General features: G+C 38.8%; 10 protein-coding genes across 11 annotated transcripts; 4 read left to right on the top strand and 6 right to left on the bottom strand.

Annotated features, from left to right (window-relative positions):
- Positions 1-3,308: 3,308 nt before the first annotated feature.
- LOC140237042 (receptor-type tyrosine-protein phosphatase epsilon-like) lies at positions 3,309-19,038 on the bottom strand. The gene is made up of 19 exons (XM_072316982.1): positions 18,987-19,038; positions 18,053-18,236; positions 17,138-17,247; positions 16,641-16,804; positions 15,283-15,370; positions 14,554-14,630; positions 12,924-12,960; positions 12,278-12,375; positions 11,499-11,621; positions 10,799-10,950; positions 10,029-10,164; positions 9,128-9,277; positions 8,580-8,679; positions 7,531-7,610; positions 6,612-6,743; positions 5,737-5,865; positions 4,908-5,065; positions 4,246-4,381; positions 3,309-3,556 (listed from the first exon to the last, which is right to left on the bottom strand). Exons 1-19 carry the CDS (start codon positions 19,036-19,038, stop codon positions 3,335-3,337), a joined length of 2,328 nt encoding a protein of 775 aa, XP_072173083.1. The 3' UTR covers positions 3,309-3,334.
- Positions 19,039-41,599: 22,561 nt separating this feature from the next.
- On the bottom strand, positions 41,600-46,770 carry LOC140236788 (deoxyhypusine hydroxylase-like). Its single transcript, XM_072316724.1, has 4 exons — positions 46,400-46,770; positions 45,374-45,450; positions 44,554-44,806; positions 41,600-43,458 (listed from the first exon to the last, which is right to left on the bottom strand). The coding sequence occupies exons 1-4, from the start codon at positions 46,674-46,676 to the stop codon at positions 43,112-43,114; spliced, it is 954 nt and encodes a 317-aa protein (XP_072172825.1). The 5' UTR covers positions 46,677-46,770; the 3' UTR covers positions 41,600-43,111.
- LOC140236789 (mitochondrial ribosome-associated GTPase 1-like) lies at positions 43,307-60,176 on the top strand. 2 transcript variants are annotated; one of them, XM_072316725.1, is made up of 11 exons: positions 43,307-43,411; positions 51,821-51,937; positions 52,616-52,680; positions 53,179-53,283; positions 54,193-54,282; positions 54,574-54,721; positions 55,668-55,729; positions 56,891-56,987; positions 58,202-58,283; positions 59,169-59,275; positions 59,978-60,176. In XM_072316725.1, exons 2-11 carry the CDS (start codon positions 51,853-51,855, stop codon positions 60,070-60,072), a joined length of 936 nt encoding a protein of 311 aa, XP_072172826.1. In that variant the 5' UTR covers positions 43,307-43,411; positions 51,821-51,852; the 3' UTR covers positions 60,073-60,176. The 2 variants fall into 2 exon arrangements, with proteins under 2 accessions (XP_072172826.1, XP_072172827.1); XM_072316726.1 differs by lacking the exon at positions 43,307-43,411 and adding an exon at positions 51,122-51,165.
- Positions 60,177-60,872: 696 nt separating this feature from the next.
- On the bottom strand, positions 60,873-62,372 carry LOC140237041 (uncharacterized). The gene is made up of 2 exons (XM_072316981.1): positions 61,991-62,372; positions 60,873-61,621 (listed from the first exon to the last, which is right to left on the bottom strand). The coding sequence occupies exons 1-2, from the start codon at positions 62,370-62,372 to the stop codon at positions 60,873-60,875; spliced, it is 1,131 nt and encodes a 376-aa protein (XP_072173082.1).
- Positions 62,373-66,719: 4,347 nt separating this feature from the next.
- LOC140237348 (ATPase GET3-like) lies at positions 66,720-79,986 on the bottom strand. The gene is made up of 7 exons (XM_072317285.1): positions 79,859-79,986; positions 76,596-76,801; positions 75,744-75,834; positions 74,062-74,212; positions 73,413-73,520; positions 72,315-72,521; positions 66,720-70,919 (listed from the first exon to the last, which is right to left on the bottom strand). Exons 1-7 carry the CDS (start codon positions 79,984-79,986, stop codon positions 70,770-70,772), a joined length of 1,041 nt encoding a protein of 346 aa, XP_072173386.1. The 3' UTR covers positions 66,720-70,769.
- A 4,613-nt stretch (positions 79,987-84,599) lies between these two features.
- LOC140236953 (uncharacterized) lies at positions 84,600-91,950 on the bottom strand. Its single transcript, XM_072316897.1, has 8 exons — positions 91,613-91,950; positions 90,985-91,086; positions 89,696-89,824; positions 88,550-88,762; positions 87,296-87,369; positions 86,754-86,806; positions 85,999-86,166; positions 84,600-85,285 (listed from the first exon to the last, which is right to left on the bottom strand). The coding sequence occupies exons 1-8, from the start codon at positions 91,926-91,928 to the stop codon at positions 85,051-85,053; spliced, it is 1,290 nt and encodes a 429-aa protein (XP_072172998.1). The 5' UTR covers positions 91,929-91,950; the 3' UTR covers positions 84,600-85,050.
- A 1,836-nt stretch (positions 91,951-93,786) lies between these two features.
- On the top strand, positions 93,787-100,735 carry LOC140237328 (uncharacterized). Its single transcript, XM_072317266.1, has 8 exons — positions 93,787-94,165; positions 96,373-96,480; positions 96,900-97,037; positions 98,010-98,222; positions 98,509-98,585; positions 98,936-98,988; positions 99,449-99,619; positions 100,485-100,735. The coding sequence occupies exons 1-8, from the start codon at positions 93,871-93,873 to the stop codon at positions 100,717-100,719; spliced, it is 1,290 nt and encodes a 429-aa protein (XP_072173367.1). The 5' UTR covers positions 93,787-93,870; the 3' UTR covers positions 100,720-100,735.
- A 1,200-nt stretch (positions 100,736-101,935) lies between these two features.
- On the top strand, positions 101,936-104,579 carry LOC140237039 (uncharacterized). Its single transcript, XM_072316980.1, has 2 exons — positions 101,936-103,405; positions 104,093-104,579. Exons 1-2 carry the CDS (start codon positions 102,146-102,148, stop codon positions 104,357-104,359), a joined length of 1,527 nt encoding a protein of 508 aa, XP_072173081.1. The 5' UTR covers positions 101,936-102,145; the 3' UTR covers positions 104,360-104,579.
- Positions 104,580-106,740: 2,161 nt separating this feature from the next.
- On the bottom strand, positions 106,741-119,300 carry LOC140236768 (plasminogen receptor (KT)-like). The gene is made up of 5 exons (XM_072316698.1): positions 118,134-119,300; positions 114,734-114,847; positions 113,351-113,481; positions 111,465-111,571; positions 106,741-110,681 (listed from the first exon to the last, which is right to left on the bottom strand). The coding sequence occupies exons 2-5, from the start codon at positions 114,812-114,814 to the stop codon at positions 110,557-110,559; spliced, it is 444 nt and encodes a 147-aa protein (XP_072172799.1). The 5' UTR covers positions 114,815-114,847; positions 118,134-119,300; the 3' UTR covers positions 106,741-110,556.
- A 726-nt stretch (positions 119,301-120,026) lies between these two features.
- Positions 120,027-138,155, top strand: LOC140236663 (ATP-dependent DNA helicase PIF1-like). Its single transcript, XM_072316582.1, has 13 exons — positions 120,027-120,110; positions 124,089-124,304; positions 125,267-125,454; positions 126,237-126,443; positions 127,328-127,583; positions 128,033-128,175; positions 128,832-128,957; positions 129,233-129,339; positions 130,272-130,411; positions 132,251-132,357; positions 133,332-133,419; positions 134,814-134,959; positions 137,226-138,155. The coding sequence occupies exons 2-13, from the start codon at positions 124,154-124,156 to the stop codon at positions 137,475-137,477; spliced, it is 1,911 nt and encodes a 636-aa protein (XP_072172683.1). The 5' UTR covers positions 120,027-120,110; positions 124,089-124,153; the 3' UTR covers positions 137,478-138,155.
- The last annotated feature ends 3,849 nt before the right edge of the window (positions 138,156-142,004 follow it).

Genomic DNA, 142,004 nt, shown 5'->3' with positions numbered 1-142,004 from the left:
TTCAAAAGGAAGAAGTCATATCAAAATAAAATCATAATGGTCGAAAACGGAGTTCAGCATTCATGCATTCGTTAATTTTGTAATCAGACGGGCTCCTGTATTTGGAGTAAAATCACTAATCACAAACACACACATACAAAATGGACACTGTCATGACTGTGTCTTGCAGTTGTTTTTGATGATAAATGGCTGATCTGTGTATGTTGTTTGATTCACGCACGTGATATCCACTGGGCACTTTGACATGCAGACATCTACATAGGTACTTGGCTGGGGTAAAAGTCTACGTACATATTCGATTACTGACTTTTATCTACTGACATAAATTATCACAGTGTTCCTTAAAAATCATAACAACTTAATGATGTAAAGATAACCATATAGTTGGCATCGCAACGATCCACAGAGCTCTATGTTCTTTGAAGACTATGTAATTCCGGTTAAAACCCAAATGATATAAAAAGATAGTCATAATGATCTTTATTTCAAGTTCATGTCAAAGTGGTACTACAGGTCAATGTTTTTCTTTGTCTGGTTTTCTTCAACCACCCGACAACGCGTCATGATCAGTGATCTCGTTTACGCTTGCGTCTTGGGTTTCGTTCAGAACGCTGACCACGAGTAGCCAAGTTCAAGTCATGAATATATTTTGCCCTGATACCTCTTTGTGCAAAGCAGTGTAGCGTTTATGATAATGATATTTTTGCATTGTCTAAAAGGGTCACAAATAAATCTGACGTTATAGCAAGAGCAAACCAAGCGAACAAAATTTGTATTATGACCCTAAATTTCTCCCATCAAGTGGGAGAAATTTAAAGTGTATCAACTGATATCTAAGCGCCTCTAAACCTAACCGGTATCGCATAAGACCTTTTGTCGAATAGTTCCAGTATGTCCAGATATTACACCATTGTATAATCACCTTTCAGAAAATCAAATGTAATTCATTATAAAACCCTTTACATTCTCCAATCAAGTGTAACTAATAAAACTAAATCGCCTCCATCATTACAGTATAATATCAACATATAAAGTTGAATAGTTCTTCAAAAGTCTGCATTACAGTTACCTAGGCAACCAGGTTACTTCCAAGATATATCTTATTTGATCTGCCTTGTCTGTCGCCAACATTACCATGCAAAAAAAAAAAAGATACTTGAAGAAAGTATAATTCACATTTGGAGATGAATACGAAACAAACAAATCGTATAATGACATAGTGTGCGAAAACTTTTGCCAAATTCGAATTATTTAAATTGATACTCTTGAGAGACAAACTTTACAACACAATGTCTTCTGTCGTATCCAAGGCAACCATCAACACTCACGAAGACACCCAACTTGTCTGTATCAGAAATATTACTCCTGTTTCCTGAATACAGCAGCAGCGTTTGTCGTCTTTCCTGTCCTCAACTGGTGTGCAAACATCACACAAACATTGTGGAGCTCCAAAGTGCAAATGACGGAAATATGATTTCAGTGATATAAATCGTGGCATAAAGCTATGTAAAATTAAATGATAAAGCAATATATAAGTAGGAAAATTACGATTTCATTAATTGCACCATGAGGAAATAAATGAGCAAGAAGCGAACATGACGAAGCAATATAAATGATTTCCAAAATTCCATCACCTGGATATGTTCATCTTTAACATAAATTTGCAAAAAAAACAAAACAAAAAAAAAACAAAAAAAAAAAAACACCGAATAAAAATCTTTGTATATCATGTCATTTTCAAGATAATAGTTATGAGTTCAAGAATATAATTCTAGAAATATTTTCAATGATATTTCTGGCACAAGTATCACTTCATGCTGAATTAAAATCGAATACACGCTTTCCTGCTCCAAATAATCACCCTCCAAAATATACATCCAGAACCTTTGCATAAAATAACGCCCTTCTCATTCTCACCCGACGTTTTGTGAGTGTACTAAACCGAAGCTGTAATCACATCCCTATGCTTGTATATACAAACGATTACAAAAATAAATTGGTATCAAATATACGATCAGACATTTGCAAAAAGAAAATTCAATAAAATAATGGAGTATCAAAGACAAATTTGAATATAAAATATACTAATGGCATAACAGAAATTATTTCTACGTACCTGTATTATGTCAGCCCCAAATGACAAGACATGATATTGATTGTAAGGCACTATCGTCTGGTCAAATTAAATAAGCATCTAATAAGTCTGCCATATACAAACACAGGAAACCTCCTTTCATCAGATACTAGATGTGGATGTCCTAGACTAATCGCTAAGTAATCAGACACTCCAATAAAACTTTAGAAAAAACCTCAAACAAAGAAATAAATAGAGAATGCTTTTTCAGTTCTGCAGAGGCAGCACTCATGTGGGTAACAATAAGACATATAAGAGGGATATGTTCTTTACAGAGTAGGTCTTGAGCATGCGTGATACGATTTCAGTTCTATATCCTACAACATTACAGGTTCATATTAGTGTCTCATTATTAGTGGATTCAGTTCGCAGTGGTGGTTTCAGTAACTTAGATGAGAACTCAGATTACAATACTTCAGTCTACGGAGTGGAAGTAGTTCATTTCTCCTTTGCCATTTTAATAAATCAAGGCAGACATTGTAAGGGCATGATCGGTAAAACAAAGCATGCATGTGCGGAAGAACATTAATATATGCCTGCCAACAGACATTGAAGTTGACACACACATTGCGTAATATATTCCGTGCTCTAACTAGGCGGTATTGTGCTAATTTCTTTATAACAATAACGTAGATGTGGTCATTTAAATGGAATCTGGGACATTGTGAATATTGTAGATCATTACATTTGAACTGCAGAAGTTGCGATTCCTGAATATAAGACAATTAAGAATCTTTCATCTTTGGTCATGTGATTATATTCTATACACAACATCGAATCGGCCTCAGAGTACGAATAAAAGTATGAAAAGTATCCTTAGAGAAAAATAGAGTAAAATGATATCACACTGCGCAATGCAAACATAAGAAATTAAAAGATGATATCGCTGTTCACTAGGGGAAAAAGTAGGAAGCTCCTCACTGCTGATTTTGCAGCCAAAAAGTTTTTTTTTTTTTTTTTTAAACCCTGTTGAGGCCAACGCTAAAAACGTACATCATGTTGTATACAAACTGATTATTAATTGGAATAATAGAGGACATTCAATTGTGAAGCATGATTGAGTAAAACCCTGTAATTACTGTATTTTTTTTTTAAACCGTGTAATTCTAATTACCTTCCTCCTTGAAAGAGAAGTCTGATGAAGGCTCTATGGCTGTATCTATAGGAATACTAGACAAAGACAATGAAGGGATATCAACTTCAGTCGTCTCCAACGAAGGCTAAGTTTTCGATTCCCTCGTCAAGGTCTATGGCTTCGTTCTCGTCGACCTTGTCAATCAATTCGCTCTTATCCTCGTCTTTATCAACATCGTGGCTTTCAGTCGTGGCTTCGACGTCGTCATCCGAATGGTCATCTTCTTCGTCAGTGTCCTTACGTTTGATGTATTCCTCGAGGACTTCGTAGCAAAAGATATATTCCTCCTGAAGGACATGAATTAATGTAAATGTTGGGATCAGCCTCCTATATCCTCCGGAGACAAGCTTTTTAACTAGCCAAAGTGAGTGAGGGACACCCGAATGCATGCCTTCCAAACATTTCATTTCAGGATTTTGTGAAACTTATAGCAGTTCCTTACGTATCGTGCAGAAGTGTAATCCATTAAGCTTGGACTTTAATTGTCACTGAGCTTACACCAGAATATGGAGATATGAGAATATTTAACCAAACCAATGGTTTTAATGTGTGCAGCGTGGAAAGGCAGTTGTACGATCTCTACATTGTTCCCACATATTGATGTTACTGTATAGATTATACCTCCGTGTTAATAAATGCTTTGGGGGAAATAATGTGATTCTGCACTACCAGACAAGCAATCCGAGGTAATATATCTGCCACGTCCTGTGTGTTATCCTATATTATATTTTCAGCCATCATATGGCATCTCTCACATCCGCATTCTCCAAGCATTCTTCAATAATTACTGTTGGAACCGTCATCATTTATTTCATATAAGCTTCCCACCCAATATCTTCTAATCTCTACTGGCGTGTACACCTGTTCTATTATTTTCTTTGTTACCATCTAAGGTGTGTAACATTAACACGATGTGTTTAAGTTATTTACTTCATGAAAACCAAAAACAAAGAACACAGTGGATCTCACAACTTACCACTGAGGTGACCATTCTCATCCGGTCAGCTCGAAGTGCTTTGACCGCCTGGAAGACGTCCACTGTACCTTCTTGGGTCATCTGGTCCAGACACATTCTGACCGCGCAAAACACTCCGCTGCGACCCGCCCCATTCCTGTCACCACGGATACGAACAAACGGTAGACAAGACGCATCTTACCACAAGACCTCTCAAAAATTCATTAATGCAGCCCTACTCTTACTGTCTTTTGAAAAACATAACAAATTATGACTGTTATGGCGAATTTTCCTTCTTCCTTCGAGCATTATTATATCAATGAGGTTTTTGTTTCAATGCGTTAATTTCCAAACTTCATTTGTTCATTTTCGAAGGATTAGCCATATACTTCAATACCTAAAACTCTTACCAAAAGTGTCTGGTTCACGTATGAAATCATCTTGAATTACAAAAAACCTCACGAGACAATAATTACAGAACTAAAAACTCAGACAATTGTCACTGATGTTAGAGTGGTGGACTACAAACCGCTAATGTCTTGGTGTATAATCCATTGCTACATACGCATTCTGTCAAGGTGCCTTCCCGTCGTTGAACAATGAAGTAACATAGATCAGACTTTAAAAGACGGGCTTCCTTATATTCATGCATATTGTGAGACAATGTACTAGACTTGGCTTACATGCAGTGGACGAGCACTTTGGAATATGGCTCGACGCCTGACGCCGATGAGTAAACCGCCTCTATGAGGTCAAGGAGTAGACTCTTGTTTTGGTCGTCGAATCGGCTGTCATCCCCGGGCCAGCCGAGGAACTGGTACTGACGGACCACGCGCACGTTCTGAGCAATAAAATAAACGATTGTACATGAGGCTATAGATAGCATACTGTTTTCAAAACTGACCAATCTCTGGATATGATCGAGAATATTGACTATTGTAACTTTAGGATCGCAGTTGATACGGCTGCCACTATAGACAGATTTCAGTGACTACTTTCTGACTGCCACTGTGGTATCTACTCTTTCTGTAAGTTGAAATTATTGAACAGTGTTTGATGAAACTAGCCCAACAGAAGAATGGAAGATGGAAGATGGAAGGTGAAGTTAAACTTTCACTTGATCAATATATATATATATATATATATATATATATATATATATATATATATATATATATACATACATACATACACACATATATATATGTATACATACACATACATATATATATATTATATATATATATAAATAACAGCAATAAATAGTTTCTGCTCGGAGTCCTGAGAAAGTATAGATTCACAACAGTAGGTCAATATAAACTCCGTTGGAGACGTAAATTTGACGAATTTTCGCCCATAGGGCTTTGTCAAGTCAATACATTTGACAAACCTCACGAGACAATAATTACAGAACTAAAAACTATATATATATATATATATATATATATATATATATATATACATTTAATCACTCGCACTTGATTTGGATGGGGCTAACAGGGGAACACCAACCTGCGTGCCGGTTAGCTGCACCTGTAGCGTCCGAACGATCAATCCCTTGTCTTTCTCTGTAGACGTTGTGGATACGGTGAAGGGTCCGTACTGGGTCGACCCACCATCAGGCCAGTACTGGGCACATGTCTGAGGGGAGTACGATATCAGATTGAATGTAAACAAACAAGCAAGAAAGAACAACAAACATGAATAAACAAACAAAAACACACACAAGAAATCAAGAACGATTAGTCATAGCGAACTCATAAAGTTGTGCTCTACCTAATAAAGCATGTTTCTAGGTTAGCTATATTACGTATACACACCTATAACACGCCTATTGCAAATGATGATGAAAGACATGTGTGCAAAAGTCTTGTTCAAACGACTCAAACAACGGATGTGTCAGTTCTGACGAGTCTGCGACAGTTTGCGCGGGATCTTTGTAATCGGCTTTAATTGGACCCACACACACCTAAACCTACATACACATGATGCTGCATGACCGACCTTATAGTAGAGTAAAACCATTAGTTATGTTATCTCCTTGTGCTATCTATTTAGCCGCGACCACATCAGAAGCATCATTCTCAGGAGCACTAAATTGTTTCTACCTACGTAACTTAATTTCTGAGATATGGACACTAATTTCGAATCGATGTTATATTGTACCAATTTTGTCTCAAATAAACAACAGTGTATTGCAGTGCACGTCCGCACCTGTTCTGGGAATTCTAGTTTAACCTCAACAGTTTTCGAGGCGTTAAAATTGCGTTAAAATTGCAATTATCATAAGTGATATTTTCATGACATGAAATTTATATTGAGCATATTTCAAGAAAAGGGGAAAACCTCCGCTATATATATATATATCCAAGCCAGTCATGGCTTACCGGGTCTTCCCTTTCGAACTCGTTCAGCATGACGATCCTAGTCGGCTTGTAGTCATAGATTAGGGACCAGAAGTCGACCACGGTGTCCGGAAGAGGCATCTGGGTCAAGATGAAAGGGTGCTCGTCACCGGACTGGCAGACAGTCAAAAGGAAAATGTTACTTTGACGCCATTTTCGGCATTCACAATAAGAAACATATAAACATAATAAACACACATTCATATATTCTCACATACATACATACATACATATACATACATACATGCACATGTACACCCATAATTAGACATGCATACATAGGGTCTGCAAACATACACAAGGACTTGACACTAACTCCTTTTTTCTGATGGCCTGTTCGCGGGCCACTAAATCTTTTAATCTGAAACTTTGGTGGCCCGAAATAGCAATGTATTGGCAATAAATAAACAGAAGCATAACAATGAATTTTGAATCTTAAGTGCCCGATCGGGCCACAGAAAGATAGCCTTGGTGAGAATTTGGTGGCCCAACATCAGTTTTTAGTGGCACCGGAACACCGCTGATGTTAAGCCCTGCATACATGCATGAATGAATGCACACACAATCACACACGCTCCTCCAAATATACATACAACATGATTCCGTTCAAGTAACATGATGTAACACAAACTGTTTAGACTGTTTATGAAGTAAGGCTTTTTAAGGTGTGTGATACAATCATCTGATCAAAGAAGATTGGAAAGAAAACACCAACTTTCTTCCCCTCGCACGAGTACAAGTTCAAGGTTAGATGCTGAATTTCAAAGTCAGGAAAGTGTGATTTGACAAACGGCAATTGTAAGTAACAAATGTAATATGTGTCAGAGAAACGAATAAGACTAAATCATGTAGAATAAGGTACATATCGATAAAAATCAATCATTCCAAGGTATATACTCACTCTCACGAAACTTGCATTGATGTAGTCTGCAGCTGTGTCGCTGTTGACACGTGTTTGCAACATGGCTCGATTCCTTTCAACTGCCAAGCACACAATATGACAAAACAACTGGATTAACATCTAAATATCAAAGTAGGGCTCAAATTGGGGATACTGAATATTATTTCTTTCTGAAGCTACGAGCAACAAAGACGTGGTGTTCGTGATCATATGCATTCCCTTGATTAGGGTTGAGGTGATTTAATTTATCTCATTTACAGCTGTCATCAGATTGAATAATAAATCATTATCTTAACGGATGTAATAATGCTAACAGACAAAGCTTTCATGTCACTTTCTTTTGTCATTTGCATGATTAGCACATGTCATGAAAAGGGGATACAGTATACATATCGGCTGAATGTTTAAAATATGATCAAGCGGAATATTTCGAACTTTTTGACATGGTTCAAATATTCCATTGAATTAAGCGCAGATTGAAAGATCGCAGTCTCAGTCATGGCGCTAGCAACTGTCCCTGCTGGAAAGAACACAGTGTGAGACACTGTGTTGTAACGATATCAATGTGAACACAGTGTTCCACTTTGTGTTCAGTGCGTTCACAGTGTGTACACAATCGTCATATTTAACTCTGTGAACACACTGTGTAAACAGATGATCCAGGGTTCGACACAGTGTGTTCACAGAGTCGGCTATGAACACACTGTTTATAGATGGTACAGGGTTCAACACAGTGTGTTGACAGAGTCGCCCATGAACACACTGTTCAAAGATGGTCCAGTGTTTGACATAGTGTGTTTACAGAGTTGTCTGTGTGAACACACTGTCCTTGACTGTGAACACACTGTGGGCCACTGTGACCTTTTTGGCAGGGCATATTTCTTGCTGATGAATGCAAAGTTTTCAATGGGACTCTAAGATCCTCATAGACCCTCGAATTTTCTTTAGCATGGTGCTCGCAGAAGCATTCCTTTTGGGATCTCGCAATAGAAAAATGATCGATATTTTAATCCCCGCTAGATTTTTCTCCCCACCGAGCAGCGACTTACTCGGTAAGATGCAGGCGTCTCTGTTTTTCAGCGTGTTCTCGTGTCTGCTGCCTGTTCGTGTGGCCAGGGCGGCCGGGTCGGGACACAGCTTCAAGAGTGTCTGGAGTAGGTAAAATTAATCAAGAATTGTGAGTTTTATCATCTCCCTTTATCTCTTTTTTTTTTCTGGGGCAGTTAGGATTACACTCAATTTGAAAATAATAGCAGTTTTGATCTGCACAGCTTTAAAGGAGGTTTGCATTAAAAAGGGAGTCTAAAGTTAAATCTGCTAAGAAAGAGTTACTTGGTCAGATTTAACTCATAATGCATTTCTACTCATAGGGAAATGCATATTTTTAAATTGCATGTTATAGGCTGGTTTTTGTTTTGTGTTTTAATTTAATTGTTTTGGCTCGTGTTTTTAAAATTGTGGGATTTCGTCTACATCTATATGAGTGTTACATTTTTCTTGTTGTTGTAGATATGCAGCAGCTTTTGACAATGACAAATCTACCAAATTCTAGAGATCATAGACTATCATTCAGACTGATGTACATTAAGAAACTTACCGAAAATTCTTTGTCCAAGAGTGTTACTCTGCTGCCCGACTGGCTTTCCCTTAACTCTTTCAGTCGCTCCGAGAACCGGTCGATGGGGATGACGGTGTCGACGAATAAGAGCATCTCGAGGACGGCCTCGTGAACGAACACGTATTGCTCCTACCATGGTATGACCAGAAGTGCGAGGAAGAAAGATAGATGCTATTGATGAGATAGGTGAACATAATTCATCTCCTGCAACTTCCACAACCCAACATGAATTCAACAGAGAGTAAGACGTGTCAACACTATCGTTTGCATTCATCAACAAGTTTAGACATCAAATGCGTAGTTATTCTATGAGATCTCAACATTTGACTTTACCCTGGCCACTCGATCCCTTCCAGAAGAAACAAGTAATGTTTATATGTGTGTGCGTGTGTGTGTGCGCGCGCGCGTGTGTGTAACATTTGCTACCATCGGGTTTTTATGCATTTTCTTGTCCAATAAAGTGATGCAGATTAAGACAAGACGTTTATACTTGAAAGATGAATTCCATTAATTGAAGTCTTCATCACGTACCACTGATACTTACTCACTGTCGCGGCTGTATACCCTTGTACTTAGAACTTAATTTGATAGCATTTTTCTTATATTCAGCGAGATGAACGCTAAATATTGAAGCATCTTTTAAGTCGCTGAAATAACATTCACTGTGCTGCGTGGATTCGGGCTGCGAGAACAAATCACAACTCAATACAGCAGAGATAGAAACCATTCACGCATCCGTATAATTTTTTGAGGTGAAACCGATCCTACTTTCTTTCACTGCTTTGCGTGGTATGGAGGTATAAGGGAACACAAAATGAAACTCTAGTCTGCTTTGGAGGGAGAGAGAGAGATCACGTGATCAGTTTGGAAGGAAACTTACGTCTGTCTGGACCATGTTCTGTCTCGACTCTCTGATCGCCTGCACGAAGCCGTGGATGTTCACCTTCCCAGTCTTTTTCGCTTGCTCGACGACGCTGTCGAGTGTGATGACGACACCCGTACGTCCGATGCCGGCACTGTGTGGGTGGAGGACATTCCATAGAGATGACAACAAATAACTGGAGTGTACAAGCAGCTATCATTCGCACAAAAATGCCTCACCCTAGGTAATTTAATGTAGCATGTTGTCGCGTAAGTTTGATATCTTTATCGAAGCTGGTATAAGAATGCCTGGGGGAATCTGAAAAAAAAAATATTCTGTTGAAAATTGACGAACAATTGATATTCATTAATTGCCTATTAGTGATTCTCCCATAAATTTAGAAGCAAGATCCCTTGTTGCAAGTTTCTGTATACTGGATAGGAGATCTGTTCATCTGGAGGGTAATGAAACTTATTAGGATGATAGATCTTAATTTTTGTCGACATCTACAGGATATAAGGTATAGAGTCGCTCTCAGAGGGGATCGCTAGAAATACCCCACACCCACGTTCCACACCCCACACCAACATATTCACACCCATACACACATCAAAATACATCCACGTATACACACACAAAGGCACATGCTTGCCCCAAGAACACGCACAGTAATAACTACCATCAATGCGACAACAGACATTGCATTTAAACTATCAGCATCTTTCGAAACACCGCTGCTGATGCCTTCAGAGGATGGGGTATTAAGTGTAGCCGCTCTCCGTGCTCACCTGCAGTGGACGAGGAGCGGCGCCGAATCGTCCGTAGCGTACTCGGCTTTAACCTCCTGGAGGTATCGTAGCAACAGTGACGTCTGTTTGGGAACGGATTTGTCTGGCCATTTGGTAAACTGGAAGTGAATTAAGCCCCTAGATTCTTCACTCTACACATGGATGAATAAATGAATGAAAGGAGTAAGAAAAGAAAGAACGAATGCCAAGATATAACTGAAAGACTGAAGATAAAAGAATATAATGAGGTGCTATGTATTCAGCATGAGGTTAGATTCAAAGGTTCGACAACAGATCTCACATGATCTTTTATGGTTTTGAAAATCGAAATAAACTTGGTATTTTTTTCATAAAAGAAAAATTAACTTCGAGGAAATTGACATAGAAATTTGTAATAGTTCCCCATAAATTATAGCCTGACAAAGAAGCATAGGAACTAAGTGAATAATATATATATATATTTTTTTTTACCTTAAGTAGTTCGTAGTCCTGTAGTTTCAAGACTATTATTACTTTTACAGTGATTTTAAAAGTAGGGTTGGAAAAGAAATTAAAGCTGTCACGGTAAGCTGTCTTGTCTACCACAAGATCCCACGTAGGAGTGTGTGAGTGTACGAGTGTGAAAAAGGACAAACACTCGAAGGAAAAAGAGAATGATATGTTATGATATTATAATAATGACAACGAGTGCACTAAAAACCTTTTTAACAACGAATTTCCTGACGAAGCCAAACTCCCTCTCCTCTGTATGTCTGGCAGACACCGTGACGTCACCGTATTTCCCAACCTTGTCTCCAGACGGCCAGTAGCATTCACACTTTTTCTGTCAAATCAGAAGCAAATTAAAAAGCTGGACATGGTAAACACTCATAATCAACAAGAGCTTCACTTCTAACAGCATAAGTACATTCCACTCTGTATAATCTCCGAATCTGGTCGTAAAAAGTGCAGTTACATCTAGATAGTCTTTTGACAAGGATTGGGGCGAAGCATGTAATAAAAGAAAGGACTGGAACAAATACTATCAGCTGAGGGGGATCGCTAATGGTCTTTGCTGCAATCATTTCTTTATGGTCTATGTTCCGATACCTATCAAAAAAAAAAAATGAGTCATGACGGTAAGATTGAGTGATTATGGTTGCACGGTCAGTTGCTGTGGTCTGACAACAAACTTAAAGGGCAGATCCATTCAACTGCACCTTCAAGTTGCAGCAATATCAAGCGAAGTTTGAATAGGAAATCTTTGTACTTCAAGAAGTAAAGGAATTGAAAATTCCAGAAATGTATACACGAAATAGTAAAATGGACGGGAACAACATCTTCTATTCAGATGAGGTGTGGTCAATAAATAAGAAATGTGGTCTGCATCCTCTACCCTTTCGAAGCCAAATTTGTAATTTTGTCATTATCACATTATTATGTTGTTGTTTTTTTTCATTTCATTGCAAAATAATGAAACCATCGTAAAGATGAACTCACCTTTAATCCTTCCTCCAAGTTGGTTACCATGGCAATAACTCGTATCTTCTCTTGCCAAACCATTCGCCAGAAATCACTAATCGTGTTGTTCTTTGGACCTGTAGTAAGGGAAATTAGGAGTAAATCAAATTCTAAAACATCAAGCATTAGGTAAAGAGGGTGAAGACATGACTTTACTGTAAAGCATCTGGCCTTCACAAAAAACCATGAAACACAATCATAGAATTTTCATCTAACAATCTTAAAGCTTTAACATTAAAATGACTACAAATTGATCTAAGTGTCTCATTGCAATCATGTGTTGTTTTTTAATTATATATATAAGTGCCATTCTCTTCAAAGGATCGCAAAACAAGGACAAACAGAAAGTCACCGCACATAATCAGTATAAAGTTACGAATACAGTTCAGGTTACCCTTACTACTATACCAGTTACCTAATTTACCGGCACCATATACAATAGTTCTTACATCGAAACTAACAGTATCCCAAGGCTTATACAAATAGTTTGTTGTGACAGCTTACAAAATAAAGATGTTCTTCTAATCATTTCATGACTTTTAGGACAACTGGAAAGGGAACTAAATTCATACTGCCGCTTATATATCATGTGGAAAAATAACAGTACTTTAAGGGGAGAGCTTACCTTGTGTGCAAATATATGCCTTTTCACGATCAAAACTCTGAAGTATAGAAGAATAACAGAAAATATGACGTCAATTAAGGGCAGAACAGGACACAGACATTGCTGTCTCCAAAATATTCAAATATCATAATATTGACAAATGTCACATGTGTGTTAAGAAATATAGGAAAAGTGCACCTTTTTCAAATGCATTTTACACACACACACACACACACACACACCACACACACACACGCACGCACTTGTGTGATCAAAATATCAAAATATTTGAAAGTAGTCCCTCATATTTTTTTTTAATTACAGACATTCACTTATCATACGAATGGAAAAAATTTTCTTTAAAAGAATAAAAGCAATGGCACTGTGTAGAAATGATAATAATGTCCTCACATTTGCATAACTGATTACTGCCAAATTTGTGGAATTAAAACACGTAATCTCCAAATAGTTACCCACGGCATGGAAGAAAAAAAAAATGCGATATCGCGAGGCACTAAAAGAGAGAGAGACATAGACAGAGACATACATACATATTACATACATAAAGCCAGACAGACAGAGGGACCGAGAAATAGAGGGAGAGAGAGAAATAAACATAGAGGTAGGAAAAAAGATGAAGAGCACGAGAGTGATAAGCAGAGGGGCAGATGGCTATCTACTTACGTACCCATATAGGTAGACAAATAGACAAAAAAGGAGTTACATATAGAGAGAAAGAGATAGAGAGACAATAAACAGATAGATAGAGAGGTAAATAGAAGGAAAGAAAAAGAGGTAGATAGATGAAAGAAAGAGACTGATAGAGACAGAAAGAGATAGATAGACAGAGGAACGGGTAGATGGGGAGAGAAAGAGACAGATATGGAGAGATGAGATAGAGAAAGAGATAGACAGGGAGAGAAAGAGATATATAGGTAGAGAAAGAGACAGATAGGGAGAGAAATAGATATATAGGTAGGGAAAGAAATAGAAAGGGAGAGAAAGAGATAGATAGGTAGAAAAAGAGACAGATAGGGAGAGAAGTAGATATATAGGTAGAGAAAGATATAGATAGGTAGAGAAAGAGATAGAAAGGGAGAGAAAGAGATAGATAGGTAGAGAAAGAGACAGATAGGGAGAGAAGTAGATATATAGGTAGAGAAAGAAATAGAAAGGGAGAGAAAGAGATAGATAGGTAGAAAAAGAGACAGATAGGGAGAGAAGTAGATATATAGGTAGAAAAAGATATAGATAGTTAGAGAAAGAGATAGAAAGGGAGAGAAAGAGATAGATAGGTAGAGAAAGAGACAGATAGGGAGAGAAGTAGATATATAGGTAGAGAAAGATATAGATAGGTAGAGAAAGAGATAGAAAGGGAGAGAAAGAGATGTATAGGTAGAAAAGGAGATATGAAGGTAGAGAAACAGATAGAGAGGGTGAGAAAGAGATGGACAGAGAGAGATAGACAGGAAAGAGACACAAATATAAAGGGAGAGAATGATAGATTGAGAAAGAGATGTATAGGGAGAGAAAGAGAAATAAACTAAGGGAGAGAAGGAGATAGACAGGGCAAGAAAGAGATTGATAGAGGGAGAAATAGGTCTGTAGGTAGATAGAGAAACGGAGAAGAAACAACAACAACAAAACTTACATCAATGTACGATGCGTTGATGTAATCTGAGTAGGGATCACCATCAATTTTTTCAAGGACTACCCGAGTGTTATTATCTGTAAATGGGACCATAAAAGCGACAAAATGACGTCACAATATTGCGTATATTGTGCCTTTGATGAAATGGAGGCAATAATTAGGAATAGAATAGCTTATTTTACTACTACATTGTACTACTACTACTACTACTACTACTACTACTACTACTACTACTACTACTACTACTACTACTACTGAATATTACTACTACAACTATGTATTGCCTACCACTAATAATAAAAGTGACGACAGTAATAACAATAACAACGACACTAAAAACTCGAACAATACACTACTGATACATCTTAGTCATTAAAACTGTCAGAAAGTTAATGCACATTATACTGTTACGCTTGTTAATCCTTTCCCCCCTAACTTCTAGTAGCTATCATCTGAAATTGCTCTTTCGTCATTCATCTACTGTTCATTTGCCAATATGAACACAAAGGATATATTCTTTGAAAATAGAAACACGGAGAAACGACAGGCCTCCATTCACTGAGAAGAGAAAGACTCAGGCGAGAGAAAAAGTGCCTGAAAGCAATTAGAATGAAGTGAAAGAGTCTTCTACACAATCTGAACAATCAGATATTTCTTGCGTTCATTTATTTTTACTGTCCGACCAGTAAGCAAAATGCAAGGAGACAACGAGCTTCACTGTAGACTTACAAGGCAAAATATTCCTGTATCTGTTCTTCGGCTTGTTGGCTTCTTCCTTCGCGTATGACTGGCGCTCCACGTTCACACCAGGAAGATGCTTAATAATAGAAGAGAATACGGATAGCACTTTTAAAGATCTGAACTAAACGTTTGGAGCTTGACACGCTTTTATTGACATTTATTTGAGGTAAGGAACCACGTCGGTTTCGCCGTAGATTCACAAAACCCGAACTCTTTTTGGATACTGAAACCATAGTGAGCCTTTTAAAAAAATAATTAATTATTAGATTAAAAAAAAAAAAATAACGCCGAGATCACATCCGGATAGAGAGATCTGGATAAAGGGAGGCCGGCTATAGGAGAGGTCAAACTGTATGTGTTTCTCGGTGGAAGCGTGACACCTAGGGGAACTACGCTATTTGGTTTTGCGGTAAATGACAATTTCACTCTTTTACCTTTACGTCCGACTTTAGTCTACGACTGCACAGCTCATGGCATCCGGGTACTTCTCAGCTAGCAACCACACATGTATAAATCCTCCTGATTAAATATTTTACGTAAGAGATACTTGGTATCAAAGTATCATTAACTCTTTTTATGCCAGAGATTTTGGACATACAATTTGTAAAACGTTTTAAGGAGTTTTCTGTGCCAGTCGGCTCCAAACACACAAAGGGTTACTACTTAAATGGGTTCGGGTAGAAAGGACAGGATTCCATGAAGCAAGCTAGTCTACAGTTCCCTTCTTTATCGCGTCCCAGGCATTTGAAAACAAGGTTGTTTAAGGAAACTCTATTCTTGTATCTATGTTGACTTTGACAATTAGAGGAAAGTGAAAAAGAAGACTGATCAACGTCCGTGGAAATTGGACGAACATGAAGAAAAAATAGTGGAATTTGGAAGGTTAACATATTTCTTAGAATCAGTTTAATCGGTCACATTTACGTGATGTGCACTTTAGAGAAAGCGATGAAAGTATTGCCTTACCAACTGATGGCCCGACATCATTATTCGGATGCACAATGAATCTTTCCCTGTTCTATTTGATTGTATTTCAAAGTAAATTTGAACACTGTATTTTTTTTCTTAATTCATCATTAGCCCTATGACCTCCTTGCAAATGAGAAATATAATTTTAAGAAATAACAAGTCATACCAGACGATTATGTGTCCTTAAAGAAAGACAGTATATAACACAAGGAAAGAACTACAAAATAGAGCGATTTCAAGTATGCGGTTGAATTGCTTTTCCGACAACTGCTGTTGATGATAAACACTCCCTTCTCCTTCTCAGAAAACATGATTCTTAGTCCATTTCCTGTTCATTGTGTAATTTTGTTTTTTTATAAAGAATATAGAATAGTTACCTCGAATTCATCAATGAGTTCCAATGACTGTCTGTTGAGATGAACAAAGTTTGGGAACTCGTCCACTGGTATGCCCGACGGAGAGTCGCGAATTTTCACAGATTCATACCGGGTGTAGTAGCTAAGTCTCGAATCCTTGTCCTTTGGAACGTGGTCAACACGACCTAATGGAAAAAATGGAAGTGTAATCATATATACATGTCTGTATTTACATCTTTCTTTCTCACCCTCCTCACACACACACAGCTCCCACCCCCCAACGTTCTATCAGTGCGCTCCTGCGACCATCCCTTGACATTGCTTGAGCGTTTCGCCCAAATGAATTGAACACGATAATATATTCTTGTCCCTATTGAAAAAACTCCTGCATGCGGCCATCAACCATTACCAATCTTTTTCTTCATTTTTGTTCTTTCTTTCCACTTTTCTGCCTTTTATTGTACATTTCTCGGTCTGTAATCAAGCTTGTCTGTATAAATCTTGGTATAAAATCATACCATTGGAGTGCGTGATAGAATTTCCATTCTGCAGCTCCCCCGCTCTAACCAGCTCGAGTTCGGTCATCCCTCTTTCTTCGTTCCCAGCAATCTGGTGTCTCTTTTTCCTCCTAAATGTCAGATCAGAATGAAATCACAGTTAAGTGTTATCATTCCACAACACGTGGAAATCGAATTTGATGAATATGTTATGGAGGGGAGAAAAGATGGTGGCAACTCAACAACACGTCACACATAAATATTATCATCAGTGACACAAAACGGATCACCACCAAACTTTCTTGGAGTAACAACAACTGAACTTTATTCCTCCTCTCCAGCGCCGTAGTCAGTCCGCAAAGCCTCGAAACTTTCTGCTCCCACATGGGCTGAACATGTTACACTTTAGTTTCATAAATACTTATTCATGACAAATAGAAAAAAAAAATAGACGAACAGGTGATTGAGGTTTCATTTAACTTACCAAAAAAAAAAAAAAAAAAACCAAGGAAAGTCTGGCAGTTTCAAAGTTTCTCACATTTGACTGACTATAGTGAGTCAGTCAAGGTCGCAACCACATTATTCAAATTAGCTGAGATGATGATGCCACTAACTCACAACTCTTTCTATAGTTTGCGCAAAACATTATTATTTCATAAATCATGACTTTGGTTGATGATATTGACCAGTTGCTATTGATTGATTCGTTTGTTTGTTCTTTTGAACTTTCAATCTGGTATTCATTCCTTTATTTTATGTTTTCATCATTTAGTTACTCATTATCTAGATCTTACAGGTTTTAATTGTCGAGATAATATTACCAAAATGCTTGTTAACAATCGCAGCAGGACAAAAAATCGTCCTCTACAACAATACGAATGAATTCATCCACGCACTCTGGTGATCAGTTTACAATGTAGCTGACATCGAGCTTACGTTCTCTGCCACAGATTGATACCGACGACGATGATGCCCAAAGCAAGAAATAGGATGACGATTGCGGCTACGATCCCGAAGATGAAGTCTGGGTCTTGAGTGATATTCGACGGGGGAGAAGTGGTAATGGGTCTGAACGACGGGCCATTGGTAGTGACGGCGTTACACTGCTGCTGCAAGGGGACTTGGAGAAAACATAAAAAGATAGAAAGGGTGAATGATACAGGAGGACCATGGAGGGAAAACATACTTGCTGCTTACGATGATTGCTAAGATGGTAGGCTAGAACGGAGATGTACCGTAAACAGTCTGTTCACATTCAGACAGTATTTGTATGTTATCAGAAAAAAAAAAAAACGTGATCACTTGTATGATCTATAGATACGATTTGTATATTATTATGTTTTATGAAAATTTGTATTTATTTTCTTCGTCCACTTTTTTTTTTTTTTTTGCACACGCTTTTTTGTTTTATGGTATGTCTTAACAAATGAATCTTTTTCATTTTATATCGTTACCTATAGTTTATTTTCTATGTATAATTCCATTTGTGTAGTTTCATAGTTCGCAACTGTGTTTTAAACTCACTCAAGAAAAACCTATGGCTGAGCTGCATAAAAGACTGAAAACTAAAAATTAAAAGTATAATGGTATTCAATTCCCATTTTTACCATGTATACGGATAACCATTACGTGGAAATGAGTTTTCTTGTTTATCATAACCATTACGTGGAAATGAGTTTTCTTGTTTATCATAACCATTTCTTTTTCTTTGTCTGTCTTGCAGGCAGAAATGAAATCAAAACTATTATATGAAGAAAGGTTCAATCGAACTCGTAACTTAACCCACAGACCCCCGAGACAGATCACTAAGGTGGGCGTTTTCCTGATGTAATCGATGGTGGCGATGCAACAACAAGATGTATAGACTCACATTCGCTGTATGAATGTTTATTCTGTGCTGTGATTTTGGCGTAATACCGCATGAAAGTATTGTATCTTGATATTTTGCTTGATATTGTGGTTCATCTTGTAGTCAGTACTATCTTGTGAGTCGTAGCGTCTATTTATCTTTGGAAGTATGTAAAACATACCGTCGACAAATTCGTCATTCTTCAAGGATTACTTCATTGCATTTGTAGATGTGCTTTGAATGGACTTTTTGTCATTGCATTTACACAGTCGTCCAGCGTCTAGTGATAACTGAGCTTGAGCAAATTCTGAAAGCATCGCTCTCAGTTTCGTTGCAAAAGGTCGGATTGTCATTGAGCTTCGGAAAGTCTCTTTCAAAAGAGTGGAGAAAGAGTCACTTGGATATCTACAGAAGAATCTACTCCCTCATTACTGGCAAAAATATGGTAAAGATCACACTTATAATGCCTAATTTTCAGCAAGCATGTAAAGCAGTCTGTAATTAGATTTCCGTGAAAACAGAAATGTTATTCAGTATTCCTGCAAAGAACTTTACATTATCTATTTTTACTGGTCATCAAGAAATCAATGTATCAATACTCCATATTCGGCTTATATCAAAAAGGAAGTGTCTGTATCAGATATAATTATATATATATATGTATGTATATATATATACATATATATATACAATGTATATATATATATATATATGTATATATATATATATATATATATATATATATATATATATATATATATAAGAGATGATGGGGAAAAAAGAACAAATTCCCGATGGAAACATTCATAGCAAAGGTTGTCCAGACATAACGATACAATTTCCTGGTAAAATAAGTGGGCGCTTCTGTATAAACAGACGTAAAAATTAGATGATATGAAACTAGAAGGACGGAAACCAGTGACAGAAAATGCTGATAATCAGAGGCGTGTGACCTCCACGCACGCTTTAATCAAAACGCATATAATATGCTATACAGTATATTCATGTGGGGTTTACTGCCGCAAGGTAAGGAATCCAACCTTGTATATCAGAACTAAACAGCCATGTCTCCAGGAGAACTGGAGACCTGAGTTCCTTTTTTTTATTAAAAAAAAAAATCATTTTTGATATTTTTATTCGCTAACAAAGGGCATGTGAATTGAGTACTTGTAAGGCGTTCACATAATCGCATTGTTTAATTTTCTGATGGGATTGCGATGGTTTTGATGCTGAAATTATCATCATTATCATCATGATCATGTTGTCGTCATCATTATCACTACTATCATCAGCATGATTGTTGTCATTTCTCCCGCATTGCATATTATTGATTCTTGATTCTCAAGAAAACATCAGGGGATGTCCTTGGGACTTTTATGCAGTGTCCTTCAAGGTACACACGATGGATGTAATCAAAGTATTTCATTCCAGTTCCATGCAGATGAGACATGCGCCCACTTATATGTCGAAAGACTAAATGTACATCTCTTTCCCAACCCATTCTGGTACATTTGTACGTACGGGAATGTGACGATGACACAATGCTTGTATGTCATCGACCTATGGGCCTTCATCGTTTGGGATCGTTGCAAGATCGCTCGAAGGCAAATCAGCGTGCTATGAAGAAGTAATGATCCCTAGTCACGTCCTTGCCGGCTGAATGACATTCAAGTCTACGTACTAAAAAACAACATAATTATCACACTATACAGGGCGGGGCAAACAAATGTACTGCACATTATATTGCTTTTTCTTGATATTGTAATATAATTCTGTATTCATCAGGTCATGGCTCTGAATTTCCGCTATGGGATGGAGCTTCTGTACAAAAATGCAGTCTTGTTTATGTATACATATCACGACTGCAGACTGTGTCTGAATTTATGAAGTCATGCATGGCAGAGGGAGGCAGAATCAACAGTACTGCATGAATACAACTTGCCTTGCCAGGCCTATTGTGTCACTTAATTGGATGAACCTGGACGGGATCCACTCCCCTGTTTACCGTCAGAGTAGATTTGTGAGGCAGGTATGCGATATAAAAGTCTATTCACGGAAAAAAAAAATATTTCAGTCAACAAATCCAACTGCACCCCAGGAAGGGAAACGTTTTGTTATCTAGATCCCGGTTTTTTTTTTTCTCTCTTTTTTTTTTAAAGTTTATTATTAGCCCCCTCCACTAAGAACAAATCTTTGTCCTCAAAGGATTTTAGTACGAACAAACATCGTATCATCTAATTAATGTGATTTCCAAGCATGACAAGGCCTTATTCAATAAGTACAAATATTTCATAGTTTTTGATGTTTGCACTCCTTTTGGAAAACATTACAAAACAACCAGAAATAATCAATCGAACAATGCAGTCTGTATGCATATTCTCAAATTTTTGTCGAAATTCTAGTGAAGACATTGGTATGAAAAGAGGAAGGCTGAAATCTGGAATCAAACAATCAACAGCTGCATCCATGAGGTTTATATTACTACACTTCCCAACTTCTTTTCCATTCTATTTGATTTTTTCTTACTCTTCTCGTTTTTGCTTTTAAATCATCAGTACTCAAACACTAACGAGATAAACCCTACTTTCAAGCATTCTTGCAAATATGATTTATGAAACATCTTCAAGGAAATAAGAAACAATTCGGTATGAGCTTCTGATGCTGTTGTTGTTGTTGTTGATGATGTCTGCGAGGACTAATGGTTTATAAACATAATAGACGTGGTTACCTTTTGAAGTTAACAGGTTATGCCAATTAGGATTGTGGGTGCAGTGGAGTGCTAATTAACGGGGACAACACCCGTGTTCATATGTCCTTTTTTAATGTGTGATGACTTTGGAAAAACCAGCATTTCACTATACAATGCGCTATAGGCCTAGGGGCTTTGCGCATAAAAAAAGGAAGAAGAAGAAGAAGAAGAAAAAAAGAGGATCAAGAGGGTGAGGTCATAAAGGGTTTTAGTGTAAGGTTCAATCATTCAAGTACATTTTGTTTTCTCTCTCTCTCTTGCACACGCCTCGGGCTTTCGAATCCGTTAAAGAGCTATAGGTCAAATTCCATCAAATCCCTTTTCAGGTGCTCTTTCTCCCAACCATGACCTGTATTTACAACGCTATCATTCATCAAGCAACCTACAGTGTATTGAAAAATATAAGTGACGAATGAGTGTGCGTACAAAAAAAGAGCGCACGAGAAATCATAATTTATCATAGGTACTGTTGATATCAACAGTTGATAGTTCTGACCTTCAGTTCTCTCTGTTCATTTCTGAGCAATTGACGGATTGGAAACGGGCTATTTTGACTGTCATAGGTAGGCCCTATGAATTATGATGGCGTTCTGCCAAATGTTACAGGATTAGAAATTGTTTATTGCATCCTCCTCAAATTAGCACACAACTTTTCTTGGTGAAGTTAGGTATGGGATTTGCAAGTTTCAGACATTACTTGAAATATCAGTCCAGAAGTAAAAAAAAATAAATAAAAGAATTTTTTTGAATTCTAGTTCACCTTAACTATATTCGCATAGCCAGGGCAGCTATTTTTGTTGCAATTAAATATTAGACCCTCACGGCTAGAAGTCAAACTTTTTTGATTCGTTAACGGCGTTGCATGGTGTGCCTTGTCATGTTTTATTTACGTCACACCGGTTAACGGAGCACCTGACGGTGCCTGAAGGCGAATGAGACTAAGGGGCTCTCGGGCGCTAAAACATCACGGGATCGAATCCTGTCCGGGGCACATCTTTGACGTGTTTGAGAAAAATGTTTTACCCACTAGTGTCCCTTTTGAAAAGTGATGTGTAAATGAGTAGATACCTTTGAGCAGTGATGTTGTTTAGATTTCTTGACAAAGTCCTACGGGAGATTCCATGATTTGTAAACAGGAAGCGTTATGGAACTTCTAGACTTCTCGTATATATTTATTTGCAACTGAGATGACTACCATGTTGATGCGGCGTACCATTAGGCATGTCAGCCTCAGGTGCTTTCTTTTGTAATGTTCTGACATTTTCTTTAATATCCCGGATATAAATGATGGTAAATACAAAATTGCAAGGTGGATTTCCTTGTCCGCCCAGCATTGTGGGATCTCGACAATAGCTTTAAAAAACAGGGAGGGATGCCACTGACAGGACGACCTATTGTCCATAATTGTAAAAGGTAAAATATAAAGTGACAAAGGTTACATTTTTAAAAGAGTTTTGTTAATCCAAAAAGATATCAAGGATATTATTAGCAAAATAATTCAATTTTTACAAACTCTGATCTGTCCCCACAAAAATAATCTCTTAAAATCTTACCCAAACTTGGTAAATTAGGTTGAGAACCACACACATGAAGGGCATATAATATAGGGTTGGCATACGAAAGGCGCCCCACGTCTCGTTTTAAAACTAATACGCATTTTTATATATAAAAAAAAAAAATGTTTTGCATTAGTAGACAGAAAGATGCTCCAGAAAGCTAGAGAACTTTACCAGGGGCATATGTCGGATTTATATCAACAACAAATACACACCAACCGGAGGAACTGGACTACATGGAATATGTAGAGAGGAGTGAAATAGATCGATACTATATTGGAGGAAATTATCGCCTTGCTATAAACGTGAGGACTCACTCCACATTTATAATAAGGCGACTGTCTTAACCCGTTCCCTATGGGAACCTGGTTACCTGTGTGTTAAGTCTATGGGGATTTAAGAATTCAGCATGGAGTGGGTTAAGAAGATAAAATCAGGCAAACAGAAACAGAGAATCTTCGTATAAAATGCGAACAGTTATGAGATTAAAAAAAAAAATCCTCGTGCTTTCTCCAAGTAGTCACAGTTACCATGGTTGCTATGAAAATCAATGAGGTGAGGGCATTACGGCCTCCAGTCTCCCATTCTTTTGCGCACAAATCGCCATCAATTCAAGTTTTTCGTTAAAAAATCCGTATGAAGATCCACAACTTCATTATTATGTCCGAGATTAATGAAATGTTTTATCTTCCACTTGTTATCTGTTATCTGAAATCAAAGTTTAATCTAACATGAAGTAAATTTCATCTGAAAGGTCCCTGACCTCACTTACAGAAACATACATTGATATTTGGACAAAACCCGACTTAAGGCCAAGGTGCAGTAGTATAGGAGGGATGGCGCTTTGGTACATTTAACTAGTTTGTGAGCTGGACTGAAAATAACTCTATAATTGATGTTGAATGATTGATTTCAAGCACAGGTGACGTGCATTACAAGATAAGCAATGTAACAAGCATGTTTCAATGTGGTTTTCATGGCAGAAATAATGCCATTATTTCCCATCTACAAGTGTTTTCACGACACTTGAGATTGCTTAAAACAGACAAGGATTCAGGACGCTGTGAATTTTTACTGACTTACTGACAAACACTGATACTATGTATATAGGATACTTTATGTGCTGATGTGCATATACATTTTATTTCGACTCCAGATGCTATCGTCAGCCGAGATTTGTAGAGAATCGTCATGGCTTGGAAATCGACTATTTATCGTTTGATTGATTTGATTGATTGATTCTAGCTACTTTTGTTTTTGTTCCATTGCTTTTGTCAGATTTTGGCTTTTTAAGTAAGGAAGTGAAAGTTTGGCAAAGAATCTTGAACATTTTGTTGAAATTCTCTCAGATAACGTGGATTAGCGCCTTTTGTATCAACAAAATTGAAAATAAAAACGCGTGAAGTGATTTGGCAACAGGAAAAGGAAATAAATATGTAAAAACCCAGGATTGAACAATATATTGTAGGCATACATCGTATGACAAAATGAATGTGTGGGTTTTGTAATTAAAGGAATTAGATTTGTTAGTGTGGACCCCTCTGAAAACCAGCCTTTGGCTGACGAGGGTGTTCCACCCCATGAGTGGAAAATAAAAATTGAATTGAATTGAATTGAGTGTCACTTTCGCATTAACAGAATATACTACATCAAACTAGTTTTCTTTCTCACGATGGTTAATATGAGAGAAAAGACAAAATTTCACAATACTTTATGTGGGGATTTCCCAATGCTGTGTTGACGTTTTGAGGTTCATCGCAAAATTGGAATAATAATAATAATAGCATACAATTTCTATAGCGCCGTTCTCCAGTTTTATTAAATGCTCAAGGCGCTTTACAATTGTACATCAAAGCAAACAGACTGAAGATACAAGTACATCACCGTAATAGAAGAAGATGAAGAAGAAGAAGAAAAAAAAAGACATGAAAATCTGTCTTCAAAAGGCACTGGTCTTCAAAATGCACTGCTAAACAAATAGAATTTTAAATTACTCCTGAAAGATGTTATAGAGCTTGAGTCTTTCAGCTCACGAGGAAGTGAATTCCACAGGTGTTGGTCCAGCGTGAGCGAAAGCTCGTTCCCCCCAAGATTTCCTAGAAAACGGAATATGTAAGAGACCTGAAGTTGAGGATCGAAGAGTTCGTGAAGGTTGGTATTGACGAAACAAACAAACATTGTAATCAGGAGCTGTTCCCTCAATAACGTGATAAACCAAAAGAAGTATCTTAAACCGAATACGCTCCTGTACAGGCAACCAATGAAGACTCTTCAGGATAGGTGTGATATGACTGCGTTTACTTGACAAAGAAACAATATGCGCAGCGGCATTTTGTAGCTTTTGTAATTGGGCAATTTGTGAGTTTGGTAGATTGAAAAACAAACCATTACCGAAATCAAGGCGTGAAGAAATAAGTGCATGAACAAGTTTTTTCCGTGGCAGAGCGAGTCAAATACTTGCGAATAAAATAGAAGATTTAGAAAGTAGGCCAAGATGCTACACTCTGTACTTCTTGTTTAGTTTTCTATTGTTGTCATGTCCTTCGAGTTCCGTCTCTTTACATCTCTGTACTTTGTATTGGTGAATACTTTACCGACTTGTGCATGTAATAGACCAAAACATTTTTTTTTCCTCTTTCTTGTTGAAACGGGGGGATTTTTGTTTCATCACCTTAGTAACAGCACAGACATTGAAGAATGTACTTTTTACATCGACATCTTTACCTTAAACATCGTTAATTAAACAAAATCCCACTGACAGAGCTACACACGTTGTGCACAAAGTACAGTGTACACGAGTCTATGATCAGATGATGACGATACTTTGCTCAGTCTCCATGTGTACGGCAAACAATGTGATAGTCGCAAGCGAAATACAATCCGTACACTCTTTATTCTGCTTCCGTCCAAGTCATTCTAAACCACTGTTTGGCTTCAATGTTGCTGCTTCCCGGTATATCAATATTGATTTCTTCCCCGTTACATTAATTTGTACTTCTTTGGCATGGTAGGTCTATACTGAAAGCATGGACCTTTATATGACGTAGCTGTTTCAGGCATGGTCATTTGACATAATTGGAATAACCGCTTGGTCCTAATGTTATTACGCAACTGAAATAATAACTGCCGTTATAAGTCTGGATTACCTCCGGTCTCCTGGTCTAAAATGAGAGATATATCCTGTTATTATTATAGCATTATGGTTGAATGAATAGGGATATTTAAACATAGAGCTAAGGCCGCGGAAATTCGTGTTAAAAATAAACATTCAAAGACAAAAGTCCCATTCATATAGTTCTTATAATTTCCCGTCAAAGAGTTCACATTTCCGGTGCAGAGCATCGTTGTTTTGATAAGTAATCCAAGATGTCTGCTTATTTGGATATCACAAAGCGAACTGAGCGATTTGTTATCAGTACAGTCACTGGTGTACAAAGATGCATGGTTGTATAGCTTTATTATAATCTACAGTAATTCCTACCATGCTTACAGTTCACATCCGTACAATTCGATCACCTCAGTCTCAGATTAAAGGAGATCTGAGGTGCAAACCGGAACTCCGAACAGATTAAAAATGTAATGAAAAAGGAGAAAGTTTAACTTTGTAGGCATGCTTGTTAAAATATAATAGTTGTCATCACGTTTTACTGTTGTCTAAAGTATAATACTGAATGTGTGAACGCGAGTATATCATGACGCATTATGCATGGTCTAATCAAGTACGGTTGAGTAAGTACCGCATTATATCTCTGTATATAGGTTTGATCTATTGTATACATGCAAAATATGAAAACATGATAGAAATGCTCGTTAGTATGAATAACATATTGATCTCTCTCTCTCTCTCTTATATATAATTAAGATATATATATATATATATATATATATATATATATATGCATATGTATAATACATTGTATACATAAAACACTATATAGATATATTCGTAAACTATTACTAATAATGTCCCGTCAAGTACATGAGGAGATATACATGAACAATGACACATTAATATTATAGTTGTCTGAACAGGTATTGCGAATTACGATGAATGGACAGGTTAAAGTGTTTGATCACCTAATTATAATCCACCATGGCTTCTACAACAGCTTAGTCCAAGAGTATACTCACTGAAATAGATGAAGTTAATGACCAGCGTCACCCAGTGAAATCCTTGCCAGCTGAGTTGGTATCTTGATTGTTCATCCATTTCCTCCAAAAAGTGAACTATCAGTTGAGATCAGGAAAAAAAAAAAGAAGAAGCGGATTTGACGTCAGGCTATTAACTCTTATCTCCACACAGACCATGCAGCCACAGTCGCCAATTGTTAGAATTGTGTCTGTTGTTCAATATTGAAAGTGGTCTTTGTTCCTGGATCTGCGATTAGTCCAGGGCATGGCTCACCGGCAAATTGCAGCCATTCATTCTCAGTTCCCGGACTGGCTGCGATCACACCAGGGAGTAACTGATTCATTCATTCGAGCAAGGACTTGTTTTCCTTCAGTCTCTAGGTATAGTGATATGAGAATGATGATGATCAGCAAGACAGAGGCCGAGCAGGAGGCACTGATGGTTACTTTTACTCTTTGAGCTTTTTACGAATTCTACATGACACATAGACACAAACTGAAAACCAACTTTGAGAAAGCTGTACACTCAATTTTCTCATAAATCGTCTGCATCAGATAAAGTTGGCATATAGTGTTTCTTATGCTCTGTATGCGTTCTGCCTCGATTAGAAACTAATCAAGATAGTCATCGACGGGCATAGATAAGTCGAACAAGTATCCTACCATCACTTTATGCAATCCCAACCACAGTGTTCTGTTAGTCTCTACTATTATCGAGTTGGTATCAATGATCGGTGATAAGCGCGCAGGCAGGAATATTAACCAGATCATGTGAGTATCGCTGCGTAGAAATGGGAGCCAGGTTAGTTTGTTCTGTCGTAGATTTCGGCGACGAGGTTTTTCCCGAAGCCGTCTGCTGCTGAATAACTCACACGAACACAGAAATGAAACACGTATACTTTCGTACATATATAGCGAGTTGAATTGCTTGTCATCGGGACAAAGTCTGCATAGTACCGTATGTACATGTACAGTTCACTAAAAACATACAATGTGTATGAACCTCTTACCCTCCCGGTCTTTCAACAGTGCAGTTACAACTGTACGTCAGCGACCACTGTGTATCGTCAGACCAAAATATTGAAAGGGAATCCTACATTACTTGCATGATTACCTGCAAAGCGGAAGTCTGCTACGCCATGTGGGCACGCCTATACGGAGTGTCGAAGAACAGTTGGTCTACATGATTGTGACTGATGGCATGTAATTCAAGTGCGTTTAAAAATCCCTAAGACGAGAGCAAACCAACATAATATTCGAGGCGATGAAACGAAAACACCATGCCCAGCAGGTCGCACCCATTTCGTGGCTATTGTCGACGTCTATAGCTGTTCGGTCTATTGTTGGAGGCACGCTCGAATGAATTCTACTTTCAACTCCGATGGAACTAACAATAGCAGTGTCTGCCCACAGGTTTTATTGTGACGTACTTCCTAGAATATTTGACTCCATTCTTTTCTCGAGCACAACTAGCTTTGCTTTTGACACGACCGATTGAGTTCCAGTCCGGGTTCTTCTGGTATGACCTTAATTCATTCATCAGAATGTCTCTTTAGCGATCTTAAAGGCATAAAAATACCATTGCAAATGAAACAAAAACCCAGCATTAGTTCTTCAAAATAGTTCTAAAATGTGAGTTAGTGATAGGAACAACGAATGTAAAAAATTGAATAAGTTTAATTGGTGCTAAGTTTTGTTAAATACACAAAATGTGAACAATTGTTATGATAAAAATGTTTCCACACTAAACCGTCAACAGTTATGGTTTAATGAGAAAAACAATGATATCTCCTTGTATTTTCGACTTTACATGTATTTCAAAATTTTTATAATTATGGTAGGATGTTTTATGATACAACTGATCTACACATATGCATCGAATATGTTATCTTAAATCACTGCTTCCAAAGGTAAACAGGACCTTTAACTCGGTGCAAGTTTTACTGATGCAAGTTTTACTGCCCCAAAAGAAATCGTGGCAGTCAGATCAATGAGAAAACTGAGGAGACAGTTATAATTTTAGAACATCATTGATAACAGCAGAACGCATATAGCGTATTGGCCGACTTACACACCCAAGCCGTCGTCAGCCCCAGATTTGAGCACTTTCACGTTGATGAGGATTTAAAAAAAAAAAAAATTCCTGTACTTACTTTTTGGTCGGACAAACTTTAAAACATCAAAAGCTGTCGGGATGGCCGGCGAATTAGAAAAAACAAAACAAATGAGATTGAGTGCCCAGGGCTATTTATGTTAATAATATCGAAATAAGTTCCCAGTATTTTCCTCGTTTCATTTATATATTTTCAAAATGTGTATACCATATTTTCACGATACTCAAGAAAGCGTAAAATGGTGCGAAATATATTTCAACACTTGTGGCGCAATGAGAATGAACAATGTACTTTGATGTCACATAAGAGAATAAACACATTAAAGGCAGAGAAATGATAATAATCTTACAGGAATATTATTCGCCTACTCTAAAAGTAATCTTGTCCAAGAGTGTTCTGCCTTCCTCTGAAAGTAAAACCAATTCACAGAGTGGCAGTTTCTTCACGCCTAAGCATTACTGTTTCCAGCGACATTCTTTATTTGCACTCCCACCCACTTATTCTCTAAAACAACCATTTAGACGTGTAACTGTAGATCTAATTAAATTGCAATTCAAGCATACATTGTACTCTCGGTCTGCTGGGCAAAGGGCACGCAAGTGATTGTATCAGAAACTAACGATAATCATCTCAGTCAACGTGGCTACTAACGGCCGCTACTTACTAGTATTAACGAGTACTGTATCTACCGAAATGAATATTTGAATTAAGCGAATGTTCATATTCCAGGGTTAAATTATCAGTGAATTACTTGACAATTTAGGAGTATTCATTTTCCCCACTTGACTCTGGATGAACGCTTGACACAGATGAGGTACATGACAGTATAGGCCTAGGTGTTTAACGTGCGACACCCAGCTCACCAACTGGGGGTGTCCTACCCGGTGTCGAACTACGTACATACATGTACGTGTATCTTACAGGGCTCACACCCGTAAATACAATGGAATGTCCCAGACCCCTTCACAAATTCGTACCAAAGATACCAAAATAAATAAAGAAAAAAAATAATTAAAAATCAATGATGTAGTTTGGCAAAAAACTGAATAGCTGTAGATATTGAGTATGAATTCCTCTACAAATTGCATTTTGGATGGAAGATGAAAGCTTTTCTGGTGGAATTTGAGGGGACTATATTACATTGGGTACGTGTACGGAAAATGGGTGATTTTTTGAGTGACAAGAACTCGTAGTCTGGCTTTGCGAACCCCTGGACAGAATTTGGACTGAAGAATCCACCCTGAAAATTTAATGGATGGAAGGATATATCTCACTTATCCAGGTTAGTGAAGCTGAAACACCTCATTTCTCCCAGCTATTTTACAGAATTTTTTGAAATTTGATTTTTAACACACATCCCTATGGGGAAATATTTATGGGTGTGAGCCCTATAGAGGATGCATGCAATGCACACAAGTCTATGGGAAGTATTCATCCCATACAAACTCTGCTGGTTTATGTTGATCTATTGTGTCAGATCTCTTCCTCCCTCCCCCCCCCCCTTCACCCCTTCCTACCCCCCACCCCTCTCCTCTACCCCCCCCCCCCCTCTGTTTGGCTACAATTTGTTTTCTTATTATGTTGTTGTGGTATAGATAGATCTCTGTACATAGCAGGCATCAGTATCACACAACTTTGCGCCAGTGTTGTTAATGATTATCAATGTTACAAGTCAAGCTTGTTATATAGCGCCACCTCTCGGTGACTGTAGCGTTACTGTCTGCTACACACTGCTGGGTATCTGGTCTGAAGCTGGGTTCCATTAAATGCCTTCAAGGTGACTGTTTACTCGGAAACTCGATTTGTGTCTGCTTCTCATTTACGTGGTGGCAGCTCTGGAAACGTTACCTACTCCTGAGGATTTGTTTTCACCTGCACAAGCAGACGTTAAGCTTGCTGAGCTCTAAATCGGCCAACGATCCAGAGTTGGTGTAAGTTCCTTGTTTTTCTCTTACATTACGGTCCCACCTATAGGCTTTAGTGATGGCCTCAGCTCCAAGAGCACCCAAGCAATGGTGTCTCACCAAACGTGAAACAGTCAATTCATTCGAAAATTGGCGACAAAACTTAGTGTACACTCTCACCCTAGACTCAAATTTTGCGCCGTTCCTAGATGATGATTGCTCATGGGCTCAAAAATCTAAATCTTGCCCACTCCGTGGCTTTGTTGATGACCCAGAAAGCGTCCCGACTGGGTCTCGAAAATCAGCACACCAGAAAGCCAGTATGCTTGAGCTTATGCTCGGACAGATTGCTAATTATTGTCCCATTATCTCACGCAATTCCATAGTCAAGACTTCCACCTCCCTCAACGATATTTGGGGGAAGATCAGGCTTCATTATGGGTTTCAAAGTACCGGCGCTCACTTTCTTGATTTCAGTGACATCAAACTAGAGCCGGATGAGCGTCCTGAGGACCTCTACCAAAGGGTGGTGGCCTTTATCGAAGACAACCTGCTCACATCCGCAGGTGGCATAACTCACCATGGTAAGCGTGTTAGCGAAGATGAGGAGCTTACTCCCACGTTGGAAAACCTTATCGTCCTCACTTGGCTCCAACTCATTCATTCAGATCTTCCTCGCCTGGTCAAGCAGCGCTACGGAACAGAATTGCGCTCTCGTACCCTAGCTTCACTGAAACCCGAAATCTCTCAGGCATTAGATAGTCTTTTGGATGAAATCCACACCACAGAGAGTTCTCGTGCTATGCGCACCCTGACCTCCCCTTCCCCGCGCCCTGTAGGCCTACGCCCCCAGCGTGCTCCAATGCCCCGCAGTCGCCGCAATCTGCAGACTCGCACCCCCAGCGCAACAGTAAATACTGTCCTCTCTGTCGTGAAGCGCGCCGGCCAGACACTCATTATTTAAGTGAGTGTACGTACTTACCCGAAGCAGACAGGCGATTCATTGCTAAGGCCCGCCAGGTTGCACATATTTTAGAGTCTGATGATGAGATTGATGATTTGTGCCAAGTTGAACAGGTCCACCTGTCTGAGCCTGTCCCTCTGAAGGATGATACGGCTACCAGCGACTCTTCATCGGCCCTCAGAGTCCAGGTCCGTCAGTCTCCATATTTTGATGCGTTTTGCGGGCACCAGGTCGTTCGCATCACTGTCGACAGTGGTGCTACTGGTAACATGATCAGAGCTTCTACTGTCCAGTCCCTCCAGGGTGTCATAAAACCCAGCTCGCAGTCTGCTCATCAAGCCGATGGGTCTTCCCCCCTTGATGTTGTTGGGGAGACCACTCTGTCCTTCACTCGTGACGGCAAGTCATTCGTGTTTGAGGGTTTGGTCATTGATAATCTTGATGTAGAAGTACTCGCAGGTACCCCATTCATGGAGCACAATGATGTGTCGGTTCGTCCTGCTAAACGCCAGGTGTGTGTGGGTGATGACATGATCATTTCATATGGTTCTCGCAGGCCTTCGGACAATGCGACACATGCAGTTCGCCGTGCTCATGTCCTTCGTGCCCCATCTCAGTCTACTGTGCTTTTGCCTGGTGAATTCGTCGAGCTGTCAGTTCCTGATGAGCTACTGTCTCATGACACACTTGCCCTTGAGCCCAGGATTGTCCCTCAGAAAGGTGTTCCCCCAACTGATCCATCTTGGCCTGAACCGTGCATGGTCTCCAGTGTAGCAGGCAAAGTGCGTATCCCTAATCTTACGCCTCAACCCCGCCTGATCCGTAAACATGAACATTTCTGCCAGGTCCGTCCGGTCTACGTTCCTTCAGAGCCTCAGTCTGATGACCTCCCCCGTGTACCCGATAGGCCCGTGCCCAGTGGTGTCTCACGTGATACTGAGCATCGTTTTTCTGACCCAATATTGCTCGATCCTGATTGCATTATTCCCATTGGTACGAAACATGACTTTCAGTCTCTCCATGCGGAGTTCGACGATGTTTTTGACCCTGCCTTCACTGGGTATAATGGTGCTGTTGGCCCGTTTGAGGCCGTTGTCAACATGGGCCCGGTTCAGCCTCCCCAACGCAAGGGTCGCTTGCCACTTTACTCCCGTAACTCTTTGGTTGATCTCCAAGAGAAATTCGATGAACTAGAACAACAGGGTGTCTTTGCTCGCCCAGAAGATGTGGGCATCTCTGTTGAGTACCTGAATCCATCCTTCCTTGTGAAGAAGGCCAACGGCGGCTTCCGCCTTGTTACAGCTTTTGCCGATGTAGGCCGTTATGCCAAGCCTCAGCCCTCCCTTATGCCTGATGTGGATTCCACCCTCAGAAAAATTGGTCAATGGAAACATCTCATTGCCACAGATCTCACCAATGCTTTTTATCAAATTCCCCTGTCCAAGGCCTCGATGAAGTATTGTGGTGTTGCAACCCCCTATCGTGGAGTCCGTGTGTATACACGCTGTGCCATGGGCATGCCAGGCTCAGAAACTGCTCTTGAAGAGCTGATGTGTCGCGTGCTTGGGGATCTACTTGTGGAAGGTATTGTTGTGAAACTTGCAGACGACTTGTTCATTGGTGGTGATACCCCCGAGGAGCTCCTCCAGAATTGGTCACGTGTCCTGCATGCCCTCCGAAAGTCAGGCCTTCATCTTTCAGCCCGTAAGACTGTGATTTGCCCAAAGTCTACCACGGTCCTGGGCTGGATCTGGTCCCAAGGGACCCTACAAGCGAGCCCTCATCGCATTGCGGCGCTTGCCTCATGCCCCCCTCCTACTACTGTGAAAGGGATGCGTTCCTTCATTGGGGCATATAAGATGCTCGCCCGTGTTCTCCCACATTGCGCTATCTTCCTCACACCACTGGACGCCGCAATTGCTGGTGGTCAGTCGAGTGATCGCATTGATTGGTCCGATGACCTGCGTTCATTTTTCAAGACCGCTCAGGAAGCCTTAGCCTCCCCCCGTGCCATTACCCTTCCCCGACCATCCGACCAGCTTTGGATTGTTACTGATGGTGCTGTCAAAGATCATGGTATTGGTGCCACATTGTACATAACACGACAAGGAAAGCCACAGGTAGCTGGTTTCTTTAGCTCCAAACTTCGTGATCGGCAGGTTACTTGGCTCCCATGTGAGATAGAGGCCCTTTCTATTGCAGCATCCTGCAAGTATTTCAGCCCGTACATTGTGCAGTCCAAGCACCGGCCATGCATTCTCACAGATAGCAAGCCCTGTGTACAGGCTTTTGAAAAACTCTGTCGTGGTGAGTTCTCTGCCAGCCCACGTGTGTCAACCTTCCTGTCCACAGTTAGCCGGTTCCAATGTGCCGTGCTCCATCTGGCTGGATCCGCCAATGTTCCGTCAGATTTTGCTAGCAGGAATGCCCCAGAGTGCACTGATTCCTCTTGTCAGGTATGCCTCTTCATTCGTCAGACAGAGGATTCTGTTGTTCACAGAGTGTCCCCTACGGACGTGCTCACAGGGAAGCAGAAGTTACCCTTCACTTCCCGTCCAGCGTGGGTCAGCATACAATCTGAGTGCCCAGACTTGCAACGCACTCATGCTCACCTTCTCCAGGGCACCCGACCTTCTAAGAAACTGACCAATATCAAAGACGTCAAACGCTATCTCCGTGTTGCTACCATAGCTAGAGATGGGCTGTTGGTTGTCCGCCGTGAACAGGCTCTCCTGTCACCTCGCGAGTGCATCATCATCCCCCGTAGCGTTCTTGATGGCCTGCTTACTTCACTCCATCTCCAACTTGAACATCCCACCCACCACCAACTCAAGACCGTTGTCAACCGGCATTTTTTTGCCTTGGACATGGACTCTGCCATCACACGTGTCACCGACACTTGCCATCAGTGTGCATCCCTGCGGAATGCTCCTCACACGGTTGTCCCTCAGACCACTGGCGATCCCCCCGCAGCCGTGGGTACATCGTTCGCCGCTGATGTCATCAAGCGCTCGAAACAACTGATTTTACTTCTCCGCGAATGTGTCACTTCCTACACCGCCACTTGTTTCCTTCCAGATGAGCGCAGAGATACTCTTCGCGATAGCTTGATCCGTCTCTGTGTGGAACTTCGCCCGCTCGATGGGCCCCCTGCTGTCATCCGCACCGACCCCGCCCCTGGTTTCGCCTCCTTACAAGATGATGCCCTGCTCGCCCAGTTTCACCTTTCCATTGAAGTAGGTCATGCCAAAAATCCCAATAAGAACCCGGTTGCTGAGAAGGCCATTCGTGAACTCGAAGATGAAATCCTGCGGCATGAGCCCTCCGGAGGACCACTGACATCCTTGTCCCTGTCCCTCGCCACTGCCCGACTCAATAGCCGTCTTCGCTCGCGTGGCCTTTCTGCACGTGAAATGTGGACTCAGCGCGACCAATTCACGCACAGCCAAATTCCACTGTCGGATGCAGACCTCATCTCTTCACAACATGAACAGCGCCTTTCGAACCATCCCCACAGCGAGCGTTCCAAGGCTCCCTCCCGCATCCTCCCCAATGATGACCCTCTCGCAGTTGGGGACCTTGTTTATCTCCGGTCAGATCGCAGCAAGTCCTCCGCACGCCCTCGATACCTTGTAACATCAATAGATGGCAAGTGGTGTAACATTCGCAAATTCATTGGCTCTCAGCTCAGAAAATCGTCATATCGTGTAAAGACATCGCAATGCATGAGGGTCCCTGTTCCCCTTGTGGCTCCTCCCCAGCACCAGATGTCCGACGAAGATGAGACAGACTTGCTTTCCCCAGGTGACGAGCGAGATTTGCTCCCCCCGGACACCTGCAGAGACATTCCACAGGAACTCTCATTGCCTCCTGGGCCAGATGTCCCGTGTGTCCCCCTGCAGGAGCCCCCTCCTGAAGCCCCCCTTCCCCCTCTGCCCCAGGAACCTGCCCCCACTGTTCCGACTATTAACGGTCCAGGTTGTCCCCCCACCCATGTGACCCCCATTGGGCGCCCTCAGCGCTCCCGACGCCTCCCACCTAGGTTTGATGATTATTTGATGTATTAATCAATGATATACAATGTACATGTATTTTGTTTTCTGTGCGAACTGTTGGCTACCTCAGATTAATGCCCCCCCCCCCCCTCACTCACTGTGTATCCTTACAATGTACCTCTCTTATAGCCATGTTATCCTGGTGCCACATATGTTATTTCATTTCCCCCATCTGGTTTATTACATTATGTCCCTTAACATAACCTTTTTTCTGAGGTGCCCCAAACGGGCGTTCTTTGTTTTTCTTTTAAGCTGTACTTGTATCATGTTTATTCTTCATTTCTACCAATCCGTCTTTGTATGACATCCTTGTTTATCTTTATTGTCTCTCACCTAGCTGTCTTGGTATGTTCTGCGTATAATTTAGTTGTGGATATGTTCTATAGGTGTATTTTTTTTTCAGTCACCCCGCTTATGTCTCAGTGATTTGCCCCTTTGTGCTGTGTATAACATATGATGCTTATATCCTTAGTGGGTGCATACGCCTTCTTGTTTCTGAGTGTATGTAATACCAGGTTTATTATCACATACCCTTATCTTCTTAATATTTCCCAGTTACCTTTATATATTTACTTCTCTGGTGTCTGTTTGGTGCCTGTCCCTAATTGCACCTTTACTCGTACATATCAATGTTTTCTGCTAGGTGCATATGTAATTCTATTTTCATATAGATATGTGTATTTCCTGTGTCCCCACATGAACATTTTGTACATCATTTCATATTTTTGTTTATACTGTGTAAGTCTATGCCTTTATAGGAGCTACTTATTTCATGCCATCCTAGCTTGCCCCATCAGGTCGTACATGATTGTCAAATTTGTTGTTTTTGCTGAACGGTATGTTTCATGTCAATCAGGACTGTATGACTCAGTGTCAGCACGTCTGAGAGAGGTATTGGTATGATGTGATGGTTATATACTTGTAACAATTCATGATTGTTTTTGTTTTCTTTAACGTTGACGAGAAGAATTGATGGTAGAATGCGTATCTGGTGTTATTGTTAAACGTACGGTACCCAATAAGTTTTTATGATTACACTCTTGGTGTCTAAGTCAGGTGTTAGTGTAATTGTTATTTTCAGGTGTTAGCTTAGTGTTTTTATAAGCCAGCTAGCCTATTATAGTTCATGGCAGTTTACTCTTGAAAGTATCATAGGTCATGAACAGTGCAACTACTTGTATGTTATAATAGTTTACACCCTTATTCATTTTAAAGGTAATGGTTTGTTAAGCTCAAGTAGAGCTTTTATATTTTCTTTATCATTCAGGTGAAAAATGAAAGAGTAAAAAAGAAAGGCAATCACGCCAGTGTTGTTAATGATTATCAATGTTACAAGTCAAGCTTGTTATATAGCGCCACCTCTCGGTGACTGTAGCGTTACTGTCTGCTACACACTGCTGGGTATCTGGTCTGAAGCTGGGTTCCATTAAATGCCTTCAAGATGACTGTTTACTCGGAAACTCGATTTGTGTCTGCTTCTCATTTACGTTGAATGACTGTGTTATTTTAATGTATTTCTTAGTTTGTTTGGCTACCACTGAAGCAGGTCAAACTTCATAAAGTTAGTCTATTTGACAAAACAGAGTCTTTTCAAGTATTTTGTAGGCAATAATGTGATGATGACACCCCCATAATCAAAGATTACTGCCTGCCTCTAGGTATTCATATTATGAAGAACTGATCCACACTACATTTTTATTTTCTTAAAAACCTCAAAGGGCATGAGTTTCAAAAATGTCCCTTTGAGAAGCTTTATGACCCTTGAATGTGTAATTTCCCATATGATGTAGGTGCAAATCTCATCAAAAACACATTTATGATGTTTAAAAGTCAAATGAGAAATATGACCTCCACTATAGAGGATGCATGCAATGCACACAAGTCTATGGGAAGTATTCATCCCATACAAACTCTGCTGGTTTATGTTGATCTATTGTGTCAGATCTCTTCCTCCCTCCCCCCCTTCACCCCTTCCTACCCCCCCACCCCTCTCCTCTACCCCCCCTCCCCCCGTCTGTTTGGCTACAATTTGTTTTCTTATTATGTTGTTGTGGTATAGATAGATCTCTGTACATAGCAGGCATCAGTATCACACAACTTTGAATGACTGTGTTATTTTAATGTATTTCTTTGTTTGGCTACCACTGAAGCAGGTCAAACTTCATAAAGTTAGTCTATTTGACAAAACAGAGTCTTTTCAAGTATTTTGTAGGCAATATGTGATGATGACACCCCCATAATCAAAGATTACTGCCTACCTCTAGGTATTCATCTTATGAAGAACTGATCCACACTACATTTTTATTTTTTTTAAAAACCTCAAAGGGCATGAGTTTCAAAAATGTCCCTTTGAGAAGCTTTATGACCCTTGAATGTGTAATTTCAAATATGATGTAGGTGCAAATCTCATCAAAAACACATTTATGATGTTTAAAAGTCAAATGAGAAATATGACCTCCACTATAGAGGATGCATGCAATGCACACAAGTCTATGGGAAGTATTCATCCCATACAAACTCTGCTGGTTTATGTTGATCTATTGTGTCAGATCTCTTCCTCCCTCCCCCCCCCCTTCACCCCTTCCTACCCCCCCCCCACCCCTCTCCTCTACCCCCCCCCCCCCTCTGTTTGGCTACAATTTGTTTTCTTATTATGTTGTTGTGGTATAGATAGATCTCTGTACATAGCAGCCATCAGTATCACACAACTTTGAATGACTGTGTTATTTTAATGTATTTCTTTGTTTGGCTACCACTGAAGCAGGTCAAACTTCATAAAGTTAGTCTATTTGACAAAACAGAGTCTTTTCAAGTATTTTGTAGGCAATAATGTGATGATGACACCCCCATAATCAAAGATTACTGCCTGCCTCTAGGTATTCATATTATGAAGAACTGATCCACACTACATTTTTATTTTTTTTAAAAACCTCAAAGGGCATGAGTTTCAAAAATGTCCCTTTGAGAAGCTTTATGACCCTTGAATGTGTAATTTCCCATATGATGTAGGTGCAAATCTCATCAAAAACACATTTATGATGTTTAAAAGTCAAATGAGAAATATGACCTCCACTATAGGGCTCACACCCGTAAATACAAGGGAATGCCCCAGGCCCCTTCACAAATTCGTACCAAAGATACCAAAATAAATTAAGAAAAAATTGATTAAAAATCAATGATGTAGTTTGGCAAAAAACTGAATAGCTGTAGATATTGAGTATGAATTCCTCTACAAATTACATTTTGGTTGGAAGATGAAAGCTTTTCTGGTGGAATTTGAGGGGACTATATTTCATTGGGTACGTGTACGGAAAATGGGTGATTTTTTGAGTGATAAGAACTCGTAGTCTGGCTTTGCGGACCCCTGGACAGAATTTGAACTGAATTATCCACCCTGAGAATTTGATGGATGAAAGGGTATATCTAACTTATCCAGGTTAGTGAAGCTGAAACACCTCATTTCTCCCAGCTGTTTTACAGAATTTTTTGAAATTTGATTTTTAACACACATCCCTATGGGGAAATATTTATGGGTGTGAGCCCTATAATACCTTACTGACCATAATTATGTCGCAGAGGGCAGTGTAAAACTTGTAAACTGTACAGCTGTTGCAAAATTCCCTGCAATATAAGCCAGTTCGTAATTAGCTCATGTACACATTGGTACAAATGACCTTTCTTTTTTTTTCTCAGTTGGTTAGGCACTTCACTCGTTTTCAAAGCGATATAATGCATAAGCTTGCCTGACGTAACAATTTATGGAATTCATATTCAAACTAAGAATAAACTTGCGTTTACACCAGGTGACTAGAATGGCCAATTACATTTCAGGAGACATCCATTTCATTGTCTTGTATTGAATGCATTAACATTTTCTTTTGATATTGCCAAATACCAGGCTTGCTGTCAGGTGGATGTGCTGGCAAGCACCATCTATATCAATGTAAGGATACATGAATAATCATCACATCACAGATGCTTATCTCAGTGAATTAACAAACCAAAATGCCTGTTGGTACAAATGACCTTTTTCTGCTCATGCGCAAAGTGAAACTACTAATTAGTCTATTCCAAAAGACAGATTTTTTCGTGCTCCTTTCCCTAGTGATTATATGGTATGTGCGCGGGTGTTTGCGTGTTTGATATTCTCATAGAATCCGAGTATGAAGTTAACGATGCCTATTTGGTTTTTCAGTTTTATAAAACTAAATAACTTCTTTTGTGCAATTAATATTGCGTCTAGTATATACAATGAATATAGATGTGCATTTCAATTACATTCAATTATTGGTCCGTGTCTTTCTTCTGCCGCTTCTCACTCTCGCTCTCTCTCCCTCCCCCTCTTTCTTCACAAAGCAGACGTTAATCATCTCTTTCAACATTAAAGATAAAACTCGAAGGATGTGTACATGAACATTATCCTCTTCTCTACGCAAGGCATGTAAATGAATGTCACTCTCATTATGTTGTTTGTTTGTTGTTGTTGTTTTACTAAATTCAAATATCACTACTCAAGGGGTAGGAGGGAAGACAATTTAGATGTCTTGTCTCTTGTTGTAATTCACCTCAAATTACATTTTACCAGCAACTTGCCAGAACCTCAACTCTATCCAAAACAGCCTATATACAATATAGTCCAATTCAAGAAGAGATTTAGACTACATATACAAATACACTGGACACTGTACATGCACTACAGTACACACATTTGCACTAACAGCCATATCAGTGATTCAGTTAAGTATCGACGTAACTTAGTCATATCTGTCCATTTTTTTTTTTTTTTCAGAAAGATTCCATACTTGGTATGAGATTAAAAAAAAAAGGGTGAATAAACTCATCTAAAACACCACTCCCAGTTCAGCTGTTTGCACTTTGAATTTGATACAGCCATGTTCATAAATTTTTCCTGAACAGGATAAAATGCAATAAAAATTTATTCTCCTAACAGGAGACCTCAAAAACCAAGTATTAGTTCCCCTCTCTGATAGTAACCACGCAGAAAGAGATAACACTGACATCAACAGGAACAATGTCTCCTGCAACCTAAAATATATGTGCATAATTATATCATATTCATATGCATACAATAACAAACATTTATATGCAAGCTTTTATACGTTAGTTCAATACATAAACACATGCATACACACAATGAAAGTAAAATACACATGTATTTATTATTCATATTAATCATGATAACGATTCGCTGTTGTTTGCTCAAAGAGCTTGGGGACAAGTTTCAAGACACCATGAATGGAGCACAACAAAGTATTCCATAAATTCAACACAAAACCAAGTTCAACAAGGAGCTCCTATATGAGTATTCACACTGAGCAGCATAATTGCTATGTTCTCAGCTCCCTTGACAACGTTTACTGTACTTCGTTCACCTGTGCCAAGAAAAACATCAATAGACACACATACATAATGGGCAGCTAAGAGAGAAACCAACTGTAGATGGACCAGTCTCATTAAGAACGAAATCCTTTCCTGACAATTTTGCTTTCTGCATACTGGCATTTCTGCAATACTTCATCTATTCCTGGAAAGAGAAGTTAATCCATTTGAGCACTATTAACTCGTTGAGGACGAGTCCCGAGTATACTCGGGCAGGTGTCTATGGTAAATGCATGTTGTAGCAAAATCAAACCATCCTCAACAGTTTAACTGGGGGCAGATGACTAAAATCCTCTAAGGCTTGGGTACAGGAGACATGCACTGCCTGACGATAGATCAATGTGAGATACAGCCTGTACATGTACTAGACATAAAAAAAAAAAAAAAAAATCTTGTCAAGTACAACATTAAGAAGAGTTAAAAAGAATAAAATTGTAGGTTTTAAGCTTTTTCCTTCTTTCTGGAAATATCCATTATAATACTCTGCTGTATAGTCCTGATGGCCATTTTCCCACATGTTATTAAAAGTAGAGAGTACAAGTAAAGTAAACTATATATGTCATACACTTTGCAATGGTTTCATTTTTGCAAGTACACTGTACGTAAGACTGGCATTCATACACTGAACAATGTACCATAATACTGCCTCCTGCAATATGAATGGAATATGCATTTGATGTACGTATTATAGTGTTCAAGGTCAGAAACTGCTAGCTGTGCTCCTTGAATACTTTGTTTGCTTTATTATTCTGTCCCTAGGGTTTTAAATTGCCTCTTAATCAGTTGCAGAATTGTCTATTATGTTTCAATTGTGAAATACATGTACACTTGTAGTTTAATGCTCTAGTTAAAAAGCACAAAGAGTATATCATTTTCCAAAATGAAAAGCTCAAATCTTGAATATCACAGAGCACCTGGTAGTTTACTTTCCTCCTTTTCTTGCTATGGCTATAAAATTATCAAAAGATTATAACACTTGTTTGTGTCTAAAACATATGACTATTAATCTATCCAGATTCATACAATCCTGTTGATTTGTACATGGGTTCTCAGTTAAACATTTCAGGAGAATGATATGACACTTTTAATACTACCCCATTTCCTTTGGATGCAAAGATTTATACATGTATTTTCAAACAAATATTGAAATTTGGTGCAGTATGATTAAATTTCACTTTGCAGCAGTATATCATCTGTGCCAATAATTTATTTGATGAGTAGGTGTTTGATTTTATAAGTATCAATAGTCCTGCCATGTCCAACAACTGTCTTGCTACGACTCAATTTGTTTTGGTGCAGTCTTTGTTTCTGCCTCCAGCTTCCCAAGGGTGTTGGCATACTGGAATTCTTCACTGTTCTCATGCTCACACATGTCCAAGGCAATGATGCAGCTTTCCCTCACAACACGTTCCTCATCCTCCAGGTAGCCCTGCAGCATCTCAGAGGACCTTGGTCCAGCCACTGAGCCCAAGGCCTCTGCGCATTCATGCCTCACCATGGGGTCCTCCGTTGCCATGGCGAGCTGTGCCCGTAGGTGTGGGATGCTGGCCTCATGCTGCATCTGACCAAGGACGTAGGCAATCTCATGGCGGAAGAGGGCACTGTCAGTGCACTTCAAACCTGAGGGGATGGCAGAGGTTGTGGAGTCAGTGGTTATCATTATTCTTACACTGTATTCACTTATTTTATGACAATCATGGTACACTCTTTAATACAACAATATATTATGAAATGCAAAATAAATTTCCAGTTTATTACATCATATATTGCTATATTCATTCTCATTATTCTCAAAACTTTTGTTCTTATAACAAATAAAACAGTATTCTTTCTGCTGAGTTGCCTCTAATAGCTGATTATGCTCTGTGCAGTGCTTTAAGTGCCATGGATTAATGTATCAACTGGCTCTTTATTAACATTTGGTAGATTGACAAAACTCATTTTTATTCAAAAGAAATGCCTGACACCATCATATCTTATTTGGCTTATTGCTGGTGAGTAAAGGTACAAATACCCTGTTTATACTAAGGAAAAAGCGGGTTCTGAAACCCCCTGTAGCCGCTTCGAGCAGGCTTTCAGCTCAGTATAAATAGACAGAATTCAGAAAAGGCGATCCGGTCGGGTCGGGTCTGGTCGGGTTCTGAAACCTCCTACGGGGGGAGGTTTCAAAACCCGCTATAGCGGGCTCGAGGAGGCTCGACAGCAGTATAAACGCTAGGGGGTTCGAAAAGCCGCTTTTTTGCCGACCCGGAAGTTATCACTGGAGGTCATCGCGCGTTCATGATGTAAACAAGCAACTGCACCGGATCGAGAACCCATGCACGTTGTTATAAATTCGCGCTCAGCAGTCGCGTTTCCGCGCGAAAGTGATGCCACGAAAGCGAGCGCCAGTTTTCAGAGGGGAATTCGGTTACCATAGGAACGGAAGCCGTGACCCTGCTAAGACCCGCTCGGGCCTGCTTTCGCTCGCGCAGTATAAACAGACGAGAGCCCGCTTTTTCGTAGCGGGTTTTCGAACCTCCTCGAGGCGGCTCGAAAACCCGCTCGCAGTATAAACGGGGTAACAGTGGCTTTGATTACAGCTCTCAACCTTATCTACTGAAATATCATCTGATATTTTGATGACAATAATAATTACAGGGGAGATACATGGCCCAGAACATTCATATGCACTGCCAAATGAAGAAAAACACAGGAAAGAGACTGAAAACTCACCATCAGCTAGGGCAATCACCGACTCCTCATCATTGCGATTCCTCAGAGCAAACATTGCCCTGTACCTCTCAAACAGACTCCTGCTTGGATCTACCAGAGTCTTTCTCAGCTCCTCTACACCCGTCTCCACTGCGGGTGGGGCGGGGTCCACTGAACTGAATGGGTTTGCCCTCAGCTTGGACTCCTCTAGCGCTCGGTCTTCACTTCTCAGCCACTGTATCCGCTGGATTGCTAACTGACATGTTTCAGCAATCTGTATTATATACAAAAAAGAAAACAATTCCTGAGTGAATAGTTATTGACAAGTAATACAGGTACAGACTGTGTCCTTTTCATTAAAAGCTGAAGGAGAATGTGTTTTCCTTATTGTAAAACTATGACGGCCTCCAACCATCTATTAGTACAAGGTGCACATCAACATACAATTGTATCTGCCATTGGAATATTTGTCTGTCTTGCTTCCATGACTCTGGATATGAAAATGCACATTGACATGATTCCATGTTTGTAAATGATGAATGAGGACAAAAGTAAATGCACATTGTACATGTACAGTAGAAAAATGAGTTCTTGCAAGATAATCAAACTGTATGTTGCATGGACATTTATGAGGAGGATATTGATTTATTATACAGCAAGATCTAGCCAAATTTGTACTGTTAAATTCTTATGTGACAACTGGTTGAATAAAGTGGTGCATAGAAAAGCTTGTGGGACACACAGACCACCTTTGAAAAGCAATTTTAACAGTGGATAAAGGCAAACCAGAATTCAGAACCAGTCATACCAACCAAAGTCAATTGATAATGCACAATTTTACCTCCTGTATTGAGTCAGCCTCATATTCTTTCAACACTTCTAAACAGTCTGGGGATCCGATTGCTCCTAATGCTTCTCCTGTTTGGAATGAGAAAGTACAAAGTATACATGATGTTTAGTGTCAAGCATGAACTGATTGCATGAACTCATCTGCCTGTTCGTGAACACTTGCAATGCCACAAATACGTACAACAGCAGAAACATTAAGTGTGAAAGCACTGTAAAACTATAATTAAGTTTGTAAAAAACAAATTTTCATCTCAGTGAAAGGCATTTCTGAAAAATTATTATTAAAATGTTAAAATTCTGAACATGATCATGCTGTCATGTTTAAATATCTCCATTAAGATTGGTTTGAAATTTTTATGATAGTCATCAGCTAGTAAAAAGTACACAGATCTGTTAAGAACCTGTCAAAGTGGTTGATTGATCAGTTGACTTTCATAAACACATGTGAAGTGGTTCACCCCATCCCCCGTTGCCACCCCCGCCTCTCCATGCACACATTTTTTTTTTCTACTCTAGGGATCATACACCATCTACTCTAAAACATGTAGACCCCTCTACTCCTAAATGCTTTTCACATACAACCACTCCTAACTCGATCACTGCATCTGCACGTGCACACACAGGTGACAAATGGTAGTCTGACAGGCGACATCATCACTGAAAGTTGAAAAATTGAAACATTTGCTGCTAGAATGACAGCTCGACAGTTGAGATAACCGCCTTCCCTTCGCTTCACTGCGCAGGCGAGGCACATTCATGGGTTGACCGGACAGCGACGTGGTGGGGTGCAAATAGCGTCCGGCTACATCATCGTGATCATGTACGTGATGCAGGAGTGACAGAACGCCTATGAGCTATATGAGTGAGGGTCGAGGGCCAAGGGTCTATATCTTCCCATTTGGAAAACTCCCAACACAAAACGAAGCGTCTGGGACTACACAATCGCGCAGATCGCAACTACCACTGCCACTAGCACTACCACCATCACCTATCGAACTGAACTGTTTTTAAGTCTTACCAGCTTCATGTCTGACGATAGTCTCCTGTCCCACATCTCGTAGCACACTAGTAAGGATTGGAATGGCCTCTTTGTTTTGCATTTGTCCCAAACAATATGCACTTTCGTGTTTGAGCAGGGCAGACGAGTCCGAAAACGACCGCCCTATGCACTCCACAGCAGCTGTTCCTCCGAGATTTTTCAGCGTGAACAGAGCACGAAATCTTTCCGATAGCTGCTGATTTTCATCATTCAGGACTGCTCCTATCTTCCTGATATGGTCCTCGTCATTACCCATGATGGTGGAATCAAGAATACGGAGTAAATCTGTCGTGAAAAGTCCAAAACCCTACAAACTACGCGACGGTGGGTCAGTTCACAGCGAGTTTCGGTGATCGCGTGGCGTGGTGAATGAATGAATCATATTATGTCATCCTGTTTCAAGACCCCTAGCCGCCTAAGATAGTGAAAAAATATAAATCTTCACTGTCTCAGCATACAATGTAATAGGGGTCGGTGCATTATAGTGCTAACCCACACAATGTTCATTTTGAGATAATCGCTTTTGAAAGTTTGAAAAAATCCATAAATCAGGTTAATGACTCGAGAAGGCCAATTTTTTCGTATATGAACATTTACATACTCAAGATTGAATAGTGTCTTGTTGAAATTTACTACACTGATATTTTGGTGGATTCAAGAGGATTTTTCAAGTCACATTTTGAATTTGTGGCTTAGCACTTTATTGCAGCCAAATCCGTCGTGTATACAAATACTCTTTATTTTTTGAAAACTCACAAAATATCAATATCTCTTCGCTAAGAATGGAAAATTAATGTAATATTTGAGTTTCCCTCCTATGTGACGTGAAATTAAAATAAGATATACTTGTTTTTAACTGTCTGTATTGTATAATCTGTGTGAATTATGAAGACAAACTTTGCATATATTTCAGACGCACACACGCGCACAGAATCAATCATATACGCATAAAGACATCTTGAAATGAGGATATTAAACAATTTCAACAATTCAAGTTTTAAAAGACAAAGCATTCAGTGTCATACAAAATAATAATATGATTTGTTGGGGGGGGGAGGGTTATATCTCATTGAGGACTTTACATTTTCCGTGTACCTAAAAGCAGGGAAAGAGTCCCTTCTTCAGCATTATGCATATAACGCATTTTAAATTTAGAGTATCTAGATCAGAGAAAATAAAGTAAAATGGTACATATCAACATTATTCCAGAGATTATCACGTCTTTTGTTAAGGGGAATAAAATACCATAAAGTAGACATTAAGGCCTTGTTTAGCTACATTTGTATATTGGTTTTCTTGTTTAGGGTATCAAAATCACCAATAGTACTCTAAAATCCTTCTTTATATGACAACGAATTTACAAAAAAAAAAAGTGTTGTATGAGAATTATGACTGTACATGCCTCAATTAATCCTCTTCATGTTCGTTGGTAAATGCAGGTTGTGTGAAATTATACAGGAAAGTTCTTATCACAAAATGAATAACTAACTCTTAATGGCCAAAAATCTATGAAAAGAACATTTTTAAAAATTGGGAAAAAAATCTCTTTGGAAGCCTGAACAGTTATAGATTTCGCATATTCGGGCAGACCATACATGCTGAAATACAATGTGCCGAATAAGACCAAAATAGTCTACGTATTATACTAAGTTGGTGTGTTTATACACATACATTTTACCCCATATGCACGTTTTCAGACTACATTTGGATCATGAAGATCATTTGGGAACAAGAAAAAAGTGTTCTCATGTCAAAGCTTTTATGGTGACAAAAACATACACGAAAAAGTGAAAAATCTATATGCTTTCAAAAGTTTTATCAATCACAAATCTCCAAATTAATTTGAAGGAAACTTTCTTTTTTGTAAATTAATCTTGAAAACAACCCTGTGAAAAAAAAAATATCTCTGAAATTTGTAACAGAATACAGCAAATGCATTTTCTTTCCAACATGGAGACTTCTTCATAAAAGTGCATGATAAATACCGAGTTTAAAGGGTAAATTCAGTATTGGAAAAAGGGAGCTATTGACTCACAATTAAATTACGTTAAAAAACACTATACTATCAGCATTGATGCTTTAAATTCCGCTTTGATTGCTTTCAACCTTTATTGATTTAAATTGAGAAACCGTATAGAGGTATCAACTGTGAATTTTATACGACAGCGTTAGATTTGAAAAATAATGTTTGCAGTTATATCATAAATGTAACATCCTTTCAAAGGATGTTAAATATGTAAGTATCGTGTCTCGGTTATGTAAGAAACTACAGGGAAGCACAGCTGTATTGACAGCGGCAGGAATTTTTTTGAAAATCTGAGGTAATTTAATCGATATTAAAAATGCATTTTGTTTTCATCCATTTTCTACTGTCTATAGCTAATCCCCCTAAATATGGCTGTGAAAACATAGCAAAATTGCACTTTATTCAAAAGAAGTTACAAATTAATCAATGACAATTTCAAATGTTGTTTCACTAGTGATCTAACTCTGTAAGAATTACTAACAGATTAGGCAGATGTCCAAACATCCAGCTATCCGTACATTTTTTTTTTAAATCCATATGAACGATTTCAGATCACACTTGCATTGGAAAAAAAAAACACATAAATTTAGAGACAATACACTTATTACAATAAGCCATTTCGATGAAAAAACACACATAACAAATGAACATTTATATTTTGAATATATTTCATCAGTTATTTAGCTACTGATCAATTTTGAGGAAGCTTTCCTTTTGAAGCGAAATGTCAGCATGAATAAAGTGCTAACCCACTAATGAAACTTTAAGGTGCTGGGACAGACCATGAATGTTGATTAATTTTCTTATAGGTCATAATGCACAATGCTAAAATACTCCTAAAACCAGTGATTGTGGTATTTTCCTGATAAGTTCAAAAAATATAAAAACTGGCGAAAAATGTCATGATCAGTAGAATTGGTATGAAAATAGTTCTAACCCCAACAGTACAAAAATTAACAAAAAATACTCATTAAATGCTTAAAATTTCATTAATGTTTATCTCATCTCCATTTTCATAACTGGCAGAAGAGTACAAGTTATGTTATGAATCAGAATCACTCATTTTTGTAGATGAAAAAGTTTCCTCACTGTTCAGATTTAGATATTTTTGTGACACCCTTCTGTCTGCTACCATGGAGGTCGCCATCTTGAAAAGTGTGGCTTAGCATTATATTCCTGCCTATAAGATGTGATTAATTTTCGGGGCAAAAAGATGCCTGCATTAAAAACCCATTTATTGCTTAAATTTCAAGATGACATTTTTAGGGATTATAGAGCAGTGATTCAGGATGGTGTAAATGCATGTAACTCATTTTTCACCAAAGTGTGGGTTAACACTATAATGCACCGACCCCTTCGACTGGGAGGTGGCCATAGAGCTCTATTATACGTATGTAAATACAGCTCTATGGAGGTGGCTCACCTCGATCCCTGATACAGGGCTCCACGGCACCCCACCCCATTTATGGATTTCCCCATGCAATAAGAATTAAATTACACTTATCGTTTTCCTTATAAAGTCACTGTCACTGATGTCTATAGTTGGTAGTGAGAAAATATAACAAGCTATGAATCACAGCAATCATTTCACGATTACAATATTTTCATTACCTATTTATTACTTTATTACCAAATTCCAAAGGGTCTAAGTCGAAAGCTTCCCTCAGGTTTGATTGCTATTGTCAAATTTGAAAGGGTCTACATCAAAATGTTTCCTCATGTTTATTTGCTATTGTCATTTAGCATTACTGTTATTATGACATAAACGGGAGCTGCGGATCATTTTTTTTTTGGGGGGGGGGGGGGGAGGGGGTAGGGGCTGTGTGCCGGAGGCGTGTTTCTTTTAGACGGCACAGATTGGGGAAACTAAAAATCTATCGGGGACCCTATCCCTAAACCTAACCCTAATCCTAATCCTAACCCTAACCATCAAACCCTAACCCTAACCCTAACCCTAACCCTAACCCCAAAGCTCCCCAACCCTAACCCTAACCCTAACCCTAACCATAACCAAAAACCCTAACCCAACGTTTTTTCCCATAGGTTTAACACGCGCCATGCCCCAATCTGTGCCGTCTTAAAAAAAAAAAAAACGCCACAAAAGTCGATGGTAGGGCAAACAATCAAAAACAAAAACAAAAACAAAAACAAAAACAAAAACAAAAACAAAAACAAAAAGACTCCTCCCGACAGACGGATCTTTCTGTCTAGGTCTACCCCACCCCCGTTATTCTATAAACGGGAAAGTAATGAGTTTTGTGATTTCTTTTTGCAATTTTCCGCAGTTTTCCCTGATTTTTGTTTTCAAAATAAGAATGGTAAAGAAGCGGTTGCCCCCTTCCATCCTCTATTGTTTCGCGGACCCTGAGAAATACATTGTAGCTCACAAAAGTAAGGTTCTAGATGTTGATCGTTTTGTGACAAGTGGGTGTTCAACGCCACCGCTGCGGCTCCAAAACGCTCCCCCCCCCCCCCCCGGATAATATTTCATCACTAACTTAGGCGTTGTTTCAAAACCGTGCGTGCATTGGGTGCTGAACGAGATAAAAAGAAGATAGGGCCCAACAGTGTACAAATTCATCGTGTTCATCAGCATGCCGTGATATGTTGGTCACATAACACAAATTTTGCACATTAGCTACCCTCCTACTTTTGACGGGCACTTTTCGTGTGTCTCAACAAGGTTTGGCAAACTACAGTGAAGACATCATTTGCACTGGTAGGTAGCCAGATCGAAGTCCTTCGCCTCGTCTTACATGACACCGTTATGCGGTATAGTTGGTAGCTAGCCCGCCCGGACCGTCTGGCGTCGCGTTGTGCCCGGCCCGGTGGCCCGTGCCGTGGCTGCATGCGCCAGCGCAGCGGTGTCCATCATTATCAAGAGCTGACGGTGTCCATCAAGTCGGTAGCATTTAACCAGGGAGGTGAGACACCTCCCTGGTACTAGCGAGTGCCATGCGAGTGCGAGTCCCTAACTTTTATACGGCATGTGATTAGTGCATTCGATTAACCAACCAACGTTCAAAGGAAATGACGGTCCTGTCAGTGCAAGTGGCTGATGGACAGTTTGTTGAGAACATTTTTACTTTGATTGATTTGGTAAATGAGTGATTGTATTTTTAGGACAATCAATCATTTTCAGCTAGTAGTGATTGTCTCATAAACTTATCATATAGGCGCCCTACATAGGAGAAGTAACATTGATAGGTTTTTTTTTTTTAATTTTTTTTTATTATTATTTCTGTATCTCCTGTTAAGTAGTGGTATGTACAAAGGTATCAGATACTGAGAAAGTATTGATAAATGCAATACTAGCCTTATATTTAGTAGAGAGGATACGGTAACTATCATTTGTTTTTGCTTTGTTTTTTAAGAGAACTATTCAGATGGTGAAGAGGGAGTTACCATGGCAACCAAGCAAGTCTTCAGAGATGCATTCACCTTTGGACATAAAGAGCTGACCCACTGGTTCCCATCTCATATGGCAAGGAGTAAGTTTCTGTGAGGTCTCACCCTTTAAATCTCACAACCATTCTTATTATTGATTTAGGATATTTTAGCTAATTCCTGTTTGACCTCATTTTATTGCTATTCTAAACATCACAATATAAGCCGTATAATCACCTTTTCGTAGTTGACATTGCCATCACCATTCCACTAATTTATGATATCATCACTATTGCTCTTTGTTCATAGCTTTTTTCATCGTATATACAGTCATTTATATTGTTATCATATGTAAATTTTTATTTTGGCAAATATTAATTCAGCATCATCAGTATAATTGCCAGCCATAAAGATTTTTCCCTTTTTTAATTAGAAGGATACAAATTTGTGTATGAATGTATAACCTGTGCCCATTTATATCCTTATGTATTATTATTAATGTTTAGATTGCATAGATCTGCCTGCCTATTTGTATAGTTTGACTATTTATGTATTTGTTTATTCATGTACTGTCTTTATTCATTCAGTTGCTATTTGTTCAAATGTGCATGCATAAAGACAGGAAGATACCTGATGAAGTCGTTTTGAAGAGAAATTTTGAAGAAAAATACATATTTTTAGTATATTCAAGCATATTCATGCATCAAATCCTTAGAGTTCATGATTTGTCATATATAGTTGATGATTCAGTAACTATGGGCATATGTCTGTTGTATCCTCAGGTTTGAAAAAAATGCAGGCTACAATGAGGAAAGTGGACTGTTTGATTGAGATCCATGATGCACGGGTAAGACAGTGAAAAAAAAAAGATCACATGACCTCTCACCTTGTAGGTATCCTCATAAAAAGTCATTTTTCTCAAGTCTGGGGTGTTTTGTTTTTACAATGCCTTGAATGCCAAATCAGAATAGGAATGCTTTTTGAATACTCAGTAAAACTGTCATTGTTCATAAACCATTTTATTAAAGTGTTATTTTAGTTGGTTTGATTTGTACCTGAATTGATATTCTTCTTCTGAATTTTGATTTCAAGTGTGCAAGTGTATATACCACTGCAGTGTAATACACTGTACCATGCAACTCAGCCTGGCATTAAAACTTTGGCAATGACTGTAAGTTGAAATGATTGCATTTATTACCATGGCAACAATTAAAATACATTATATTTGCACTGAAATTTTGTACACAATAATGATAAACTACTTTATAAAAGGAGCCTATGAGTGCATGTTTGTTGTTTAGTTAATACAGACCATTTAATGATCGCATGATTTTTGTTTTCATAGCTGCCATTTGCAGGTAGGAACCCAGCATTTAGAGACAGCTTTGGAGTGAAGCCACATCTTTTGATCCTCAATAAGAAAGATTTAGCAGAAATGGGCAAAAGCAACGTGAGTGTTCTCCCATGACAATGTGCTCAGTTTTCACTTTCCCTTTCAATGTATAAAACAATCCCTGATGTCACAGTCTAAATTGTGTACCAGGTATTTGACAAGGAGTTCCTTTTGCCTGTCCTGTAAAGTCACCTCTAGCTGTCTGATAATGTAGGAACTACTGACTCTCTTTACTCCTTATTCAGTTTTTAGTGTACTATAATGGCATATGTTCTCATAAGCGAATTCTTACAATTTTGGTCTCTCATATCAAAGTTTATTTGAGTGTGCCCAATGCCTTCTAGCCAAATCTCACTGGCTGATGCCGTGAGCTTTCCAACAAAACTTCGGAAGCTGAAATGCAAGGAATAACTTCGTACTTAAAGTGTTATTTTAGTTGGTTTGATTTGTACTTTACAACCCAAAATTGTTTTACCCAAATTGTGCGTTAATGTTTCTTCAAGGCAGAATAACAGCAGCAAACATGCCTTTCTAGGAAGCTACATAAATTATATGTGCAAAAAGGAAGTCTTTTAATTTTGTGCCATGATTTTCAAAACATTTGAAGGACACTCTGCTGACTCTTGGACAAAATTGCACACTGCAAATATGAACCAATGCAAATTGTATTCCTGATAAGAGTATAAACTAATTTATGACATTGGATCCAATCAATGTTTCTTCAAGGCAGAATAACAGCAGCAAACATGCCTTTCTAGGAAGCTACATAAATTATATGTGCAAAAAGGAAGTCTTTTAATTTTGTGCCATGATTTTCAAAACATTTGAAGGACACTCTGCTGACTCTTGGACAAAATTGCACACTGCAAATATGAACCAATGCAAATTGTATTCCTGATAAGAGTATAAACTAATTTATGACATTGGATCCAATCAATGTCAGCACTATGTCTTATATTCTCCCAGGACATACGGCAGCAGCTGCTGGAAAAGGAAGACATCAGAAATGTGATGTTCACAAACTGCTTACAGCAAAACAGTCCAAGTGCAAAGAAGGTCAGTAATTAAAAAAGTCCTTGCCAAGCTTTACAATATGAACAGAGGGTTGAGTTCAAAGGTTACCCATTTCTTTCTGTCCACATTGTATCTTTCATTCACACTCATCCATGCAACTTTTTTTCACTTGTAATCCTCCATGCAGTGTCTGTGAATTTGTTTGTGTAGAGTAAGAGGAAATTCACATGAAATAACTCATAATATAGCCTTTAGATATGTTTTCAGCAGAGCAGAAACAAAACAAAAGCTCAAAACCTGAAGCTGATCGAACTCTTTCTTGCACCCTTCTAGGTAATTCCAACTGTCCTGAGTATCATTGAGGGCAGCGAGAGGTTTAATCGCAACGAGGATCTCGAGTTCTCCATCATGATTGTTGGTATCCCTAATGTAGGCAAGTCATCTCTCATCAACGCCCTCCGTAGGATGTTCCTCAAGAAAGGTCAGAAGGTCAAACACCCTTGTAGGCTTCAAGAAGCATTTACAGGGAATAGTTTTACTTCTCAAATTTGATTAGCAGTTTTGATCAATGGGAAAATACTTTGCAACTGATTGACAAATTGCAATACATCAACGTAAATATAAGCACTGAATTGATCAGTGTTTTTTGTCAATCAGTTGTAATAAAAACACCTCGACTGAAGAATTCCATGAATTTGCGAAAATGCTTTTAACAAAGTTCTGTACAGTCCTATATGAAAAACAAGAAATTTTGTATAGCAGTCATATGAAAAAAATACATAGCAATTGCGATTCGATACCAGGAGAATTATATGTCGCTTGAAAGCTGGAAAATTATTCCCTGATTTACCTACTGTTTTCCATTGAGCTGACGTAGAGTTTTAGAGAAATATTTTTATCTTAGGGCAAGATGAATAAAGAAAATCATTTTGATTAAAAGGATTAGAATAAAACTGTAGATAAGGCAAATTTTATGAATACTGAGAAAATTACTATTTGGCAATCAGTACAGTTCTTGAATTTCTGTCTGAAGGGTATTGTGAAACAACCACCTCCATGTCATGACTATTGTCAATTTGTCATATTTCACTCTTTACTATATTGACTTCGTATGTAGTGTTCTATTCCCTGACTTGACTCAGACAATAGTCGAAGTGGAAAGTATTACTTGAGCCATATCACAATGTTTATAAAGTAACGAGAAGAATTCTGAGTGCCCATTGGGCATTGTGATGGTTCATAACCTTGACTTAAATAATCTCACCATTGGCATTACTTGTCTGGTATACCTCATGCTTTCTATATCCATGCCTTTTATTTGAATAATTCTTATTAAACAATTAAATCATCACAATTTTTTTCTTGTTTCCTTTGAAATTTAGCAACATCAAAAGAATTTACATAATATGTGTTTTTTTCCCCAAAAGGAAAAGGAGCTAAAGTTGGCCGATTGCCAGGAGTGACCAGGGCTCTGATGAACAGAATTCTGGTGAGTTGAAAGATACTTCTTAGGAAGGGATGATAGAGATTAGATGATGATCAATTACCCTTGCACTTGTTAGGAGTTTGCTATGTTTTATTGTATTGAAATTTCATTATAGCCAAACAATAAAGTATGTTCTGATTCAGGTATAGACAATAATTTGGGTACTTGAATATTTACTTTGTTGTAATGAGGGTTTTGTTATAACTGTGTTAGTTGTAGCGGGAGTGCACTGTATCTGTTTGTTGATACAGAACCTCATTTTGTTTGTACAGTGGAGTAAGAGTGTATCACACACACACTTGAGGTATGATTGGGTACACCACATGTCGCCACCCTAACGTTCAACCAGCGATTGTAATATCAAAACTGACTGGAAATCGGCTAAAAATGTACTCATATTGGGGAAAAAACTACACAGATTCCGATGCTATCCTCAAAATTAAAATTTGAGGTTGCCTTACAAGAATATTGCCACGAATCGCGCATGGTGTCAGTTTTCTCTCGCTCAATTTTGGTACGCCAGATATCGCCACCTCTAAACTTTTACAGGGATTTTGATGTGAAAAAAACAATCAAATTTACCTTTAAAAATGCCGTAGGTTCAGATCCCGATCTCGTAAACTCATTTTGGATTTCACCTACGGAGATATCGTCGTCTAATTGCATCAACGCATTCCATGGCATGGAATAGGTGAAAATTTAATGAAATTGGCTGAATGCCAAATTGAAAACTCCAGAAAATCACAAATTTGAGCAATTTGATGCCTGTTTCCACCTTGTTTCTTAACGGCAAATCAAACCGATGCATGTTCTCTGCGTATTGCACCCATCTTACCGCGCACTTTTGTCTTGCTTTGTGCGCAAGCAGCGAATTTATACGCGCTATGGCGAGATGGGGCATGGTGGCGAGATGTGGCTTACCTACCATACTTGACAGATACGATGTACAAGAAGTGATCTGCAGAAGTATTAAGATGTATGTTTTTTTGTGCTTGTCATTATGAGTTGTTAGCAGTGATGGTGTCACAAAATATTTTCATGATGATTGTAATTTTGTGTCGCTGATTTCTTTTAACTGTTATGGGAGAGTGAATTTTCCATATAAAATACATTCTGGTATCCTTACAATAATATGTTAGCTGCTTTTCTTGACCACAAATGCAGGTGAGCGAACAACCCAGAGTGTGGCTTCTAGATACACCAGGCATAACTACACCTTACATACCCAACGTGGAGGTTGGCATGAAACTAGCCATGATGGGTGAGAATTTGAACAAGCTTTGATGTAATGTATTATTAGCCGTGTTTGAAACTTGGTAGGATTAAATTCTATAACTTGCATTAACCCATTGATGACAATTCCCGAGAATACTCAGGCAAGTGTCTATGGGAAGTGGGTGTTGTAGCATAATCAGTCTATCCTCAATGGGTTAAAATGAGGGTGAAATGGAATAAATGAATAAGAATGTTCTTACTGTTGGAATTAGGGAATTCAGAAATCAAAGGAGAATCTGCCACTTGACTTTAAATAGAGTGTCCTGATCATTGTTAGTTGTGTATTATTATCCAGCACCAATCTAGATTAGGCACGTGGTATCTCCACTGTGGAAATGAGGCAATTAATAGGGTGGTTGATTTTAGGTTTACAACATATTGATCATCTGCTTTAACAGTAAGTCATAAAATACCAGATTACATGGTGGATTTTTGGATGAAATCAGTGGCAAAATGCAGTCATTTGACTGAGGTATCAGATAAGCTTCTGTCACAAAATGATCTTTATATAGATGAAAGCTCACAAGTAGTTTATTTTCTCAACAGATATCCTATTCCATCCATGTATGATTCTTGCAATGGTGCTTGGTGCTTTGTCTCCAGCTACATATGCAAAGTAAACTCACTTGCACGTGTATAAGTGGAGCAATTTTTGAATGGTTATGTGATCAGGCAATAAAGTGGTTTGTGTGTCCTTTCCTTCCTGTCAAACTGAAAATTTATGTCATTTTCTGCAGTGCTGTATATTTGTGATACCTAGCAGACAATGCATCATATCGAACTCTTTTCACAAAAATGTCAGTACATTGTACTCTAGTCACCACACTTCTGCCAATGTCCAGACTGTACAACCTGTTGACTTGTGGCAGATAAAGTTACAATTGTACCTTTCCCAGGGTAGTTTGCAGGCACAAACCCTTGTAGGTCTGAAGGAGTCTGCACCAAGACTACTACATGCAGCACTGGCACTGTCCCATAGATATAGGCCCTGTACTGTAGCCTCTCTTAACAAGAGAGAGGCTGCAGTGCCAGTGGTGCATGCAGTAGTCTTGGCGCAGACTCCTTGATGACCAACAAGAGTTTGTGCCTGCAAACCAAGCCAGTCTGTTGCAGACTCAAATGACTTGGCCAACAATGATTTGAATTAAGTGGGTTTGATAGTCAGCAAGAAACCAATATTATAATTTCTTCTTCATGCAGGAACATTACAGGACCATATGGTTGGTATGGACATGATTGCTGACTACATCCTCTTCACATTAAACAGCATGCAAAAGTTTGAGTAAGTTTCTGAATTTTCAGATTTTTTTTCCATTGATTCCTTATATCGTTAGGTAAACATTATGAAAACAAACAAACCAAAATCATTGCAAGATACTGTATGCACCATTTATTTTGCGGACTCAAAAACATTAACTCTGATCCTGACATAAATGCAACATGTACACTGTATGCATACATTTCTCTATTCATTACTGTACTCCATGATCATGAATTTAACCACTAGCAAAATTGTCAGAAAGTTCTGATTTGCAAAAATTTAAACTCATTAATTATCATAGCATATATAGTAATTAATTAAGAAATATTATACCTAATTTCTGTTTAATGCAGCATGTACATGTAATATCAACTTTCCTGTTCTTGTCAAGGAAACTGAATGATGTTTTCTGAAGTTGTTATTTCGAGAGGAACTGATTTATATGTCACTTAAAATGTACTTTAGAAATAATGAATTGTGAAATGTTCAATATAATGTTTAGGAAAGTGGTGTTTCCCTTTGCAACATGCTTTCCAAATATAGGAATGTATCACTGACAGTATCTATATTAAAGGCCTTGTGTGTAAGATTCACACCAAAATGGTTCTACATTATTGAACATTGTAACAAACTGTAAAATGTATTTTGGATATCTTGGATGGACTATGAAAGTTTGGTCTTTTTTCCCTTTTAACCCATTGAGGACGGACTGATTTTGCTACAACATGCATTTCCAATAGACACCTGCCCGAGTATACTCAGGACTCGTCCTCAACGGGTGGGGGATGGATGATGCGAAGTGTTATGCTGTAATTTGATGGATCAATGCAGAAAATGCTCAGCAGTGATAGCAGAGTGCCCTGGAATTCATTGCTATCCTTTTTTCTTCCCTCCGTCTCTCTCCAGCTATGTAGATGTTTACAGCCTTTCAGAGCCTTGTGATAACATTGACAGTGTGCTCAGAGATGTGGCAATAAAGTTTGGAAAGACAAGAAAGTTGCGGACATATGAAGGTATGTATTACTCTAAGTTGGGAGTGCAAATGAATGTTTTTATGCACAAGTTTCTCAGTTTTCCTTTCTTTAACCTTAAACCCTGTATTGTTTTATCCTAAAAATACAGTAAAAGCTTGTTATTTTCTCATACAGATATTTTCGCAAATGAGGAGATCACAGACATTTTTGCGAAATGTTGTTTTCGTGAATGGACACAATGCTAAAATAAGTGCACTATTACCCTAGCGCATGGCGACGACCCTAAAAAATGTTCTGCAGCCTCTGCATTATATGCATACACTACCTCATGCCAAATGTTCTCTAACATGCAGAACTTCACACATAGCATCCTAATATACAATGCAAAATATATTGCTTTCACAGGAGACTTAATGATACAGTAGTTTAGAAATTAACCTTGTGAGCACAGGCTGATTTTGCTATAAGATGCATTTCCCATAGACACCTGCTTGAGTATACTTGGGACTAGTCTTCAATGGGTGAAAAAAAAAAAAATTAGTATGATGATCCAGAAAAAGAGGAATTGCAATTTTAGTCACAACATTCTTCATCAGACTTATTTTGTATGTGTAAATTGAGTGCCTCTTTCTTGCAAAATTGTAAAGTGCACTAGATAGTTATTGACGGGATTGCAATTTGATCGATGACAACTAAGTTCTTTAAAACTGTAAAGCACCAATTTATTTTGTTTTCTTACAGGAGCAAGGACAGAGGTTCTGAACCTTGAGGCAGCAGCAGCCATCTTTGTGCGTGATTTCAGGAATGGTGCGCTTGGGAGAATATCGTTGGACTGAAAAGTGGGATCAGAAAACATGAATTATAGTCTGTCAGTGACTCAATGCACTTTGAGATGTCTCTAGAAACATTTAAGAAAAGTGGCCTTTGCTTTTCTTGCGACTCAGAGGAGACATTTTCCGGCTTTAATTATACATGGCATGAATTGAATTGCTGAGTACCACACTTTGAAGAGAGAGGGACATACAAGACAGTAAAGTTGACATTTTGTCCACCATTTAAATAATTTTTGATAACATCACTCCTTACTTTTTCTCCCTGACTTTGCCATAAAAATCTAAAAAACATCATATTCAACCTTTTCATAATCATTACTGGAACTGGATCAAATATAAGCAAATGTACTATTTGACTAACTACCAAACTTTTCAATACTACCACTCTCCCAAAGAAAGTCAAACTTCTTTTCCTCCAGTTATCTAGGAGGCATTGCATTTTTTCCAGCTTATTTTCCCAGTTTGCTTTACATGTGATCTTCTCACTCTCCAAATCGATCTCACCATTCTCTCCCACACCCTGCCCATGTGTCTTGCCGTTGGAGTGTTGAAAGTCCAGTTTATTCCTTGATCAAGAAGGTAGTTGTTCACCTTGGACTGGTTAAGGGACTTCAAGCTCTCTCACAACTCTCTTTCTGCGCCCCTAAAATTTGTCCCATTGACACTCACTATCTTCTCGGGCTTGCCTCTACTGGCAATGAATCGTCTCAAAGCATTGACAAATGACTCCGCTTCAAGCAAGTGAGCGACTTCAACATGAACTGCTCTGCTGTTCATGCAGGTGAACAAACAGTCATACCTCTTTACAGTGCCGCGGCCTTGTTTTTACCAGAATTGGCCTGAAATAGTCGACTCCTACATTTGTGAAGGAGGGCTTGTCTGGTGTAACTCAGTGCAATGGAAGCTGCCATCATTTGTTCCATTCTCGGTGCATTCCTCCTCTTGCACCTGAAACATTTTCCTACAACCTTCCTCACTGCAACTCGTCCTCTCATCACCCAATACACAGTTCTCAGGGAAGACCACGTCATTCCTGCCCCAGAGTGTGCTACCAGATGGTGGTGTGAAATGAGCGTCGTAACGTGATGTTCATGAGGCAAGATGACCAGATGTTTCTCATTGTAGACAAGAGGAGCATTCCTGATCCTGCCACCTATTCGGACAATTTCGTCTACTATGATTGGACTCGGCTTTTTCAAAGCACAGCCTTTCAGATCCTTGCCGTTGATATAATCACCAAACATACCTCTTTGAACGATTTTGATGATGTCTTTCTCAGCTTGCATCAGCTCTTCTGCTGACAACAAAGACTTCAACTTTCCAATCTGTTCACCCTTTGCCTTGGCGAGAAGCCACCTCTTGTAGCTGAGAAGCCATGTCACAACTCCCTTCAATTTATTCCATGAAGAATATCTACTGAAGAGATCTTGCATGTTACCTCTCAGTGAAGTAGCAAACACATGGATTTCTTTCTTCACTTCCGGGTCACTTCCTGTAAGCTTTAGCACTTCTGGAGGTGTAGGCCAGAATTTCTCTTCCTTCATGAGGAAATCTGGTCCGGTGATCCATTGTTGATTGTTGAGAAGCTCTGATGCTTTTAGACCTCAAGATCCGTCATCTGCTGGATTTGATTTGGTGTCAACATGTCTCCATTGTTCAGGTTCTGAGGCCTTGTGGATTTGAGCAGGTCAATTTGCGACGAATGTCTTGAACCGTCTGCTTTCGCTTCGTATGTACTGAAGCACCACTGTAGAATTGGTCCAGAACATGGTCTCGTTGATTTTGACTCCGAGCTCACATTTGATGCATTGGTCTATAGTCACTGCAAGGATAGCAGCCATCAGTTGCAGTCTTAGAATTGAAACCACCTTTATGAGTGCTAATCTAGCCTTCTCTAAGACAAATGCACAATGTACTTCACCTGATCTGTCTGTCAGGCTCAAGTAGGACACAGCCGCATATCCAAATTTAGATTCATCACAGAAGTGATGGAGTTGAGCAGATTCAATTTCCTGAAATCCCTCCAGCTTCAGACACCTACTTATCTGGATCTGGGTCAGCAAAGGCAAATCACTCAGCCACTTTTGCCACTGTTTATCTTCTTCTGATGAAATCTTTGCATCCCAAGTCAAATCCTGTCTGCATAGGTTCTGTAGGAATACCTTAGCTGGTGGCACGAATGGGGCGAGGAAATCCAACTGGTCATAGAGGGAGCTTGCAACCGACAAAATCCCGCGTCTTGTTGCCGGCTTCTCCTTTACTTGGACCTTGAACTTGAAAGAGTCTGTTTCCATGTCCCACATGATGCCAAGTGTTTGTTGAACTGGTAAATCTTCTTTAGATCTAGGTTCAGCGCTGACTCAACCCTTTCAGGAATTGATTCAAGGACGTCTCGATCATTGCAGAGCCATTTTGTCAGTCTGAAACCTCCTTGGGCTAGAAAATGCCTCAGATCTTCCATTACACTCATTGCATCATCTTGGAACTTCACTGACTTTAAACAGTCAACAACGTAAAAGTTGTTCAGGACTCTATCAGTGACTTCTTTGTTGAAATGTCCGTGAGCATCCTCATGCAAACCCTGCACAACTTGGCGAAGAAGTCCAACCAAAAAGATGTACTGTCATGCGATATTCTGTAGGCTCCTTGGACAGGTCGCCATCCCTCCACCACAGGAATCTCATCGCATCTCTGTCTTTGACTGGAACCTTGACTTGGTGGAACAGCCCTTGCACGTCTGCAACAAAGGCAACTCGTTCCTGCCTGAATTTTGTAAGGACTCCAGTCAAGTTGTTGGTTAGATCAGGCCCTTGTAGTATTTGATTAGTTGAGAGCTGTGCCGTAACACCTCTCACCTTCTCCGGTTTGTAGGTATGCACGACTGCATTAAATGGGAGGTACCACTTCAACTCCTTAGATTCCTTTTATTTCTTTTCTCCATTGTCTGAACTCTTGGACTGGTGATCAGACTCGTCTTTCACCTCTCCTACATAGCCATTGGATATGTATTCGCCTATGGTGGTGGAATACCTTTCGTGGAGTGCTCTATCTTTTTCCAGCTTCCGTTTGAGGTACTTCAATCTGACTTTTGCGAGATAACGATTGGACGGCATCTCAGGTGGCCAGTATCGCCATGGTAGGCCGACTTCATGATGGTTACCAACCTTCCTTGCTGTATTTTCCATCATCTTCAAAGCCCGCTGGTCCTCGATTGACATGCCCATCTTCTCCTCCTGGAGATAGCCTCCAAAATCTAGCTCCCAAAACTGTTTCAGCATGCCGTCAATCCCTCGTTTGAGGCGAGACCCCAACTTCCAGGAAGAAAGTGGGGTGCTATACCTCGTTAAAGATTTTTCGTTTGGGAGTTTGAAGTCGAAGTATTTGTCCATTGCAAATAAACTTTCTGCTCAGGCATGACAAACCTGGAGGCCAAGCCAGGGTTTGATGACTCCAGCAGCTGTCGTATTACGTAAGAGCATGATAAGGATATCTGCCTGTGGCAGACCATTCAAAGTGAACTCAATTTTCTCTATCCTTTTTAAAGTTTTCAATTTTATATTCTATTGAGAAATTCTATGGTCATCCATTTTACATTTCGAATGAAAAGAATTGACCCGTAAATAACGAAAATACAGGAATAAGAAGGAGAGCATTGCCAGTTTGCCAGTCTACACTCACACACACACACGTACACACACACGCACCATGAAGCTACATAGCCCATTACAAAACCAAAACAATCTCCTCCTCTCGCGGTACCCCCCCCCCCCCCCCCCCCCCCCCCCCGTGGCGCTTTGGCGATGACTGATGCTTAGATTAGGCCAGGGTCAAGAAACAGGTGTTTTATATCTTTGGTTTTTAAGTCATTGATTGCCAAGATATACACTGGCATTATTTACGGGGGTGTAGCCTCTTCAAACGAGAGATTTGCGTCATGGTTGACTGTGGAGAGGATATTCTTTGTGTCTTACAAAGTTGACACTAACTGATGAGGATCTGCTCTTTGATGACGTATGACATCCGCCCTATTAAACAGACTCCATCCCAATGGTGTGCGCACAGCGTATGTCTCTTTAGGTTTGCTCCTACATTCGTTTAACACTCAGAAAGCTTCTGGGGTGTCTCCTTCAATCAGAAGCTGTACATATTCCTCATAAATGCAGGGTAGGGTGATCCCCTTCAAGTGCGGCTATCCTGCCAAGTCTGCCTATGTAGGAATGCAAGCGTGTGAGATATTCATCTCCTTGACAGTCCAAACCGTCGTATGATTGATGCTCTCTCTGTGTGATGTTGGTCACTGTCAGCCCAACTTCCAAGCCCTTCTGGTTTGATAGACTGTTACCGACAGTGGTCAACTGGAAGTCCTTTCATGGGATGAGGGTGTCCTATGCAAATTAGGCTGGATGTTCCATGCAAATTAGGGTACTGAACAGAGCATGCATTGTTTTGGGGTTTTGGGATTGTTCCAATATTTTGGGGATGCTACTGTCTACCTATTGAGGGGTAGTGTTGTCAATAGTATACTTCTTATGCCGCTGCACACTGTATCAACCATAAGACAGAGCATGTATTCTTAGACTTTCCCTACTTTTTTGCTAGTACTTGCCAGTCTTATTAGCACTCATAAAAATAAAACACTTGTTGCATATCAATTACAACAAATCTCTCTGTCTGTCTTCTCAAAGTATGCCTGTGTTTTGAGCAATTGGCTCCTTTGACCAGATTCCTTTAAGTACTTTTCCATTATGACGATCACAGTTATAATGAAATTCCGGTTACAACGAAATAAAAATGCAGACCGCAACATTATCCACTTTATATTATATATATATATATATATATATATATATATATATATATATATATATATATGTATTTTTTTTATTGTTTATTTGTTCAGTTATAATGAAATTTCGATATAATGAAAAAAAAAAAACCACAAAAAAACTGTTGGTCCCGAAAACTTCATTATAACGGGAGTCCACTGTACTAAAGAAAGTCAGTTAGATGAGGAGATTGATGTGAGAAATTTTCCAGTGTATATGTGGGAATATGTTGTTAGCATTGCAGTAACTGAATTCCCAGTCATTGCCAACTTAAGCACATGCCTTAATGTAAAAGGAAATGAAATATTTACTTTTGAATAGCAATAAAATTTGCATGTAATATTTATGAAACATGGAATAGTCATCCATTGCATCAATGCTAACACCTGTAGGAGAAAGTTCACACTCTACAACTTGTCCATCTTTCTGTATGAGCCAGGGTAGGATTGTTTTGATGTGTATGTGTGCTGTAGGTGAATGTGATTGAATGAGGGCAGTATTTTCCTCTAGATCAATGATAAGAGTTTAACCTTGTGTAATGTTCATGAGTCTATCTGGCCCAATTCTATTTCAAATTAATGCAAATCTATAGTAAAGAGCTACTGCATGCGCTTGAAGTCATCTTCTTCAGTTCCAGTTATAGTTTACTGGCCCATTTGTCTTATAGCTAATTGTAGACATGAAAGAAGATATGGCAAGAATAATTAAAGCATGGCTTCTTTATTATTATTATTATTATTTCCCAGCAGCAGTGTATTTTTTATACCTCCGCCACGAAGTGTCACCGGAAGCATTATTATTTCGTGGGACGCAAGATTCACCATTTTACAGCCACAATCTTGCTACACCATTTTCTATGATTGGGTAGCATAGTAAAAAAAGGTCTGCAAAAGAACATTGATAATTGCTAGCAGATCATGATAGCTGATCATGTTACACTAAGTGTCATCATGCCATTATTGATCTTTATTTTCCCCTAATTTTACCTCTGTTTTATATGCTATGGTTGAAGGAAAAATCGAAATAAAGTCGACTCCCGTTAAAACAAACACGGTTATAATGAAATTCCAGTTACAACGAAGTAAAATTTCAGGCTGAAACATTGTCCACTCTATCTGTTTTTATTGTTTGTTTGTTCGGTTATAACAAAATTTCAAAATAACGAAAGAAAATAGCCGGTCCGAGGACTTTGTTATAACAGGAGTCCACTGTAACATGAAAGTGTTGTTTCTCGTTTCTGGGGAGGTGGGTCACCCCTATCTTAACTATACAAAGACTTCAAAACTGAGTGCTGTAAATCCTGTGTGTGTATAGTGAAGTCTGTGCAGTATGTGGATTTATTTATACGGTGTGCATGTATTCTGCAATCATTGGGGCATAACATTGATTTGGGTATTGGAAATTGAAGACGGCTGCAATGAGTTGTTGCTGCAACATGAAATACAGTAAGAATACAGTACCAGGTACTAAGAAACAATTATCTCTTGCCAGTACCTAGCAGAGGCAATAACAAATCAAAGCACATATAATAGAATAAATCAAGGCCCTGTTGCATAGTACATGAATTACAATTGATTGCAACTCTCAAAATTTAAAGTAAGTTCTCCGAATCACATAAAACATCATGTGTACTTAATTTTCAAATTTCTTGCATGAATTAGTTTAAGTTTATACAGCTGTACACTACTTGTAATATGATGGCAAGTTATCACTGATGATTTTGTATGGTATGTGTTGCAATCAAAAGCAACTTACAACAGGGCACCGATGTGATTGGACAAGGGAGCAGAACAGGGAAATATTGACAATTTTTCACATATAATGTTCACTTCATTGCACGTGCACATGAAAACTTTATTCAAAGAGTGGTACATGTTTCATATTGTTCAATAATCAGTCAGTTTGAATTCATCAGAAATCTAGGAGTTATGAATGAAATACAGTATCATGTATGTAATGATGAAAAATTCCATAGATTTAGTTTTATGTGACACAATAGGCGCGGTCAGACTGGCAAAAGATCGAGAAGTTTGGGCCATTGGTACGCGCACAAGCAAGAGTGCGCCGTCCGATGGCTAGTGATTGTAACAATGCGCATCTGCACATGACAATGACCTCGCGCTTCAGAGGCACCGCCCACAAACAGATCGAGAAGTTTCACGGGAAGTTTCGCAGGAAGTTTGCGGTCACACTGGCAAAACTTCGAGATCTTAAAGATCGAGATCTTAAAGATCGCGATCTTAATCTTCTCGATCTTTTGCCAGTCTGACTGCGCCTAATGTATTTTACAAAGGAGAAGTGGAGGAAACAGACTGTCATTCATAATGAACTACAACAATCCAATATAGAATTGATATAATTTTGATTCTGATTTACTGTTTAGCTGCCAGCTTTCCATGATGGTAGTTGCTTTGTCCAGAGCAAAAGAGTGTAAGCACATCATACTGGAGAATACTGTAAAATGAGGCATGTTCGCATGCATTTTAATTTCATGAATTATGTGAGAGCCAAGATTCGCAAAATTAAAATGCACATGAAAGTTCATGCCTACACTACATGCGTTAAATGGCAATAACAATTCACGAAAATTTCATGCCGTGACAATATCTTGCTTTACTGTATAGGTTCAATGAACTTTTTCGGCACTACCACCGACAGAGATGTAACAAGATTAGTTGTGATCCACTAATACAGAGGAACGTATCCAATGTCCACATATGTTGTATTTCATGGCACACACAATCTGGGCTCCATGTCACACTAGACTTAAGGTCCTGGTCCCACTGGCATTTAGGAAAATCTGCGTATGAATTGAGCACCAAATTGGTTTATATTCGCTAAAAATCTGCAATATTTGTGATACATGCTTGTACAAGTTGGCTATTTTTCCGTTGCCAGGATTTTTGAGCTGCACAAAACTTTGGTTGCAGATGTTTAGCGAATATGAACCAATTTTGTGCGCAATTCATACGCAAATCTTCCTGAACGCCAGTTGGACTTGCAACAGAAACAAGTAGAATGCTCATGACTGATATAGGACTGTCCTGATCTTTACACATTCATCTCCACCTCTCTTTCCCTAGCCATATTGCATTTGAGGTAAGACACAATTTGAAGCACCATCCTCTTGTGTTTGCATTGATTTTATGTGGCCACTTAGAAGGCTTTAAATGCTTGCAACCAAGCTACCTCGGGACCAACGACTCTAAAGTCCCATTCTAAGAACTATAGAATGAGGATGAAGTGACAAATCAAGGGGCACACCAGGTGCTACCAGTGGACGTGAACCAGCGACCTCACAATTCAGTGCTCATAATTCTATCCACTGAGCCACCAATGCCTTCTCTATAAAGCACAAAATGCGCATTGAAAATCAGCATAGGGCATTTCATTTGAATCACAAATTGCAGTTGGACCACAGTGTTTACCTCCTATCCCACCTGGTCAGTCGTCTTTACCTTTGACTTCTGTTTTCCAGTACTATGTGCAATGTGGCAGTCTGCAAAAACAAGACTACAGAGTACATTGTATAGCTTGTGTTGTCATTACACAACCACTGCATTGGCAACTACACTACATACCATTTGGCATAGCATATAAATTTTTCATTTGGTATTTTGTTATCAAGTTCTCCCTATATCCATACCAATTTGGGCTTGAGTATCACTAATATGTGTATATGAAAATTTGCATTCTGATAGATTTCCATGTGATGCATACATTGTATTTGATATATTTCCATAATTTCAACCTAAACAAGTATAAAAACATATGGAAAATGTATAATAATAATGATGTTTCCCAAATGAGAAATGAATCAAACAATTAACAATCATGTGAATCATTTCTGTTTATAAAAATGCAGTTTCCCTGCTCAAAACAAAAACTCACTTTTATGTTTTTATGTTTTGTACTGTTTATGTTTCTTATGTTTATACTGTTTTCTACTTTTCATGAAATTTACAGTTTCCAAACTTTATTCAGTTTCTATCTGAACCGAAATGAGGCACAAAGCAAGTGCAATATCAATTTTTGTGTAAGATTCATAAAGAAATACAAGCCACTGACTGACAATTTGTGACTGTACACAGGTATGTAGTAATAACATGTACACTCTACATACTAAGTGACATGTACAATGTAACACCCCATGGGTATATCCAACATGGCATCAAAATATGTGCAAGAATTCAGGGGGAAAAGTCTTAAAGCAAGAATCCCAAATTGTCAGTGGTTGCAATGCGGTTACAGAAAATATGGAGGGGGCCTCCCAGGCATGACGAGCAATCAACCAATCGGATTGCTACATTCTTTAAAAGGTGTTGTATAAAAGCAGATATCAGCACAAGGGCAGGTTTGGTGGTTTACACCATGTATAAATGTGTAAAACCAGTATTAGAAAAATTCTGATACACTAGTCCCTCATACCTACATTTCTGTTAGCATCCTTTGTGCAACAAGTTTTTGTGATTTTGTGTTAAGTTAGTATGTAAAATCAATCGCAAATATCACAAATACAGTCAACCTTGCTTAAGTCCACCTTGCATAAATCGAATAATCGCCTAAGTTGAAGGTCTTTTCAAGTCTTCTTTTCTTTATATTCTATTGATTTTAATCTCCTATAAGTCGAATTTTCCCTAAGTCGAAGCTATTTCTTCAGTCCAAATAGATTTGACGTGGGCAAGGTCGACTGCATGTAGGAATTTGCTTGATGAACCACCCAGATCATTGTCTAATTACTCTACAGTTGTAACTCTCAAGCATGCAGTGACACTGCAATAATTTCTGAAATGAGATAAATCCATAATGCACAGATAATTGTCAATTGAAAGAAAATGGTTGTAACATTCTATACATCACTCTTTAGTGAAGGTGAGAGGTAAGATGAGATAACACACCTTGAGGAGAGTTGTGGACATACACAAACATACATCAAGACTGGTTGTTCCAATGTTTTCTTAATGGACTATTGTCGGATACCAAGAAGATACCATACCAGCATGGCAAGCAAATGTCGATTATTCATAGCGCCGCCCCCACAAGCACACACCGTCCCCATTTATGACTGTGTGTTCCTATGATATACATTTCTTTTCTTCTCACCTAAACCAATACTATACCATTCCTTTAACCCGTTGAGGATAGATTGATTTTGCTATAACACACATTTCCCATTGACAAATGCCCGAGTATTCTCGGGACTCGTCTTCAACGGGTTAATCTAAGGTATAAATCAAGTCAAGTGGTTCAGGAACTTCTGTGTACAAAACTTCTCACTCTCCAGAGTCCTTGTTCTAAAGCCCAGACTGCATCAACCTGACCATAATAATGCCCATCATATCTGAGGTCAGTGTCTAATAATCAATATCATCATAGCTGTCATTCAGAGTTCCGAATAAAAATCTTGGATTTACGAAATCTTGTATTTCTACACATTACGTTGGAGAAATGATTTTCTCATTTCACCTTTAACAAATGTGCAGAAAGCTGTATCAGAAATTAACACTAACAGCACATCACCCATGGTGAACTAAAATTCATCTTTGTTGGCATAACATTAGATGTAATTGATGAAACTTAACTCTGGTTTACAGAAACCAGTCTTACAGTCACTGTATTCTATGTCTGCTAATAAACCTACCATCCTACATCTGCTATGAGATCGGTTCTTCCACAGAAGAGTTGGTAATGCGAGTAAAATCTCGTTTGAAACTCCACTTGTGGCACACCCTGCTTTCCATAGAATCACTATCTCCGGCTGTTCTCCATCCAAGACTGAAAGGTATTTCCGGTACCCACTCCTGCTGAGTACTCCACCTGCAGAGGGAAACCTTACATCACACTGAGGATGGAACAAAGGCTAGTCTGTTCACACTAGGATGGCCCTTGTTCTGCAGTGAAAACTGTCCTGGGCCGAGCTACCACTAGATTAGATGAGAACTCTAGGACCTTGTTTGTTCCTCTCACTTCATGTTCTAGAAGAGGCAGCTTGGTGATGTGGAAATCCTCATACAGATCTTCAATCTGGGAAACAGAAAGATAAAATATAACAAAAATAAACTAACCCACAATATGGCTTCATAATTCAATCTTTAACCTACTGCCTGAAATCTGCTAGTATTAACGAAGAATGTACAGAGCAAATGTGTCTAAAATATACTAGATGTAATAATAGATTTGATCAATATGTAAATCAGCAGCATTTATTCCATATCTTATAGCAATACCAGGATTCATCTGCCATGCTCTAAAAAGAAGAATTAATCTAGTCTGAATGCAGAATACACAATTCATGCATCTGTGCAAATCTTTTGCTAGACCATTTGATATACAGCAGGGTTGTTTTAATTCTGGCATCTGCACATATCAAGAGTTGTTATTATCATAAATCTTAACTTGAAAAAATATATCTTTTGTAACCTTAAAAAACAGCATTGTTAACCCGTTGAGGACGAGTCCCGAGTATACTTGGGCAGGTGTCTATGGGAAATGCGTGTTGTAGCAAAATCAGTCCGTCCTCAACGGGTTAACCTTGAGATTCAGACAGAAGTGGTGTACTAGACAATTCACATTATTGAGGCAATATTGCATTCTATCTTGCAGTTTTTGGTGCCAATCTGGTAAGAGAAGTTTTCTTGTAGATGTGATTCTGGACTGGATATTAATGAGTCTGCTTTATCAGAGATACATGTATTATTTTTTAAAGAAGTTTGCCATGTGTTCGCTCACTGCACTAAATGACCAGCCTCTTGCTGGCCTCCTATTATTTTGGTCTTTACTCAAGACACATAAAGCATCAATTTACTTTCAGTGTGTTTGCATTCTTTGCAAAATCCCCCAGTCGACTGAAATACATGTATTTGAAATTAACAACTCCCCCAAACCACTGTTTCCCCTCACATAAATGAAAATAATCATGCTGTCTGCAAGGTATAGTGGACTCCTGTTATTACAAAGTCCTTGGAACTGGCATTTTTCTTTCGTTATATCAAAATTTTGTTATAACCGATCAAATAAACAATAAAAAACAAACAAACACATACAGTGGATAATGTCGCAATCTGAATTTTTACTTCTTTGTAACCAGAGTTTCATTATAACCATGTTCACTATAACAGGAATGCACTGTACAAAATCACCAAACTTCCTCTTGAAAAGGAACACTGCTTATTTCTCAGTCTGTGTCACTGTGACCCCCCACATCACATCAGATCACGCTCATGAAATAAATGGTGTATAATATATTAGGACATACACGATGAACTCACACTTCTGCATGTAGTCCATACAATGCATAATGTGATAGCTGGTGTGTGTGCTTGGTATGATCCTATATGGTACTGTGTGGATATTCTACACAACAGTACATGATATAGTCCACCATGGATGTTGCCATCCTTCAAACTCTGATGCTCCTACCTGTTCCAGGTACTTCTTCTGAAGCTTGTATCTCGCTTGGCACATTTTACACTGCGTGGAGCTCCGCCCCTCATCAGCAAAGATGAGCTGGTTGACGATGATGTTATGGCTGTCGATACCATACTTGGCTAATTCCTGGACCAGTCTCTCTGTCTCGTACAGCGACAGGAATTCAGCTATACAGACACAGACAAAGGTAGTTTGTTCCTGGTGGGACAAATGTGCAGTGAAAAAAAAAAAAAAATGTCAAAAACAAACCATTCTTTAGTTCTCATTTTTCCAAAAATAACAGCTAAGAAGCAATATTTGATAAACTAGTAGATCACATTATTTCAGTCATCTCGATAATAAAATCTAATCTAATTATCCTATCTCAAAGCAGTCAATGTATGGCACTAAGGGCCCAGTCTCTGTGTATGAATAGCGAACAAAATTGGTTTATATTTGCTAAACGTCCGCAACCAAAAATTTGTGCAGCTCAAAAATCCTAGCAACGGAAAAAAATGCCTCTGTGGATAATTATAGATGTGCGCGGATGTCGACCGGCTTGTACAAGCAGTTTCCATGAATATTGCTGATGTTTAGCGAATATAAACCAATTTAACGGGCAATTCATACGCAAATCTTCCTAAACGCCAGTGGGACTGGGCCCTAAGAGGGATATCTTAACTCAAATTGTGATTCTGCTTCAGAGGAGATACTCTCCTAGGTGAGTTGTTGTCTGGCAGAATGGCAAAATTCTGCATTAAAGAATAGCTACATCAGTCCCATTTTATCCCCGTCTTGCAAAGGTAATTACTTTATTTCATAAAGAGATTACACAGAAACAGCATAAGGAATAAATATATGTTCAGGCTGTCTGACACGGGTCAACTAAAGTGCTAAACATCATTCCAAATTTTTCTGTTAACTCATTTGCAATACACTACTACTGTATGGGAAACAAAAATATGTAAATATCAAAATACTGTTTCATGCCAACATAATATGATTCTTTGCTTGAATTGATCATGACATCAAAAGAAATATTTAAATATCACTTGTTTCTGATGATTTCAAGCAACTATTCTGGGGCTAGAAGAGACAGGCCATACTCACCGGGTCTTTGAAAGCCTCATTAACACTCCTGATAACTGGAACAGTATCCTCAAGTTTGGACAGCATGTCAGTGGCGTTGAACTCACCCATACCAAGCAGACCACCAATCTGGCATAAACAAATATGAACAAGAAAGATGCAACAAGATGAACAGACCTAGGGGTAGGATGATATCGTTCAAAATAAAATAAATTACCAGGGGTAGTTAATTAATAACTGGTAAAGATACTAATCCAGGTGTTTGTACAGGCAGAGATGCATTTGCTTTAAATGAATTTAAAAAAATGAAAGAAAAAGGTTACAATTTTGATGCTTGGGAACCTCTATGTCTGACCCTTTATTTCAACAAGCCATGTTGGTCTGAATATTTTTTCTCTCCTCTTCAATGAACTTTATCAACAATAATTTACTTCTTTCTTTTCAGAGAATTTCTTAAAATATTACTGAATTATCAAAACATAATTTTATGTCACTTTGCAGGACACTGGGGCCCTTGATGCTATGGTCAAATAATCTATCCACTTTATTAATGTTCCATATAACATGTATAGTCATTGTACCTCAGGACTTTCTTACATTACCATGGTAACAGATGAAAGCTGAGATGGATGACGTGCAAGGATGGAGGAATGGTGCTCTACCTACTCACCTGCTGAATGAATGGGTTAAACTGAGCCTTGAGTTTGAGCAGCTTGCTGAGTCCCTTCTCTGCCAGGGACGGAAATGATAAGAGTCTTAGGGTGTGTCCAGTGGGGGCTGTGTCAAAGACTACCACTGAGAAGTTCATGTTCTTCACCAATCTGGGAGAAATGCAAGACAGTTAGCAGGTGAGCTCTAAATGCAAGCATGCAAAAATATCCATCAGTACTTTTCAGTATCACCTACCAGCAATTACTTACATTTTACTCATAACCATGTTTCATTGCCTGCACTTCCTGTTCAAATGCATTTTATGGTTTTCTTCATTGATTGTTCAGATTAAGTTTGTTGTTCATGTGAATGGGGATTCATAAGTTCATCTAAATTTGATATTTTGTAAATACAGTGTATAAATTAATAAACTAAATCATTGCAAATTGGCACCTGATCAGACAAATATATTGTGCATAATGCTAACTTACTGTTTCTGAAGAAAATACATTTTGCATTTTTATTGCAAGCCAAGTACATTTGTCCTTTTGATCAACTTACTGAGTATTTCTGCAACATGACCACCACAGGAAATAAAAATATGATAAAACAAAACAAATTCGTTACACATGTTCTGAACAGTGATGGAGACAAGAACTTCCTGGTAAGAATATTCGCTCAAAATGATTATACCATGTATGTACAGTACTCTGAAATACACCAGAGTTGGGATTATGAATCACAATAAAAACATATCAATTTCTTAAAGGTAAGGAATCCCATTTGCATGCCTTAAATGAAGAGTTGTGTAAACACAGTGGTATGTTGAAGAGAGTATCATTTTAGAAACTCCCATAAAGAATTGAAAGTGGAAGGTAGCATTTAGTACATTTTTATTGACTGTTAGATTTTGAATTCAATTTTTTTCGGGGCTCACTGTAAATTCTAGTACATTACTAGGCTACCTTTGCAGACCCATGCACTGCATGTGTGTCCATCATGTATATTTTGTGAATAGAGTTCATCAAAACTTAAAACATTTCTATATACATTCTTGCCACACACTCTATATGTTATTACATCAGCTCTTATACTTTTAGATTTGTGTTTATAGATAAAAAATACAGAAGACTGCAACAAAAAGGCTTTAGTGTGGCTGACACACAGAACTACTGAGTAGTTGAGTTTTGTGCATTATTCAAATTGTAGATAACTGTTGACTTCCAAATCTCTAAGCAGTGGCCTAAACAAGTCCCCTGAGGTTCATATTTAATGTTTTGCTGCATTTTGGGAGTTCTGTAAAAGGTATCCCCTACCTTTAAATAATCCATTCTGTAAATATGAGTCTTGTATGAACTAGTGCAGTACATATTTACATGTATGTTTGTTTGTCAAGACAAAAATGAAGTATTCAACGAATACTTCATCAACGAAGATTGGGTTTACGGTTCACCATGAGTTAAGTCCTGAAAAGGACTGTTGGAAGAGAAGATAGTAGGTTGAAATGGGAGAAAATGAAATGAAGCTTTGCAACTTTTCTTGTTTTTTCTTATTGATAATCGAAAATAGATTCATGCAATGTTTCTCATTTTATGCACACTGTTATCAAGAGGTCATCATAACCAATGGTGATTGTTTATTAAAGAATGAACAAGCAGAGTCAAAGATGGAAAAGATACTTTGACTGTTGTAGCAACTCACTTCATTACTTCAGCAAAACTGACAGCTTCATCAATTCCTGGAAAGGCCCCAAGTAGCTCCTGCATGACATGTTTTCCAACAGACAAAGGATCTACAGAGGGTATGAATGCCAGAAGAGGACTCTGCTACACGTAGTTTGATTCTCATGAATCTGACAGTCATATTCAACAAACATTATCTTCATTACAACTTTTTACAGTATGAATGCTTGCATATACATTGTACAGTGTACCGTACAAGCTGAAATTTTCGCGTACAGATATTTTCGCGAATTGCTACTAGGAGAACATCACGTGTTGTTAATTTTGTGGTTGCGAGGTCTGTGCTTATCTGTTCGCACGTTGTTATTTTCGCTGTTCAAAGGCGATTTGAGAAATTTGCGAAAATAAAACCACCGCGAAAATTTCAGCTCGTACAGTATATCTCAAATATGATGCAGTGATAGTCAACTGAAAAAGCAACTGAAGCAACAGCATGACATCTGATAAAATGAATCAAATACTAGATTAAACTGAAACATGTTTCTAACTAAATCACAAACTCTACTTTGTAATGCCTCCTTTCCCTCGTTTGGTTTTGCTCACATTTTCACATTCCAGAGTTGAGCATACAATGTAGGTTAAATTGACACCATCAAGTAAACATCAGCTAAAGAAGTTTTGATTGTTGAACTCATGGCCACACTACGGTATAGATTTTAGATGATATAAACTTTGTAGAGTAACCTTTTTTCTTTCTTTCTTTGTAAGGCCTCTGCCTTAATATATGTCATACAAGCCACATACAGCAATATAATAAGACTGTTGAAGAAAATATGTTTGCAGTAATATATGACGAAAGGACCAAACATACTATCTTCGTCAAAGTAGTCATCAGGGAGGTCGCCTATTCCGAGGTTAGGGTCAATCTCCATGGCAAAGAGATTCTGGAAACCAGTGACCCTGGTAGGTACCTTGGAGAACTTCTGGTCAAAAGCATCTGAGATGTTGTGGGCGGGGTCTGTGGAGATGATGAGGACGGTCTCCCTGTGTTTTGAGAGTTGGACTGCCAAGCTGCAGCTAAAAAAATGTCAAGTACAAGGAGCATGGTTCACACTGTGATCTTTGAGTAACTCCATGTCATATGAAAGAAAACACTATCCTTTCAACACTTAAACACCTGAAAAGTTGCTCTTTGGAATAGATAGCATGTCTGATTAATTAATGTAGACTTGGTATACCCAGATTACTGTTTAAATACCGTACTCCCAAAGTTAATCAAAGTGGCAAAATCTATACAAAGTGCATTTCCACATTCTTCTTCCGGTTAAGTCTGCCTCCTTCAATAAGCTGATATTCTTGCAGATTGTGTTATTCACACTATAATACAGTTATTTACAGATATTTACAAGCACATAGCAAATACGAAAAACAAAAGACTAGCCACTGTGATGTGATCAACCATTAGTCGGTTTCGGAATGCTCCCACAGATGGCGCTGCAACAATTTCTGAGGACAGGGAATTTCAGTACTGGTACTTTACTGTTCTCATAGATCACCACAACCAACAATCCAAATGTCATTGATATTTTCCCCTCTTTGCTTATAAAATCAAATTTTTGACACAAATAAAACATTCAGAGCTGTCACTGATTGTCATTTACATCAATCTGTTACAAGATAATGGAACTTGTTTCGATTTTTACCATGATTGCCACATTATTTGAAACTCCCATAAGAAGGACAATGCTTAGGTTCAAAACATCATTCCAATACATGTATCTTCATTTTGTTTCCTTATGCAGGGCTGCACACTAACCCATTTTTTTATTTTTTTTTATTTGTTTTTTTTTTACTGGTGCGACCTGTTTGTTGGACCAGTAGGTACCCAGTTTTTCCATATTTTACTGGTCTATTGTTGAAAAAGTTCCTGGTCCAACAGTGATTTTTACTGGCCAGGGACCTCGGACCAGTGCCAGTATGCAGCCTTGCCTTGTAACATACTTGAAGCATGAATTACAAATACAGCAAAGTTTGTTGCAAGTCCCTGATTTACACAAGGGATGTTTATGCTACTAAATGAGTGTGTATTAGAATTATGGTTAGGTTTTTGTAGTTAGTGAATGTAACGTAAGCACAGACCTTATACTTACATGAAGTTTGTTTTATCTGTCACGTTGTCACGTCAAATTTGTTTAATGCCACAGTTTGTGTAAACATGTTTTATTCAGTGAAAATAAATGAATTGTTATGAATGAATGAAAATGTATTTTGCAGTGGAGGGGTTTATATCAAACTCTATCCAATGCAAGAATGTTATGTAGTTAGGCCTACTTCAAAATTAATTTACAAAATCCTGTGGTAAAGAACTCCTTTCTTTCAGGCATACTGTCCACAAAAGATGAAGAACGTACACATGTAGCCGTGTCCTGTGTGATAACTATACACAGCCCTGTCACTGTACACAAGTGTCGTGACAAGCCTGGTTGGGCTACGCCGTGCGAAGCATATTATACAGCGACTGGGCTGTGTATGGAGTAAAATACCCAATGTGCAGCAGGGTGCCTGTTTCTGGCAGGGGCACTTTCATTCCTCAATAAAACAGCTAATGAACATCATGTGTGCTTAGTCCCACTTTAGAACACGAGCAGGAGGTACTCACAAGTGTTATGGGACGTGACACCCGATTGGGCCTTTTCATCAATGAGTGAAATGGCCCTTGCCGCAAACAGGCACCCTGTACAAAGCCTGCTGCAAATGGGGTATTTTACTCTAGTTAGTCGGGCCATAACCCCCGGCGCAGGGCGCTGTTACGTTAACCAGTCAGGCTACGTGCTAGACAATCTACAGAGTGTAGATGCTCTGATGTTGTTATCATGGTTATAAACTTGTAGGAAGAGGTTCTAAAAAACCTTTCTTGCTTTGCAGTTGCTTCCATTCCATTCATACGACCACATTTGCTGTCTGTCTCATACTATCACCAGTGTCATAAAGTCTGGCAATAAAACACTGGGTCACTGCCTACACAGGCGGACCTACAGCCGCGCCACAATACGCTGGCCACTCGTAAGGCCGTACCCGGTTGGCGGCATGGTAAATTATCATCTATATAGGACGTTTTAGCGGCACATTAAAAACGCGTATTGTTTTCCGCTCAATTTTACCCATTCAATATCAGAGCATATTGAACGAAACGCACAGGCCAACGTATTAATTCCCCATAGGCTACCGTTGTTACTGGCCGTTCAAGCTCACACCATATTCTGTCTCGTCTGTTTCACGAGCGCTTGCCGAGTGTGCAAACGCTTGCTACTAGTGCGCGTCATTTCGTTACAATTCACAAGCACGCAAACATCTTGCTAGCTGCTTATACGCAGTTTTAGGGGCTTCCCGTTTTCAGCGCTGGGATGTGACTGCCGAGTCAACTTCAAAGACGAGTAGAAGCCCGGTATTTTTGTGTAGTTTATGCTTGCTCTACTTCGCACTTGATTGTAGACTCTACATGATAATACTAAAAATTAGATTGGATGGCATTAATGCATGGAATACCAGTGAATATCACTGAATACTTGTTACTGTAAAAGTGGAAATTTTCGCAGTGTTGAAATTTTTCGCGGATTTCACACAACCAGAAGCTAGCGCGAAAATAGAAGCACGCGAATATTTTTGCGTGCCATATGTTCCAGTAGCTGATGTCTTGATTTCGCGAAATTAAAAACATGCGAAACTCTTCTTGCCTGGCCAAGCGCAAAAAATTAGTCACACGAAAATATCCACTTTTACACTACAGTAGTCTACTGCACTCATTTAGAAACTAGGCCCTAGCCCTACCAACTACTAGGCTACAATGTAGCCATTGTAGAGTCAACGTTAACCGCAGCAGTGACCCAAAAATACTATGTTACAGCGCCCCGCGCCGGGGTTAGGGTTATCATGGTTATGGTAGCCCGACCAGACAGACGCTGTTAATACGTACAGCGACTGGGCTGTGTATGGTAAACAAGACCCACTGCATGCATGAACTGTAAGGCACAGTGTAACTACACGCAGCCGCTGTCGCGTGCATCAGCATAAACCGGTAGACTGTACTGGTTACTGCCAGCTTACATTCAAGAAATCATGTAAATTATCTTGTACCTGCATGTCGTCTTCCCTACTCCTCCTTTTCCACCAACGAAAACCCATTTCAGAGATTTCTGCTCGATGATATTGCGGATTGAAGGCTCCAGTGGCTCAAAGTCGTCATCAACCATGGAAGTCGCCATATTCGATATTGGTTTATTATACTAGTACTGTATGAGCTGAAATTTTCGCGTACAGATATTTTCGCGAATTGCTCCTCGGAGGACATTTTCGCGTGTTGTTAATTTCGCGTTTGCGAGGGTCTAACTGAACTTACTACTTTGCGTGTTGTTATTTTCGTATGTTGTTATTTTCGCGTGTTGTTATTTTCGCGGTTCTAAGGCGATTTGCGAAATTCGCGAAAATTAAACCACCGCGAAAATTTCAGCTCGTACAGAAATAGTAGGCCCAAAGACCAATCAATGAGCGTCACGTGATGAATGCAAAAACAATAACAACAACAAAAGAAAACAAAACATCATGACGTGTACAACTAAGACATCAGCGTAGAACTTGTTTTTGTTGTTATTTTTGTTTGCCCTGCATAACTTCGGTTTGTTTTGTTGTTGAATAAAGTATAAATAAACATCTACATAATTCTTCGGTTGAGATTGGGCTTCAGGTTTCCAATGTTATTTCTTATGATTTTTTTTTTTTTCACGTGAACATGTTTATTTGTATTTTTTCAAGTATTTCAGAATGTTGGCATGTTTGACAAACGAGGTATTAGGCGAGCTCGCCGATAGTACGATGTACCTCCTTGGTTTGCAAGTCCACCTTCACATACACGTGGATTGGATGAATGCAACAATAGTAGAACACAGTGAAAGTTTGAGGGTAATCCGATATTCCGTTCAAAAGTTATGAATTTTTAAAGTATCTGTGCAATCACTGCTGGAAGAAAAGACTACTGCAGTGTGTGATGTCACATGCGTAGAACGATATAAGGAAAATAAAAAGAGAATTTCACAAAACTTTACCTTTTTGATAAAGTGCACATATTATCTTCGACTTGTTGTATCAAAATACTGACGTATGTCGAGGGTAATATTATTCCCTTTGCCTTCTGAAGGAGAGAAGTCGAGTGTTCTTTGTTATCCGAGAAAAGTGAAAATAGGGGCCTATGTTGAATTTTCTTTATACTTTCTTTATATCTTGTACACATGTGACATCACAAGCTACAGTAGTCTTCTCATCCAACCGTGACTGAACAGAAACTTCAAAAATTCATAACTTTTGAACGGATTGTCCGATTTTCCTCAAACTCTCACTGCTGTGTTCTGTTAACATTGCAGCATTCACTCAACCCACATATCTATGAAGGTGAACTTGTCCTTTAATTGGATCATGACTGATCGGACATCGCTTTTAGTGACGATTTTTTTTTTTCAAATAGTAACTATTTGACTGCAAAATGATGTCACAAAGCAATTGTAACAACGCCCTGCTTCGTATCACAACGGTGACTTTCTGAAAAATAATATGTCACCATGGAGGTATTGTTCTAATAGTAGTTCCATGTTCATACTATGCACATTATAGAAAAAGCCACAGTAGACCAAAAGTATAGGAATGTGCCAGCTAATTTAGATAGGAGCCTACAGCGGTTCTTCGATGTAAGGATGATGATGATGATGATGATAATAATGATACAATATGGTCACATTTATCAAAGGTATAAGTATATATAGCATCTTCAGTGTTACTTGCAATGCTCTAATGGCAGAGGGCCCTGATTGATGCCATACCCAAGCGTCACCAGATAGGCCTAGGCCTACCCATTTATACTCCTTCGTCGAGAGATGGACATGGATATGGGAAAAAAAAAGTCTTGTCACTATGAGGCCGTAGGAACTTGACGGGATTTAAACTCGGGACCTACGATTGAAAGTTATAGTAGTCTTAAGTTATACCAATACCTCACTATTATATGCCACAGTTCCCTATTAAATGACGTGCTCTAATGTATTTGTTATATCTATACATTCAGTAGGCCTAGTTAAGGTTGGAACTTGTTCTCTTATTTTGGCGATACACTGATTACTGCCAGGATGCAAAGAATACTAGTGCCTGCATGATCGACCTATTACACACATTATATATATATATATACACATATATATTTATATATATATATATATATATATATATATATATATATATATATATATATATTCATATATATATATATATATATATATATACATGTATATATATATACATATATGTATATATATATATACATGTATATATATATACATATATGTATATATATATATATACATGTATATATATATACATATATGTGTATATATATACATATATGTATATATATATATATATATATATATATATATATATATAATCCCGATGGAAACCCATTTTCTTTGCTCAAAGTTTTCACTAGCTATCATTTGTTTCTGGTCATCAGCTTTCCCTTTATTCATTTCATATATATATGTATATGTATATGTATATGTATGTATATGTATATATATATATATATATATACGCAATGCAAACAGACATATGAATATGATATATATGTATAATGATTCTGTTTGTGACAATAGATTATCATAGAGACATAAATCATAAAGACAATATGATTATCATATGGCAGCATTACGATATAAGAATTTATTTATGTGTGCGTATGAGGATATATACATATACGCAATGCAAATAGACATATGAATATGATATATATGTATAATGATTCTGTTTGTGATCATCATGCTAAGAATTATAAGACAATATGATTATCATATGGCAGCATTATGATATAAGAATTTATTTATATATTTTTTGGACATATGATGTTTTTCTGATGATGATTTGAGGTTAGAGTGGATATTTGTATTGAATTGAATGATTGATTTGTGTATATAAAGGAAATGATTTAGAAGATTGGTAATATGTGAAATTGCATTATATATTATATGACACATCAGGTTATTCATATAATAATCGTTCTGTTGGTAGGTCCTGACGAAGGCCCAATGACGGGCCGAAAGCTTGACAAATAAAAGGGAGACTAAGATCGAGAGCAACGTCCCGCCTCAGTCCAATTTCTTTCAACTATATGCATCCAACAATGCGGCACCGCGTACGTTCGGGACCCAGGGAACTATTTCTCACATTATATATATATATATAAAAAAATATATATATATATATATATAAATATATATATATATATATATATATATATATATATATATATATATATATATATATATATATTATCTTGAGTTGAAGGCATCATAGGCATATATAATATTTTGTTTCTTTTTGCATTGCTGCAAATCCCATGGCATGTTTAAGGCCACGTGAGCAGTCTTAGCGGCCCGATAATTAACACTGAGCAAGAGAATTTTGATAATACGATGGCAGCAGGTGTGAATATTCTCAAACTGTCCCGTGACTACACACAAAAATTATCTCTGCTGCTCTCGTGGACTTATACAATGATATATACAATGATAAACAGACATGTCGAAGTGCAGGCTATTGTACCGCGCTCTAGGTGACACGACATGAGTCTCTTGTTGCTGCTGCTTTTAGTCCCCTCCTCCTCCAGTCCTGCGTCAACTTCTTTCTTTTTCCGCCTTCTCCCAGCCATCCTCTCCTTTCCCCCCTCCTCCTCTTCATCATCATCACCGTCACCATCATCACCATCAGTTTGATTCTTCCTCATCTTCTCTTCTCTTTCTTCTTCTTCTGCTACTATGCTCGAACTTTCTGCTTCTCGTCTGCATCTTCCTCATATATTTATTTCATTTCATTTTATTAGAGCTGTTCTGCTGGCGGTCCTATGGAATTTCATTTCTTCTTGTTTTATTCTAATGGTTCAAAATTATCATGGTGACGGTAATGATGAAAGTGACGATGATGAATATGATAGTGATATCTTCCAAATCTACAGTTTAATATTGGTCAGTTTACTTACAGTCACTTTCAACGCGGAGGATCGCTACCACGACTTGGATTTTGTTGTGATGAACATGCAGAAGCAGCACTCTTTATACTTTCAGTTATATTTTGATAATATGGCTGTGACTGACAGATAACGTAATGAGGTATATGGCTTGCCTTGAGAGGATTATGATATCATATCAACCGCTTTTATCAATAGGACGCATGAGTATGTGTTTATTGTTATGTCTCGTCTGTTCCATAAGTTCTTTTATGTATAAGGTACAATTTATTTGACAAAAACACAAACAAAAAGAATTTACACCCTCATCACATACACGAATCAAGTGCTTCATTGAATACATCGCATTGATATTAGTCCTCTTTTTTTATTTTCTAAACAAGTCAGACATGTGCAACTAATTGGGGGAAACCGGTAGACACATTACGTAAATCTAGCTTTTGAGGTCTCTATTGTCGCGTCATGAACATTTCTTCATCAAGTATATAGGCTCCTACATGTGTTTCTTCTAATAAGTATCTTGAAACGTATGGACTATGTCTATGCGCACAACACTTAAAACACATCATAAGCACATTATGTATACGCACATATACTCACACAATGTAAGTATGAACATAAGCTGAATCTAGAGCTTTCAGAATGAGCATAATATTTTTGGCATTGAAAGAAACAGAGTTGCAGTGATGGGGTACAATAAGACACCAAACAAAGAAGCGCGTTTTAATGATTTACGTTTATTGACATTGTACTCCCAAAGAAATCGTTTTATTGTGTGAATATTCTCCGTGATCATGTGGTGATACAGGAAAACAAGACAAGGAACATTTACAAGAAAAAAAAAAAACCAGATTGGAAATGACTGTGCCAGCCAAGTCAGCAAATAACAATTCCAAAATATCTTATGAACAGGAAAGTAAAATACGTAGATTTCATTAAAATGTTGAAAATGGTTTCTAGATTGTATGTTTGATGGAGACTTTTGAGTCTTTTTCCATTTCCGTTAGACTTCATACACTGTCACTGTTATGTTTTTAACTATACTGCATCACTCAATCAATTCACCCAATGGAATTATCTAACCTTTATTGAAGTTCTATTCTCAGAATAAAGAGCTCAAGAAAACAAAACGCACTCACGGTTCCTTTAATACCACGTATAATGAGGCGCACGTACATGCACCACACACCCCTAGAATGACTAAAAATCAATTGTACACTACACTATCAATATATTCTAGCTCGTATTCGATTCGGTGGTCGATCTCCTACGGCTCGTAGGAGAGGACGTGAACGCTCCCGTCGGAGTAGCACGGAATGATCACCTCAACGTTGCCATCGCCGTCGAGATCATGAACGGTTGGCGCACCAACGGTTCCATCCGTAGCCTCGAATATGGACCTTTTCGTGTAGCTCCAGTTGTTGGTGTCGGAGTCGTTCTCCGTTTCGAACACGTAGATGTTGCTGTCATCGTCACCGGTTAGCATTATCAGGGGTTTGTTCCTGAATAAAACATCATTTGAAGAAAAGTAGATTAGAATCTAACAACATCAGAAATAATCTTCCACAAAATGATAATGAAAAGGATGATAAGAAAGCACCCCTTTCTCCCTTCACTTTTCTCCTCTCTCTTTCTTCCTCATTACTACCGTTATCAGTGGTTACAAAAGTTTGACCTTGGCACATGATCTTGAAATATACCATAACATGAATATCTCCCATCATGTGCATCTCTTACTTGTAAGTATTTCTTTATTTGGACTAATGATCGGAAAGTTATTGTCAGAAAAGAGTCCATGGCTATGTTTAGCATGAACATTAAAAATGCGACGGAAACACAACAGCAACACAACAGAAGACACACGTAAACACAAAGGATACAACAACCGGCAGCTTAAAATGTGTACAGAAACAGTTGCGTAGCAACCTGAGGAAATTAGGCTTACTTGAAAAGAGACAAAGCTAGACAAAAGTGGTGATATCCTCGTGATATTGGGAAATAGTAGCAATGAGTTAATGGGAAATATATCGATTATATAGGAACTTTCAAAGGGTTTCCAATGGATATAATTCTGCTTAGACCTCACATTTCTATGACAAAATTTGCTCTCAGCCAATCAGATGCAAGAGTTTCAGTAGCTTATAACAACTGTCTGAACTTGTTATTGATTACAACTTTTATGAAACGGGGTCCTGAATGCCTCTCCAAGACTGACCTGTACGTCCCGTCTGGCCGGAAGGTGAAAGTGGTTCCGGGTGAACCCATACCCTCAGTAACGACCAGACCAGGGGGCTTGAAGCCTTCAGCGATCAGGTGTCGAGTCCACGTGCCAGTTGCCCAGTTATCAGGGATTTCAAACACTACCAGTTGACCATTTGATTTACTGTGTGAAAATGAAGTTATAGGGAGTATTATATGAGGGAGTACTATCTTCAGTGATCCTAAAGCTCCCAGTACGCCATTCTTTAGGACACATTCCCCTCCGTTATTGTACAATCTGAAAGCTTTCAAACACTGATCGTAGGCGCAGATCTAGCTGTCCTTGAAGATATTAAGCTTTCGATACATGATGAGAAGTAATTTCGTGTAACCTATAATACTGACTGAAAAGCAAGAAAAGTATGAGAGCATGCAATAACTAATAAGTCGTACGAAATCGGCTATAAATATATACAAAATGTATTTGATGGATTCACTAATATAATGGTTCAAATGTTTGTGCCCTCTTTTATCACAACAAGAATTATAAACCTAAAAAGTCCTAGTTTTCAAATTGTGACGTTGTTAATATGCTAAAGTCTAAACGGCATCGTCCTGATGATAATAACTATCATTGATAATTTTGATGTTATCATAACTGTTTTGTTGCCTTTGTTTCATAGTAAAAATATCTCGCATGCTACTCTGGTTACAACAGATTATTCTTCATGTTCTTTGTTTTATTCTTGTTTAAAAGATCATTCTACACACCTGTTGATGGAGACTAGGAGGTCCTTTCTGCCGTCTCCGTTGATATCAACGTACTGCAATAATAACGAACAATAAGCATTGGGACATACGCGGTAATGAAACATAAATCATTATATACTTTAAACACAAGAATAACTGGAAGGCACTTTCAGCCAATTCATATGAACTTCAATCACTTTTTTTTTTTCTTTGCATTCATTTTCAGCTGTAAAATTAGAATTGGTTTAATTTTGTACATTGAATACAGATGTGGGTGAGTCATCATGTCTATTGTATTATGATAAAAATTAATTAGAAGCCGGGTATACCGCTGTATAATTAAGTAACAAAATGATCACACAGTATACAAATAACATGCGCACACCAACACACACGTACGCACAAAAGAAAACGTTTGAAAACCAAAAAGTAATCTATCATTAGAACAAGTATTTATTCCAACCTATGTAATTACCATGACAATCTACATGACCTTATCATAAACTTTAAGTGAAACTAGCTAGATGCATTTTGTTCAATGTGAGAGAGATATTTCGGTTTACCTCACAGTCGAAATATCGGTTGTCGGCAATCGCTTCGATAGTACGGTGGTTCAAGTTCTTGAAATCTGGCTGATCTGAACAAATGAAAAAAATTCGAGTGTTTTATTTTTATAAAAAAAAAAAAAATTCTGTGTAAATGCACTGGTATTCAATAAGTTTTGTTTGTGTGTGTGTGTATCCACTATGTCCACTATGTTTTAATTAATACTGTATTACTTGTACGTTAATTTGGAAGTGGCTTCATCAGGAAGGTGGCATCGGATCGGGAGTGTGTGTGTATGTGTGTGTGTGTGTGTGTGTGTGTGTGTGTTCGTGGGTGTGGGTGTAGGTGTGTGGTGGTGTCTGGTGTTTGGTGTTTCTAGGTTTCCGAGTGAATTGGGGTGGTGGGATTGGGATTTGATTTGAAGGATGGTTTAAATTGCAAGAAAGATATTTGGTAGGATTGAATATCTAGAATAGAATAATTTGTTTTGGTTAAGAGGGGGAGGGCTGGTTGGGTTTTTATAAATGGTTTCATTTTAGATTTGTATAATGTATTTCTTGTTTCTTTTTTATGCATATGCTCTTATAAATGGAGTATGAGTTATATGATTTAATATTAAAGGGATATGTTTGGCATCATTTTGGCATATTACGTCAATATTTTCTCGTGAAGATATTATCCGTGGAATTCATTGATAATTGAGTTATTCATGTTGAAGAGATTATTTGCAGTATAAATTGAAAAAAAATGGATTATTTGTGTTTTGAGTTGTATTTGAATTGGGTTTTTTTTCTTCATGTTACACCCAGATAGGGTTGATTCATAAATGATTTGAATGAAATTAATAAACATCAAGGAAAAACAAAAAGTGTGTGTGTTTTTCTTTGGCTTTCTAATACATATATCGAATTGTGTCAGCAAAGTTTATGTCGATAAGTCAAATTATGTAATGATGTAACGATATTACAGAAAAAATGATTGCGAAGATAAATGCGTTACTTTCTCGCCCTGATTGTTACAAAAATGAATTCTGATGATTTCTGCCACCGGTATCAACATCGTCATCATTGTCGCCAACAGTTGAATATTGAAAGAGATATTTTGAATTATCTGATTAATTAGATAAACGAATAAATATTAAATCAGCAATCAATGTATTAAATCTATCGCAATTTAAACAGTATAGTTCGACTGAAAAAATAACCCTGTACTTTAAAACAAGAAAGCAAGATGGAGAATTCTTTAGAGCAAAAGTTCGTCAAAATGCCTACCGTCGTCGGACCAGGAGGCGACCAGTTTCTCGGCAAAGTACTGCGTGCTGAAGATGGCCGTACGGGTGACCCATGGCGACATCGGTATCTCCTCGTAACGGAAGAGGGCATCGGGTCCCTCGAAGAGCGTGTCAACATCCCATGTGGAGGAGATAGGATTCATCCGTGGCTGGCTGAAGTACACCATCTCTGCCAGTGTCGTTGAGGCGGATGCTAAAGGTTCAGGAGAGAAGGAAGTGGATGATAGATGAGAACGGGATGGTAATCACGGGTTCCTGGTATTACTGCATGTCACTGTGAAACAGGCGAGTATAATTTTGTAGCCTCATTCTGAACAGGAAAAGGGTTCTCTGAACATTTATCAAGAGCAACTATCTACAAAGTTTAACGATGTCGATGGAACAGTGAACAAATTGGAAAGATTATAGCTTAAAGTTATATATAAAGGGGGAAGTAAAATCTGAACTCATACATGTCATAAGCAATAATAAGGCTTACATCGATTCAGTATCATCAGGGTTCTTGTGGGCGTAAACAGTAACGCTTTCAACGACCAACTAATCTGTTTTAATTCTTCATTAAGTGATGATTAAATCACTTTCCATTTACATGAAAATATCGCTAAATGGCGGTGTTACTTACAGCCGTTGAGTACACAGAAGTACCGCAAATCGTTTGCAAAGTTTCGTCATGTATGTATTGTAAAATCCAATATCTATATCGGATTGCCCTTGTCTATCGGTCCTATAACTGGGTGCACGTCACGAGACTGACACCCACGAGTCAAACAGCCCACGAATTATAAAGCCCACGAGTCATACAGCTCACGAGTCATACCGCCCATGAGTTATACAGCTCACGAGTCATACAGCCCATCAGTTCGACACTAAGCGAACAAGGCCCAAGAGACCGACACGCCCCGTGTTGTATTCGTCGAACTCGTGGGCTGTTTTTACCTAATTGTGTCGAACCCATGGGCTCTTTTTGCCTAGTGTCGAACTCATGGGCTGTATGACTCGTTGGTGTCGGTCTAGTGGGGTGACCCCCTATAATTTTGTTAAAACCACGAACTCTTTTTTCAGTACTTCTCCACCACATTTTTCCTGCATTTTCCCCGAGTTCATAACGAAGAATAATATTACCCACATGTATCGGCTCTGGCGGTGAGCATGTCTTTTCGCCCGTCACCATCGACATCGACGAAGTAGACACGATGATACCACCAGTGCTCCGTGACCGACCCAGTGGTCAGGTCGTGGTAGGGAGCCGGGTGGGCTGTGTGGAGAAAACATGCAACTGGAGTGGTCATCTTCACTGGCAAACACTCTCGTCTGCTGTCGAACAAGATTCACTCACAAAATAAATTTACTGCATTTCTTAAAAAGTGATGATTATACTTCATCATTAATTTCAGAAGCTGATACATGTACATGATACACGATGAGGACAGGTTAATTCTATGTTACATGTTGATATTTGATGAATACCTTGTAGAATTGAAGCTGGAGTCAAATGACTCGAAATATCATCAACATGACAGAGGAATATCACAATATGAGTGCCACATGGTTCCAAAATTTCATCGTATGTCATTTGCTTTGTATTTTTGTGACGTCTTATGTTACTTGGTGATTGAATATCACATCTAAAAGGCGAAGCTGTCGTCATAAACCGTATTGAACATGAGTGAACACACACACACACCTACACACACACACGCACACACACACACACACCATTTATACCTGTACTTTATCTACTTGGATTGAATTGAATTGAATTGAGACATGAATATGGAATACTCTATAATATCCTATTTGATTGAACATGATTGCCACATTACCAGACCCATTCTTTTATGTTTCTGTTTAACAACGTAATTGTAAAGAGAAATTGTCTAAGTTGTCAAATAATTATCATGATTCAAAAGTGATAACCCTCTGGTTTAACGCAAGCTCTTTACAATCAAATTAGACATTTAGATCATTTACAATTTGAACGAACACATACAATCACGTGACAATGGTTTTTCGTTAGTCGCTGTTCAGTTCACTGTATGACTATACACATGTGGCTGCGTTTGTCTGGGTTGATTTTATTTCTGTCTTTTTTGCTCCAAGGAGATTACTGTACTAAATTTTCCAGATATGATAGGAAATGCAAAATCATAATATTTGAATATCTATGATTTACTCCTGCCTGCCAATAAAGTTTGACTGATGCTCCAAATCAAATCACATCCCCTGAAAAAAAAAATGCATACATTACAAACTGTGAGTTCAAACACATAGGCCTACATACATGTATACATCTTATATATAGAAAAAAAAAAGCACTGTCGAGTCCAGGCGACATATATTTCTACGTCTCATTTAACTCTTAGGTATAAGTTTATAGTTGTACCAATAGATTATTAAACAGAAAATGACACTCACACGAACTGTCTGCTTCAATCAGACCAATACTTCCTGCTGTTTTGCCGGGAACCAAAAATCCGTTGGCCACCCACCAATACCGATCGGTGCCGAATACATCTTCTGTATATTGAGAAAGAGAAAGCAAGGTCACGAGGTGGTTTTTTAAATCAGTCAATATTTATAGTAGGCCCTATAATTCAAAGTGGGATTGAAATAAAAGAGCGATTAACCAGGAAAGAAGAACTTAAGGCAGAAAGGCTTATAGTGAGTTAGTCCTCCGTGGTTGAGGAAATGTTTTATGAATGTGAAAACACATTTGTTTGTTAGTGGTTACCTAACGAAAAACGCTGGCATGTCTCCATACAAATCATTACAATAGTGACATTAGCTATCTCTCTTCTTATTTTGTCATGTAGAAAAAATACAAATCACACAAACAAGCACAACCTATCTTTCTGTCATTAAAAATAAGAAGCAACAATTCTTCTCGCGATCTCTGTTGGCCAGCTCGTCACTAGGTCATGATTGATTACTTCGCTTCCCTATTTTGCCCTTCACTCCGTTTCTGTCTATCATTCTTTTTCTCTTTTAATACTTCCCCAGCCTCTCTCCCTACATGATGAGATATTGATAAAGCCGTCCATACCTGGAACAGGTTCCACTTCGTTGGGCCACAGAAGACCATCAGCCAAGGTTTGTCGGACTGAGTTCAGGTTACTACTTCCCAGCTTGCTGCCGATGTCCCTGATCACATACACTTCGTCGGTAGACAACGGGTTGGCATTGAAGGTGCTCACCGTCAGGTCCAGCTGGTCAGGATTGTTGGGATTCTCGTGAATGGCAGAGAAAGCAGCATCATCCGCGTCGAATGATGCTATTTCAACGTAACTACCTCCCCGGGCCGCCCCGTTGAGGGCCAGCAAGACGAGGCCCTGCGCAACAAGAAGTAAGATTCTCTTCATTTTGAGTCGGGAGATGTGTCGAAGACGGTATCTCGGTGAAAATGAGAGGAGTCGTTATCTGTATCGAGTATAGATATTACAGACGCAAAAAAAAAACACACCAAAAAACAAAATGTGTCGTTCTTCGCCAGAAGGGCGTGTTCCCAAGAAAAGCTATCGGTCGTTATCAATGGAAGACTTTACAGAAAGTAACTACAAAGGTCATTAATTTGCCACGAGTCTGCTGTTTTAAAGGCATAATTTACCATTTGCAGATGAAATAAAAACCCAACATCAGTGCTTTAAAATAGTCCTAAAATGTGAGTTAGGGATAGAAACAACCACTGTAAAAATTTGAATCCGTATAATCGATGTTAAGTATTGTTAAATACATAAAATCTGAAGAAAAAGTTATAATAACAATGATGTATCCAGACTAAATCGTCTATAGTTATGTCATTGAGAAAAATACTGATATCTCCTTATTATTTTAGGCTTCATTGTGAAAATTTCATGTGGTAGGATGTTTTGTGATACAACGGACCTACATATAATTATATGCATTAAATGTGATACCTTGAACATTTTTAAAATCACTGCTCCCAAAGGTAAACAAGACCTTTAACTACCACCTGAAAACTTGCTGTCGTTACAAACTGATTCGCCCTCTTGATTCAAGATGATTATCATCAAACGGAGCGTAAACCATAATACACCCACACATACACGTATACATACACCCCACACACATTCATTTTCTAACATTGATTTTTAAATTTTGAAGTCCACCTATATAGTTCAATGAAATTTCGTCAGATTCATCAAGATTGGCGCCAGTGAGCACCAAAGTGACTAACCTTCGTTGGTTGATAAGCAGGCACATCAGAAAAAAAATGATGTTGCGGATGCAGATATGATTTACTATGAAGGACTATATGCATTATCATTATACGATAGGAAAAGACAACCCAAATTCAAATCAAATCAAATCAAATCAACCCAAGTATAGGGGCATGAACATTGCAACCGAATGTGAAGTATCTGCCTTCTAGGTCTTCTATACTTGTGCTCATAGCCGGAGTATACGAATTTTAGGGCAAGGTTCGCACAACACTGTATTTTTTTTCTAACGATTATAAACCAATAAATCAGCGTACCATTTGCAAATTACTGCATGTTCCCCCGACCCCCCCCCAAAAAAAAACAAACAAACAAACAAACAAACAACAACAACCAAAAAACCCACAACAACCATGACAACAAGCAAAAAACGAACTTACTAAACAAAACACTGAATGGATTGATTTTTCACCCTCCTAAAGACATCTTAGCAATTTCTACAACAGAATTTGCATATAGTGGAGGAATACATAATGGAGAGAAAGTCTCACAATCTTCAGTCACCTTTAGATGCTTGGACAACATTGAATTCTCTCATGTCAATGTTAACATAATAAGAGAGAGGGTGGGGGTAACTTTTACCAAAGTCTTAATACGACGGCCTTACAGAGAGCCCAAAGTGCAATGCGCCAGTCCTCTCATTCGTTTTAATCAGGGCGTTGGATTTAAAGCCCTCTCTATCTATCAAAGGAGTGGATGCTTTGTCCGTAGAAATATGCCTCACCTCCGACGGAGTTTAGACTCTTAAATCATAATACAGCAGTCTTTTTCATGATTATCACCATCCGTTACATGTAGTATGTCTCCAGTGTTTTCAAAAATTGTTCTCACGTGCTTGCAAATGAGATGTGTAGGTAAACAACGGATGTTGAGTAATTTCTTTCCATAATCGTAAGCGGATTACTGGCTAATGCTCTTAATGCCAACCAGCCATGAGATGTATATAAAGCCATCAGCACTTGCCTGAATCATAATTACTCTTGGCCCTGGATACCAACAACTCCAGTTGACCACATCTGCAATATAACAAGAGAACAAATATTATTCACAAATTTTTGTGAAAATGATTCGTTGGTTGGTATTATTAGTCTTGTATCCAGCCGCCATGGCTTGGACGGTGCGGAATCTCGGGCACATCGACATCCCTTTCGCTGCCTTCACCTCCGTTCTTCCCGACCCCAACACGGGTGTGGACACCGTCTCCATCAGCACATTCAACCCCGTGCCAGGCACCAAGGACAACATCTACATCGTGCGCGACGTTGGGCGACAACTCGCCGACAACGGTGCGAACGCCCTGGTGACCGAGGTCCTCGCGGACGGCATGGTGTGGCCCAACGAGGTCGAAGAGATTCCCGGTAAATCTTAATTAATTTTGGTGATACTATGATAACCAATTAAGAAAATCCTCTTCAGTGTTAATCAAAGCTGTCCTCCCAATGGGTCCAATCATAATTTTTGTTACACCAGCATTACAAGGCAACACTTACGGTTTGTTTGTTTTTTCTAAGAGGGACTTAACGGCAAAGACATCTTGTCGAAAACGTAGCACAGTGCGTGAATCGAACTCTAAACAGCAGACTGGAAGTACAGCTCCTTATCCACTGTACCATCGCAGTGTATTAGCTTTCTGTGTTTAAAGGGAATGCGTCTTAAAACATTTCGGTCTGAATGTAGCCAGATATGATTCCGATAAAGTTTTAGGAAACTTGAATAGGAGTACCCCCATATTAGATTCCAAACAAAGCTTCTTTGAAAAAAGGCGAAGTTACAGAATGAAAGACCCCCACCCCAACTAAAACTGGTGGCTGTACCCACGTATTTCCCTTATATTAGCTCGAACAACAAAAGCAGCAGCAACAACAGAGCAACAACAACACAGTTTAGTTTAAAAAATATGTTTTACTTAACCTAAGTAACATATCATTCCAGAACATGTACTTTTGCTTATAGCAAACCCTTAGCGAATAATTGCTTGCAGCCCTCATTATACAAAATATATAAAAAATAGAGGGGAAGAGTGGCTTGCGTGTTAGAGATAAATAGGATAAAAGGAAGAGAAGGAGGAAAGGAGAGGTTTGACTGTTTTCAGAACAGGTTTGCCAATTATTAATCGTTTGTGAACTCTGAATCCAGAAACCCAACAAGTTATCGATTATGGGAATGTTGCAAGAACGCGAACTTCTATATAGGACTACACGTGCAAGGGGAAAGACAGGCGCACATTATAGGGAATATAATGCAATGTTCATTAAAACGGCGCCTACACATAAAGAGAGGTTGAAAAAAAAAAAAACCAGAAGAGAACAGCATCAACAACAGTGATAATTAATGAAAATTAACGATTATTAATGATAATTAATAATGGTAACAGTCAAAATCCACAAGATGTGTGACAGTGTATGAACGAGACTGATACACCCATGCATGCCATGCAAATTTATGACTTTGTGCCATAACATTCAGGAAAAAATAGTTATGATCACACTGTCTTCACATAAAATGTTTTCCCTGTTCAAAATTATATCCATGGTACCCCCATCAATCACAGAGAGAAGATGTTGTTGGATACATGACAATGTGTAATCTAACCCCAAGACCAAATTAAATTCATGCACTGCACCAGGCAAGGAATTATCATCGGCTTAATATTTGAGAAAATTTACACCTGTTCATTCCAATTGTCTTATCTTGTCAATTGATTACTTCAGTTTTATCGGATATAGCAAACACAACTCAGTGGTGACACTGGGATACTGGTACACAATAATGTAGGCGTGTCGGCACATAATGCCGTTTTATCGTACGAGATATACATGATATAGCGACTGCGCAAAGATCCTCTTGAGCCAGTAACCAATGGTTTGAAGCGGGATGCAATTGTGGGATTTGCGCATGTCTGTTTCTCTCATACTCGTATCATCCGAGTTAGGTGACGTTTTAATTGGTAGCCGATTAAGGTGACACTGTAAGTGATAGAGAATGGAGGGGGGGGGGGGAAGAGGAGAAAAAAAAGGGAAGATGGACGGGAGGGAGAAAGGGAGAGATGAAAAAATAATGACGGATATGTTATTCGGCGGGAACAAGGCACACACGAGTTTGAGGAAATCATTTACTGAGGGATTTGTAATCGCATTAAAATATTTTGCTGTACTATGTTTTTGACCTTTAGCAATACGTGATTCCACTAGATTAAAAAAAGACATTATTTTGTTGTATGTGAAAACATAATCATACTCAACGGTCTGAAATGCTAAACAATAATAAAAAAAATGTAATCGAGCAATAAAACAAACTCTTGCTTTCAAACCAATTTCACTCAAAACAACTCTTCAATACTAAGACGTGAAGTCATAGAAAAGACTGTATGGAAATTGTTCTTGGGAAAGCCATTACTCAGCCTTTTTTAAGATATGAGTTTATTTCATTCTTTTCCGTCTCATGTTACTTGATCTCATTCTTTCAAAGCATAAACTGGCCACCTTCGTGTTCTATCCAAGGACACATGAATCCCCTACCATTGGAATCTCTGATATATATATATTTTTAAATCCTTTTTACTCAGACGACGTGTTTGGTCGCCATGGTCTGTGGTGGGTCGCCAACGGATTCCTGGTCCCGACCAAAACGGACGGCAACATCGAGATCATCGAAGCAGGGAACGACACTTCCAGTGAGTATACAAAGTCAAGATGAATATTATGTTTATTTTAGATGTCAACCTGGAAACTGTTTCTGGAAGAATCTGATGCGGTATTTGAAGTCATATTATTGTTTGGGGTTCTCTCTTCCCCCGGCAGGCTTCACGTCATTCCATATTACTCCTCACCACACACTTGGAGACAAAGCACAAAAAGCATAACACCATTTTGAGCTTATTCCCATTTTGACTGATGTACCGCAAAGGAAATCGCCAAATTGGTAACTTTTTTATTGGCACCGTCCTGTATAGTACACAGATGGTTGAATTTTGATACTCTATATTTACATTAATTGCGCTAATAGAACTGTCAGGCGTAATACATTTGTAATGACTAAAATAAGTATATTGGTTCACATGTAGTCATCTGTTTGTCTGAAATTTTCACCAAGTCGCACCGGCCACCACCTATGACATCACTACACGAGTCCTCGACAGATCCAAATGGTTCTACCATCGAGTTTACTTCGTCGATATGGACAAAGACGGCCTCAAGGACGCCCTCACGTGTCGTGCATATGTGCCAGTAGGTAAGCACATCATCATTTTTGCAACCGGAGAGTCCTCAATTCGGGGGTATCAAGCACACATTAATGTGGTGCATACATTTCTGCATTAAGTTAAAATAGCAGTCAAAGTATAATGGGTATTTGAACACCTGAGTTTTAGATGTGCAGTAATTCGATTATATTTTGTAAGTCTCATAGTAATATCATCTTGCTATATTATTATTATCGAAGCAGAAGCTTTTTTTTTTCCAATCCCAATAGATTCGACACAAATTACGCAGTTGATAATCATAACAAGAGTAACCTAACTTTACTAATATATGCCTCTGATGTGAGATGATTTATTGACACAGTTTTACAGGAAGGACCTCCTGTCAAAACGTATGCCATATTATTCTGAGATCTGATTTTGGAAAAGATTCCAAATAATCATCATAAGCTGAAGGTTTGTACGTCCTGTAATATGGCTATTCAATGGTTAGGTAGACTAAGCGGTCTTGTAAGGGCGATTCATATATTTCGCAACCTTTCCAATTCGTTATGTGCGTGAAATATCACAGATAAACATTTTGATGCCTATTATTCAAAAGATGTCTTAATATAGGTCAACAGTCCTTTCCATATAATATAACGATTTTTCATTCTTTGAGTGATCCTATTTCAGTATGAATAATAGTTCTATATTACATCAATCCGTCAAATCAATAATGAATCATGACGCAAAAGAGAGTGGTGCATTTGACACCTGTCCCCAATGGACCCGTCTCTTTTTGTTCGTTTTTTAAGGGCTGATTGGCACAGGAAACCCCAATAGTTGTACACACTGGCCAAGAATGGTCCTGGGACTGCATGCCAAAATTGTTGCTCTGCTAGCAGAGACCTGCAGTGATGCTCTGTCCATGGATCTATTACTGAATTATGAAAAATACATGGATAAATTACTGAATCTATTACTGAATGAATGTCGATATCTTTCTTTCTTTCCACCTAAAGTGGGAGAGGTGGCAGCTGAGATGGTGTGGTTCAAGCATCCATCAGTCGGCAACCCGCTCGCCCTGCCCTGGAAGGAAAACGTCATGTTCACAGGTCCCGATGCCTTCTTCCGCTACGAAGAGCTGCCCCTGCCACGCTCTATCGGCCAGAAGCGGTATGCCATCTTCAGCACACAGTACTTCTCCGAACAGATCGTTGTGTCATGGACAGAAGGTATGTCACTTGACAGCCCACTTGGTTTATTATATATCATGATTATAGTTGCTTTATTAGCAAGTCTCCACTTCAAATGCATGCAATCTCGATGCATCGGGGGAGGGGAGTTGGGGTTGGAAGGGTATATAAGATAGTTGAAAAAACATATCCTTATACAGATAATAATAGTATAATATGTTTGTATAAGATGATGCCGCATATCATGGTGTAATATCAAATGCATCGTTTATATTATAGTCAATGGCACCATACACACCTGCAACCTTCTGTGCTCTTCTTTTAGGTCTCTCTCCTGATTGGTCCAAAATAAAGCACAGAATTATTGACTACGTTCCTGAGGAAAGGTTCTTTGAATGTGAGGTAAGTGGGAATAATTCTATAGAGGCATATATCTGTAATGAAATCAATTAGAGAAACAAAACAATATGACGATATTGAACAGGTCAGGCACGTGTTGCTTTCTAGATTTTTTTTTCTTTTTTTTTGCAGTTTGAGTTAGATATGAATCGAATTAATACACGATAACGTTAATTTTGATTAATGTCATTTATATCGCTTGTATAAACAAATGTACTGATGTGTTCAAACTAATTGTTGTTCCTGTGAAGATCAATTTCTCATGATTAGCCAGTCGCAATGTAAGGCAAGCCTCGTGAAAACATCAAGTCATTTCATCATAATATTTTGTCTTCTGAAATCAATATTATCAGATTGTGGACTTAAACGGAGACGGACGCCTAGATATTCTGGTAACAGCTAATAGGTAAGTATATATAGTAAACTTTTACCTCTGGAGAAAACTACTACTATAATTATATATAAGAGTAAACGAGTTTTAATAGTTATTGTACTACTCTATACCGCATTATTACCAGTTACTTAAACCTAATCAGTTGCTATCCTATACTTTTAAAACGGTTCCGAACCAAAGCAATATCGCAGGCTCCGTTTTCTTCTCTTCCCGCTTATCAGATTAAGGGTTAAATACGTGCAAGTTTATAGTCTTTGAGCAAAAAGAAAACATGATAAGCACGTATATCGATTATCTCAAAACGATTCGTAGGACAGAACAACTGTTGCGACGAGTTGATTAATGAAACAGATAGAATGAATAGGGTAAGACGAAATAGTCAACGTCATCAAGATGGTGGGAAAAAGTACTTTAGAAGCTTATCAACATTTATGCCTTATAAAAACATTTTTTTTTTTTTTTTATCAAACAGTGAAACAAATGGCAAACTGCTTGCTTATGAAATCCCCGATGACTGGGAAACCGGTATCTGGGTGCGTCACGTGATTGCAGAGGGTTTCAAGCCTAATAGTCCAATCACATTCGAGGGAATGGGTGCACCGGGAGTGGCTTTTACTATCAACCCTGACAACAACAAGAACAGGTATGGTGGCTTTTAAATTGAGATCACGGCACACGGGTGCTATCATTAGGGTGTGTGAAGTGTTTTATAAATTTTGATATAGGGTGCAAATCAAAATTCTGGCTCACACATATTGCTGCTTCATACTGAACCTTTATTCAAGATGAAGCCAATGTGTCGCTTCGTCTTCTCCGGAATGCATTACTTTGTATAGGCCTACGTCTCTTTATTGCATTTATTACTCGCAGAATATGTTTTGTTTCATAACATCCATGGATCGTTTAATCCAGAAGGACGGTTGAAAATAATGATAGTAAAGGTTCGAATATTTAACAACAAAATCATTGTCTAACAATACCAATATAACTGTTGTATTCTGAATTCCTTCACTATAACACACAGGTATGCGGCATTTCTAACAGCGAATTTCATCTGGTCATTCAATGTGATTCTTGAATTAACCAAATTTGCATCTCTGATTATTTGTACACCTGCTTCTAAGAACAAAACGACCGTTTAATATTACTCTCCTAATCATTTTGAAAGCTTTGCTTATACTGATTCATAAAAAGGCTACAAATGTGTGGATACATGTATGTCATGAATACAGTGTAAATGATATAATTTCCTTGAAACTTTCCTGCTCATACAGAGGGTGACTCACCTCTGAACTATATTGACTGCATGCATGAGATATTGAGCATAAAATAGCCGACATACAAACACTGATGGTGAACAGAGAATTTCGGCAAAGTATTGTGTACTCAATCTCGGATGCCTCCGTCAAGTTGTAGGCCTAGTTACATAGCGCGAACCCATGACTGTATGTTTTTTGGTGACTCTCTGCTATTGAAAGCTTGTAACATATTCAAAAATTTAACTTCAGACGGAAGCCTATGATCACCATGGCTGGGGATGACGACAGTAACCTTTACATCTTCGAGGCCCTCAATGATGACGATCCAACGGATTGGCAGTACTCCAAGACATCAATATTCGAAGCCGAACACGGCACCGTTGGCTCCCCTTCTGTGCGTGACGTCACAGGAGATGGTCAGGCAGAGTTTTTCGTACCGGCTTATACAGATGGACAGCTACATGTCTTGACCTTTGAACCTTAAACTTATACCTTCTGCTCCGACTCATCACATTGTGTTACTTGATATTCTCTTCGTGGAGCTCAAATTGACTACTCAGGATGAAGATATGAGTTTTGATAAATTTATTCCGTTACGAGCTCGTTTGTGGGTTCATATGGATCATAGTTTGAGCACAACGGTGCAAGCACATTCTATCCCTTTTTGTATTCACTACTGTTGTCATTATTTTTCATCATTAATAAACTTTAATTGAAAGTATTACCATCATCGTCATCACAAGATGAATTCTCATTTACTCGACAAAGTGTCCAAGAAATGCTTTTCGTAAAGAATCTTTATGAAGTAAAAATGCCCACAAACGCTATCATTTTATTGATTTTACAGTCATTCTTAGATGGATCTACTAAAAGTGGTTTCATGACATTTGGTCTTGCGACAGTTGCTTCCATGAAACATCTGCACGCTAAGCCAAACATCATGAACTGAACATACATTCTACATGCAAACATAACCATAACCCCAGTCCTAATCCTCACATCAACTACACCTATAAAAACCCTATCACAACCCTAATCCTAAGTCCTTGGAGAAAATAAGACGGGAGTATCATGTCACTATTAAAAGTATCTTATCACGTTAACCAAGCTACTCTAATGAACGAGTAATACATAAATCTGTAATAAAGAGTGACCGAGAATAATTACATTGCAGCGACCAATTTTCTTTTGCATTGTTTACTTGGTGTTAAACTTTCTATTATGTGTCTAAATTGCAAACCTTCCGAAGAAACACAATACACACAGAGAGTATACATTCAGCTAAACAGGGAGGGTGAGAATAAATCATGAGGGAAGAAGAAATAAAGAAAGAAGGAGAAAGAAAGAATGAGAGAGAGAGAGAGAGAGAGAGAGAGAGAGAAAGAAAGAAAGAAATGAAGAAAGAAAGAAAGAAAGAAAGAAAGAAAGAAAGAAAGGTTGCGTCTGTCAGCATCGCCCTTGCATATAAAACGTCACTTGATGTGCATGGCTAATCTGCATTTGAATGTGGAGATGTGAGAGGTTCACCTGTTCGTAAAAAGCATAGAGTTGTTACTTATTGGTGCGTGGTGTCGTCGTCTGTCAGTAGGTATGTCAGGCATTCATTTCACAGTGGTGCAAACACTGCATCCTCTTTAGTTCATCGTGCTGAAATTCTTCTAGGTACCAACAACTGCAACTCGATTTCATTATGTGTAAATAAAAGGTTCTTCTCGGGGTCCGCACGTTAGACCGCTGTGCTTGCCAATTCTACTTCAAGTACACGTATTCATTGCGTGGATGACGATTCCTCGTTGAATTTCGTTACGTTTAACACTTCCATGCTCCCTCTGGGTCCAGCCTAGAAAGGGCATTTTGCTCATGGTTTTCTGTAATTTCAGTCTTTGGTTTTTGTGACGACGTGACAACAAATGTCTGACGACGAGAGCCAAGCGAACACCACGGACCTGTCTGATGTCGTTCAACCAATAATCGCAAATATTTTACGTAATACAACAAAAAGTGAACAGACTACTCTTCCCAACTCGTCAGATATCATGCCAATCTCTACACTAAATTCTGCTATTACAAACGACAAGGACCCCGACGCAGGATCGAGATCGAGTAACACTACAAGAAGAGGTGACGATACCGTGGCTGTTACCAAAACCGGCCCAATCGACGGAGACATCAACATCGCTCACGTGTGGGCGTTGTGGGGTGTCGTCATCGCAGCAGGTCTTCTGGTTGTCGTCATCGTTCTCATCATGACGTGCCGGTGCGTCATCTACGTCCAGAAATCGAAAAGCGAGATGAAGAAGCCTCGAAGAAGGCTACCAAGAATCAGCAGAAAATCGCCCAAGTTGCAGCTACGGTCTACGGGAGTAATGGCCGACCACAGGGAAGCGAGGAAAGACTTTTTCCACAGCCTGGAGAGAGGGAACGCCCAAGCCCGGCGACAGGAGGCAACACAGAGGTGGTTGCGTAGCAACCTGGCCACATCGCTGCAGTACATGGAAGGATCGGGCAGCGGTGGTCAGCCGGCTTCCTACATGGAGCAGGAATGCATCCCAATGTACGAAACCTCATTTCGACGTGGAGAGTTAGACCGTATTCCGGAGAACAAAGAAACCAGGAAAGAATATTCGTTTACGCGCACACCTCTAAACCAAAATGGACAACGGATAGAACGCCCGATTATTCACCATCAACAAAACGACAACGTCAACGGTTTCGTTCGCGTCATCCCAATGGCATGCAACTTGATCCGTGATCAAAACGCGAATATTTCGTTTTCGCCGACGACTCGTGTACAATCTCAACATCAGCCGACGCGTCCTCGCTGGCACACGACCGTTCGTCCCGTCACCTTCTCCCATCTCGTCCATCCAGGACCAGGAACACGCGCCGTCTTCTCTGAGCCGCCAAGATACGCAGCCAGTCGACTACCGATGCGCCGGCACCCTCGGCCAACAGGCATGACAGGAGGTGATACCGGAGCACGAGGATTTCGTCCTCCCGCAAGTACCGGAAAGAGATGGCGACCTGCGAAACAAACGCTGCCAAAGTTCAATCTGGCTGGTGAGGTCATTCTCACATCATCGGAACCAAGTTTGGTCGGAGTCCCAAGGGCTGGGCATAACATCTCACCAAAGTGGGACGACTGGAGTTATGAAAACACGGTGTTTGAGGTAGGAGAACAGTTACGTATATTAAAGTAAGGTTGATGGCGATTATGTCAGCTATCATGATTTGTAATTACAAAGTGTAAAGACTACCATCATCTTCAGATTTGTTTTCTTGATTATCTTTGTCATAACTGTCCACTGTCTTAATACTAAAATCAATGCAAAGCTCTCGGGGAGGAGTACAACATTTCCAAATACGGATCCGAAGGAAAGTACCTTATGAATGTAGCTGTAGTAATGTTGTGTCGTTGCAACCGGTAATGATTAGTCATGTGATTGCTTGCAGTATAACATACAACGATCAATGAAAATGTGGGACTTATGGGCAAGAACTTTAAAATAGGTCGACGAATTAAATTATTCTCAGAAGATGCATTTGTTGCTGTTGTTGTTGTTACTGTTGTTTTGATGTGAAAGGCGGGTAAAGTCTTTCCATGAACACAAGCTGGAAAGCATCTAAATCATTACATGCGATATATGCAAATAAAACAAGCCTTAGTTAAGATTAGAGCACCTACGAGAGATAACTTCAATCTAGTATTGATCAGCAAAAGAAAAAAACAAAACAAAAAGAGAAAAATAACCGCGATCCGTGGTAACACAACCTAACATGATTCACTAATTTATTTATCTGACTGTAACGTAAAGTATGAAAATAACGATACCGTTTTGGTTTTCATCCTGCCCCAGCCAAACACCCCAAGGCTCATGGTACCCACGAACTCGCCCGAGACTGACCAGTCGTCATCCCGCTCGCTGGACAGCCTCAACGGAGTGAGTGCCGGTGCCAGTCAATGTAACGTGTCGTCAGATGGTAGTCTAACCGTTACCGTGGGAACCAGCAAACGAACGTCCTACGAGTGGGATTTCTACGACCCGACCTATCAGAGTAGACCCGTCAGGTTCATGAACGGAGCGTACGTGCCAGTGATTGGTAGCACACAGTACTGGGTCTAAATATCTCTCACTATCAATGGAGTGCTTACAGAAGTTGTAATTGTTCAGTGTAACAAAAAGACGCAAAAATATCCACACAAACATTTCGGATCGTCTGTATGACCAACCTTTTTCCTATGACGTAAAAGTTATTTGCTATCAGGAAAACATATTTTCTAGAATAAAGAGTAATGCTGTTAGGTATATCTATAATGTTTACGACACATTAACTTGTGATTCATCGTGTGTAGTGATAACTAATGCCATCGAAAGTGTCATATATATATATATATATATATATATATATATATATATAAGTGTACATAATTATCTCAATAACGCCCCTTTCAAGGAACTTGGTAGTATGTATTGATGACATCATTGTGTCACTTGAACATTCACGTTGAGACAGCGTTGTATACTAGTATTTGAGATTCTCCCTTGTGAATCCATATGAAATATCCCTACATAGGAACTATGTAAAGAAAACTGATTAGAACAACACAACAAATGAACGCCAAACTATTCCGCTTCTTTATACCGAGGAAACTGAAATTCTTCAGTCATTGTCAGTCTCTGTTTGATAGTTGATCTTTGAAGGCCGTTTGGTTTTGTTTTGATTTTTTATAATCGCTTGCAAAGTAAAGGAGTTTCATTTCTTACATAAAAAAAAGCCGTACTAAGACCATTTATACTGATGACGTCCAGTTTACATATTGACGTTTTGCGTTTTGCAAGTCAAATGAGGCAAATTATAGTGAATTTATAGTGGATATGGACTTTTCCGGAGGTCTCTAAATAAAAAGGAAAGTTCCTTCCATTATGTCTTTACAGCAATGTTAGCGATATTTGTACCACCGAATACTGCTGCTTTCATTATGATCATTATCAACGTTATCATCTTATTACTATCTATATCATCGTCCCTGTCAATAAAATGAGTGGATCGAGGTAGAGCGCGAATTTGGCGTTTATACTACAAGAAGTCAAGATATCTACAATGTCGTTCGTGCACTGTGCTATTGAAACTCCGTAAACTTATCGACCTCATATTTTGTTGGGGTTTTTTGTCCTAATATTTATCAGGCTTCATTAAAATATGAATTGTAGCGCCTAACATTTTCTGTGAAGTCACGTAAGAGGGCAATCGTTACAAAGACCACCTTTCCGTTTTATATAAACTGTAGCGTTTATCATTTTCCGCTTAAGCAAGTGAATAATTGTTACGAGTATACAATTTTCTGTTTTATGTGAACTGTAGCGTTCAGCTGGATAATCATTACACATACCATTTTTCTGTTTTATTTGAAGTGTCAATGCAGTGCGATGCGTCGCCTATGGTTGTCATTAAAATGACACTTGTGTAAAAAGCAAAATTTGACTGCTCTACCGTCTTTATTGCCTACAAATCTAAGTTACCACACTGAACTGATCCTATTAGATCCTACTACAATGTAATATATATCACTGCTACGCTAACTACATGTATAAACCAATGGTGTAAAAAAGTGACCTCTTACAGTACTAGAACATGTGCATCATGATGTGCCGCCGTCTCCATTATGTGTGATTGGGCAAGTGTCGATATTGTGACGTCATGAACGTAGTCCTCTCCTGTTGTGGATATGGCTGGGTGATTTCATGATTGTATGTTTGTTTGGCTATGTACACGTTCACTCATAACGGCTGCCAAAGCTACATTTCCACACCAAAATCACAACTAGCATCTCATTATTGGAATTAGCCTGAAGTACAGCACTGCCTTGTGAATACAACTAAGCTCTCTAATAATGTAACATTCTCAAGTTAATATATTTATTTATTTATTCATTCATTCATTATTTATTTATTCACTTATCTGTCTATCTATATATTTATCAACAGCTATTTATCCATCTATCTATCCATCTATCTATCAATGTGTCTATCTACCTATTTATCTATCAACGTTTCTATCTATCTATCTATCTATCTATGTATCTATCTATCTATCTACAGACCTCCCAATCTTTCTGGCTGAAAATAGGAATGATTGGTCATAGGTAGGAAGGAAAGAGTAGTTCTCACAGAAGTGTGTAGTAAAGTTATCAAGAGAAATAAATAACTCCTATTGAAACAAGAACTGGAGATGGTCAAAATTCAGTCTTTCATCCAAATTCAGAATGGCTGGGAGGTCTGTATCTATCTTTCTATCTGTTTGTCTGTGTCTCTGTCTGTCTGTCTATCTACCTACCTACTCATCTATCCATCTACTGTATATACACATAGGACCTTCATACATACACGTACACACACAGACACACAGACACACACACACATAAATATGTGTACACAGATAGCCTCAACATACAAACAAAGCATAATTTTTCAGAAATTGTAAAGGCATTAGTGCTTTGACAGAATAAGTTTTCACTCATATAGACTTTATTCATATAAATGTGCCTCATGACATCAGGCACTGTACACTGACTGAACAACTGACACGTGTACAATAAAAAACAATTGACTATCATAGTCTATCAACATTTACAGTACTTAGAGGGCACCATAATCTCTGTATTCTTCTGATACTTATAAAATATTTGTGACACAAGTCATGATTACAGAGAAAATGGTGCAAGAATAACATTTCAGAACAAAACTACACCTCAGCAGCTACAGTACCTCTAAAGACTGCCACAATTCCTTAACCCTGGGACTTTGGACATTGTGTATAAGGCTATGGGGTTTTCTGTGCCAATCAGCACTCAAAGCATACAAAGGACTCGACCGAAAGATCGGTCTATATCTGGTCGTCAGAGATATGTTCCGCGGAGACTGCGTCTGGCTTCACGGAATCCCTCCTAAGAGGAGAGCGATAACGTCTTAAAAATAAAAGACTCCTCCAGACAGACGGATCTTTCTGTCTAACAAAGGACTAACTCACATGACATATCTTAGAATTGATTTGGATAATAATTTCAAGGGATTTTTTATGTGGTTAAAAGAAATAGTGAACTCACAAAACGTCTATCTGCATTGCTATACATTTATACACAACTATTCCTCAAAACCATCACATAGGGGCATATCATCCAACATCGTTAGCACTCCGTTCACCAAGACTGCATGGTAAATTAAAGTTCAAGTTGAGCCCAAATGCACTCAGCTTTGCCCAGAATCACACTTACTTTTGAGGCTGACTTGTGTGAAGAGAACTGAATACCATCAATAGGTAGAGCAATATAACTAATCTCTAAAGCACTTAACATCACTATGGCACAAATAAGACATTATTGCTAAGTAAAGAAACAAAGAGACAAAATTAACGAGCTCCAGTTATGTTGTCACAAGCCAACTATTCCTACAGAAGTGCATGACGTGATTTATGAGCACCATGGACACAACCATGTAACTACAAGCATACACACCATTTCAATGCATTTTGTTAACAGAGGTCACATTCCCTACGACATTTGCCCTTTAGTTCCCAGAGGTTACCTGTGGTGTTCACAAAAGGAAGCTGCAAATGTCATACTATTGTACATGGGAGTTGATTGTATCAGAGCTAAATCTGTAAAGTATACATCTAAGTGTATTGCAACAGGTTGGAAAACACAGGATCTTCATGCTGCAAGATCTTACCCTATGCCTACACTGAGACACTATTTCCTATTTTGGTCTAATATTTGGCTACCACTGAAATCTACATTAATCTTCGTGAAATGTACACTACCACACTACATTTACAAAAGGAAAATCGAATTTGTCATATTTCAAAGATAATTCTTTTTGCAGCTGCAGTTATAAACCATTTCAAGTTTTTTCCTTTTATTTCTTCACTTTGACTGTCCCTGAGTTTGGATATGCATAATTAGTCTCAAAGGTCAAAGGTCGAGGGTCAAGGTTAAAAAAAAGGAGTTATCAAGCAAACTGCATGCTAAGCTAGATATGATAAGATAAAGGATAGGTATAACTGCCTTTTATGATCACTACACTCTGTGCTGACCTTTTTCACTCACTTTTTTTCTTTAAACTAATAAGGACCACACTCTTCCAGACATAAAAGGAAATGACTTTTTGAAATCAAGTTATCCAAAACTATTTAAACTAGTCTCTGAGAAGAGAATTCATATACCAGCATAAAGTCGCTAAATGATGAAATGCCAAGTGCAAGGACAGTGCATTTTGACTGTAATCATAATCTATTCCCATGACACAGCTCTTCCTCGACTAACTAGCATGAAGACATAATATGATAAATAGTGGTTGATACAAATAAACATTTATTGCTCATCGTCTGAAAAGGAACCCACCCTTCTATATCAAAATGAACTGTACTCTTCAGAAACATTAAGAGTTCTCTGGAAAATACATCTTCACACAATGTGTCTCCTGACAGTTACTGGTAGGGTTCCAAAGCAAAGAATAAGTCGCACCATTGGCCATTACCAAGTATGGCAGGTCATATTTTGCAATGGTATTACTTTTGGATTTGACTGATATTTGTGAAATTTGCAACACATTGGAATGTTGCCTCACATGTTGCAACATCTTTGCACTGCACATGCGATATGTCATCATGAAAGCCATGTCATGTCAGGAAACTATTTTTTTTTTTTTTTTTTGTTGGGGGGGGGGTTGGGCAAATGTGAATTTGTTAGATGATAAGCTTTAAATTGATGTATTAATTTGCCCTACTTCATGACAAGGAAAATATTTTGAAAAGAATTAAAACTTAGAAAATAGAAAATGCAATGGTTATATTGCTAAAGTCAGCTTTATACGAATTTTTCTTCATTTTATAATCTCCAACTTTATATGGGTAACATATGATGATGCACCACGCATCAAGGGAAAAGACAGCCTTTACTTCCTGACAAAGGATGATATCTATTCCTCATTCCATGGTTATGGTTCCCAATGGCTAAGTTACCCACGTAAAAAAAAATTCTCAGCAGTCCAGGCGCCCGTTGCATAAAAGTTACTATTATGGTAACTTTGCCATCCAATGATAACTACCATGGCAACAATACTCAACAGCCAATCAAAATCAAGAATTCCATGGAAGTTACCACTGGATGGCAAAGTTACCATAATAGTAACTTTTATGCAACGGGCACCAGATTCACAAAATATCATGGTCACAAAACATATGGCATATACCATACAATGTAACTGAGAAGTATCAGATGTCAATGTTACTTTATCATAGTGCACTCTCCCTAACCTGCCATTGAGTTGAATTTCAAGCTTGGTCTTCATGACACAAAACCATTTCATGGTAAACTCTAACTTTCTTTCTAAAAGTTATAATTGTAAGCATGAAACAAAAGTGTTAAAGCAAGGGTCACAGTACCTTGCTAGTCACTGAAAGGGGCCTGTGGCTGGAGCCAAAAAGGCCACAGTACACAGCTGGAGCCTATAGGCACGTTAATACACAAGGGAAAAAGTGAGATTTAAAGATCAATTTTCTTATCGCGATCAAAATTTCGAAATTTTTTCCTGTGTGGACAGAAAAATCTAATTTTTGCGATCCAACTCGCGATCCAACTCGCACTATTAGTGTGATTTTTCAGAAAAATCGCGATTATTTTGCCAAGCGTCGTGTGTGTGTGAGCGCAATCGAGATTCGGAAATCGGTATTTTTAATCCCATCGTTCGTAGCGCGTGCGAAACTCTATTGGGACCGCGGGGTCAGTCTTCGGTCATGCAAGTTTTGCGCATGTGCAATTTGGCCACTGATCGTTCTTTCCTTGCTGCGAAGTGTGATTTTTCCCTGTGTATGAACGGTTGAAAAAAAATTGAAATTTGGATTGCGATTGTAATTTCGATTTTCGTTGTGTGAATGGGCCTTATGGCAATACATATGAGGGTGAGGAAAAATATGCTGTTCTACAAAGCTCTGTAACAGCTTGTTGGATGACCATGAGTGACCTCTACTACAAGGTCAAATAAAGTTCGCAGAAGGGACCTGAAACAAAAGAAGAAGCTGCATTGCCAAGGACATGCCTTGAAACAGAATGGAGAAGATGATAATTAGGACCTTATATGACTAGAAAATTTATCAAATCACAAAGTGTTCTATGGTCTCCAAAGTGTAGACTTTGGTTGGTGTGGATGCTGAGTTTGTTCTGAACATTTCTCTATTTTCTCCTTGCCCTACATACATAGAGATCTGATGCAGCTAAGGCATTGCCTGAAATGAAGCCATCAAAGAGGGTGCCAGACAAGTTTATTTATTCCTTCTTGCCTGATGGGCTGGCTCCTGCTTGCCTGCCTGCTTCAATAGAGTCAAAGGTCGGAAGACCCGCTGGCATGGCCAGGATACCGTGCTCATCAGTCATGATGCGTTCCGCTTCAGCTGTAACATATCAACGTGGAGACAGAGAGAGAGAACAAAAAATAGGTGATAATGATGACACTGATATTTAAAGCACATGCAGAAATTCAAATGCCTTTTCATCAGTCCTAAAATGTCTACTACGATGTTTTCACAAAGCTGGCAATTGATAGATGAGTAAAACTGGATATAATGTTTCCATTTCTCTTTAATTTTTTTTTTTGTGACATAATTTTACTACATATTTTCATTTGACTTTTTTGAGAAAGACCCCTATGCATTATTTTTCCTCAACATCTGATGAGGAAAGACATTTTGCTGGGTAAGATTACCTAGAATACAACAACCTTCCTAAACTTTATGCACAGCTGTGAATTGATAATTTTGGCTATATGCAAAAACTTTAAATTTGCAGCCTTCCATCTCCAACACAGCACTGTTCTACTGATTCATAAGCATTCAGAGTCGCACACTTTTTGGTGCTAAATACACTTATCCACGCAATACTACAGACATTTAAAGTATCCTTAATGCAACTTACATTTCCAACTTTTAGAAATTTGGTCTTTCTTACTCTTAATTGCGAGAGTAAGTGCTTTCTGGTAACTTTCCCCCTATCTGTGGGTAGGCTTGGGGGGGGGGGGAGATTTCATCAAGTGTTTTGTTATATTTACATTAAAAAGACTGCTCTCAGCCAATCAGATGCAATGATTTCAGTAGCTTAAAACAGTGGTACACAACTGACAAGTTTCATGAAAAGCTGCCCAGATATCTTTACGATGAGTGGTAAGTGACAACACTCACCCCGTATCCTCTCCACCTTAGTGTTATAGCAATAGTCCCACTGGTAGCCAACGATGAAAGTAAGAGGAAGAAGTGGAGCGAGGGCTGCTCTCCTTCCCCTGGCAGCTCTGTCTCGATAACAGAACATGATGATGACAGACGAATGAATAACTTGCAATTTGAGAATCAACAGAATACTGACACAAACATACTTATAAAAGAGTAATTGCTACAGACCAGAAAGTGTAAAAAAGACAAGTCAGGTGAAATACATTTGACGCTGAATTCCCACACACATTTCACAAAGAACCTTTGAATAGTCATGGTACCAGTAGATATGCTGGATTTTTAGAAATTCCAGTTAGTCTTAAAATTTCTAAAGAAAAAGCATTAGCATAATACAGTTTGTGTGAGAACCACACAAAGCAGTTAGAGATCGCAGCCATCGGTGGTGCGATCGCGATGAAATTTTGCATGCGTGAGACCCACGTCATAATCTACAAGATTGTGTCATAAGATTTTCTGAAACGATCAATTTCTAATTTTAATTTATTAATTATGCAAATTAAGCTTAAGATCATATTTTAGCATAAGTAAAAGCACTGAGAGTCTAATTTTTGATCTGTAACTCTGTTTTAGCATATTTAACAATTGTACATCAAAAAAACTTCCAAAACTCAATTCAATTCTTATGCATTTTATTGTTTTCAGAATTTCTTATGTATTTCTTTGCTTTTCAACTTTTGTTTTTCCTTTGTTTTTTCATTGGAAATTGTCACTGACCACTTTTCTACCATAATTAGCACAAAATTAATCAATGAAAGTGATTGATAACCAGTGAAAAATAACCAGGTTTTTATGACTTTCATGACAGAGCACTGTTTTCCATAGGAAATGTACACAAAATCACAAAATTGTGCCCGTTTTGGGGCAACATTCTGTTACAAAAATGGGCGTGGCTTCGCAAAAGTATGCGCGGACGTAGCAAATTTGGTCTCAAAAATTGCACGAGACTTGAACAAACAAAGTCGTCAAGCCTTGCGACGAGACCTTCTCGCGTTACAGAATTATAGCGTGAAATGTCGGGGGGCAGATTTGCCCCCCCCCCCCCCCCCCCCCCCCCCCCCCCCCGGCCCTTTTAGGGTTAAAGGCAACTTCTGAAGATTCCTTTGAAAAGGCAAAATATACAAAATGAACAAAGTAATTGATAATCAATTTATGTTTAACTGACCCAAGTAAATTCATCATTTTCCAGTACCCAAATATGAGATGTGCACAAGTACTATTATGGCAAGAAGATTACCACAAGTACATATCTTTCAAATTCACTGCAAAGTTCAGACCAACATATAGGAGTTCTAGCCATCTGTGACATACTCTACCATCAAACCTAACAAGTTTTTGAGATATAAGATATACAGTAAAGGCAATGTTCTAATTTCATTCTTTTGATACCTTTGCAGAACTCCCAATGACTGCTGCTTATAAAATAAATACCAACCAAGATATACTGATACAAGGGGAAAAATAACATTCTGATGGAAAACAACTTTCTATTTAATTTTGTTGTCATGTTGTTAGGATTATTTGGGGTGAAGGTAAAAAAAAAAGAAACTAAATATGATACAGCATATAAATTGGCAGCCTTGTAAATACTCAGCAGTAAAACATGAAATATGGACTCCATGTTTCTTTACATTTTTCTGCATTTCAATCAGTCAAGTGAAGCTAGCAAAAAGAAAATAAAGCCTATAAACTTCCTTACAGGTAGAAAAAATGGCAATGGAAGAAAGAAAAAGAAAAAGAAAAAGAAAAAAAGGTCCCCAGTAATGCAAACTAACATTCACAACAGGGTATCATGACACATTATAAACAAACAAATTAAAACAAAAAGCTTGATTTCTCACCCTGCTAGTCCAACTACTGCCATGACACCATAGAAAGATGCCAGCCAATTAAATAACTCTCTGGACCCAGCCAGCTGCATGGCCATCATTCTCTCTCGCATCTGGTTCTGCATCTGAATCTGGCGTCCAAGCTAGGAGTCAAATCATGAAAGAGTTGCATCATAAAACTGATGAAGATCTCCAGGTATCAAAGAAATCATGAAGTATGGAATAGGTCTCTTTTATGAAGATAAACATGTGTATTGTACAGGTCTACTCCTTTCTCAACATGGCTGGCATGTGACTGGTGTTGGTCACAACTCTACAATTTTCAATCATAATTCATTGAATATCAAACCTTATGGTTGGAAATTATTGGTCTCTTCTACAAAAAAGTACTGCAGGTCTATTCTGTTTTCAACACGGCGCCTGCATGGTGTTGGTCACATCTGTACAATTTACAAGTTCATGTGATATCACACCTTGCCCCTTTGCAGAGAAAATCACACAGTAGCAATATCATTCCTAGTACAGCATGTATGTTATATTGAAGATGTAATGCCCTATTATTTGTAAACTCTGAAACCTCATGACATAAAACAAACAAACAAACAAAAACAAACAAGCAAAAACAAATGGCAGATAAGGAAATGTCTATAGATGTAACTGCATAGCTTAGAATTGTGTTTCTGGAAACTTGAGTCATATTTCACCAGTGAAATAGAATACAAGGTAAATCATAACTGTCAAGGAAATGAGCAGTGTCAGCCAATCTACACTGGGTTCAATGCAATAATATCTGATATGCAGCTAAGCTGCGTGACTACCAGGTTGTATATGGTTGGTAATTAAAAGCGTCAAATTGATCCACAGAAGTATTAAATTCAATTTTCCTTTTAGTTTTCCATAGAGTTTAATTTCAACACATGCCCCTTATTTCTTCAACCCCTTAGCCTCCCATACATCCCAATTCCTCTCCGCTTCCCCGTGCCTTTTATACAATTTCCAATACCTTCTTTACTTCTCACCCATCTCCACACCTCAGGACTCTTTGGTTCTGCTCCACCTCATGTTTAAGTTCAGTTCATGAACACCTAATCTTTACTTTCCATTGGTTTTTTCTATGACCTCAGGTCACACTCTTTTCCTTACAGCATTTTGATTGGCTTGTGTAGTCTATAATTTAAAATGCAAATGGAAATAACCTGTGGGTTCTTGATAAAAAATCAGTCTACCACTGGAACTAACTGAGAGAGGACCTTCTCCTGCCTCTCCCTTTTTGCCCTGAATGTTTGTTGGAGGTTGACAAAATACTTCCCAGCTTGTTGAGTGACTAACTGATGATGATTTTGGACACCAGAATGAGTGTTACAGTTATATCATTACTTCTGAACAAGAACTTACTGTAGTCACTTGCATCTCTGACATGAACTCCTTGTTCTTCTGGAAGCTCTCATCCATAGCTTTTGCCATGAAGGACCCCATGATGAAATCGTCTCGCTCCTCTCAGTCTAGAAACTGAACAATAATTTAATGGTAAACTGTAAATGTGAAACAAAATGAAACACTATAAACTAAAAAAAAAATATATCATCATAATAACTTGTACAGGTGATGAATGCAGTCAAATTACTGACAAACGCTGAATTGCTCTCAGCACTGGATGCTATGTTAAAGCTCTTGGCTGTCTCAAAATGCTGCAGTATTTTGTAGTGTTAATGCATTACTCACATAGCTTCTATCAGCAAGAGTTAATCTGAAACGCATTTAATTATGAAGACTGCAGTACCAGGTACTGTACATCTGGATGCAGTAATATACTCTCAATCTTTGTTTTTGGCCTGAATTGCTTGTGTTTAGACCTTCCTAATTTATGTCCACTACTTGTTAACATTTTTCATGTATCGAAGCCGGAATTTGTTCTGGTATTAAGATGTTAGATTAAAGGTCATACAAGCTTTGGGATAACTGTAGACAATCTTTGTGGAATTTGAAGTGAAGGCAAAAGTTAATCTACAGTATTTAAAAGTCACGGGCAATAAATACCACCTTACCTAATGTTAGAGGTTTGCTCAGCAATTTTGAAACATTCTATAATATCCCATCATCACTGCTGCATTGGGTTGCTGCTCACAGCTCACATCCAACCTTTATGCACTTTAGCAGTCATTTTTAAAATGTCTGCTTGTCAAAGTGGGGCAATAAGATGAAAAAATTACATTGCTCAGATGTCTGATGGATAGCTACTTAATGCCATGGTTAATGATATTAATAGCATTGTCTGCCTTGTGTTACAGTGCTGTTGATCTTTATTTAAGTGTAATTAGTCCATAACATAGCTCAACTGTAATGACCCGCTAATGAGCATCCCCACCAATCTAAATCCCAGAGGGCATTGCGTGGTTCATATTTCTCCTCCTGGTCTAATTACACACAGCCCTGTCGCTGTACATAGGTGTCACGAGAGTCTGGTCGGGCTACTCCTGGTGGGACCTGGGCCCCGTTTTACAAAACTTGTTATCAGTAACAAGTTACGATAGTTGTTATATAAGCTACTGAAATCCTTGCATCTGATTGGCTGAGAGCAAATCTGTCACAGAAATGTGGCAGTTGTTACTGATAACTAGTTCCATGGAACGGGACCCTGGCCTGGTTTCTCTCGATCATGCTCCCTACACACCAGTGTAGAACATACTCCTCCGACTCCGACGCTCCGAGTTTGTGTAGGGTAGGATCAGCATGATCAGAGCTGTCCCAAGGCTGAGCTGACCTCGCAGGATTATTCATCAGGGAGGAAAGATGTCACCTCCCTGCTAAGTGCTACTAGGGCCTACTACTAGAGATTCTATGGGCAAAATGAACATCAGTTTGCCTAACCCCAGGGCGCTCCTTGTACATGTACACAGTTATACTGCGCTATGCATTGGGGCTAGTCACAGTTACAAATAGTTTGCCCAAACATGTTTCCCATTCTTCATCAGAATTAGAATTTAGATTATCTAACATTAGCTACCTACTTAGACAATCATTCATTCGACCAAAAAAAAAAAAGAAAAAAAAAAAACCCCACAAAACAAACAATTCAATTCAATATAAAATTCATAATTGCAATTAATATGATAGATAGATTTCTCTTATTGTAAACAAATATTTAAAGTAGTTTTATGCTCTGTAGATGCATAGACTAGTTATAATAGGCTAGGTCAAAGACAAAGATAACTTGTGAACTCTTTTTGGTGAATTATTGAAGGGGGTGACAAAGCGCATCGCACTACCGACGCCCTAGCCTAGCAATAAATTTACAAACACAATACAACACAACACATTAACTAACAGATTGTAAACTAAAAAGAAATTTCACATCTCAATGTTGTACTTGTATACCGGTATGTATAGCGCTAACACTCCTGCAGATCGTTGCCAATGCCACAATGGCCTTGTACAAAAATCTGGCAAGCTAACGTTTTCATTTCATTTCATTTCATCTATTTGGCAGAATATAAAACAATGTACAATATGCAATAAGAAACAAATACATGCCAGGACTCCTAAGAAGCAAATTTATGCTTGTGGCTGGAGCCCTCAAACCAAAAAGGATAAAATACTGTACATACAATCAACCAGCACTTTTTGTGATATGGACCAATACACACAGAAGATAAGTCCAAATTGAAATAACACAATGTGTACTTAAGTCATCTGTTATTGACACAAAAACATATCTTTGCTTAGTTTGTTGGCAGACATAGTACACACACGCACACACTCGCACATTCATCCTTAGTATACAGAGAAAAAGAGATGAGAAAAAGAAAGGCAGAGGAAGAAAGGAGGTCTAGTCAGTCATGGATACCATCAACCTACTACAGATATGGACTATGAACGGAGGTCTTTCTTTGATCCAATGTTCACCACCGCCACCTGATTATGTGCATCTTAATAATGAGTACATTCAGACGTTTGGACAATGACGATTGAGTAATCGTGCATAGTCACTGTCAAAAGAACCGTTTCCCTCATTTCCGTCCTATATAAAGTATTTGGCCGAGGTGCCTTTTCAGACTCGACTGCCTTTGAATAAACACCAATGATGGGGAGCAGCAAACCTCAAACAAGGACAAATTTTGCATCACAAAATTGGTAATCGCTGAAGCGGACACTTGCGGCCACGCATGTAACGCCCCTGAATGGCGAGACAAGCATGTCCTTACTGTTACTGTCCATGTTTACTCTGAAACAATGTGCGACAAATGGGGAAAAATAGATTACAAAGCAAAGTCAGCCTGCCTAACTGTTAATTATTTGCTTTTCCTTGTAAAGTACTTGTAGGTATTTCGCAAATGAAATTGCTTTAGCGATGATTTCATAATAAATACACTACAACTGGAACTGCACATGCATTTTTCTTGATTTTAGAGAATAAGAGAGTTATCTTCTGCGCATGTAGTTTTCAGATTTCTCAAAGCTAATATAAAGCGCCGTCTGAATTTTATCCAGGCTGGCTGTCGGGTCGGTGGACAACACTGGATCAAAGCAGAAAAGCATGTTCAAAATGTTTTTGTGACGCTTTTGACAGAAACAGGTGCACGAATTAATTAACGAGCGATGAATGTCCATGTGTAGTAGGTCCATGGTTAGTTAGACGTAACGTTGTACGTTGGGGCTGCTGGTCGCAGTTAGGTTTCATAGACGGTAGACATACCTAACGTTAGTACCATGCTAACGTTAGTATAATCATGGAGCTACCAAAAAAAAAAAAAAATGCAAAACAGGCCAGTGCAGTGCAGTGGATTTCCATACTTACGACGGCTACACGCTTCAGTATCACGACTCCGAGTCGTCGAACTTCTCGGCGAGCACTTTTGTTGCTTGGTCGATGTCCCAGATCACATGAGCCGTAACATACAGTTAGGTTTGCCCATTTAGTATTCAACAACTCCAATGCTGGCCATGCGCTGATTAATGACGGGGATTTTCGGTTGGTAATGAGATTTACCAGTTAGAACTCCTCAGTCACATTCGTCAAAGTCAGGTGAAAAACGACCCGGCCCCCTTTTTGGATCGGCAGCCGTAAACATAAAAACATCACCCACGCGTTTAATAAATAGCTTAGTCTAATGTCAAAACGTACCAATGCTTTAATTTCAGTCACCGTCACTGTGTGTTCACTGCAGCATCATCTTTCTTTCTTTTTCTTTCTTTCTTTCTTTCTTTCTTTCTTTCTTTCTTTCTTTCTCTCTTCCTTTGTTTGTTTGTTTGTCCGCTGTTTCTTTTTCTTTAATTCTTCTCAATTTCTTTAGTTTCTTTCTTTAATTCTTTCTTTCTTTCTTTCTTTATCTTTTTTCTTGCTTCCTTTTTTGTTTTTAGCCGAGTTGCATGGGGTCAGTGAAATAATACTGCTTGTAGGCCTATCGAAACCGCGTGTACATACCGACATGATGCATTACATAGTCTTATATAAAACATGCATGCTTTTCCACAAACATGTGCTTGCATATTTTTGTAACTGTCAAAGCCGGTACTCAGGTGTAGTCTCCGCGGATCATATCACCGACGACAAGAGACTGATGATCTTTATTTGGTCAAGGAATGTTCTATCAAATATCAGGGACGGATCCAGGTATTCTGTAATTCTGTCAATAAAGCCAATAACGTGCTTGCATTTCTAAAGCGCAATCTTCGCATAAAATCTTCTGATGTTAAAGCCACAGCTTACAAAACGTTGGTTCGACCAATTGTTGAGTATGCTTCCACAGTTTGGGACCCATCTACCATCAAAAACCTAATCCACCAAGTGGAAATAGTCCAGAGAAGAGCTGCGCGATTCACTTGAAATCGCTACCATAACACCTCGAGTGTCACCAAAAACAAGAACTTAATTGGACCATGGTCCATGATTGGACCACTCTGGAACAGCGCAGAGAAAATGACAGGCTAATTATGACGGACAAAATACACAACAATCTCACTCCTCTCTCAGCACAGGACTATATTATCAAACGGGCTACTCGCAACCACACTCCTATCAGGTACAACATCGAGAACTGAATCGCATCGCCATTCGTTCTTCCCAAGAACTGTAAGGAACTGGAATTCCCTGTCGTCAGAAATTGTTTCAGCGCCATCTGTGGGATCATTTCGAAACCGTCTAACGGTTGATCACAGTGGCTATTTTTTCGTCAAATTTTCTATGTGCTTGTAAATATCTGTAAGTAAATTGTATTATAATGTAAATAGCACCAGTCTGCAAGAATCTTCAGTCTATTGAAGGAGGCAGACTTAATCAGAAGAAGAAGAAGAAGAACTGGAAAGGGAGGCACTTTTACAAAATGTTTTCTTTCTATTTCTTCTGTTTTAACAAAAATTTAAAGATAAAAGAGGATCCGCCACTGGACAGGAAAACATATCTGACATGATACTATTAACCACTGGCGCAAATCAACCATCAGTCATTAATTTTGATAACTGATATACCACATGGTGGCCTTAGAACTTTATCGAATGAAGAAAAATAAGAAGAATTTGACACACAGCGAATGCACAATTATACCGAGTGGAACAGTGAATGGAAACTAGACTATTGTTCCTAAAATGACAACGCCCTCTCTCGATTTCTATCGTGCCTGCGCCTGTACTTGTTTCCCATTGGTTAATGTACAACCGCGAATTTAAATGGCCATTTGCATTTCGACGTAATGTACGTCCCATTGCTGCTGTGTGCATGCTGTAGTGTTACGCGTTTTCCCCATGTAAACTTCCGCATACGCATGCATAGCGTAAGGTAAGTTTTGATATTGATTGTGACTTCTGTACTTCTAGCTGCGTACATCTAGCTAGTTAAGTGATTAATTCGGGTTCTTGACTTTACGTATATAAATCCTAGTTTGCGTTTGTTGTTGACTTTGCTTGCAGATCGACCAGCTCGGTGTACGTGCGTGGTAGCCCGACCGCAGACCCCGGCCCCGAGCCACACAGGCAGGCCGCCGACGACCCGACCAGACGCACCCGAGACGCCCTAGACAATACACTAGAGCGCACGCGACTTAGTGTACAGTGACAGAATTCAGAACTAGCTACACTACGTACAGAGATCGAGTTACATGAATTTGCCCAAATTTACCTTGAAGTGCCACACCTCCATCTTCACGTAGATAGATTGCAAGTGTGGCAGGGTTTAGGGAGCTTTTTAGCCCATTAATAACCCAATTTAGACAATTTCATTTTGAAGGTGAGGAGTGTCTCACTGTCTGTGACTGGATGACATCTTCTGGGAGTTTATTCCAGCTGTCTACCACTCGTTGGCTGTAAAAGTGTTTTCTTACGTCCAGTCTAGGACGTGTCTTTGCAAGTTTCTCGGAATGCCCTCGGGTACCTTGATATATTGTTTTTTGGAAGATGGAATTTGGGTCGATGTTATCTAACTGTGTTATGATCCGGTACGCTTGAATGAGATCGCCCCTCTTCCTTCTGACATCCAGAGTGGTAAGGTTGAGTCTTCTGAGTCTGATTTCATAAGGTAGATCTTTTAGGTTGGGGATGAGTTTAGTGGCCCTAGCCTGCATTTTCTCCAGTGTTTTCTTGTCTTTCTCTAGGTATGGACACCAGGCCTGCATACAGTAATCCAAGTGTGGTCTTACTAGTGATTTGTAGAGTTTTAGGATAACTTCTCGACTTCTGTATTGAAAGCTTCTTTTGATCATTCCCAGGACTCTGTTTGCTTTTTTTGCGGCTGCTGCACACTGGTTTGAGACTTTGAGGGATTGGTGTATCAGTACTCCCAGGTCTTTTTCCTCTGGTGTTACTCTTAATGTGGCATTCCCCATGTGGTAGGTGTGATGTGGGTTGTGGTATCCCACATGCATCACTCCACACTTGTTATCATTATACTTCATTTGCCACCTTCCAGCCCATGAGTGTAGATTGTCGATGTCTTTTTGCATGTTCACGATATCCTCTTCTGTTCCTACGGGGTGTGCTATCTTTGTGTCGTCGGCAAACATGAATGAATTATCATCCATACCACATGGTATGTCATTCATGTACATAAGGAAGCAGAGTGGTCCCAACACTGAGCCTTGAACGACGGAACTTGTTACACTTTCCCAGTCCGACTCAGCTCCTTGCGTAGTAACTTTCTGTTTCCTTCCGGTTAGCCACGCCTTAATCCAGGCTAGCACCTTTCCATCGATCCCGTGAGCTTTGATTTTGGCAATTAGTTTGTCGTGGGGTACAGTGTCGAACGCTTTGGCTAGGTCTAAGTACACCACATCTACTGGGATTCCGTCATCAACGAGCCTGGTTAGGACTTCGAGGTGTTCGAGAAGATTTGTTAGGCAAGATTTTCGTTTCCTGAACCCATGTTGTGACCTGTGGATCAGATTCTGCTGTTCTAGATGTTGTGTGATACTATCTTTGATAATGCTTTCCAAGATTTTGCCTATTACAGAGGTAAGACTTATAGGTCTGTAGTTTCCTGGATCTGACCTTGATCCCTTTTTGAAGATGGGTATGATGTGGGCCACCCTCCAGTCTTCAGGGACTACTCCTTCTTCGAGGGACTTGTTGCAGATCCAGGCGATCGGTTCACTCAGTTCGTCTGCTAGAGATTTCAGTATATAAGGGTGAATACCATCTGGTCCCGCAGATTTTGATGGGTCAAGCTTCTGTAATCTTCTCTTGACATCCTCCTCTGTAACCTCCAGGTCTACTAGTCTATCATTATCAGATCCTTTGTATATTTGTTCAGGCTCAGGTGTTTCATCTCTTTCCACAGTAAACACTGATGCAAAGAACTTGTTGAGGGTGTTGGCGGTTTCCTGTCCTGGTGGGATAGTGTTGCCTGATTTGTTTTTCAGAGGGCCAATGGAATCTTTTACCTTTTGTTTGGATCTCACATAGGCATAAAAACTTTTGGAGTCCTCTTTTATGTTTTCGGCAAGTTTCCTTTCAAAGTCACGTTTGGCTTTCCTCACTTCATATTTGGCTTCCTTTTGGCACTTTCTGTAGTGTTCTTTGCTCTTAGTAGTTTTAGCCTGTTTGTACTTTCTCCAAGCTCTCTGTTTGCGGCGCACAGCTTTCTGAGCTCTTCTTGTTAGCCAGATCGCTTTCTTTTTCCTCTTGTTTTCCTGCTTAATAGGTACGTTCCTCTGTATGAGGAGTTGAATTTCCTCTCTTAAGGATGTCCATGCTTGTTCGGCTGTGCAGTCACTGAATTCCTCATTCCATTTCTTCTTGGATAGATTGGCTTTGATTTTGTCGAAGTTGGCTTTCTTATAATCTCTCTTTGGCATTGATTCCTCAGGCACAATTAGGTAATTCAGGTCCCATCTCAACATACAGTGGTCACTGGATCCCAAGTGCGCCTGTGCTGACACTTCGTCAATCACGTCGGGGTTAGAAGTGATGACCAGGTCAAGTAGAGAGTCTTCTCTCGTGGGTTCTGTCACATGTTGTGTCCACAAGTTGTCCTGTATAACATCGAGAAAGGCTTCTGCTCTACCAGACCTGGCTTGTGTGGTTTCCCAATTGATTTCTCTGTAGTTGAGATCACCAATAATCATGCACCATGCATTTACCTCGGGATGTTTCACAAAGATTTTAAGTCAATCTTAGATTTTAAGATCAACTTAAGATTGTGGTAAGCTGTGTATTGTAACTTTCATAAAAGAACGAAAATATTGGCGACTTTTTCAAACTAACGTTACATTTATCTATCATCTTACTTTACAAATAAAATAAAGAAGGAGATGAATATGAGACAGATAATTTTTTTCTGTTAATTTTGATAACAAATTTGAAGTGGATCGTGGATTCTGAAAAAAATACATAGAAAACCTAAATGAAAAGGGAAACCAACTGCATACCGTACACTAGTGTAGATTTTACTTTTTACTGCATTCAGGGGACGATGTAATTCTTCCTGAAAAACAATCAGTACGTAGCATGTAGTATTGTAGCTATCATAGTTGATTATTTGTTTACTTCTTACCTTTTGTGTGTAGAAATACTTTTGTTCTTGAATTCTTGTATTGATCCTTTGATCATCATGCATGTATGTGTGATATAGATTGTGCAATTGTGATGGTTGAGGGGTTAAAAGCTTGAACAGCCTTAACCCCGTCGCGGGGCCTTTACGGTACGTATTTGTCCGTATGGGGTCGCTGCTGCGGTTAGAACAGCCTATATGTCTTTGTGGATGTTCGCTGACAAGTTGGGGATCATTCACATCCCCCATGAAAGGAGTGAAGCTTTCAAACACACGGCTGCATACAAGAACCACTTACAAGCACCTAGCTGTCCCTAAGTGTGCCCAAGCCAGCCAAAAGGGGCCGGGGTTAGTTATGCCAAACTTTTAGTGCAATAGTGACATGAGTGAAAGCTTTCAGACTTGTGATACCAATGTTTCTGCTCAAATGATTGAAGTCACTGAAATGGCCTGCCACGAAAATGGAAATTTACCCCAAATATAAACATTTATTCAATACAAATGTTAGTAAGGTCTACATTTATGAATGTAGTGTAGGCCTACACATCAGTGAAGTTTGAGGAAAATGGAACAAGCTGTCCAAGATGCTTCCCAGAAGAAAGAAATGAGAAAAGAGAAACCAGGGAGGTATTCTTTTTTTTTTTTTTTTTTTTTTTGTCCTGGTTGTACTTTAAGCTTTAAGTTTTGTCTCTGGTTAATGCAGATTCATCACTTTAATCCAATGTAAATATGATTACCATTGCATATCATGTCATTGTCCCAATTCTTTTGCAGTTTCTTCTGATGGGAGGGTGAGTTTTGGCTTTCATCATATGAGAAGAGCTTGAAGTTTGACGTCAATGGCCATGGAATGCCCGGAGCTTGCATGTACTGTGGCAGTTGAGAAATTGAACCCCAGCGGAGAGGTCACCAAGAGGACTGTATGCAGAAATGGAAACCTCATTCTAGGAAGGAATGAATTCAAGGACATCATACTCCGAGTCATCACTGGTGTGTACAATGTTTCCTCTCTTCCTAACTTTGTTAAGATTTGTAAATTGTAGGGCTCCAGAAGAAGGCGATAGTTGGAGAGTGGCTGGAATGACCAGTCTAGATACTAAACTTAGCTGGATTCCAGCAACATTGTGAGATGAAGTACAGCTGTAAGAAGACCTCTCACCAAAGCAGTTATCCAGCATTTTTTTTTTTCAATTATCCAAAATTGAAGCTTGCAGGCATTACAAAATGCCATGACACACCTTTGTCCTTACCACCACAATTTGTGTGCATGTGTATTTTGCATTATATTTTTACTTTAGAAATACTGACAGGTTTGATTTATGAAATGCATCTCATTCTTCAGGATCTGTGAAATATAATGAGTGATATGTTCTAGCAAACAATTGTAAGGTAACAAATAGGTTTAGGTGCGAAATGAAGAGTTTGTTTGCAAAAAGCGATAAGTCCATTTTTGAAGATTTTGAAGTACGGTCTCTGTCATAAAGTACAAAAAATACCTTTTAAATGATATATTGGTCACTACATATAAAGGTATATTTTTGAAGTTATGGTCAAAAGAAGCAACAATTTTCTTATTATTCTCTGTATTTTTCTTGACCTTTAATCGCAAATATCTCCATTTGACAAATATGGACTTATCGGTTTTTGCAAACAAACTCTTCAAATAGTCAAGATGAGTATATGATTCAAACATGTGAATCTATCTCTTTGGAAGTGTGCAGCTATACATTGTACATCATGTAAATCTTGTAAGGAGGTTTTGACATTTTGTGCATGAAAAAGTAAAAGGAATGCAATTAAGGTGCTAGTGATGGTAATGCTCTATTTTATGAGAAACACAAATTCTATTTCCTATTAGTACATTCATCCCTTTTTGTGATCCCCTTTCACCTCCATGTCTTCACTCTGTCTTCTTTTTTGTGCCACTGTGTGTGATATGCTGCCATACACAGGAAAAACTTCAGCATCTTTCCCAATGCAGGATGTTGCAATCCATCGCCGCTTTGCCCAGGATGGGAAAGCATGCATTCGCCTGCCGAGGCAGAGCCTTCAGATTATGATTTCTAACAGCCCACCTCACCAGCTCCTTACCTTTCTCAAGAGCTTGGCTGTCAAGATGGCCTGTAGAAAATCAGATAAGGTATCGTATGTCAGAAGTAATCCTTAAATCTTACCCGGCCAGGTATTCTGGTACACGTAGTCAGGTATTCAGGGAGTTAGGGCAGGGAATATAACATAGATAAAGAATGCATGGGTAAATGCACAGAGGCTTTGAATTTTGTCATTATTTACACCTGTAGTACGAAAGTACTGCTTATGAATGGTAAAGATTGAATATTTGCACAGTTTAAAACTTTCAGTTTTTTTTTTTTAATGCTGCCTTGCTTTTCTTTTTATGTCTTTTTTTTTAATGTTGACATAGAGGAGATTATTTATTGCGGGTTGGAATCATCACTCACATGGTATAATGGATACTTAAAATGGCTGCCTCCTGTCGTGGCCCATATTAGGGATATTACTCATTACCAGTTCACAGAACAAAAGCTTGAGTGAGTTCTTGCAATCACTTTTTGTTTGTTGACTTTCTGGAGTTGTGAGTCATTCGCAATTAAATGACCTTTTTGTGTTTTCTTGTCTCCATAAAAATTCCTTGTTAGATTTTGACCCAACTTGTCAGGAACCGTTCCTATGGGTAGGTGTTACAAGGCTGTTCAAATAATCTATCCCCCCCCCCCCCCCCATGAGGCAAATAACTTCCGCTACAGTTTTTTGCAATTACAGTTGTCATGATTTGCAAGCTTGGTGTTATTGCTGTTTTGTAGCTCTGTGAGAGATTGTGTAAGTCTATTCATTAAATAAATGTACAGTACCATGTAAGCGAAACAGCAATATCCATCAAAACTTGACTGCTTGTGTTCTCAGGTCATCAGTGAGAGGGTGCGGCTGCTGTCTGAGAAGGCCCAGACATTCAGTGAAATCAGTCCCCTCAACCAGAAGGATGTTGACACTCTGAACAACCAGCGAGCCAAGCTGCTGGAGGCTAAGGGTACATCCACCACCCCAGGGGCCATCAAGGGTCGCACCAGAAAACGGCCCAGGAAAGTGGATGAAGACACAAAGGCTGATCAAGTAAGGGTCACTGTCAATGACAGACATTTATTATTCTTGCAGTGCTAGACTAATTTATCAATATTAATACAATCTGACCTCTCTTATCCGGCCTCCTTTTGTCTGCATTGCTCTATTATCCAGACGCGATCTTGCTGTGATTTTTTTTTTCCCCAATCTAATAACTACGGGGAAAAGGGGGATTTCGATCTCAAACAAAATTCCTAAATAACTCGCATGATTTACATATTATTTCCAACATAGATAACATACATTCACATCAAATTTTATTCTAAATAACATATTATGCATTCAGACATTTACTATATCCCCAATTCACTGCAAGAACATAGACAGAAAACTTTCCATTAAATCAGGACACGGTACAAGTAGGCAGCTGTGTGTATTAAACATTGAGTCATATCCAGCCAAATCCCTTATCTGGCTGAGCACTGGTCCCAACGTGTCTGGATAAGAGAGGTAGGACTGTATAACTAACTTGTGGTTGGTGTTGATAATTCGCATGAAATGTTGAATGTGTAACTGAGTATAAGAGATTCCCAAAGAATGGTACACCCATGTCTGAAGATGTTGCCTATGATGAAGTTTTAGTAGCTGGTTTGCAATGTTTGGCTGTATTAATCTTTGTTTTAGACTAATTATTCCTTGACATTTGTGTGCTTGTGTGTGTACAGTGGACTACTGTTATAATGAAATCCTTGAGACTGGCAGTTTTCTATTTTGTTATAGTAAAATTTTGTTATTAAATGTAACAAATAAACAATAAAAAATATAGAGTGAATAATATTAGGGCCTGAGTCTTTACTTCATTGTAACCGGAATTTCGTTATAACCGTGTTAGTTATAATGGTAGTGCGCTGTATCTAATTGTTACTCTGTTACAGGAAAACCTTGCCCCTCGCAAGAAGCTGAATCTGACACAACTGAAGAAGGAACCTCCTCTGACAAATGAACAGAAGAAGGTCCTTAGTGCTGTGTTAGCTGGCCAGAGTGTCTTCTTCACAGGCAGTGCTGGCACGGGCAAGTCTTTCCTACTCAGGCATATCATCGGCGTTCTGCCCCCGGACTCGACTTTTGCCACTGCGAGTACTGGGGTGGCAGCTTGTCACATCGGTGGGACTACACTCCACCAGTTTGCAGGTATGGGCTGCATATTTCTACAGTAGTGACTTCTGAACATTTGCTCACTGAACAGCTTATACTGGAAACCATTTCCCCGTGATTTTGCACCAGCCATCCTTTGCACCTTAGCTTGATTATCAAAACAAACAAACAAACAAACAAACAAACAAACAAACAAACAAACAAACCTACCAAACAAACAAAAAATTATGAGATGTGAGTGATGCGCCTTCTTTTATCATCAATTGTGTCAAATATAAAGCACACACACTCACCAACACACCCACACAAATGTTGCAAAACTTTGGGGGGAACGTCCTATAGATGGTATATTTAACATGACATTAGTTGTATGTATATGTGTGTATGTTGTATTATTTTGTTCATTTGTATGTTGTATATGTGTGCTGTGTGTAAGTGTTTTTGATACAGCCAGAAAACATGTTGAATATTTTGCCACCCACCAGGTATGGGCTCAGGTGCTGGCACCCTACAGCAGTGCATAGAGCTGGCTTCTAGACCCACTAGAAGACAACAGTGGAGGAAGTGTAAACATCTCATTGTAGACGAGATCTCCATGGTTGATGGCAACTTCTTTACCAAGTTGGAGGTAAGCGTCATTTTTCCCAGTAGATGAGTCTCCTGGCATTATCTTCTACACTGGATCCATCCTTTATCTGTCAAACTTGTCTACCCTTGCTTAGAGCCTTTATTCCTCTCTTGCATATTCTTGTGACATTGTTGATATGAATTTTGGCATTGATTTTGTGCATGCATTTTGCAAGCTTTTTGAAAGGGTTTTTATGGATAGTACCTGATGAGGAACTTTTTTTTTTCTGTAAGAGATGTCAAACTTTGGATTGATAATAATTGTTTTCATGCAAAATGCTCCATCAGTACACATGCCAGCTACAGGTACTGATCAGGCAATGCCATCATCGCCTTATTATCTTGCATACAGGCTTTCAGAACTGATATCACAGTTTTGTGAAAACATATAAAATCCTATACAGTTTTCTAATCATATATCTGATTCAGGTGAAACTAAAACCATCTTTTATATATTTTCTTTTTTCTTGATACAAGTACATTGAAGCAATTTAAAAATGGAATTGCATTTTAATGCATAGTTTGTGTAAATGTAATTGTAATAGATATCAAACCATGCGAATGCAGTGTGTCATTTCAATCCTGAAGCAATGGAACATGCCATAATAGTATCTAGATGGGATGACTACCCATGTTCTTCTTTGTTTTTGGTTTCAGGCTGTGGCTAGGGCTATCAAGCGTAACGACCAGCCGTTTGGTGGCATCCAACTCATTTTGTGTGGAGATTTCCTTCAGCTACCACCTGTTGTCAAAAAAGATGAGAAGCAGAATTTCTGTTTCATGGTAACAAGCTCATATACATCTATTACCTTTTGTATCAATGAGTACTTATAATACATACTTTACTCTCTTTGCAATAAGAAGATATTCTGTCTGTTGGTGCTTTGGATGTTGGAGTTGGTTGCTTGCGAGGCATCATGTTTAGATTAATTTACAGTTTCTCTGAGTGATTACTCGGTGAAAGATAATGAACAAATATCTTTATCATAGTTATAAGTCATATTCATGGTATTTTGTTTGTCAGACTAGATTTTCTGATCAATCTATTCCTCAATCAGTCCCCAGCTTGGCATCGATGTGTGCAGGTGAACTGTGAACTCATGGAGGTGAAACGGCAGAAGGACCAGACATTCATCGACATTCTACAGAAGATCAGGGTGGGTCGGTAAGTTGAGATGAAATCTATGGAAGAAATGCAGAGATTCTTGTGTCAAAACCAATTCATCTTGTTGAGAAAGAGATGCCTTTGTGTTCACATTGTTGAGCTATACTGTCACTCAGTGTAGCATTATTGAAAGTACTATCCACATCATGTTCGAGTTAGTGATTGCTTTAATGAAGAATGGAAGCATAAAAACAGATGAACAAAATTGTAGAGGCTTTTCTTTTTTTCAGACTGAAACCAGACTTCAAATGAGAGAGTTATGGAACTCTAAAGTGTCACATGTTTTTACCAAATAGTGATGATGGTTGCAAAGATGTGCTAATTAGCTGGGATAACAATATTTTACTCATTATTCTCCAGTTGATTTGAGTGCAAAACATGTCATGACAACATTGCCTCATCATATTTTCATATATGAGGTTGCATCTAAAATCACTTTTACAAAAACATGTGGAACTTTGAAATTCCATAATTTATTTATTTATTTATTTATTTATTTATTTATCTATTTATTATTATTATTTTTTTTTTGGGGGGGGGGGATTTTGATAAAACTAAAACTAAGGTTTACTCAAACATGGTATAGACTGCATTTAAATTGTGTCATGGTGACAGCTGTATTCACTGAATAGCTTCAGTAAAACTTGCAGTGTGTGTGGAGATCAATGTGATTGTATGTGTGCCAACATGCTTTGAAAATTCTTCACATGGGATGATAGCAAAATATCCATGCCCTCACACTTTGGCAATGTATCACTAAGAAAAAGGGGAAAAATCGCATATTCTTTGTCTAACTGGAATTTTCCCATCTTTTATCACCATGAGATATATACACGTCTTTGAGTGTCAATAGGTGATATGTTACAAACAACCAGGATTGACAATGTACAGTAGTTGAAGAAATAGTTACATCTTTTCTCGTCTCCTTGTAGCTGTCCACAGGAAGTGAGTGACCGCTTGATTGCTACAGCCAAGCACTGTGTGGACAGGGAAGGTATTCATGCCACAAGACTCTGCACCCACAAAGAAGATGTTGACCAACTCAACAATGTGCATCTCAACAAGTTACAGGGTTAGTCTGTCACAGACAAATAGTTTTCTTTTCTATCATTTTAAGACCACTATCATGTTTGAACACAAGGAAAATTAAAGAGAGAGAGAGAGAGGGGGGAAGCAAACTTCTGACATACTGAACTTAACCCTATTCTAACTGGGGGGGGGGGGGGGGTCAAATTGACCCCCCCCTCGACGTTTCGTGCCATGATTCCGCAACGCGCAAAGATTTTGCCGCATCGTTTCATGACTTTTTTCATTCGAGTCTCCCGCATATTTTGAGACCAAATTTGCGACGTCCGGGTACACCGTTCTGAAGTTATGCAATGTTTTACATATGCATGTCAACCCGAAAAACGCTCGAATTCATGATTTTGTGTGCAAATCCAATGCAAACTGTGTTTTTTTGTTTAATTGATATAAATTAGATTATTTCAACTTTTAACCATTGAAATAAATCAATTCTAATGTAGATAAGCTTGAAAAAGTGCCTCCAACAAATTTTGGCAAAAAAGCAATAGAAAACAAAAGATTGAAAAAACAATAAAATACATAAGAAATTAACAAAACAATAAAAAACAAAAGAAAATGATTTTGATTGCGCTATTTTTTTACTAGAAAATTGTTTGATGTGTCTTGAGGAACTCTGACACAAAAATTTAATAATCCTTCAGTCTTTTTGATGGAGTTATAGGTGAAAATATGATTTCATGCGTTAATTTGCATAATTAATTTATTAAAAAATATGAAATCAAAATTTTTCTATTGTATGACCATGTAATCTTGTAGTTGACATCCGGCTCTATGTTCAGGCAAAATTTTGCGGCGATCGCGCGATCGGTGGCCGAGATCTGAAGGGGGGGTCAAATTGACCCCCCCCCCCCCCCCCCAGTAAAAACTTGGTCTCAAATAGCCCAGTTAGAATAGGGTTAAAATCAATGTGAAAGAAGAGAGAATTCAACATGCTGCTGGATGAAATCGTTATCATCTTGCTTCAATATTTGCTGATTCTGCATCAATCCCTGTAAAAGTGAAAGCTTTAAGTGTGTACAGTTCTGGTCGAGGTGAGGATTTAGCTTTTAAAGTTTTATGAGATATTCAGAAACCACTCTATGAGGTGTCAAAGAGCATGCAATTCTAAGGGGTATCAAAAGTTTATTTGACGAAAATCGGTTTTGAAATGGCTGAGATATCCAAAAACAAGGTGAAACAAAGAGATCCTAATAAAGTTGTGGCCTGTCGCCTTTTATTATTATCACTTTTTTGATATCTCAGCCATTTGAAAACCAATTTTCATCAAATAAAAGTGGAATCCTTCTTAAAATCACATGCTCTTTCATATTTCTGAAGAGGTTTCTCATTATCTCACTTAAGAATGTTCAAAAGCACCTCAACCAGTCCTGTACAGTCCCTTTAAGAGTGATGACTAAAAAAACAAAAACAAACAAACAAAAAACAAAGACAAAAGCCTTGATCATTTAGTGCTAGAATGTGTAGAAGATACAATTTCTTTACATTCCTTGTAGTTGTAAATTATATCTGGAGCCCCAACAAGAGGACCATTGGGCTGAAGCTTGTCTCTTTTTCTGCTGCGTGGACCAATGAAAGACACAATTCTTCTTGGCTAGGATCTCAATGTAGAGCATTTAATCCATTGAGGACGGACTGATTTTGCTAAAACAGGTATTTCTCATAGACACCTGCCCCGAGTATGCTTGGGACTTGTCTTCAACAGGTTAAAGCCTTGTTTTCTATTGTGCCAACTTTGATGGCTGGGACAGGATTCAAGTTGACATCCCTCAGTGGGCATCATAGTTCCCTTCTCATACATGTCCTGCCTATATGTTGGTCATCTCAGGTGATGTGCGTGTCTATGAGGCAATGGATAGTGACCCAGCTTTGGTCAAACAGCTCAACAACCAATGTCCAGTCAGGCAGAGGATTGACCTCAAGATTGGCGCACAGGTAGGCCTTAAACTGTTCACTTTTCATATGTCCACAGTGAAAGGGGGAAAGAAAGAAAAAATCTGATTCACTTAATTCTGGTGGATGCATGACAGGGGCGGATCCAGCTTTTTGCTAAGGGGTGGGGGGGGGGGGGATGAAGGAGATAGGTGACACCCCCCCCCCCCCCCCCCCCCCCCCCCCCGGCAATTCATTTTTGCTTTTTTTGAACCCCTGTAAGTGATGTTTTCCTGGCATCTACAAACAATCATTCCATGTAAGTGTCTGAGGCTTAGCCTGAGACAGAGTGCTTAGGAACATACAGTGTAAAATAGGAAAGTTACAAGATATAAGGCACTTCCTTGACCCTGAGGTGGTTCACCTAAAATTCTGTAACACACTTTGTCTTATACCAGCTGTCATGACAGAATTGAGAGAACATTCATATGTTGATCATGAAGAAGCAGTCTCACAGAAAGGAATCTTACAAGGTAATGTATGTTACAAATATAAACAATGCTGAATTCAGAACACAGATCAGACTATCGAAGTCTCACCAATGTTGCAAATATTCTTGTCGAATCTGTCACTCTTTTCCTCTATCAAAGTACGACCATTGGACGTCATCTTGTTATTTAGGTCTGGATATGAATCCTAGATTTCCAACGGTCATGCTTATAATAGCAGTTGTCATATACAGATTACATTTGTAAGATTTTGTGAGGCAAGTAAAGGTTCCACCTCTTGTGCAATGGTTGTCAACATGTCCCACTGACATACTTCAAAAAGAAGACAATTAATGATTAAGCAGGTATAAGGGACTGTGGGTTTCTGCTGTCACAAGGAAAAAAGAGTCATCACATTAATTCTTGTAAGTATTTATAAATGTGCAATTTTCAAACAAGAAAAAGATGGCTGTCATTTAAAGCTATAGATTATTAATCAGATATTCTGTTCTTGTTTTCACAACTTTATATGCTTGTCTTCTTTTTAAGGTGATGCTTGCCAAGAACCTAGATGTCCAGCGAGGCCTTGTTAACGGTGCAAGGGGCGTGGTCACTGGCTTTGAAGCAGGAATGCAAGGTGAACTAAATTGACATAATATGTTTTATAAACCTTTGACAGGATAGCATACTTATAGAAAACCAACTAAAGCTGATGATCTTTGAAGGAGGAGGTTTGTATGGTGGTGTAGATAACGGGTACTGGGTTTGTGGTTCACCATGTGGTAGTCCTGAAAAGGACTGTGAACCAGAGGCGAGAGTAAGGAGATCGAAGAGAGAGAGAGAGAGGGCTCTCTTTGTTCTCCTTATTCTCGCCTCTGGTTCACAGTCCTTTTCAGGACTCTTCACATTCTCAAGAAAGAATACTTCTACTCTCGCTCTCTCTCTTTCTCACTTCTTCCTCATTATCTCCTATCTCCGTTTCTTCCAACAGTCCTTTTCAGGACTACCACATGGTGAACCGCAAACCCAGGATCCGTCAACTAAAACTGTTTGATATATCGTCGCTGGGGTGACAAGACCTCGTATCTCAAAAATGTCAAAATTTGTTTCTTTTAGCTTAATGGTCAAATAATGGGTGAAGTGATGTCTTGGCCAAATCCTAACTGTCTTACTCCAAAAATGAAGCCACCATGACATGTCAAAGAGAAGGCTTTCCCATTCACTATAGTGCTTTGGCCGCCATGTTTTTTCGCTCTCCTGAACATTTGACAATTTTGAGATACGAGGTTTTGTCACCCCAGCAACGATATTCTTATTTATTTTGCTAATTGTGAAAAGGAGAAATGTTTGAAAATACATGTGTACAACTGAATTTTAGACATAGATAATATGTATGAAAGATAAAAACCATTAGTGCACTAGACAAGGAAAATGAAAAGAAGGCAATAGTATTTTGTGACAAGTACCTATATTTCTATCAATACCTTGTGCGTAGTGTATCAATTTACAGATTTGATATTTTGAATTTGTGTCATTGCTGTAGTATCTTCTTCACCAATTCTTGTTTAAAGCAAATAATGCATTTACAATGAATGCCATATTTCATAGCATAATGCAAAAAGCATGTATAAGTGGCTCAAAGTATTGGGAGGTTATGCATTAGGAAATGAAAATATTTCTTAGAACATTTTCCTTCTTTATGGACGTATACTTTTGGTCAATGATTACATCACAGTGTGAATATGAATGAATTGTTAACTGACTCAAGCAATGCACAGTTACTAGCAATTCTTCTCTAAATAAGGGCCATTTGTTTGTTTTCAATCAGCATCCATTGGTTATAGAATACTTTCACTATAAGTCAGCACAAAATGTTGTCAATAAGTGTCTTGCTGAAAGATACTTGAAAGATGTATGTGCATCAAGTTATCAACTTTTGCTCAAATCCTTTTTGGTTGATGTATACTGCCCATCAAAGTTAACAAACAGACCTTCACGTCATGTGAAATATTTTGTCTGGCCACATCTCAGGCAACCCGAAGGTGAGATTCATGTCTGGCCTGGAAGTGGTGATCCGTCCAGAGCGTTGGTCAGTCTGCGTTGGACCGTCCATCATTCTGACCAGGAGACAGCTTCCTCTCAAGCTGGCCTGGGCTATCTCCATTCACAAGAGTCAAGTAAGTCAGCTCAGTGCATGAACAGACATATCAGAAGCATTTCTCGTAGTTTATTCCAATCATATAACAAATATCACACCCGCTTCTTGCTGCGGGGTTTGTTTGTTTGTTTGTTCATTTTCTATCTGAGAAGATGGCCGGATAGCCCATATTCAGCTATGCTCAGCTGGTTAGTAGCTTCCATGGGGTCCAGTTGGATGTGAGGCGGGACCACTTCACCTGGTTAACACCCTGCTCGTTGCGATGAATGAATGAAGCGGGATCTTTTACGTGCATGAGTTGTGACTCTCTCACACACGGGACCTCCATTTTATGTCCTATCCAAGGGACAGGGTGTTTTGTCTCTTGCTTGAGGGGACGTTATGATAACACACAACATTGCTCACAGGTTCGAACTCGGGTCGCTTGGGTCGGAGGCAGACGTGCTACCAACTCACTGGTTCAGAATGGTTCATTCTACGCCGTGCCTAAGCTTATTACTTGAGAGTAAAATCAGACAGCAGAATGGAAAACAGTTCATCAAATCAGACATTCAACAGGAAGACTATGGGAGATTCAATTTTACATGTTTACACAGAGTAATATGAATAGTTGCAACTGTTTATTATGCCATCAGCTGACAGTGCTTCCATTGGTAGTGCATACAACGTCCTAAAGATGACATTGATTTTTTCAACTATTTAGCAACTACTACCAGGTCCTCTTCCCTAATAAATGTAGCATTTCTCGATTGTTGTAATACACACATTTGATGCAAAAGGTTATTTCCTTTGCAATTTCATGCTAAAATGGGAAATGCAGTAGAAGTTTGTGTGTATGTCAGTAGCATCAAATTTTGCAAATCCTACGATTCTTACCACAATCACCGTGGTAAATTTAGACATGTAAAATCTTTAAAACCTTAACAACTTTCTTATGTATGGCTGATTTTGAAGGAATTCTATGGTTCTGTATGTTTGATTTTGCTCTATTCACTGAAGTAACTCTATTTGTTGGTGTACTGCCAACTCCTGGTGTAGTACTCCTGCACACCAAAATTGATCGATGCCGGCTGGGTGACAAACATGTAGGTTTTCTTTGATGACTTTTATCTGCAATCCCCCATGTACTCCTATTTTTAAAAATTGACTCATAGGCTTCATGTAAGTTAAGGAGTTGTTGCATTCAATGCAGCTGTCATGCATTAACCCACTGAGAACCAGCTGATTTTGCTTTAGTATGCATTTCCTAAAGATGCCTGCCCAAGTATATATGCTCAGGACAAGTCTTCAATGGGTTAAAGATGCCAGGAAAAATAAATATCATTGTGTGATCTTGACAATGGGCAGGACAAACGGTAATGATTGATGGTGTGGATATCATTACCAATATGTAATGCTTCATTTATCTGCACATACAGGGCCTAACTAGGCCGGGCTATTTAGGTAGATGATAGAGACGGGGGGGCTCCCAGGCCCCCCTCCAGATCTCGGCCGTCGACCGCGCAATCATGACAAAACTTGGCACACACATTGCCTATGATGTAATCTAAGGTACCATGAAGTTAATTTTTTTGAAAATTATTATTTTTGCTAAATTATGCTAATTTATGCATGATGCATGAAATCAGACAATTTGGTATGAATCACTAAATAAAGCTCAAAACATGCACATTTTTTGTGTAGATATTCTTTTTAGTGTCCTTAGCAAATGTAAGAGAAAAAAATTGTGCAATCAGAAAAAATTTCTTAAGTATTTTATTGTTTTTTGAATTTATTATGTATTTCTTTGTTTTTTCGACTTTATGTTTTTCATTGTTTTTTCGATGAAATTTGTCCGCAACATTGTTTCCGAACAAGAAAATATGTTATGAATTGATTTTAATCAATAAAATCCCAAAATAATCATGCTTTTATGAAATTTGCCTGTAACCACAGTTTGCATTGAAATTGTACACAAATTCACATTTTTGAGCAATTTTTGGTCTGACATGCACGTACATATTTATGCGCAACCTCGGAACCGCGCGCCCGGGCATCGCAAATTTGGTGTCAAAAGATGCAGGAGACTCAAAAGAAAAAAGTCATGAAGCGTCGCGGCGATAGCTTTTCGCGATAGCGATACATCGCGTGAAATGTCGAGGGGGGGGCCTCGGAGGCTGAAGATATGGAAATCTACACTGTAGTGGACTAAAATGTGGTACTGACTACAAATACTCTATGTGAAATGTTATTCTCATGTACTAGTATTCATATCATCCTTTTTCCAATCTTTTCAACCTGTTCAGGGAATGTCTTTGGACTGTGTGGAAATATCCCTGTCTCGAGTCTTCGAGTGTGGCCAGGCATATGTCGCCCTCTCTAGGGCTACTAGCTTGCAAGGACTACGTGTACTCGACTTTGACGCTAGCTGTGTACGTGCCCATCCCGATGTGATCAAGTTCTACATCCACCTGAGACGTGAGCAGAGACAGATAAAACAGATGAGCATAAGTCACTATAGAGATCCAGACAGGGGAAATGCTGTGCACTGGGACTAATGATGGCCTTGCAGAATTTAACATGGCCAGCATCATGTGGCTTTGTTATACACTGAAAAAAATCCTGGTCAAGAAATTTAAGCAGTTTGTAGTACCGTAAAAGTGGAAATTGCCATGGTGTTAAGATTTTCATGCAACCAGAAAAGAGTGCGAAAATACAAGCACATGCATATATTTGCTTGCCATCATGTTCTAGTAGATTGGTTCTAGTCTATGTCTAAATACAGGGGAATGTAAAACACGCAAAACTCACCTTACCCGGCCGAGCGCGAAAAATTAGTCATGCGAAAATATCCACTTTTACAGTATTTTATTGATGATAGTGATTCAAACCACAATGTGAGGTATGTGATGTGGTCTCCATTGTGATCATGGAGTTAATGACAAAGTTACAAAAGGAATGGAAGCAACATGGTCTGTGCACCAGCAGTGATCTTTTTTTTTTAAAGAACATTTTTAATAACATTCTGCTGTTCAGTTACAATGATATCCATCAAGAAATAAAATGAATGCAAAGGCAAAACCAAGGTATACATACTTGTTGATAATCATGTAACATTATTACAGTCTGTGTACATTTCAAAGTTACTAGAGGCAAGACCCATAGTAAACGAAAAGTTCAACTTAAGTTATATCCCCAAGAGATAAAACAAATGTAATAGGCAAAACCAAAGCGTACGGACTTTTAGTAGAAAATCACATTTAAATGATTATCATTTTCCAGTCTGACTTTGTACATTTAAAAATTACTGTTGGTGAAAACCATAGTGTTGTGATATGCGCCGCGCGGGTTCTTTTTCACTTTCATTTCCTCTTCAATCTCAGTTCGAGTCCTCACGCATATCAAAAACAAAATGGGAGGTTCAACTTGTGTGTATATAACATGCCTTGTTGCTTTTATTACAGCACAAGTTTCCATGAAATACAGGTACATTCCACAACACCGACTAGATACATCTGGCTGAGAGCTATCTATCCCATGTCTGCACTCTTCGAACTCCAGGATCAGACTCCCTTTCCTCTAAGAAAGCTAGCCCACAACAACTCGAAACAAAAGATACTACAGACAAAGTTCATTCCCCTAAAGTTAATCCCCACTAAGTACAAACCCAATTACATTGAGGGTGGCCATTAAATTTAAAACAATGCAACCCCAACCTGTGCACATAAAAACGTTCATGGCCCCAAGATACAAAAGAGCTGTAGATCCCTCTAAACACATCTATATACAAAAGCTACTTAATTCCTCTGGGAACACAACTTTATTGCCTACCCTGACAAATCCAAGAAACTGTACAAACCCATGAGTCAACTTCACTAACAATACAGGCATATAATTAAAAGCTACACTAACTTTGTAATTTCCTGCAGGAAGTTTACACACTCTAGTCTATTTGCAACCTGGATCTCTCCTGCTATCATCCACAAAACTGTGATTTACAACAATTTCCCCCCAATTAATGTCATTACACCTAAATGCATTAATTCTCAACACATGTTACTGTAAATCACAACTTACTACAAACTATCTTTCCAGAATACAATAAACAAAGCAGATAAATGCTGCAAGCAGCTACATTCTGCAATCTAAAATAACACTCCAAATTAATGCCTTCCATTTCTCGTGTCACTCAACACCATCAATAACTGAGAACAACACGTCTGGATGCATATGATACATACTTATTCCTCACATTGCTTAAAACTGAATCAAGAATTATACAACTGCATGCAGAAATATAACAAATCTCTGGTGATCGCATATTCTACTAAAACATCACACACCAACAAATTACATCAGAAATAATCAACGTCTCTGTAAATCCGTCAGCAAATAATTGTAAATTTTGTCAGCATGCATTACAGCATCTCCCATAAATGGAGTACATAACTTCATCACAGCATGCTACAGAAATGCCATCCCTGTCAACAATTTGCTCATCGATAAAACTTTACACAAAAGTGATCATTTGAAGCATAATTCTTGACCGTCTATATTTCGCTATTGAAAGTCCCTAAAACACAGAATAACCGTTAAATGGCACAATGCCATGCTGTTCAATTTCCAACAAAACAATGAAATCATACCTTCATTTTCCAATAATATTTCCGTGGTCTTTCCAGGTAATAGTGATTTCAATTACTATATGTCACTATTCCAATATCTCATTTAACAAAATTCTGATCAATCACATATCGATTAACAATCATATTGATAATTATTTCTTGCATTGATATCAAATCTCTGAATGATTCCCAATTCCATCAAAACCCTGGTATACAAGTTTCGTTTCAACAGCCATGAACATGGTTGAATGTAAACAAATCAACTCATTACAAAATCAAAGAACAGACAACAAAATTTAGCCTGCAGCATGGAAGCTTTTATCAGAATCTGGTTTCCAATTTGACTCTCAGGGTCCCCATACCGTACCCTGAACATGGCACCCATGCTCCCACACATTGTGGTTATGTATGCATGCCTCCCTTGTCATTACATTATTGGCATCAATGTCACCACAAGTAATATTCCCCCCTTTTGGAATTGACCGCCCCGTTGGTGCTACATGGGTGCTTAGTGGCTGCACCTTTGCATGCTTTTGGACATTCTGACTTTTATGTGATAATTCGGGACCCATCTTGGTACGCTCTCCCACAGGTTTTGCAATTAGAAGCACCCCAGCATCTAAATCCTTTGCATCAACCTGTTCATCACATGGTTCATGCCCATGTCCCCCAGCATCAATTTCTGCACCACCACTGTCTGCATCAGCGCAACTCAGAATCAGCGATCCCCCATCCAAAAGAGTAGATACTACATCTCCCTTCTCCAGGCCAGCTGTATCTGAAGAAAGATCTAGATGCTGAGCAACTGGGTCAGTGAACACTCCCTCTATTCTAGCATCAGCATTCCCAGTTTTCAGCCCATCTCCCTCTAGCATACAGCCACCACGGAGAACTAACAGTGCTTCTCTCCTAAGCACTTCAAACCGGCCTCCCCGATTTTTCATGTGCAAACGCCTCAACAAAAGACGTTCCCTCCCATCCCTTGCTCCACTGACAAGCTGACTGGACAAAGCTTCATCCCTAAGCTGCCTCAAAGCTGCAGCTTCCTTCTCATCGTCTGCAGCATCCACCAATTTTGCATAAAGACACATGAGAGCCCTACTGAAGTCTGCCAAGTCTTCATTGTCATGTTGCACATGATTATGAAACAAACATCGCAAATAGTGAGAATTCTCTCGACTAAAACACAGACGGAGAGCTTTTACAACCTCTGTAAAACTCCTCCGCTTCTCATTTGACAAACAATAGAGGATCTCCTCTCTTGCTGGCCCTGTGAGGTTGCTCACTAAAACTCCAGCCTTTTCCTCATCACTGAACTGGAAAGGCTCAACCATGAGATTAAACCTTTCCATCCAGTTAGAAGAAGGTGTTTCAGTGCCATCTTCACAACACCCACTAAACTTTTCAATCTGTGCATGGCCTAGAGCGAGATTTACACACAGCTCTACTGCTTGTCCAAATGATGTCGACGAGCAATAATCAATTTGCACACCCTCCATTATTGTGGCTCGCACAATAATGAACACAATCATATCAATGAAGCAATTTTACTAACCTCATTCTTGGTTGTTGTGTAAACAATGCTATTACACAGAAACTGCTCACACATGACTACTGGTATGCCTACTACCAGTAAAACTGACTTGGACATCTCACTTTCAAATACAAAACACAATGATATCATAATCAAAATCTGCATGAAGTCCACTCAGTCCTTCAGATAGATAAAACTTCAGCAGATATCAAATATGTGTTCACTGCATGAAATGTGAGCTCCCATCGTCACGGCCTGATCGATGTCCAGCTGCCCCTGACGTATGCCAGCACTCCGACGTCTACAGCAAACTCTCCACGCGCCATCAGATCCAGTCTCCAGTCTGCTACAAGCCTGTCCATCTTGAAGTTGCCCAACACTCCTGCATACTACTGTCCCTCAGTAAGGCACCAGTCAAAACAGCAGGTTTGCAACTCCATCACAGGCCAGCTTGCCTAATCAGAGTGTTAAACACCAGGTCACCCCAACGCTCAATCCATACTTATTGAAAATATCTCTGGAGACTGCCATAATTATGAATGACGATAACTTGATAATGCAGATGCATCACTGGCACAGTCAACTAAATCCTCATGCTGGTACTCCTTGTGTTACTACAGCAAATCACAGTCAGCCATCATTTGGAATATGTAGTGTCCATGCCTCCAAACTTTGCTGCAACAATCCTCCATATAACACTGTTGAAGTAATTCCCATCCCACTCCTGACACCAAAAACTGTTTTGATATGCGCCGCGCGGGTTCTTTTTCACTTTCATTTCCTCTTCAATCTCAGTTCGAGTCCTCACGCATATCAAAAACAAAATGGGAGATTCAACTTGTGTGTATATAACATGCCTTGTTGCTTTTATTACAGCACAAGTTTCCATGAAATACAGGTACATTCCACAACACCGACTAGATACA

The sequence above is a fragment of the Diadema setosum genome, chromosome 13, assembly GCF_964275005.1.
Source record: "Diadema setosum chromosome 13, eeDiaSeto1, whole genome shotgun sequence".
In the NCBI taxonomy this organism is placed as follows: Eukaryota; Metazoa; Echinodermata; class Echinoidea; order Diadematoida; family Diadematidae; genus Diadema; species Diadema setosum.
Note: the sequence above shows the minus strand (reverse complement) of the source record. Positions and strands in the feature narration are given on the sequence as shown.

Bases quoted from the DNA above. Each gene is read 5' to 3' on its own strand.
- LOC140237042 (XM_072316982.1), bottom strand. From the start codon at position 19,038: ATGCGGTATTACGCCAAAATCACAGCACAGAATAAACATTCATACAGC. The intron at 16,805-17,137 runs GTATGATTTTAT...TTTTTCCATTAG, and splicing joins TTCTATCACGCACTCCAATG to GTCGTGTTGACCACGTTCCA. The intron at 12,376-12,923 runs GTAAGCTCTCCC...CCCTTACTACAG, and splicing joins GGCATATATTTGCACACAAG to GTCCAAAGAACAACACGATT.
- LOC140236788 (XM_072316724.1), bottom strand. From the start codon at position 46,676: ATGGGTAATGACGAGGACCATATCAGGAAGATAGGAGCAGTCCTGAAT. The intron at 45,451-46,399 runs GTAAGACTTAAA...CATTCCAAACAG, and splicing joins TATCGTCAGACATGAAGCTG to GAGAAGCATTAGGAGCAATC. The intron at 44,807-45,373 runs GTAAAATTGTGC...TATATAATACAG, and splicing joins AGGCTGACTCAATACAGGAG to ATTGCTGAAACATGTCAGTT.
- LOC140236789 (XM_072316725.1), top strand. From the start codon at position 51,853: ATGGCAACCAAGCAAGTCTTCAGAGATGCATTCACCTTTGGACATAAA. The intron at 51,938-52,615 runs GTAAGTTTCTGT...TTGTATCCTCAG, and splicing joins CCCATCTCATATGGCAAGGA to GTTTGAAAAAAATGCAGGCT. The intron at 52,681-53,178 runs GTAAGACAGTGA...TTGTTTTCATAG, and splicing joins TTGAGATCCATGATGCACGG to CTGCCATTTGCAGGTAGGAA.
- LOC140237041 (XM_072316981.1), bottom strand. From the start codon at position 62,372: ATGTGGGACATGGAAACAGACTCTTTCAAGTTCAAGGTCCAAGTAAAG. The intron at 61,622-61,990 runs GTGAAGTACATT...TCACCGGACCAG, and splicing joins GAGCCTGACAGACAGATCAG to ATTTCCTCATGAAGGAAGAG.
- LOC140237348 (XM_072317285.1), bottom strand. From the start codon at position 79,986: ATGGCGACTTCCATGGTTGATGACGACTTTGAGCCACTGGAGCCTTCA. The intron at 74,213-75,743 runs GTGAGTTGCTAC...CATTTCTCCCAG, and splicing joins AGTTTTGCTGAAGTAATGAA to ATTGGTGAAGAACATGAACT. The intron at 70,920-72,314 runs GTAGGAGCATCA...TCTGTTTCCCAG, and splicing joins AGAAGAAGTACCTGGAACAG to ATTGAAGATCTGTATGAGGA.
- LOC140236953 (XM_072316897.1), bottom strand. From the start codon at position 91,928: ATGAAGAGAATCTTACTTCTTGTTGCGCAGGGCCTCGTCTTGCTGGCC. The intron at 91,087-91,612 runs GTATGGACGGCT...CTCAATATACAG, and splicing joins CGAAGTGGAACCTGTTCCAG to AAGATGTATTCGGCACCGAT. The intron at 86,807-87,295 runs GTAAACCGAAAT...TTATTATTGCAG, and splicing joins ACCGATATTTCGACTGTGAG to TACGTTGATATCAACGGAGA.
- LOC140237328 (XM_072317266.1), top strand. From the start codon at position 93,871: ATGATTCGTTGGTTGGTATTATTAGTCTTGTATCCAGCCGCCATGGCT. The intron at 94,166-96,372 runs GTAAATCTTAAT...CTTTTTACTCAG, and splicing joins CGAGGTCGAAGAGATTCCCG to ACGACGTGTTTGGTCGCCAT. The intron at 99,620-100,484 runs GTATGGTGGCTT...ATTTAACTTCAG, and splicing joins CCTGACAACAACAAGAACAG to ACGGAAGCCTATGATCACCA.
- LOC140237039 (XM_072316980.1), top strand. From the start codon at position 102,146: ATGTCTGACGACGAGAGCCAAGCGAACACCACGGACCTGTCTGATGTC. The intron at 103,406-104,092 runs GTAGGAGAACAG...ATCCTGCCCCAG, and splicing joins ATGAAAACACGGTGTTTGAG to CCAAACACCCCAAGGCTCAT.
- LOC140236768 (XM_072316698.1), bottom strand. From the start codon at position 114,814: ATGGGGTCCTTCATGGCAAAAGCTATGGATGAGAGCTTCCAGAAGAAC. The intron at 111,572-113,350 runs GTGAGAAATCAA...TTATCGAGACAG, and splicing joins GCAGTAGTTGGACTAGCAGG to AGCTGCCAGGGGAAGGAGAG. The intron at 110,682-111,464 runs GTGAGTGTTGTC...GATATGTTACAG, and splicing joins TAAGGTGGAGAGGATACGGG to CTGAAGCGGAACGCATCATG.
- LOC140236663 (XM_072316582.1), top strand. From the start codon at position 124,154: ATGGCCATGGAATGCCCGGAGCTTGCATGTACTGTGGCAGTTGAGAAA. The intron at 133,420-134,813 runs GTGAACTAAATT...GCCACATCTCAG, and splicing joins CTTTGAAGCAGGAATGCAAG to GCAACCCGAAGGTGAGATTC. The intron at 134,960-137,225 runs GTAAGTCAGCTC...CAACCTGTTCAG, and splicing joins TCTCCATTCACAAGAGTCAA to GGAATGTCTTTGGACTGTGT.